Source organism: Mytilus edulis, chromosome 6, assembly GCF_963676685.1.
Source record: "Mytilus edulis chromosome 6, xbMytEdul2.2, whole genome shotgun sequence".
NCBI lineage: Eukaryota > Metazoa > Mollusca > Bivalvia > Mytilida > Mytilidae > Mytilus > Mytilus edulis.
In genome coordinates, this window is record NC_092349.1 from 44,230,026 (window position 1) to 44,374,204 (window position 144,179).

At 31.3% G+C, this 144,179-nt stretch overlaps 3 protein-coding genes and 1 long non-coding RNA gene across 4 annotated transcripts; 1 reads left to right on the forward strand and 3 right to left on the reverse strand.

Moving 5' to 3' along the window:
• Window positions 1-60,113: 60,113 nt before the first annotated feature.
• LOC139526412 (collagen alpha-2(VIII) chain-like) lies at window positions 60,114-62,303 on the forward strand. The gene is made up of 3 exons (XM_071321558.1): window positions 60,114-60,227; window positions 61,033-61,065; window positions 61,882-62,303. The coding sequence occupies exons 1-3, from the start codon at window positions 60,122-60,124 to the stop codon at window positions 62,301-62,303; spliced, it is 561 nt and encodes a 186-aa protein (XP_071177659.1). The 5' UTR covers window positions 60,114-60,121.
• Window positions 62,304-80,375: 18,072 nt separating this feature from the next.
• On the reverse strand, window positions 80,376-103,978 carry LOC139527725 (uncharacterized). The gene is made up of 3 exons (XM_071323353.1): window positions 103,806-103,978; window positions 95,254-95,274; window positions 80,376-84,315 (listed from the first exon to the last, which is right to left on the reverse strand). Exons 1-3 carry the CDS (start codon window positions 103,923-103,925, stop codon window positions 83,905-83,907), a joined length of 552 nt encoding a protein of 183 aa, XP_071179454.1. The 5' UTR covers window positions 103,926-103,978; the 3' UTR covers window positions 80,376-83,904.
• Window positions 103,979-118,865: 14,887 nt separating this feature from the next.
• On the reverse strand, window positions 118,866-126,363 carry LOC139527726 (uncharacterized). The gene is made up of 2 exons (XR_011665420.1): window positions 126,244-126,363; window positions 118,866-121,178 (listed from the first exon to the last, which is right to left on the reverse strand). It is a non-coding gene; the product is annotated as an uncharacterized lncRNA (long non-coding RNA).
• An 840-nt stretch (window positions 126,364-127,203) lies between these two features.
• Window positions 127,204-142,239, reverse strand: LOC139526413 (septin-1-like). Its single transcript, XM_071321559.1, has 6 exons — window positions 142,213-142,239; window positions 132,528-132,629; window positions 131,760-131,905; window positions 131,036-131,143; window positions 130,290-130,322; window positions 127,204-127,279 (listed from the first exon to the last, which is right to left on the reverse strand). The coding sequence occupies exons 1-6, from the start codon at window positions 142,237-142,239 to the stop codon at window positions 127,204-127,206; spliced, it is 492 nt and encodes a 163-aa protein (XP_071177660.1).
• Window positions 142,240-144,179: the final 1,940 nt, after the last annotated feature.

A 144,179-nucleotide genomic window follows, 5' to 3' on the forward strand; every position in this document is an offset into this window, starting at 1 on the left:
ATTTCATGCAAATACTTTTAAATTTTTTGGCAAAAAGTCAAAATACTCCTTGGTAAAATAAAAATGGGAACACAGATAATCACTTTCAAAAATCTAATACTAGGCTACAAAATATATGATAAAAACTATTATGACATCAATCCATTTCTCACTGTAATATTATTCTTCAGAGTATAAACAAAAAAAGGTTCATGTCTATAGAATATATTTAAATTAGAATTTAAACAACATTAAACGACAATCTTGCCGTAGTCTTGGTTCTGCAGCTTCCTCAACCAATAAAAACGGGGCACCATGATATAGTCATATGTTTATTAAACACCATCAATCTATAAATCCATCTATGTCTTTATTTTATCTATATTTCAGGTATGTTGAAAACAGTCCACCAAAAGAACAGATAGCTCTACTGGAAAATGATGAATTTACAAAGGTTATTATACATCATAGTACTGCCTCTTAGTGGACCAAAGATTATTTTAAGTAAAAGGGCATAACAAGGAAACGACAAAGAAGTTAGCTCATTTTTAAGAAAGGCAGAAGATTCTCAACAAAGATGTAGTAGTAGGACCAACAGTAATAAAGTAGTTCATCAAAGATTCCAATCTAATATCCGTAAACACTCTTTCTCTGTTAGAATTGCTAAAACCTGGAACAAACTACCAGATAAAATAACAAAGTCACCATCGATAAATTCATTCAAAAATCGACTAGACAAATATTGGTCAGACGAAGAATTATACTATAATGACTATAGAGCAGAAATATCCGGAAGTCACGGTCAAAATAGTATAAGAAACACATTAAATTACGAGTCTGGTGAAGAGGAACCTTGAGGGATCCTGTACTGGAAATCAACTATAAGTAACTATAAGTAAGTAATTATGAAAATATGAAACTTCTTGATAAAACAACAAGTAGATTTTTGAATGATGTTTATAAAAAAATATAATAACCATATTGATTATTGCGCATGATCATTCTTCTGTATTACTATATATATCATGTAGAAAAACTCAAATGTAAACAAATGTTTTATTTTAAGATGTTAAAGGTGACGAATGGTCAATGTTTACCTGTAGGACATGATTTTGACCCCGTACTGTCTACTGTCTAATAACTGGAAAATATCTAATATTTCAGGATATAAAAAAAGATTCATTCTTGATCAATTTATCATAAGTCAATGGAAATATAACAAAACTCACCTTTAGAAATACTCAGTTTAGATCCTTTGATCTTGAAATCATTCCAAGTGTTATCATTCAATCATTCTCGACTCCTAGGAGTCGAGATTAAAAATTGAACGATGGACACTAAGGGCGTGAATTTTTCTTGTTACCTGATTGGAAGATATCACGAGACGTGAATAATTAAAATTTATTGATTGGTTAGGACAATCCCAACCAAGTAAATGTCCTTCAATCCCGTAGAGTATCGGATTTGTCGTCTCTATTTTAGCAATTAGATTTTACACAGGTAACTTTTATCTATAAATAGACGAATCTTCTGGAGTAAACAACAACGTTGAACGATACTACAAGTTCATAACGTGTGACCTCACGTGTGTGGTAAAATTTGTTGATTGATGCACGTAGCTATTCTAGTAAATGAATCAATCTACAAAGCGAGAGCTCTTTCCATTTTCATCAGCGAAGAGTCGAATTGAGCACTTTTTGAAAGGCTATCGCTTGTTCGCTCATCTCAATTTTAACGGGAATATTTTGAGGTTAAGGGTCAACGACTAAATTAAAACCAACATCGGACAATGATTAGTACAACTTCCGTATTTACGTTACATTATGATGACCTCCACAAAACTAAGAACTTTGACAAATTGTTAAAATCAATGTATTGTATTTATAATAACTAATCATAATTCATATAATTATATAAATAAATATAAATTTACTGTATAATCTCCCTGGTTAAGGATGTTCGCTACTCTGTTTAAAAATAACAAGCTTTTTAAAAGACTGTTATAAATTGATAGTATATAAATAAAGAAACTAAAAAAGCAGAAAAAAATGGTGGGTCCATGTGCTTGTTTTCGATATACACGTGAAAATTTGGCGGGAAATAATTCTCTCTAGATTTTTCTTACATTTAACATTAACACATTTTTTGTTTAAAAAACTATAAAAAAATAACAAGGATTTCATAAGATTTTGAAATATGGCTTTTTAAATTGTATGTAATACAAATATGAAAAGAAAAGTGGGGGTTAGTGGGCAATTTTTTTTTTATGTTAATACATGGATCAAACCAGAGGATCCCGAAAATCTGACAAAAATTAAAAAAATAGAGGAGCAAACATCCCTAAACAGTAACTAATTCACAGGGATACCCGGCTGAATGCTGTGAGTCGAGTAATTTGTTAAACAGCAGAGAAATGTGCAATAAAAGATTTATCGTTTAAAAAAGAAATGATTTAAATCAAGGCTTTCCTAAATATATTTTTATCGCCATTAAAAATTATTTAGAATTGTACCCAAGGTAATGTGGACGTTAGGACAATTTTCTTGATGGAATAAGTAAAGGGTACATGTAACTCTTAGGCCAAAAAAAAAAGAGTTGTAGAACTATCATAATTTTATGAGCTTTCTTTTAATAGAACACAAAAATAGATGTAAATTTGATTTAACCATGATATGAAAGACAAGTAAAATTAAGTAGCCAAAGTATAGATGTTATACAGTCTCAGAATTGAATATTACTTAAAAAAAATCTCATCATTTCTTTAATCTACTAGAAAACCATTCCATCACATTATAAGAAATCTACTCAAAATCAAACAACATATTTTGTTAAATTTGATAGAAGGGAACGATTTTTTTTAAATTAATGAGTATTAAACAAAATATTAAAACATACAAAAGTGATTTAATATATACTTAACAAAAAAATCTTATCCTGTTAAAGGGTTAATAAATTACAAATGATAAACAACGGTTTGAAAGTACAAACTTTTGATGAATTAACGTTGTAGTTTTATTCAATATCTGGTTTGCCTTGTAGTTTATAATTCGAATATTCTCCCAAATCTCTTCCAAATAAAGCTATATATTTGATGATACGTTCTTCGTACGTTCGTTCAAATCTACGTTAGTCTGATATAATCTGATAAGAAACCCTCGTTTGCATTTCAAAGATTATTTATTAATTTTACTTTGCACCAGCCAGTCAAAAGAACACAAGAGTTTGTCTATAACTTTGTCTGTAGCGAAAATGCTTAAACTAGTACACAATGTTAGATCGGCAGGACCTTTAGAACTATATCTCATTGCCATAACGACCATACAAATCGCAGGTTTGATTACTGATTTCAGAACCGAGACAACACCATTAGCGTTTGGCTTGAACAGTCTAGAAAAATCCGACTTCCAGGTCATGGATGCAAATTTGTTTGTTTTCTTACCATCATTTGTAATATTTATTATCATTAAACAATCGCCGCTCTTTAGTTTACAACAAAATTTCGACGGTGCTGGGTCTTCAGTGGCAAATATAGTCATTCTAATTTCAACATCAGTTATACCATCAAGATCATCGTATATTGCGGTCACCATGCTACTCAACGTGTTACAAACTCTTGGATTTAGTTTTATGTTATTGTCTTGAAAATAGCAACATATTTGGCATATGAAATCATGTGCATCCACTACTTCCAAAAAAGTCTAAAAAATAAGTACATTAAATCTTATTCTCTCATCTAACTACTAGTATGTTAAAATACAAATGAAATGCCGCAGTATTTGTATTCGTTTATCAGTGGTTAGATTCAAGAGACAAACGATAATGTTAGCTGTACGATTGCATGTTATATGGCAACTGTTATAAACGACACAGTCATTAAAGGGGCATTAGCTACGAGATATGAAAACAATATATATGATTTCGGTTGTGCATTCATAACTCAAGGTGAAATAGTTAAAAAAAATAATTAGTTTTTAGCAGCTACTTTGGTTCAATTTTGTCTAAATAAGATCGCTCATGAATGATTCATTACTATTAGCGCTTTAGCAAGAGATAGGTTACGCATAAACTATGGGTGTTCAGCTATTCAAAGGAAAAGAATGTCAACATTGAAAGTGAGACAAGAGAAACCATGTGTTTGACTCATTCTTGTACAGATAAAGGGATTATTTGAAGATTCGTTAACCTATAGTATGAAATCAGACAGACCTAGGAAATACTTTTGTTTATATTGGGTTATATAACCATCGGCGGTTGTCATAGGTCATCTTGATGGTTCATTAGATGGCGTTGAAACTAAATAACACACACAATATTGATACATATCATCGAGTTCATGCATTGTTAATAGTTCATTTAAGATTTTTTGTAAGTTGAATATACGTTTTGATATGTTAAATCAATTTCAAGAAATTCCCCATTTTCTTCGCTTTTAGGCAATGAAATATTTCGTTTTTTTTAAATTATATTATGGTGAGATTCAAGATCTTAAATATCAAATTTTCCATACTCTTAAAGTCAAAGCAGAATGGTAAATTCAATGTAACGTCAGCAAAATACAAGTCAGCAGACGATGAAATTCACTAGAGCTTATCCTTAGTTAATAAAGCATTTAAATAAAAAATGATTTAAAACCAATTGTTAAGAAAACAAGTACAGATCTTTGCTCCCTAATACACATCTTTGAAATTAACCAAAATCAACTGCCTGTCGATAGTTTTTTGTTCGTATATGCACATGCCTTGTCTTCTTTCACTGTCCATATGGCGTTAAAACACTAAATCCCTAAAATAAGTTTTGATTGATTTTAGTCTCTGATGCATGATTTATTATTATTAATTGATTTTATCTTTTAACTAGCTTTCAGTCACTGCGAGTACTCAATCTCAAATCGTACTTTCGTGTTGATTTGAACTGTTGACACAATCAGTTTGTAATGCATTTTAATTTGTTCTTCCATGTTTGCTTGTTTTTGTGTTATATCTCGTCTAACTACCTTTGATAAGTGATACATATTACGATATCTATACTTTTGGTTTCAAACTTTGAACAACAAATTTTTTTTTAAAAATATTTCCGTATTTCCAATAAAACAATTATTATATCTATAGTTACCTGTGTAGCCTACATGTTTTTATTTAACGTCATTTTAAGTGTCTCCCAAGATAAAGTTGTCTTTTGACATTGTTTTACACATTTTATTCACGTTTTATTTATATTATGCTACAGATCAAATGTATTCGTTCAGTGTATATTTTTTTTGTTTTGATATAGCTAAGCTTTTTCGACTGATGTATAGTGTGGTTCACTATGTTGAACTGCTAATTCCACTTGTTCAGGTGAGGATGACTGTTGGTTCAAGTTAAACCATCTAAACCAGTTGATCAGTGTTTATTTTTTGTTGATGTTGCTTAAGAGTGTTTTTTTTATTCTCGTTTTTAATACATAATAAAGGTTATCTTTTAAATGTTGTGATTAGATATATGAATATAGTTCAACTGATATCGAGTTTGTCAACATTAAATGTGTTTACTTTTCAAACGGGATATAGAAATTCACATCCACTTTCATGTTTCTGTAAAGAGGTTAACTCCTAACTGTCCTACTATCTGTCGATATTTGATTTTTAGCGTTTCACAAGTCATGTTTTATTTGACTATTAAAATACTTTATCCCCGGATGTGTTATATTTGATTGAAGTCTCTAATGCATGATTTTTTTATTACTAATTGTTTTTGGCTATTATATTTTTAACTAGATTTCAGTAACTGCGAGTACTCTCAAATCACACTTTCTTGTTTATTTGACCTTTTGATACAATTTGTAATGCTATTTCGTTAATTAATGTTTACTTTATTAAGGTCATATCTCGTTTCTCTATTTTATTTGTATACACCAGATTTGATCAGTGTATGACTATCTATACAATTTTTTATATCTCTTCTTTGAACTATGAACAGCAAAATTATTTAGTTTGTAAAAATTATTTCCGTTCTTCAGTTATACTTTATACCATACAACAAAATTATTTTATTTAACTGTGTATGTGATTCAAGTTGGTCACATTTTTTTTAGTTTAGATTTCTGAAATTGTTTTATACATATAACATCTCTTGATTTTGTATATAAATGGTGTCATAGATGGTTCAAGGACACGTACTTTGGTTTTCGTTGTCCTAAGTGTGAACAGTATATTTTTTAAAAATGTATGCATTTTTTTATACACTTTTCCAAATTTTGTTAGTGCTGAATCTTTATGTTAAGAAGTGATTTGTCGAGTTAAAAAAAGATCGAAAATTAGCACGTCTGAAGCTGTCAAACTGAATTTTGGACCCCCTTTACACAGAAATGTCAATATTTTGAGTTAGAGCTTGTAGAAGTTTCTATAATTTTGATATTATTTGTCCCAATATTAGTACACTACACTGTAAATATCTTTTTGAGATAGAGCAGGTGCGATTTATTTTTGATTTGAATTTATTGTCTAAAGGAAATGCAGTACGAAATAACTGTATTCACGGGCTATAGATCAATTTTATTCGGTCAGTGTATTTTCAGTTGTGTTAATTTGTGTTTCGCCATCTTGAATTGTAGAAGACCGAGAAACCAGGGTTCTTTCGTTTTTGAAAAAACACACATGAAGATCATGCAAACATATTTACCAAAATCAAGTTTTTAATTTTGTCTTGAATATTTTATGACCTAACCTTAAAAACTTTATTCATGTACTTCCGTATTTTGATTTGATAACATAATCAAGTATAATTTGTAATTGGAGTTGAACAAACCCAGAAGAAGTTTGATATTGATCATATGTCTGATTAAATACGATCTGTCATATACTAACGTTTACGGCTATTTCGTTTATAAAGCACAAAAATCTAAATACGATCCATGTGCAATGATTTTATGATTGTACAGTACAATTTCATTTTTTTCTCAGACATTTTATGACGAATTTACACTAAGTCTATTGGATGTGTATTTTTTTATACTTTAGTCTTGAAGTACATGTACATGATGTATTTATGAGTTGTCATTGACTTCGAATTAGCTTTCAGTTACTGCATGAGCTTGAAGATCGGTTTGTCTTGATATAAGTTGGTTGTAACTCTTGGGTCGATCTGATGAGTCGCATTATTGTAATTAGCCTTTTCAGTTTGTAATTAATTTATGCTGCTATATCATTGTCCGAGAAAAGCAGAGGATTCAGCGCCCACAGAAATGTTTACATCCCTCCTCTGCCTGTCCAAAGACAGGACCCAATAGTTAAATGATTTTAATTCTGTTAAATCCATGTTATGCAGCTATCTTACCAATGTGCTATTATTCCATTATATTTCACTATGTTATTGTTCTCTTATAAAGTTGAAAATACTTTGATCGACAAAATTATTTTACTCGCGTAGGGGTATCAATCATATGTGGATTCTTAAAAATTCTAAAGTTATTCTGGATAATTTTACTTTTGATTTTTTCCCCATGTGAAATTATAAGTTTTTTTTTAAAAAACATTGAACGGCAAAATTATTTTATATTTTTCCTATGTGACGTTTAAATTTTATGGTGTCAAACACGCGAATTAGTGCATGTATATTTTTAACTTGATAGATGCTTTTTGTGCCTTTAATGTTAAATATTTGTTTGTTTTAAGATTGTGACAAAGAGATGACTGCTGTACCCATATTTTGACTATTTTACCTAGTATGTTTGTTTTGTTCACGCATCGTTGTAAATGTAATAGAATTTGATGTGACTGTCATATTAGTGAGTGGTTTAGCGCTATAAAACCAGGTTCAATCTACATTTCAAAATGCCTGTACCATGTCAGGAATAAAACAGCTGTTGATCATTCGTTTGATGTGTTTTATCGATTGATTTTGCTATTGTATTATGGACTGTCCATTTTGAATATTCCTCGGAGTTCAGTATTTTTTGTGATATTTCTTTTTTCCTCATCTTTTTTTTTTATATAAAGATACAAAATTTGCATTAACTGATTTATCTTTGGTTTCAAATCAGCATATCAATATCTTAATAATAGTAATCATTGACATACATGCACTGAAAATAATATTATTTACCTTTATGTTCTTTGTTCTCACATTAATGTTTGTTATGGCATGTGAATATCATATATAAATAAGGAATAAAATTGAGAATGGAAATGAGGAATGTGCCAAAGAGACAACAACCCGACCATAGAAAAAAACAATAGCAGAAGGTCACCAACAGGTCTTCAATGCAGCGAGAAATTCCCGCACCCGAAGGCGTCCTTCAACTGGCCCCTAAACAAATATTTACTAGTTCAGTGATAATGAACGCCATACTAATTTCCAAATTGTACACAAGAAACTAAAATTAAAATAATACAAGATTAACAAAGGCCAGAGGCTCCTGACTTGGGACAGGCGCAAAAATGCGGCGGGGTTAAACATGTTTGTGAGATCTCAACCCTCCCCCTATACCTCTAGCCAATGTAGAAAAGTAAACGCATAACAATACGCACATTAAAATTCAGTTCAAGAGAAGTACGAGTCTGATGTCAGAAGATGTAACCAAAGAAAATAAACAAAATGACAATATTACATAAATAACAACAGACTACTAGCAGTTAACTGACATGCCAGCTCCAGACTTCAATTAAACTGACTGAAAGATTATGATTTCATCATATTAACATCAGGCACAATCCTTCCCGTTAGGGGTTTAGTATCATACCATCATAACATATATGAGAAGAACATAACCTGTGTCATGCCAACAACTGGTTTTTGAATAAATGTGTTTAGTTTCGATGCAAAGACCCTACAAGTGAATCAATATTAACGCCAAAATATGCAATCTTTAATGACCTGACAACAGTATCGTAACTATATCCCTTCTTAATAAGTCTATTCAAAGGTTTTGTTAGTTTTTGAGGTGAATACTGACACCTTTGTGCTTTATAAAGAATATTTCCATATAAAATTGGATGTGAAATACCTGAACGTATAAAAAGTCTGCATGTTGAGCTATATTTACGAATGATGTCCTTATACCGATGATAAAATTTAGTAAATGTTTTGACTAGTTTGTGATATTGAAAACCCTGGTGTAATAATTTTTCAGTAATACATAAATTTCTCTCGTTAAACCTATTTAAATGTCATATGACATTTTTGAAGATTTTCTATGTAAACCGAAAGTGAATTCAAATGTCATGGATTTTCAAATCTAATATTTAGATAATGTCTATTTCTGTATTCATACTCATTCTTCGTGGCTTAGAAATCAAACAATATTTTCAAAATTGCATTTTGCAATAGATTTGAATTGATCGCTATCATTTAAATATCATAAATAAACTACGCAAAAATGTTTATCAAATGTTAAACTTTGTTCTTTTGATTTAATACGTACAATAGTGTACATGCACTAATTAAACGATGATATCTGCTACAATTGTACAGAAAGTTTGCTGCAGTAATTTTTAAGATGCTTGTTAATTAATTAATTGAATCATTTGATTGATCAGTTCTGCATCAGGAATCATCATAAGTGTAAGAGATATTTTGAAAAATCCATAGCGGTTGCCTCATTATTTTCATGTTTAAGTCACGTGTAACAAATGTTTAACAATAATAACCTTAAATATCATAAAGTATTCAAATTGTTGGGTAAAATCTATCAGAACCGTCTTTTTATAATGCAACAACTATTTGACACATCCTCATAAATTGTTGCAGCAAAATAGCCACAAAGTTCAACAAAATGGTGATTGTTTAAAAGATGGAAACACGGCAAGGAGAAAACGTTTAGTAGTGTAATAGAATGAAGAGAAATTCGACAGCCATAAGAGAAAACAATGGAACAACAAAAACACTGAAATTCAACAATCGTGAACGGCAACATGAGTAAACATTGACTATTCTATAACAACTGCCATATTGCTGGCTTAGAACAGGACTTTTTAAGAAAAAAAACGGTGGGTTGAACCTGGATTTTATTGCTAGTCAAACCTCGTGCTGGTATGGCAATGTTAAAAAATACCACTAAAATAGCAACAACACGTGACAGGAATACAGTACAAACAAACGCAAGAACGCTTAGCAATGAAAAATACATTTATTATTAATATTGCAGTACATAACAATCGATCATGTCAAGCAATCAGTTTTGGTATTCGTTTGAGAAAAATTTGAGTATGATATGTTTAAAGAGATATATAGCAGTTTTAATTGAATTGCAAGAATAAGTAATTAAACCTGAACTTGCACACAGTATACACAAATAAATTTGCAATTTCACCCATTTTCCCGATAAAATCAATAAAAGATAAATCTTTGCTTTTTTGCTTTTTTGATAAATTGGTTTATACACACATACATTTTTTGTTTTTTTATCAAGACAGTATTGAATATCAGATAAAGTGTAATATCATGACACACGTGTGTCAATATCAAAATATTCCCCTTTGAAAATTGTGTCTATATATTATGTTGTTATGCATAGCCGATACTTAACGTATTTTATTCTATTCTCAATTCAATTACAGCTTGACCAATTCACGTGTTAATCGCCATTTGTACAATTATTCATGTTAATGAACTTTACCTATTTCACAGTAACGGGTATTCTCAGATGGAAATATGCTTGCCAATTGGCAACTTAAACAGTCTCTAGCAATAATTTACTGTGTAACCATTTAATAAAATCAAGAAAGTGATCATGCTCAGCTTTCTTTGAAAATGTACTAACAACAGCAAAACTGTGTCAGAAGATATCATGAATATTATTCATAAAAGACAACGGAACCATATGTCTTCGGACAAACTTATCAATCGCATTCAGCTAATTAAACATCGTACCAGTTCAGCACTTGTTTATCTCTTAATCCACCATTTTCTACATAAGAAAATGCCTGTACCAAGTCACGGATATGAACATTTTGTAAATTCGGAATATGTGTTTGTGCTTTAAGTTTACCATTTTGTAAAGGACTTTCCGTTTTGAATTTCCCATAAAGTTCGGTATTTTTTGTTATTTTACCTTTAATCTCTATATGAAAAAAGATATACATGAATTGAATGCAATGTGGGTCAAGAACAAATGATTATTTACTCGTGGATGACGTTTTGTTTTTGTTCACTATATGAGTGTACGTGTTTTATAACAATTTGTTCACTTTATGCTGTAATTTCGTTTTGAAAAAAATAAGAAGATGATACAAGGCAATTCTTAAAGATAAAACACGTTTACAGAAGTGTCGATTTTTCAAAACTGGTCTAGAATATTTATGAATTATCATCGAAAACTTTAAGCAAGTACTTCCTTATTTTTATAACATAACCCATTTATAATTTATTATTGGAGTAAAAAAAATAGTAGAAGTTTGATATTGATCATTTGTCAGTTACATCGGAATTCAGAATAAAATTTAGTACGCATTCAACATAAGACTTTGAAACTTGGAAGTTTAGATATCATCCCAATTACGTGTGAAGTAATAACAAAGTACCCCCCTCCCCGATCGTTTTTGTCCGACCAGTTATAAACTTTATGGAAACGGCCTGGGACCACACTATAGTTGTCCATTTAAAAATAAACAGGAAGGAATGTAGTTTAGTTATTAAAGATAAACTTTCATCCTATTGTGAAAAATGTGTAAAAATATTTGATATTTGACTAAAAAGTCCCTTGATTCCAATTCCCTAGTAAAATACATGTCTGAATGTTGTGAATATTCGCATATCACATTTTGGGTATCAATGAACGAAATCTATCTATGACTGATTTTTAAATATTTTAAAACGGTGACTTATAATTGCATAAATCTATGTTAGCTAGTTGTTTCATTGGCAATCTTGCCATATCGTTTATTCTTAATATAGAGAGACTCAATTTTCATCAATTAATTTATTATTAGTTTTTATATATGAATATTCCAGAACATTGTCATGACCGTATGCGTATATACTCATTTGGTCCGATTATACGAGTATAGTCTGTGTAATTGACGCGCGACGAACGTTGAACAGTTATTGAATAAGGTGTCATAGATTAAAAGTTTCTGAAAATGGAATTTTGACTTTATACATATAATCAATAATTTGGTTATCACTGTAATGTGATTTAAGAAAAAATAATTTTACCCTCAAGCTAATCTAATAATAGAAGGATGTTTGCATGGTCATTACAAAATTTTCTTACCGAAAACGATATGCCGATTCCAAAAAAGCGTTAAGCACGAGGTCAACTTTTTTACACATAAGTAGTTGGAGCATTTCACTCTTTATTTTCTTTGTTTTTTTTTTGTGTTTGAATCTGTAAACTAAAATGTCTTATACATTACAAATCAATTTCAGTAACTTAATTTGATTATTCTCCCCTTCATACGATTTACAGTTACAGTAGTTCATACAAGCTGCCCACTCGAGTACTTTAATGTAGAAACCAATGTGAATGCAAAATTGTATTGATAAGAGTATAAAAAAAAAGAGTATGAAAACATCAGTTAAGTAAACATGAGTGAATTTTTTTTAAAGAAAAATTTAATTCAAGGGGGGAAATAATATTCAATGCCTCAGGCACCAATGGTATCACGTACGGACAAAACTGTCGACAGGATAAAGGTGCTTAAAACTTACTCTAGATAGCGAAAGTAAGACAACAAATATACCAAAATTCGGACAAAATGCTACAAAGATAAAAGATTTCTGTTAAGAGTTTGCGCCGATTTTGGTTCAGAAAACGACCTGTTTCTCTTAAGGAAGTTTGAATTTATTCGAAAAATACCTATATGGTATAAATACCGCCAATAACATAAGTATATACTCATATTGTCCGGAACAAGAATATCTTAAAAAAAGGTAATCATTAAAACTAATGCACTAAATTAGTATTATTATTTACCTGCATTCTGTCATTGTTCTGACATAAATGGTTGTTATCGCATGTGACTATCATATATAGATATAGAAATTTATCTATAAGTCATATGAAAATTTTCCATGTTAACCGAAAGTTGAAATCAAATGTCAAGGATTTTCATATCTAATATTTTGATATTGTCTATTTCTGTAATCAACGTCATCTTTCGTAACTTAGAAACTAAACAATTTTTCAAAATTGCACTTTGCAATAGATTTAAATTGATCGTATTGGTTCAAATATCATAAATAAACTGCGCAAAATGTTTATCAAATGTCAAACTTTGATACCTGCTACAATTGTGCAGAAAAGTTGCTGCAGCCACCATTCTTAAGATTTTTGATAATTTATTGAATCATTTGATTGATTTGTTTTGCACCAGGAATCATCATTAGTGTAAAAGATTTTTTTCAAATCAATAACGGTTGCCTCATTATTTTCATGGTTAAGTCACATGTAACAAATGTTAATCAATAGTAACTGCAAATATCATTATGTATTCAAATTAAAATCTATCAACACTTTTTTTCGCAATGTGAAATGCTTAATTTATATATTGTTGCAACTAACAATTTGACACATCCTAATAACTAGTTGCAGCAAAAGTGCCACAAAGTTTAACATAAAGGTGATTATGTAAAAAAAAAAAACTGATGTGCAACAATACCGAATGGCAACACGAATAGACAATGTCTATTCGATCACAACTGCCATATTCCTGGCTTGGAACAAGACATTTTTTTAGAAAAAATGGTGGGTAGAACCTGGATGTATGGCTAGTCAAATATCCTGCTTTTTTGACAATGTTAAAAAATACCAATAAAATGGGACGTGTACAGTACAAACAAACGCAAGAACACTAAGCAATGATAAATACATTTATTAATAATAACATTAGATGTATGTTTCATTATAATACTTTATTCTGACTGGCTTCACTGCAGTCTCGCGTTATTCCTTAAACAGCTTCATTACACAATAACATTCATATATGCATGATGACACGAGGTCCCACAATAAAGTGCTTAAATAAAAACTTGATAAAAATCGTGTTTTCATGATCCGAGCTAAAAAATGTAATTATAACTATAGAATGCGTCTTTTTGTAACTTCATATGGTTGTAAAAGCGTTGACTGTGCGCACATTTATAGAATGAAGCGCTTCCGCGCTTCATACAAAATCTACTTTGGTCAACGTTTTGACACCACAAAGAAGTTACAAAAAGAAGCATTCAACTCTTAAATAATAATGCAGTACATAACAATCGATCATGGCAAGCAATCAATTTTGGTATTCGTTTGGGGAAAATTGAGGATATCGATACCAAGGGAATAGTCAAACTCTTAAGTTGAAAACTAACGGACAATGCCATGGCAAGAAAACAAAACAACGACCAAAAGACAAACAGCAGTGTACAAAACCAAAAATTGAAAGCTAATGACTGAACAACAGGAAACTCATAAAACCGGGGATGATCACAAGTGATACCGAGTTAAGTGCATGATTAATAACTTTCAATTATACACTATTTTATCAATAAAGTTATCATAACAATGACATCAATTTTGGAAAGTTATTAATTACAATCACTTTGTCAATATGAATTATAACATTTGAATTATTGTAGAACTTTTTCATATGCGGGAAAATTGTGATGTAGCTCATTGTAGCTAGTGTTATATGCTTTTAACACGTAATGATTAAAACTGAAACATTTGAACAAGTCATATATTATTTAAAATCTTAGAACTTTATATTTCGTTATTATAATATCTACTATACATCAAGCTTTCCATATCATATGTTTATCAGTTTTTAAAATCTTCACCTGATAACCGTCAATTCGAGAAACTAGAGGTACACATACTTTATTATATTATTTCACCCAGGTTATTTCCCCATGCCAATTGTTGACTGGTTCTAAACCGGACAAAATAAAACCTGCTGTCCTTGAAAATTTAAGTATTACATGTTAAAAAAGACATATAGTAGTTTTAATTGATTTTGCAAGAAAAAGTAATTAAACCTGAGCGTTGCACACAGTATACACAAATAAATTTGCAATTTCAACTATTTTCCCGATAAAAAACAATAAAAGAAAAAATCTTTGCTTTTTTTGATAAATTAGTTTTTACACAGATAAATTTTATGTTGTTTTTTTTTTTTATAAAAGACAGTATTGAATATCAGATACATTGTAATATAATGACACATGTGTGGCAATAATAAAATGTTCCCTTTTAGAAACTGTGTCTTCATATCTTGTCATGCAAAGCCAATACTTACCGTATGTCATTCGATTCTCAATTAAATTACAGCTTGACCAATTCACGTGTTAAATCGTCATTCTAACAACTAGTCATGTTAATGCAAGTTTAAATTTACATATTTGAATGTAACGAGTAGTCTCAGATGAAAATAACCGTTTGTCAATTAGCAACATCAACAGTCTTTAGCAATCATTTACAGTGTAATCATTTAATAAAATCGGAAATGGAAGTGATCATGCTCAGCTTTCTTTGATAAACTAACACCAGCAAAACGACGAATGTCACACGTGGAGCAGGGATTATTTACCCTTCGGAGCACATGAGATTTCATCCAATTGGTGGTAGCGTTTGTGTTTCGTATTCATTTGTTTGTTTGTTGGTCTTTTTAAGGCATTGTGTTTTCAGTTAAGTTTTGATATATGAATTTTAATGTCCCTCTGGTATTTTCGCCTCTCTATATATAATATTCTAATCTCAATTAAAAGTTTACGCTTCAAAAATTCCAGACTCTATATCAAATTTCAATTCTGAATTAACAATGACGTGGATTATATTGACTGTCCCTTTGGTATCTTTCGTCCCTCTTTTATGTGAAAATTTAATAAAACGTCTCAATATCGGAAGACGATATATTTGTATTTATAGTGTTTCATTTGGTACACTTTTTTTCTTTCTTTGAGCTGTTTTTAACACCTGTAATTTAAAAACAAAAAGCTATGTTCTGGCATTGACGTGGAAGTTGATATTTTGTTGCTAGTTCATTTGGTATAAAACAAGTGATGTCTACAAGCATGAATATGGGAATTAAAAAGATCCTGCTTCATCTAAGCAATAAATTACTCTTCTGTGTTATTTGGTCTGTTATGGAAAGTTGTCTTATTGCCAATCATACCAGATCTACCTTTTTTTTTTATATTGAACACGAAATGTTAACCTTGACCATGAATATCAACCATTTGGGAACAATAATTTAATTTCCACGATGGGGGTATGTGTTTTTTTTTCTGAAAAAATATTTTGATCCTCAATTTAATGGAAAAACAATTATTCTGGACAAGCAGATTACAAAAAAAAATTATTCTGAATGCAGATTTCCGCCTAACTTACAGTATTATATATTCAAAACAATAATCTGATTGATAGCAGTGAAAAAACAAAACAAATCTTTTCTAGCTAGAAAAAAAACTTAACCACGCCTCTCTCCCTTTGCAGTTAAATGATTGCTACCATATCACTGTGACATTCATTTGTAACGCAGTGATGACTGATGTAACCATATTTTAACTATTTTACCGAGTATGTCTTGGTTTTATTCACGCATCGTTGTAAATATAACGGAATTTGATGCGACTGTCATACAAGTGAGAGGTTTAGCACTATAAAACCAGGTTCAACCCACCATTTTATACATTCAAAAATGCCTGTACCAAGTCAGGAATATGACAGTTGTTGTCGATTCGTTTGATGTGTTTTATCATTTGATTTTGCCATTTGATTAGGAACTTTCCGTTTTGAATTTTCCTCGGAGTTCAGTATTTTTGTGATTTAACATTTCACAGCTATTCATTTTGATGGAAAATCGCTAAACTATGAAAATGAAGTCAATTAAGGTCAATGGCAATAGGAAAGATAGAAACATCGTTTGGCAAAATATTTGTGTGCGAGGTTTGTTGCAGAGAGGCCTTGTCACTTCAGACATGAATATGAAGCTTCATTCAAGCCGCCATGAATTTGCATCCCTTGGTCTCGCATTTCGACGATTCTAAACTATCAATGTGAAGTTTTAGACTAAACATGATAATCCTTCTCACAAGCATCCAATTTCGCAGGTGTCACTGTTTTCTTAATTCTTATCAAATTCTTAGTTGGTATACAATTTAGTTGTATCACATTTGTGACGAATCCAGGCGGCGTATAGGTCACACGCCCCCACCTCACCTGTGATGGCTCTAAAAAAATAAATTTTTTTTTACGCGCTTTTAATTTTTGTCCGATTTTCGGAATCCTCCGGTTTTATCAATTTGAATGCCATTTGTAAAAGTCTTATGAAATCTTATTTAATAGTTTTTGAGAACATTAACTTGTCAATGATAAAGATATGAAAAATCAAGAGAGAAAATTTTCCGGCCAAAATTTCAATGGCTTATATCTCGAAAACAAGCACATTGACCTCTATATATTATTTGCTTTTTTGATGCCTTAATTAATCCCCTTTCAATATATACTAGTTTTATGAAAAGCTATTTATTTTGAAACTGAGTAGCGAACTTCCTTAAAATCGTCTCAAATACATTTTTTTATCATGTGTCATAATAAAGACTTAGCCTTAAGAAGATCTATTGTAATCGATCATAAGAAAGCTAAATTACACCCCTTGGTATCATGGAGTTAAGTTTGCGCGAATTTGTCCTACAGACCTTTTGGATTACTTATAAAGATAACCATCCTGCTGTGCAAGAAATTCACATATCAAATGTGAATGTTCAACTGTTCAGACTTACATTTTCATAGTTCATATAAAAAAAAACATATAGAGAACTTAAATCTCAATTTCCGTGATAACCTTTATTTCTATGCTTTTCGCAGTTATTTTTATTTTTTTTATGAAAGCCCAAACAATTTTTTTTTAGTTCCAATAAGATAGGAATTCAAGTGTTTACAGACTCAAACAAATAATAAGCTGCCCTTTGAAAGAAATCGTTTTCCAACGAGCCATTAAACGCCAAAGTCCAATTATGTTATGCACATATGTTTTTAATTTCTTTGAAAAAATCGGGTTCTACCTTGAGAAATCTAGGACAAAACTGGGTTGTACACATTGACCAAACCGGCCTCTTCCATTTCAACATTACCCATTTCATTCATTCCATACACAGAAATATAAGTATTGAGGTGCTCAAAGTGGCTAGTTTTGCAATCTCTGGGTCAATATAACAAATTGAAAAGATATTAAACAAATTTGAAGCAATTCATGATTTTGGCATGCATTTTTACTTATTTCTACGTTAATGAAGAACGGTTGAAGAAATTATTACACCTTACAATAGAAAATGGTTATATATGTATACATATTCTCCGTTATTATAAAAATAACAAATAAATAAACAGAAACCAACCTTTACCCTGTCTATTAATGTTCCGTCACCGTGCCGGATATTATAAGATACCATCGAGTCCAAACATTTTTTGCCGGTGTTGTTGAGACACAGGGTTTTATATCTATTTTTGTTTTGTTTTTGGATAATCATTAGGGAAACAGATTATAACATAATTACTAGTGTATTATAAGATTTAAGCAATCGTGATGATTAAATTATTAATTTTAATATTCTTGCCAAGGATCCGACTTTTGAATTTGAGTATTTAACTATCCCGATTAAATAAATCTGATAATAAATAAACTCATCATAGATGCCAGGACTAAATTTAGTATTTACGCCAGACCCGCGTAAAATTTAAGATCTATATGTATACAATAAGTCTGTGTCCATACTAGTTTTGATTTGTAACATTCTTTAATAAACATTTTGCTTATCTATGCTGAAGTGTTGAGGTTCAATATTCTGACATGTAAGTTTCACTTTAGCACAGCTTTTATGTTGTAAATTAAAGTAATAGTGCCAAATTTCCTATTTTGAAGACCAAGATTTGCGATAAATTCCAACACTGCCTTATGCTATACCTGTGGCCTGAGAAATTTTAAAGAATTAGCAAACCAGTACAGGAAAGATATTTCTAAAGAGGACCGTCCAGGTATGTGAGAAATTTTTAAGATCTAGTATACCAGAACAGGAAAGATATTTCTTGTATTACTCAATTTATTTCACTTGACTGGGCGGAGTTTAACCCGTTCGCTCATAATAAACCAGTCCATCTATAGATAGGTGTTTTAAAATAAACCCATCAATGAAGTGTTCAGTCATTCTTTTGTAAATTCCTTTGATGACACTGATCGGTGATCAGAAATCAGTTACAATTATAACGGTAAGCATTCTTATCACACACATCTTAAATAGACTGTCCTTATGCAAATTAAAACGTGAGCTCCGCCCGATCAATTGAAATAACATTGGTAATATGTAAGAAATACACATATATTCTATTATCCTTGCCTTAGTTGCCTTACATTAGCATGCTAATTTGGAATGCAGTAGATTACAGGTTAGTTTTAACCAAAGACTTAAGGATGTTCTTAGGTGAAATTAAAAAAATCAAATTTTAGCTCTTTTTCATGATATTTAATGTTAAGAAAATGGCGGGAAAAGGCTGTCTGGGACTTTAACCTTATATATGCATTGGTATTATTTGGGTCTCAAATCAAAAGAGAAGAAATCTAGAATCTGCTAAAATTTTGGCAAATGATCTTCTGTGAGCTATTGCAGTCTTTTATGAAAAGAAAAAGTGGTGTTATGGGGTAAGATATTTTAACCTGTATCTTATGGAGTTCAAACATTTACTTTTCCAACAAGCACGCCATATCTAGAAGTAAGATCAGAGACTGGTTGACTCAAAGTCAGATAATTGTGCCTGGGTAGGGTTATTAGTCTTCTGACTGTTTCATTGTAAGCTAGAATCCAAGTGAAAAAACAACTTATATTGAAGGTCTAAAACAAGCTAGGGTATATTTTGTTAAATCACAATAACTTGTTGTCATTATGAATATACATGTAAATGCAAAATTGTTTGTAACCTTCACTTTAATTAGAAAGCATCACCAATTTTCATTGCATCAACTCACAATTGATTTTTATGGTCACAAAAACCCACTTACTAGATTTGCTTACCACTCACCAAGGCCAATAAACTTAATTTGTTTCATCAAATCACCAACTGATGCCATAAGAGATAATAATATAATACAGTTCTTAAATCAATCTTATTTTCCAAATACACTTAAATGTGTATACCCTGACAGTTATTTTGAATTGAATTGAATTAAACCCTTAGGTGTTTTTTTAAATGATGAAATTAGTGAACCTAATCCTGGCAAAGAATGTTTTCTTTGCATGTGATAAGTTGATGAAAATGTCCTTGTTTGTAAGAGAAAAAAAAATTGTTCCCGATATTGAACTATTCCCAGGAGCAGACAATCATAGGCAACCAATCAAAGTCTGTGTTTCTCATGATCAAATTAATAAGCCAATAACAATTTACTGATGTACTCATATTATGACTATTTTATTTATTGTCTCTGTTTATTTAACGCATCAATGTAAAAATATCGGAAATTGATGAGACTGTCATTAAAGTGAGAGGGTTAGCGCTATAGAACCAGGTTTAATTCACCATTTTCTACATTTGAAAATGCCTGTACCAAGTCAGGAATATGACAGTTCTTGTCCATTCGTTTTTGATGCGTGTTGTTATTTGATTTTGCCATGTGATTATGGACTTTCCCAATTGATCTTCCTCTAAGTTCAGTATTTTTGTGATTTTACTTTTTACTATTTCTTTTACAGAGGATGCTCAGAAGAGACAGGATTGTTATTGGGGTAAAAATTGCAGAACACAGAAAACAAGACCTCATCATGTAAAGTACGAGTTAAAGCTTTAAAATTAGAACATGAACAAAAGGGGATGAAGAATAAAAGTTGAAAAGAATATTTTCACAAATCTAATAGTACAATAAATTTAGATGAATTCTTGTTTTTGCTGTTTTAAATCAGGAGCCTGTAATTCAGTGGTTGTCTTTGTTTTTTGTCAGCCAAAGGGCTAAGTGAGCTTTTTACATCACTAAGCGTCTGGCGTCCTTAAACTTTTACAAAAATCTTCTCCTCTGACACTACTGGGCCAAATTTTACCAAACTTGGCCACAATCATCATTAGGGTATCTAGTTTAAATAATGATCCGGTGACCCAGTCAACCAACCAAGATGGCTGCCATAGCTAAAAATAGTACATAGAGGTAAAATGTAGATTTTGGCTTATATCTCTGAAACCAAAGCATTGAGAGCAAATCTGACATTATTAATGTACATTTTTTGATTGAGTTAAGCCTGCCAATTGATATTTTAATGTGTGTTTTTCTATCCTGTGATGTTATGCTATTGTTTCAGAAAAAGGGAGAAGGTTTGGATCCATTAAAACGTTTAATCCCGCTGCAAATGTTTGCACCTGTCCTAAGTCAGGAATCTGATGTACAGTAGTTGTCGTTTGTTTATGTAATTTATACGTGTTTCTCGTTTCTCGTATTTTATCTTTTATAGATTAAACCGTTGGTTTTTCCGTTTGAATGGTTTTACACTAGTAATCTTGTTGTTCGGTGTGAGCCAAGGCTCCGTGTTGAAGGCCGTACATTAACCTATAATGGTTTACTTTTTTTAAAATTGTTATTTGGATGGAGAGTTGTCTCATTGGCATATCTATTGGGTATAAATGTTTATCAGGTCAAAATCTATCTGCCCTGAAATGACGAATCAGACAACCCGTTGTTAGGTTGCTGCCCCTAAATTAGTTATTTTAAGGAAATTTTGCCATATTTGGTTTATTTAATCTTGAATATTATTATAGATAGAGATAAACTGTAAACAGCAATAATGGTTAGCAAAGTAAGTTTTACAAATAATTCAACATGACCAAAATGGTCAGTTGGTCCCTTAAGGAGTTATTGCCCTTTTATAGTCGATTTTGAACAATTTTTGTTATCTTTTACAAAAATCTTCTCTGTACTGATGAGATGAATTTAACCAAAATTGTTAACAATCATCGTTAGGGTATGTAGCTTAAAAATTGTGTCTGAGGACCCTTGCTGTGAACCAAGATGGCCGACATGGCTAATACTAGTACATAGGGTAAAATGCAGTTTTTAGCTCATATATCTAAACCCAAAGCATTTTAAGCAAATCTTCTAAAACAAAATTGTTCATTAGGTCAAGATCTATCTGCCCTTAAATGTAAAGACCATTCAGGCAACCAGTTGTTGGGTTGCTGCCCCTGAATTGGTAATTTTAAGAAAGAATTTCAGCTTTTGGTTATTATCTTGAATATTATTATAGATAAATATAAACTATTACAGGAATAATGTAAAACAAAGTAAGACCGACACAAAAAATCAACATGACCAAAATGGTCAATTGACCCCTTAAGGAGTTATTGCCCTTTATAATCAATTTTGAACAATTTTCCTAAATTTTGTAAATTTTTACAAAATAATTTCCACTGATATTACTAGGCCAAGTTCATTATAGATAGAGATAATGGTAAGCATTAAGAATGTTCAGTAAAGTAAGATCTACAAACACATAACCATCACCAAAACACAATATTGTCATGAATCCATCTGTGTCCTTTGTTTAATATGCACATAGACCAAGGTGAGCAACACAGGCTCTTAAATCAGGACTTTTCATTGGTTACTTGTTTCATGTTTTGTCATGCCTTTTATAGCTGTCTTTACAGTTAAGGTTAGTCTAATTTAAGGCCTTTTGTTGACCTATAATTTAAATCTTCATCTTTTGGACTCTGGTGGATAGTTGATTCATTTGCATTTATACATCCTTTTCTTACAGTACAATTTAACTGAAAAAAAAATTGTTAGAGGTCTACATCTACACTAACCAATACTACACTAGTGGCACACTGTAAGAATATCTTTAATTTACCCTGATTCAAGACAAGTCATAGATATTCAGTAGATTTAGTTTTAAGGTCCACAATCAACAGTTTTACATACATTTATAATAGTTGGTAGTGAAGCTTAAGTTTTTTATCATTCAAAAAGTCTTCTCTGTTTTATAAGATAGTTCAGAAAATATCCATGATAACTGTTAATTAGCACTTACTAAAATATGAATTTTCATCTTTTTAGGAATTTTAGCCATATCTGTGATCAGATTAGAACTACATAGAACGAAGAAGACAGAGGACTTCTTGTTCAGACTAAACCTATATAGAACCAAGAGGACCAAGAACCTAAAAGAAACCTGTGATAAAACAATGTAGCCATTTTATGTTTGTGCCCAGAAACAGAAAATCTGTATGGCATTACAGATTATATATTTCTGATAGTTTTTTTGTTAAAACATTGAGAATTGTTGTACATTCACATATTATTCATATAACTGTGGATTCATTTATTTTCGTGGGTACCAATTTTCTTGTATTATGGAAAAGTTGCATATTCTTGGATATTCAATTTTATGGTTTTGATGAAGTCTACATACAAGTCTTTAGAAATTTTGTCATTCGTTGAACATTTAATTCCGTGGTTCACATGTAACCATGAAATCCACCAAAATTGGTATCCAATGAAAAATTAATGAATCCACAGTTATAAGTTTTACTAACAGTTTGAAGAGTTATTTCACATCCTCTTTTAAGCTGTACTTGCAAAACAACATTAAGATTTGTTACAAGTATTTATTCTTTTCCCAAAAAATAGGAAAGGTTATTTAGGATGTTTTGTGTATAAAATACTTGTATTTGAACTAAACAAACTCATATGCATGTTTCTAATATTAACCAAGATGTACAGGCCTAGGAGAGGTTGTTGTGTACAATATTATGTTGGTAGTGAACTTCATCGGTTAAAAAAGATCATGTTTAGTGCTACCAAATTATTTTGTTAAAGTTTTTTTAATTTAATTCAATATTTAAAATACAATTTCTGAGTGTATTAGTATTGTATTGTTGCATGCATACAAAAAAAAGCTATAGAAATTCAGATGGTCAGATAATGGATTTGCTATCTTAAGAACTTTTAAATTCTGACATTAAATTAAAAAATGCAATATTTTTTTTTACAGGATAGGTTTTGGAAAAGTAAAACACTGGCATTTTAAATGGAGCATTATTTTTTGAATTCACAATAATTTTCTTAATTTTTCTATTGTTAACCCTAGGTATAATTTATGTTTTATTTGAACAGCATTTACTAAAAGAAATATATTGATAAATTGGTGAATTTAAATTATGAAAAAGATTTCCAATTTTGTTTTAGCAATTGTTACATTCTTCTGTTTGTTAAATATGTTTCCTTGTATTTTTAAGGATATATAATTTCCACTAACATGGTAGTTAGGATATGTAAATTGATTTTTGTTTGTTTGTAGAATGACAATGACAGACAGGTTATTGTTTGTTAGATTTTTTTTATAAATTGTTGTTGAAGAAAACATTAATATTGATGAAAATTATAAAATGTTCATTTTTTCTGATAATAAAGAATGATTTTTACATTGTTTACAACCCTTTGTTGATCCATAATATACTTTTTTTTTATGTCTGATAGCCATATACCCTTATCACCCCTTGATAAAAGTTACATCTATTTAACCTACCTATCATCCAATATAGCCATCAGGGTTTGACACTAACTTCAAACAGTTAGTAGTCCACAGGACTATTAAACAAAATAATTGACTAGTCCTTCTAGTTTTGTTGTAAATCAACGGTGGCTTAGGTTGTGAAGCAATCTCAAATAAATGGGTGGGTTTTGAGGGGTTGAAAGTAAATTTTTACATAACACCTTTTTAGTACAGCGGCTTCATTAAAAATTGTGCACATCCTGCTACAAGCATGAAACTTGGCACAAAGCCTCCTCATATATTACGCTTTGATTTCAAATAGGGAAGCATTTGAAAAAAATGTCTCATTTCCGGTAAAATTCAAAATGGTGGACAATATACTTAAATCAGCCCAACATCGAAGGCTGGTATGTAAAAAGGTGTTTTAATCATGCTTTTACCATTATATTCGGCACAAACATTTGTTATGTGATTCTTTTGGATATATTTAGAGATTATAAGTCTTTTGAAGCCCTACTTCCTGTGAAATCCAATATGGCAGACATTGTACTAAAGAAAGCGTATTTATTTGGGAGGGTAATTGAAATGTGTTTGAATGTATTGCTACCATTAACATATTGTACAGAAACCTTTCTTGTGTGCTTATCAGGGATACAAAATATAGTTTATATGTCCCAACTTCCAATAAATATGGCGGACATAGAAATATCAATTTTTAATTTTAATATTCAACTTTATTCAAAATGTTAAAAAAGTTTGTTTTTTCCTGGTAACTAAACATTTGGCTTGAATTTATCTTCAAACTACGAATTCACTATAATTATGTTTAAACTGTTTCAATACAAAATTAACACTTTCGGTAAAAAAACGATATGGTGTAAATTTCAGAGATGAGTCCTCAAACTGTATCCTCGATGTAAAGTTTTGAATAGATAAGTTAAACAAAAGTAAAGTCACTAAAGTACTAAAACATCTTTAGAATAATTAATTTATGACCGCCAATACATGTTTATTTACAATCACCACCACAAGCTCAAAAAGCAGTACACGGTTGACATGATTTTCTACATTTACAAAGACTGTGGTAAAACTATCCTTTCTTGCATCCATAATGAACAAGCTGCTGACAAGATGAAGAGGCCTCACAGAGAGTTGTCAAAAAGGGTTCCCATGGATCATATTTGTCCTTTGCCATTCATAAGCGTCTAGGCTAGTTAGCATAGGAACCAATACCAAGCTTGTTACTCATTCTCACCTGCCATGATATATTGCACGTTTTACATGCTGGAAAAGACTAGACCGAGTGGTTGGAATAGCCTCAATAAGTCTTTTTCTCTTCACAGAACAGATGTTTTCTTGCTTCGTTTACCCCATCTGATAACTTGTTCGATCTTACAGTATAACCACGTATCATTCTATCAATGATATTGTCAAATTCATATCTGGTGATGTTGGCCGATCAATCATCATTCTAAATGCTAAAGTCACATCTTCAAACGCAATCTATGTCACCAAATCAGTCTTTTTTTTCCTTTTAAAGCAAATGTGTAATCGCTCCATGCCTAGTACATTTGAGAGGTAATGAATAGACATATATCTAAAGCTTTTCCCACTCCCAAATGCAAGCCAAAGTTTATCTGCCCCCGTATGTCAAGGAATAGAATAAACAGCAATCACAGCAACATTAGTATCGACTGTTCGAATCATGACTCATTTAAGTCCGTGTTTCAAAGCACCAGACACATGTATTACGATTCTAGTGTCAGAATCTTCATGTAGTGGATAACACAGAACATCCTGAGCATTTATTGCTACAACTACCTTTTCCTCAAAATTTTATTGAGCAACTGCTGTGAATGTAAACTAAAAAGTTCTCTCTCAGAAAACCTTGCCAATTTTGATGAATTTGTTTATACCCTGGACTCGTCTGTGTATTCCGTTTCCCCTAGCTCTTGCTTCTTGTAGCAGCCTTCAAACTATTGTCTATGTACGCATCCGAGACTACATCCACTGTTGTAACAGTTTCAAGGTGTTTTAAACAAACGAGTATGCTGATTTGGTATAATGTCCTTACATTACAAAACACATTTAAACTGTAACAAGAGTGGATGAAGTCTTAGATGCGTAAGATTGGTAGTTGTAGCAACAAATGCGTAGGATGTTCTATCTTATCCATCAAATGGTGATATTACAAGTTGAGCACCATATTTACATTAAGAGGCTGACACTAGAATCATGTTGCATGTGTTTGATGCTAGCTAGCTAGCTATTAACACAGGTTTAATCCACCATTTTCTACATTATAGAATTAAATACATTTTTTGTAGAGGTTATTGATGTGTAAAACAGGGACCTTAATGTTATTATAAGTTTGTGAGTAAGAGCCCCGGTTTACACAACAATAACCTCTAGAAAAAATGTGTTTAAACCTTATAATTCTTCAGCTAAATTTTGGCGATTTTAAACATTGTTATGTGTAATGGCTTCTATAATCATGATAATAATCTATCAAATGATCATTGGCATGTCGTAAATAAGGAGTTGGCTGCCATATTGACTTTCTAAAATCTATAAATGTGCAATAAATGCAACAGAATTTAATAGCACCTATCTTAAAAAACTTCATTTTAATGAGATATTATCCGATTTAAAGCTTACAAGTAACAAACTAATCTTTTGTTAAAAACTTTATAATCAAATGACATTGCGTTTTGCCATGACATACATTTGTTAAATCATTCATAAAGTTTTGCGGAATGTTCTTAAAATTTTATTTTTACACATCTATTTTTAGCTTTAATGCATTATTTCTCTTTTGTTATATACTAAATATATGCATAATAAAAGAAACAACTGTTATGTATTTGTTTTTCAATCTCAATTCGCTGAAAATCCCAGGACCCCTGCTGTATAATTATCACGTATGAATAAACGAGGTTACTACATTAGTTTTGGAAACATGTTATATTGAAGTGTAAACCAAGGAGGAAAAATCGAATTGATCCTTCTTATGGAAAAATATGGCTTTTTGCAAATAACTGCGGCAATTTTGCTGCAAATATATGCGGCAATATTAAGTTGCGGCATTATTGCAGCAAATCTTACAGCTATTTCAGTTGAAAAAATAGGAATTAAAAGCTTTGAAATAAAATTTTTTTTTTTTATTAAATGCATTTTTCTCTGTTATCTATAGTAAGTCCTGTTCATGTGTGTATCTCTTAGTTCCATGTCCCATTGTACTGGCTGTTCTTAAACTTGAATTGACTTATTTCAAATACTGTAACATAAAAAATTAAAGAATTAAGCATATGAAAAAATAATGAAACAATTAAAAAGATAGTTATTCTAATGTAAATACTTGAGTTGAAAAAAACACCTTTATATATTGGAAAAAATTCTCCTGTATTTTTTTCACTTGAATGGTTAATGTCTAAAAGAGGGACGAAAGATACCAGACGGACAGTCAAACTCGAAAATCGAAAATAAACTGACAACGCCACGGCTACAAATAAAAAGACAAACAGACGAACAATAGTACACATGACACAACATATAAAACTAAAGAATACGCAAACACGAACCCAACCAAAAAATTTGGGTGATCTCAGGTGCTCCGGAAGGGTAAGCAGATCCTGCTCCACATGTGGCACCCGTCGTGTTGGTCATGTACTGGCATGAAAATACGGATTTTTTGTGTTATTAAAATTTGCTGTTACAAAATATTAGAAATTATTATAAATTAAGGAATGTATCTCCCTCATGCAAAGCTCTGATTCCTTTCACGGATTTGGCTATACTTTTTGGACCTTTTGGATTATAGCTCTTCATCTTTTATATAAGCTTTGGATTTCAAAATTTTGGCCACGAGCATCACTGAAGAGACATGTATTGTCGAAATGCGCATCTGGTGCAAGAAAATTGATACCGTTAATTTTATTACTACCACTGGGTCGATGCCTCTGCTGGTGGACTATTAGTCCCCGAGGGTATCACCAGCCCAGTAGCCAGTACTTCGGTACTGGCATGAAAATACGGATTTTTTGTGTTATTAAAATTTGCTGTTACAAAATATTAGAAATTATTATAAATTAAGGAATGTATCTCCCTCATGCAAAGCTCTGATTCCTTTCACGGATTTGGCTATACTTTTTGGACCTTTTGGATTATAGCTCTTCATCTTTTATATAAGCTTTGGATTTCAAAATTTTGGCCACGAGCATCACTGAAGAGACATGTATTGTCGAAATGCGCATCTGGTGCAAGAAAATTGATACCGTTAATTTTATTATTAACAAATCCGGTAAATAGTCTAATCTGGTAGGTCACATTCATGAAAGGGAAGGAGATTGTAGTTACGACGTAAGGAACATATCCGACATCATCTGAAAAACGTTATTTCCATAACTCTCAACCAACTCGTGATAGCGTCCGTAAAAGTAACGAAGGGATGATTTCAACTTTACCATTTGGAACTCTTGGTTTAATTCCTTGTGAGCAGTAACCCTATCCAAAAGTTGTTAAATCCTTCTAGAAAGCTGGATCAGCAACATTTCTATGTATATAACTGTAGAATACATTTAACAAAATGTCAGTACTAGGGTCTATCTGTCTGTCTGTCTGTCTGTCTGTCAGTTTCCACACTTTTTTCTTTATTCTTGAAGATATTGATCTTGGTAGTCAAATTATAGATCAAATTCGGTCTGATGATGTCCATGTTAAGTTATGGTCCATACAAAAATCCATATCTAATGTTAGAGTATGTGTTAAACCTCATTTCTGTACAAAGGGAGATAACTCATTGTTTTGAAGAAAAAAAAACATTCTTTGGTAAATTGTTTGAAGAATTTTGTGCCAGGTTTGTGTGTTATTTTGTATAATTCTTAAGAATTTCCAAAATCTTTCCCGATCCTCCTGTCTTAGCTTTTCGGAGACCAGCAAGTTTGAAAGACTTATTTGTGAGAGCTGACGTCTCCTCTAATAAAAGCTGTTCAACTACAGGATGGTGCAAGTCATGTGGTAACAGACGATGTCTCACTTGCCAACAAATAATGTATACTCAAACATTTACTTGCCACTCCACTGGGTCTGTGTATACGATATTTTGCAATATAACTTGCAAAACACAGAATGTTGTATACATTCTTTAGTGTCGATGTGGCATGCAGTATGTTGGCGAGACAGAACAGCCATTCAACATACGCATGCATGGTCATCGTAGTGACTACACCTGCAAGCCCGACCTCCCCTTATGTCGTCATTTGAGATCACCTGGGCAAGCCCAAGCTGATCTAAAAAAAATGTACCATCACTATCATAGATCACAACGAGGATTGGTCAAAGGCCGACAGACTTGTTCGAGAAAGTTTTTGGATAAGAAAGGATAGTTTCACCAGAGTGCATTAATGAAAAAACATAGAAGAGTCACTAATTTTCCCTACCTCACTAATTTTCCTGTCATCACTTGTGCCAGTAACTCCGGCTTCCGTACTGGACTCTTACACATTTCAGGAATATTTGAATTATTCTAGTTTTAGTTACAATTGGCAGGGATGTAAAAGTACGCAGCCGCGTTCAATTACTTAATCTTAGTAAAAATTTATTACTCATTTTTCTAATCACCAAATTACTATTTATTTGGGATGTTTAAATACGCAGTCTCTGTTGCAATTGCTCTACCGTTGTCATATTTTAAATATTATACCAGCTTAGATCGGTCAGGACTGTTTATTGTGACTGTATTTCCACGCAGTTGTTGTAACATCTTAACTGTCATCTCCTAGGAATTTAAGAGTTGTGCCAGTTCATATCGCAAATAACTAGTTTTATTTAAGCATATCTTTGCGGTCTTTGCGTCGTGTTTGGAAATGTTAAAATTGTACCAGCGTCTCTGATGTTCGCTTTAACTGTTTTTGTTTGTGTATAAATTTCATCGTGATCAACTGATGAATATATCTGTTATCCAAAATATCTAACATATTGTTCGTTTAATTGTTATTTTTGGTGATGTTTTACCCTTTTAGACTTGTTATATATTATATTTTGTAGTGTACTGTATCATTATTATATGATCCATCGTCCCGTAAGATGTATCATTGACTATTTATTCAGTCATCTTTATATTATATATATAGAGTCTATCCTAAATTGAGGCAAATTATATGGCCTTCAAATTACCGTTTCGATCCCTAGCATCACTGAAGAGACTTGTATTGTCGAAATCCGGATCTGGTGTACTAAAAATATTGACACCTCATGTTTGTGGTATAATATCTTTGCCACAAGTTTATAGTTTTTTATTTAGTATTAAATTAGTATTAAGATCCATATTGTTACATCTTGTGATCAATTTATTTGGCAATCGCCAAATATGTATACAAGTCTAAATTGAAATCTACGTTCAAACTCAATTTAGACTTGTTTATAAATATATATATATGAAATATACAACTCTTCTAAACATCAACCCAACAATGTTAGATCTGTAAATTTGCTTTCGCAAATTTTTTGGTTCTTCCCTCGCCGGGATTCGAACCCATGCTACTGTGATATCGTGACACCAAATCGCCTGCACTGCAGCCGTCCCGCTAGACCACACGACCACCTGGGCTCTCAAAAATAAAGAGCTTTTGGTGAGCATGTGTTACCTTTCCACGTCAGTTTTAATCTAGCGGCGTACTACAGTACATGATATATAAGGCATGAAGATGTTATTGTTACAGATCAGCTAAATTATCTATAGTAAAGGATCCTACAAATTAATGTAATATACAGTCACAGAATATAATTATATTCATAAGTACGTCTGAGTCAGTGACAACTCTACAACAGATGTATCCATCGGATCGCCTTCAATGATGGTGATACATGGCTGTGTACATAATGTATATATATATGAGTCTAAATTGAAAACTACGTTCAAACCTATGATTGCGTTGGATAAATACAGGTCTAACTTGAAAACTACGTTCAAACCTATGATTGCGTCGGATAAAAACCGCAATTTTTATACGTGTGCAATTAAAAAAAAATTCATTGTAGAAGGGTCTAAACAGAGTTCAAACAACATTTTCAAAAATATATATATTAGGTTGTGAATGGAAATGGGAAATGTGTCAAAGAGACAACAATCCGACCATAGAACAGACAAAAGCAGAAGGTTACCAATAGGTCTTCAATGCAGCGAGAAATTCCCGCACCCGGAGGCGTCATTCAGCTGACCCCTAAAAAAATATATATACAAGTTCACTGATAATGAACGCCATACTAAACTCTACACAAGAAACTAAAATTAAAAATCATATAAGGCCAGGGGCTCCTGACTTGGGACAGGCGCAAAAATGCGGCGGGGTTAAACATGTTTATGAGATCTCAAACCTCCCCCTATACATCTAGTCAATGTTGACAAGTAAACGCATAACAATACAGTTCAAGAGAAGTCCGAGTCTGATGTCAGAAGATGTAACAAAAGAAAATAAAAAAAAATGATAATAATAGCTTCTGAGGTATACTGACATTTTTGTGCTTTATAAAGAATATTACCAAAAAAGATTGGATGTGAAATACCTGAACGTGTAAGAAGTCTGCATGTTGAGCTATATTTACGAATGATGTCCTTGTACCGATGATACAATTTAGTAAATGTTTGACAAAAAACCGTGGTGTAATAATTTTTCAGTATTACATAAATTTCTCTTGTTAAAATCTAAAAGGTTGTTACATACACGAACGAAGCGTACAAGTTTAGATAAATAAACACCGTAAGATGACGACAAGGATACGTCACCATCTAAAAATGTATAATTAACGATAGGAAATGAAAAATCATCTCTTTTATCATAAATTTTAGTATTAAGCTTTCCGTTATGATATAGATATCAAGATCGAGGAAAGAACAGTGGTCATTGTTAGTATTAGCTTTATTTAAAGTAAGTTCAACAGGATAAATCATCCAAATATCTAAAAGTATTATTAAATTTTTGTATCAGATGTTGTTTCGATGGGTCTTTGCTGATTTTTGTCATAAATTGTAACTCATAGCAATTCAAAAACAAGTCCACAATAAGTGGTGCACAGTTGGTCCCCATTGGAATTCCGATAACCTGACGATATACGGAATCTCCAAAGCGAACAAAAATGTTATCTAGTAAAAACTCAAGGGCAGATATAATATCAAAGCATGTCCATTTGTCATAGTTCTTTTGTTTATTGCTACTGAAAAATTACCTAAAATAGTTTGAACATATATATTCACATTCTGACTTTTTAAATGCCCTTTTAATTAGGTGTGTGAATTTTTTCTTAATGAGAATGTGAGGCAGTGTGGTATATAGGATAGAAAAATCAAAACTTTGAACAGATTTAAAATCACCTATATAAGCATGCAATTTATCAAGTACTTCCATTGAGTTTTTGACACTAAAAAAGTAATTAATTCCACTACATTCAAAGGCCTTATTTGAACAATTTATAATCAGATTTGATAGTACCAAGTGTACTGGTAAGAGAATTTAGTAGTGGAACAATGGCTTAAAGATGAAATAAATCTATATTTGTAAGGTATTTTGTGTAGCTTCGGAAGCCAATACATAGTTGGGACTTTCATTGTATTTGGTTCTGCTTGTAAAGATGTAGCTAAAAGTTTATGTTTGTTACAGATGTCGTTTTCTGAAAATGGAGTCAGTTGAAATGGTTGAAATTGGTGATTTCTTTTTTCAGAACCTCAGAGTAAAATTTACGTCAAACAATAGTACTAATATTAGCAGCTTTATCGGACGGTTCTTTTAGTTTATGTTTGATACGAGAAATAGGTTTATTGTGGTTATTGTTAAGAGTGAAATGTTCTTTAAAATGTTAAATACGTATATCAACTGTGTTCATAACAGAATTAAAACAAGAGTCAGCTTTTCCCGTTTTATCCATTTCAAACATTAAGTACGGAGTGAGTCGTGGATGATATTACGACACTCGATCCAATTAATGACTGATGGGGGGGGGGACGATATTTAGGTCCTTTACTGAGGAATGATTTTAACTCTCGGTCTTGAACGACGTTAAGACCTCCCGTTATAACAGGGGAAATGGGTCCATAAATGTATTTGGAATTACTGCAATTACATGAAGTAGGTGTATTTTCACTGTTATTAACATCTTTACACAATTTGCTATAATTAAACACATATTTCCGGGTAGATTTTTTATAAATATAACAAATAAGAGGGAGCTCAGTATTATCAAAATATCCAGGAATTTGTTCTTTAACAGAACGGTTGTTAATATGGTGGCCGGTTAAGACCATTTCGCGTTGTCGCCTTTCATATTCTATAGGGCGTAAACGCGAAGTCAAAAACGGGAAGTTATAAACGCGATATCGCGAAAAAGCGAAGTCGAAAACGCGAAAACGCGAAGTCGAAAAGGCGAAAAGGCGAAGTCGAAAACGCGAAATCGACTTCGCTTTTTCGCGATTTCGCGTTTTCGACTTCGCGTTTTCGTGTTTTCGACTTCGCGTTTTCGCCCTATAGAATAGGAAAGGCGAAAACGCGAAAACACGAAATGGCCTTAACCGGCCACCATACGTTAAAGAGATCGGCATTATTTAAAAAAACAAAACCTTTATTGACATACTTCATTTTTATCAAATGTTTTTTATGATCTTCAGGGCGATCAATTTTTGGAAACAGTTTAGAATAACAATATACCGTTATAATTTGAACGATTTCATACTTAGGACTGCTATATGAAATTGTGCTGCAATCCTCTAAAATTTTATTTAACTTTTTAACCGGTAATGGACAGAGCTTTGTTAACAGATGATGTCTGCCGTTGTTTTTTTAAATAGAAATTAGGTCCGAAATATTAGTATGATTTGTCCGAAAGTTTCTTTGATTGCGATTTTTTCTACGACAATGAGAATGGTTTTTACGAACAGTTTTATAAACTATATCCAAAATGTTAACATAATCGGTTCTTGATATATTACCATTTACCATGATATTATCATTAAGACCGAGAGGGTAGACTGTCTGTAATTTTTTAATCCAATTTAATTCAATTATTTTCCGTGATCGTACTAACTTTGAATGAGATTCACCAGGCTGCTTATTTACTGCTTCTAAAAGTTGAACTGTTAAATATTTAAAAGTTGAACTGTTAAATATTTAAAAGAATGATTGTGCTACTTAAGGTGTTGATAAATGATACTTTTGAATTTATTGGGTCTTTTAAAACGATACAGGTGTTCTTGTGTGCGTTTAGATACATATCGTCCAGTTTCATCTACGTACTGAATACCACACCCCGGTTTGTTTCATGTGAGTAAATAGGTAATACTGGAAAGACGGGGACATGTACGTCATTTTTTGGCATGACACTTATCGATAGAAGGGTAACCACGATTTTTATTGTTAAAAATGTAAGCGATGGTAGTATCTTTAGGTAAGTGATTTTGAAGATTAAGACTTTGAACGAGTTTAGTATTTAATATTTTTCCATTTCTAAGCTTCATATTTGTTTTTTGTTTGTGGATTAGATTAGAAAGGAACAAAGACTGGCGTCCAGAATGTAAACCAGCATAGAATACATTAAGTTATGTAAAAATGATAAATCTGTTCGGCTAAAGATATCAACCCTATCCGTATTAATTACCTGAAAAAAAAAACAAAAAATAGGGTATATCAGGGTAGCAACTAACGTCTGACTAAACAGTAGAATGGGACTGAATATTGAAATACTATTTTTAGATTAATATTCCTGAAGTGGTGAACAAGAGACGTTCTTGCTCGGACAAACACTCCATAATCAAATGTATTATAAGAGCATAAACCTGAAGCACGCGGAGACACTCTACTGTCTCCACACGGCACTAAAGTTATATATATATATATTATGAAGTGAAATCCTTTATTTAGATAATAAACTACTTATTATTTAGATATATATTTCATCAATTACATTGTGCTGATAAAAGTTGTTGACATTTTATAGATAAGTTACAAATCTATATATGAGTGTGAGAAATGACAGAACAAATATTTGGAACTATTAGATTTATTTGATTTTAATTTGAAAATAGATATACATTGTATTACACCATATATAATTGTAAAGAACTATTAATCAAATCTATTTTTAGAGTGTTTTCCACACTTTTTTTTCAACATGCGTGACATGTGTTGACATAATTATCATATATTTGGTCGCTTTAGTAAATTTCCTGTTGACCAAACTTTAAATTTTCGAAAAAAAAAAGGATTTTCTAAACCAAGGAGTAGATTACCTTAGTTGTATTTGGCACAATTTTCTTTTAGGAATTTTGGATCCGCAATGCTCTTCAACTTTGTACTTGTTTGGCTTTATAACTATTCTTATCTGAGCGTCACTGATGAGTCTTAAATAGACGACACGCGCGTCTGGCGTATTAAATTATAATCCTGGTATCTTTGATAACTATTGAAGATATTGATTGACAATTGGTATATAGACAATATTATTGTCTTTATACTGCAATCTGGAAAAAAACCCATTTACAATGGTTGTTTAATGCGTTAATGTTATTTATTTGATTTTAATATTGGGAGAAATCCCCTTGAAAAAGGCCTCATATCATACTAGCGGAGAAATATACAACACAATGAAATGTACATTTACCTGTTGAAACCCACACACGATGGTGAACGAAATCGTTTGAGTATGGACTAAAATATCAACCATAAGCATAAAACACAATAGTTTATAGGTTGCAAACAAAAAATATTAACAAACGAAATGTGTTTTTCCAATAATTGCAAAAGAAACAAGATTGAGTCGTTCCACGCATTGTTGTATGCATTTGAAACTAGAACAGGTTGAAGAGGTCGTATGAATAATTAAATATTATTTCGGCAACTTCTATTTAAATATTCATGAGGAAAAGTGATATCGGGTCAGTGACTGTATATGACATAGAAACATACAGTCAACGCATTTTGACTGCTCAAATAGAACGAGTGTAGTATAAATAGTTTATCATGACAAGTTACAGATCAAGTTCAAAGTTTTGTTTTGGTCTGATAATTTTAAGCAGAGTTATAGTCCTCGGAATTGAAAATTCACTCATATAATCAGTTTCCACACAGTTTTTAGTCATGCTTGAAGATATTGACTTGATATTTTCTTTTTGTTCACACCATGACAACTTATAGAACAAGTTACCATTTTGTTTCAGTATAGTGAATTGTTAACCGGAAGTTTACTATGTATTGCCATGCGATACTCTCAGAATGCTGGTTTCCTTAAAGATATATCAGTTTTGCCATTTGAGGATATATTTCATATTGGCAGTCAAACCACAGATTTCTAATTCTATACCAAACTGATTTCACAAGAAGATTCTTATTTGAGTATACGTAATACTTGTTAAAACAAACTGTCTTCAAAAGCTAAACAAAAATATGTCTTCTATCTTACCCAATTTTAATAGTATTTATATGTACAAATCTGTTTTTTTCTTGACTCTAAAATGTTAGGAAGCTAGACAATTTACATATCACAATTTTAAAATAAGAGTATGCACTTACTCAAAATGGTGGAAATTCTAATCTATTAATTGTACTCACAAAAAGATGTTATCCAAAATATGTGTTAACATCAATTTTCCTAAATCCAAGAGTCATGTCATCAGAAGAATACACCTGAACTACTCAATGTCAATACAGTTATTTTAAACTTTATGATTTACATTCATTGTTAAATTCGTATTGTGTTCATGTTAGAAGACGTCTTTGCTTGTTTTGTTCAAGCATGTTCATGTCCAGTTCAAAGTTTGAATTGTTGAAAAATTGATAAAAACATGTGCCCCCCCCCCTCATTTTGGTTTCAATTCAGGAATTATACTTCCTGTCTTCTGGCACTACAAAAAGATACACACTAAGATAAATGGAAAACAGATGGCACATTACATTTATATCACCAGCTCATATTTCTAATTGAGATGAGAAAGGGGACAGCAAAGTTTTTTTGCAAATGTCTTGCAAATAGTTATTCCTTAAACAATATAAGAAAAGCGTCCCGCAAATTTCTACTAAACAAACTGTTTTATGCTGCAATTTTCTTTCAAACAAATATTTTTGCAGTAATTATATACTGCTGTTTAAAACTCATAAATCGATAGAAAAAAAACAAATCCGAGTAACAAACTAAAACTGAGGGAAACGCATTAAATATAAGAGGAGAAAAACGACACAACATTTAAATGTAACACACACACAGAAACGAATTAAGCATTATAAAATGAGAATAACAAACATAACATCAAAACTAAATACATGAATTTGAGATAGGAAAGTACCGTGACACGTCTTCTAATAATGAATTCACACTCAAATATAAGAGGAAACAAACGACACAAAAGAAACACAACGTTAAAAGGTAGCACACACGATACGAACTATGATAAAACAATGGCCATATTCCTGACTTGGTAAAGGACATCTTTTAAAGAAAAAAATGGTGGGTTGAACCTGGATTTGTGGCATGCCAAACCTCCCGCTTTAATGGCCATGTTAAATATAAAATTGAAATGACAACACAACATAACAGGACTACAATACAAATAAATAGGAGAACATATTGGACAAAGAAACACACGAAAAATAGCTAACAAATGGCACAAGGTTTAAAATTTAAAACGCCAGAAGTGCGTTTCCTCCACACAAGACTTAATAGTGACGCCCAGATTCATAAGTTCGAAAGCCAAAACAAGTACAAAATTGAACAGCACTTTGCATTGCAAGAATTTTGCTTTTAGCTGCAACATCTTACAACTTTCTTGCAAACGCTTCTCCCAAACAAATTTATTTGCTGCAATATTGCAGCAAACTTTTTATTTCTGTAAAGGCAATCCAATTCAGCTATTTATGGATATGCAAATCATATAAGAATAAAAAAGAAAATGCCTTTATTTAGTCATCAATATGACAGTCGTTGTATATTTGTTTGATGTTTTTTAGCTTTCGATTGTGCCAACTGATAAGGGCCTTTCCGTCCTGATCTTTTCTCGGAGTTCAGAATTTTTGAGTCATCAAATGAAAGGCCCGGGATTTTCCCAATCTTCATTATGAAGATTTGGAAAATCCCGGGCCTTTTCTTTGATGATTCAACAAAAATTACGGTTAACAGTATGTATTATTTACTTTAAGCTCCGAATTAAAAGTAAATTCATAACATATGGATATTTGCAAAGAATTTAAATTGATTAAAGGTGATGAGAATAATTCTATTTTGACTATTTTATTTATTATGTCTGTTTATTTAACGCATCGTTATAAATATAACGGAATTTGATGAGACTGTCATCAAAGAGAGAGGGTTAGCGGTATAGAACCAGGTTTAATCCACCATTTTCTACATTTGAAAATGCCTGTATCAAGTCAGGAATATGACAGTTCTTGTCCATTCGTTTTTGATGCGTTTTGAATTTTAATTTTGCCATGTCATTATGGACTTTCCGAATTGATTTTCCTCTAAGTTCAGTATTTTTTGTGATTTTACTTTTTGCAGTCATTGAAACTCATTGATCTTTGATATAATTGTTGTTGTGATGGTTTTGTCCTGACGATAACCCAGAAGTAAGCCGTAACACTTGGAAGTGCTTTCTTGTGGTCATGACATTAAACAATACATGCTACAAAATACAAAGATACCTAAAAAAAAATATAACAATAGTGTGTTCTATCCTAAATATGTACTTAAGAAATAAGAGGGATAAAATACCAATATAAATGCCCAACATATTGTTAAATAAAAGCAAGTCTACGGCTGCCATATTATTATTCGATTCTAATATGAAAATATCGTTACTTTTGTCAAAACAGAATGCCCTATTAATACACATGATACTGTTTATGTACCCTCGGATTTTAAAACAGAATTTTCATCATTTTATTCTTGAATAAATGCATTTGTAGCTATCTAAATTGTAACACAAATTTCAAACTTATTTTCACCCCTAAATGAGCCCTTGATTGTGTAAAAAGTGTTCCATGATGAAATTGACATTGCACAAAATTTAGGTGTTACTATAGGAAATAAATAAGTTGCAGTATAAATCATTGTTTTTAAAAATTGCATGCCGACTATGATGTTCTATTTACATGCATTGGACGATTTGTTACGTACAAACAAACCAAAATAACAATGAAGTATATATCAATTTATTATTTTACCATATGTTTTTATAAATTAATTTGTTTATTTTGTAATAAAATAAAAAGGAGGCGTATTGCAGAACAGCAAATTTTGTGTGTTAATGTTTTCGCGCTTAAAGAAGATCATCATAATAGAATATACAATATTCAATATGCATAGGAACAATAGAATTATTTAGCAAACATGAGGCCCTAGTGACAACAACAGAGACCATTGCCTACACCTGGGTCACTCAACAGATAATTAACTTGTAAATGCTATTATTTTATTACCATAAAGGTGTTTTGTATAGAAAACAATAAGTACCAGGCTTATGCATAATATAATACGCCGGATGCTCGTTTCGTCTACATAAGAATCATCAGTGACACTCAGATAAAAAAAGTGAGAAAGCCAAATTAGTATAATGTTGAAGAGCATTGATGACCCCATCTTCGCAAGCCAAGGGTTACGATCCACTCCCGTCCTCGCTATCCTTGGGAAATTGAGATAGAATTTCGGAGAGAGAAAGTAATGATTTTACGCGTGTCTGGCGTACTAAATTATAATCCTGGTACCTTTGATAAATGTTTACACCACTGGGTCGATGCCACTGCTAGCTAAGATTTTTCCAAAAAACGGCTAAGGTGATCTCTTCCTTGGATAAATAAAGCCAACATTGGTATACCACTGTTCGAAAGTCATAAATCGATTGAGAGAAAACATATCCGGGTTTAAAACTAAAACCGAGGGAAACACACTCAGCTATAAGAAGAAAACAACAAAGCAACAGAAACATTGAAGTGAGCAAAAGGATTAATAATGCAACACACACAGAAACTAGCTTTAAGATAAAAATTGCAATTTTCCTGACTGTTACAGGACATTGTAAGAAAAACAATGGTGGGTTAACCTGGTTGTAAGTCTAGTAACAGAATAAAAACGAACACGTAAAACAACATAGAACTGCACAACAGAACCAGGAACTGTCTTTCACACAACTTGATCTACGCCACAAAAGTGACGTCAAAGGTAAAACAAAAATTGTTACAGTTAAAGATAAGGTTTATAACTATGTCATTTCATATATTTTATATCAATTACAAGGATATTACTGTGACTTGACTGTAAGTATTGCTCACCACCCATTGCAACTTGGTTAGAATATTGAATAAGTTGCAATAGACGGAGAGCAATACTAACAGTCAAGTCACAGTTATATAGAATTGTGTTAGTAATGAGATAATTAACTGTATTATTTAGCTAAAAAGGTATTTCGAACTGCAAAACAAATACATTGTGTGCATATAGTTGCTTTAAACTAAAATCGTATAAATGAACTGGATGATTAATTGTCTTTACTTTGACATACGACTAGAAATTAAAAAAAAAATAGAATTACAACTACAACCGATAAGACATTTAACAACATCTGATCAGAATTAAAAATACAACATCATAACAAAATACTTGATTAGAATGTTCTTAGTATTTAGAATAATTCATATTTTCGAAAACAGTTGATATATAGATATGACCATATAATAGATATTCATGTCCACACCGAGGTGCTGACTACTGTGCTGGTGATGTCCACCAAGCAGTGGAATTTATAAAACTTTTAGTGAGTTCATACATCAGACTTGTAATTTCAAGTCATAAAACTTTTACAAATATGGCTTTGTATAAACAATTCTGGTTTATATATTAGCTAAATTATGTTAGATGTATGGAGAGAGATGACAATTATGTCACAAGATTTCTAAGCTTGCCATTTGAGGCAAGCATTTTATTGATAAACAGGCATACAGTAAGTTATGAACTGGAGACTAATGCAGGATTGGATACTTTATATTATATTGAATGTTGGAATTTTAACTACTGAACTTTACGTTTATAGTATTCTGAAATCACTCAATTTCTTATCTGAACAGTTTTAAACAGGTTCTAGACAGGATTCACATTGTAAAAACAACTGTTTCACAAACCATTCCTTTTTTGGGATATATATAATATTAAGGTAGATAGGGTGTCTTCCTCCATTTTGGATTTTGAAATACCAGAAAACAAGGTCTAGATGTTTGATAAAATGTGCAAATTTTGCTATTAGAAGGTAATTCATGAGTAAGATTTTTCATTATGATATAGAATATGCCATGTTTTATCATATTTATGGTTGTATTTTAACAAAAAACAAATACTTTTGTTTGATTAATTTTTTTCCAACTTTGCCAAATAAGGGGAGACAATTCAAATGCAAGGGCAGATAATTCAGATTGTGTTACTTTTACAATAGAATGTGTTAGGAATTTACCCATTTTATTATGAAGCAAGAAAACGAGTCCGGTGACCCCATTTTTTCTTCTTATTATCTGAAAAAATAATATTTGAGCTATCTTCTGATATTTTATCTCAAAATTCTATGGTGTAGTTTTCGTTTTATGATTGAAAATTAGGTTTTTCATGCATAATCTATACAAAATATGACAATTTTGCGCAACCTGTAGTGTGAAAATAAGTCCGGTGACCCATTCTTTTTATTAATGTTCTTAAACAAGCAGGATATAAACTACATTTTGGCAAATTATTAAGAAATTCTATGGATTATAATTTAGACACCCCATCTACCTTAATAGATGTTTTGGTTTACAGATATGATCTATATGTTTCGTCTCATAGAGACATAACTTGGAAATAATACAAGTATATATTTACACATTTAAATTCTGAGGAGGACATAAAGTTAAGGAAAGGACAGTACAGAACTTAAGTATAAGTAAAAACTCTTAGAAGTTCGGGGAATATAAATGTTGATAGTATGCCACACAGCCCTATGTTTTGACATTTGAACAAAATAAAGTGCATTTTAACTTTCAATTCTAGGATATAATGTGTCATGAAACTTCAAAGTAAAAGTGGCATCGTTTAAGACGTAAAGGGAGTTCCTATGGAAAATTACATTTTCAATATTTCCAGAAATATAACCCATACACATTAATGTGATTGCATAATCTAAGAGCCGTATTTTTCGTATGATTTATTCTCTCTCAAATGTCAATTACTCACACATGTAGTCACATTGTAATCGTACATTTCAATGTATACATCGACACAAGATATATGTAATGAAACTTTGCATAGATATGTATTTGGTTGTTCAAAATTTAATACGGAGTATTGTCTCACTCTGAACAGCAGGCCATAAAGAGCTCACAAATAAACTAGTGTAAAACTATTTAAACAGGAAAACAAATTGTTTTATCTATATATATTAATTCGAGAAACAGGATCACTTATGAGCCCATCAACAAACGGCAACCTCTGAACAACAGGTTAATGATTAAGGTGCAAACTAATGCAATGGGTTAACACGTTTTAACAGACGCCAACCTTCACCCTAACCTGCAATAGATGTGTAACATAACAACCTAGAAGTTTTGTCCAGAAAGTTCTTTAGACGCGGCGCATTTATAAGTTGTCTTTATGAAGTTCAGCCATAGGTTGATATTGCTGCTGTTGAAATGCTTATACCCACCACTATCATCCGCTCAGAGTCACTACTTTGCTATTGACATGATTTAAATCAAAGCTGTATTATTTAGAATTGTTCCTCAGGTAATGTGGACTTTAGGAAGATTTTCTTGATGGAAAAAGTAAAGGGTACATGTATATCTTAGGCCCAAAAAAAAAAGCAAGAGGTGTGGAACTATTATAATTTTATGAGCTTTCTTTTAATAGAACACAAGAATAGATGTTAATTTGATTTAACCATGATATGAAAGATAAGTTAAATTAAGTAGACAAAGTATAGATGTTATACAGTCTCAGAATTGAATATTACTTAAAAAAAATCTCATCATTTCTTTAATCTACGAGAAAACCATTCCTTCACATTATAAGAAATCTATCAAAATCAAACAAAACATTTTGTTAAATTTGATAGAAGGGATCGATTTTTTTTTAAATTAATGAGTATTAAACAAAATATTAAAATATAAAAAAGTATAATATATACTTAACAAAACAATCTTATCCTGTTAAAGGGTTAATAAATTACAAATGAAAATCAACGTTTTGAAAGTATAAACTTTGATGACTTAACGTGGTAGTTTTATTCAATATCTGGTTTGCCTGGTAGTTTATAATTCAAATATTCTCCAAAATATCTTCCAAATAAAGCTATATATTTGATGATACGTTCTTCGTACGTTCGTTCAAATCTACGTTAGTCCGATATAATCTTATATGAAACCCTCCTTTGCATGTCAAAATTTTTCTATTAATTCTTCTTTTCATTTGCCTGAATATACTTCTTTTCAAAAGAACACCAGAGTTTTTCTATAACTTTGTCTGGAGCGAAAAAGCCTAAACTAGTACACATTGTTAGATCGGCAGGACCTTTAGAAGTATAGCCCATTGATGCTAAAATGACCGCACAAATCGTAGGTTTGATTAATGATTTCAGAAACGAGAAAACAGCATTAGCGTTTGGCTTGAACAATCTAGAACAATCCGACTTCCAGGTCATGCGTTCAAATCTACTTGTTTTCTTACCATCATTTGTAATATTTATTATCAGTGAACAATCACCACTCTTTAATTTACAACTAAATATCGACGGCGCTAGGTCTTCAGTGGCAAATATAGTCATTTCAATTTCAACATCAGTTATATCTTTCAGATCATCGTATATTGCAGTCACCATGCTACTCAACGTGTTACGAACTACTGGATTTAATTTTATGTTCTTGGTTTGGTAATGGCAATCTATTTGGCGTATAAAATCATGAGCAGTCTTTACTTCAAAAACATTTGTCTGAAAAATAAGTACTCTAAGCTTAATAACACATGACATGGGTAAAATCTCTTTGTTCTTACTGTGCTATAATTTGAATAATGCACAGCTAAGGTGTGCATTAACTACCTCATATATACTGCACAGTTCAAATCTTTTTTTAGGGGCGTTTCCAGGATTCTGAAAGGGGTGTTACATGTATTCTATAAAATCAAAAAATATCGACGATTGTAGCGAGACTAAAAAACGTTACATTGTCTAATTCAAGGATGAACAATCCATTCACCCCCTTATAAAAACAAATTCGCCATCAGAGTTGAAGATACAAAAAAAAATGATTAATCAAACACTTTGTACAAACATCGTCATCGTAGTTTCAAAATAAGTAAAAAAACATTGATGAATTGATTGTTGGCTTTTTTAACGTCACTAATAAACGCCACATTTCGGCTATTTCGTTGCGCCCAGTTTTTATTGGTAGAGGGAGCCGCAGTGCCCGGAAAAAACACACACTTTTTATAGTCTTTAACAATTAATATTGGAGTTGAAAACCCTCGCACGGGCGGAGTTCGCCATCAAAACCTCAGTGTTGACTGTCTAGTGATTACAGTAGAAGAACTACTTAAGACTTCTTGGCGAACGAGGCCCCTAATGAAAAAAAGAAAGGTTTCTCCTTCCTTTTTTAGTATCTAAATTGGGACATAAAATATTTAATTTTGTTTTGTGTACACAGTGTAAATCTTAAATCAGTGTTTTAAAGTCATCACTATTAGCCCTCTGGCTGGAGATCGTGCGTGTTCAGCTATTCAAAGGAAAAGAATGTCAACATTGAAAGTGAGACAAGACAAACCATTTGTTTGACTGATTTTTGTTTCAAAAACTCATTCTTGAACAGGTAAAGGGATGATTCACAGATTCATTAACTTAGAGTATGAAATCAGACAGACCTAGAAAATACTTATGCTTATATTTAAGAAATAATTCATGGAAGCCATAGATTATTGGAAATTTACACATGGCCTGGGCCGTGATATTCGAATTTTATCCTGAGCGTTAGCGGGTAACAATTAACGAATATCACGGCCCAAGCCATGTGTAAATTTGCAATAATCTATGGCTTCCATGAATTATTTCGATTCTAATAGGACAAATACGATCATTAAAAAACTGAAGCGAGGGTTGGTAAAGCTGTGTGTGTGGCTGTTATTTTTTACGCCCTGTTAGATAAAGCTCAAACATTCTAAACAAATCCGTAGCTTGTATGGATTATTTAGTGAACAACCGCTAAAATAAAAATCTGTTTCATTCTCAAAACCAACAATTGTCATTTTAATTTACATGTTTTTCTCGTAACTTACCGTCAAATCCAAAGTTGACATTTCTTAACTAAGGAGCCGCCATGTTGACTTGCTGAAATCAGTAAATATGCGAATAATGCAATAGAATAGAAAATCAAACGAAACCTACCTTGATAATCAATGTTGATACAATAGTAAACAACATTTCAATAGTTCACGTACAGAAAACTTTCAACTCTAGCGTTTTCATTTGTATGACGTCATGTTTCGAAATGACTTAAATGCGCCAAAAACATTAATAGACTTTCGCGGAATTTTATTTTATTTTTATTTTGTTGGTTTCGCCGAGGTCTTGTGTACTACTTCTTTTTATTATGCATCCGAATAAGAATAAAAGTGATTTTGTCTTTTTTTAATTGCAATTTTTAAAACAATAAAATAGGCAAAGGGGTTTGCAAATAAGTTTCTATACATGTGGACTTACGTGGGAAGTATCTTGTAACAGCCATTATTATGTACACCACGGAGTCTGCGCTTAGTATAGATATATCGAGAATTTTATCTCCCAATTGATACGATATTCCCGTGCTTGCATTTTCTATCATGATTTTCTTGATAGAGGGTTGCTGCTTACAAGGAAGCTATTAAACCAAGAGTTCCAAATGGTGAAGTTGAAATCATCCCTTCGTAAATTTTATGGACGCCATCACGAGATGGTTGACCGTTATGGAATAACCATTTCACAAATGATATCGGATATGTTCCTTACGTCGTAACTACAATCCCCTTCCCTTTCATGAATGTGACCTACCGAATTAGACTATTTACCGGATTTGTAATCACATAAGCAACACGACGGGTGCCTCATGTGGAGCAGGATCTGCTTACCCTTCCGGAGCACCTGAGATCACCCCTAGTTTTTGGAGGGGTTCGTGTTGTTTATTCTTTAGTTTTCTATGTTGTGTCATGTGTACTATTGTTTTTCTGTTTGTCTTTTTCATTTTTAGCCATGGCGTTGTCAGTTTGTTTTAGATTTATGAGTTTGACTATCCCTTTGGTATCTTCCGTCCCTCTTTTATCACAGTGTTGTTTACAAAGCGAAAGAAGCATGTCATATTAGAATGGGTTATATGACCATCAGCATTTGTCATAGGTCATCTTGATGGTTCATTAGACATGTTATGGAGTCCATGCATTGTTAATGGTTCATTTAAGACATTTTTTGTAAGTTGAATATACATTTTGATATGTTAAATCAATTTCAAGAAATTTCCAATTTCCTCACTTTTAGGCAATGAACTATTTCGTATTTTTTTCTAATTATATTATGGCGGGATTCAAGATCATAAATATCAAATTTGCCATACTCTTAAAGTTAGTACAGAATGAAAAATGAAATGAAGCGTCTGCAAATACCAGTCAACAGATGTCGAAATTCACTATAGTTTATCCACAGTTAATAAAGCATTTGAAATCATTTAAAACCATTTGTTAAGAAAACAAGTAAAGGTCTATGCTCCCCAATACACATCTTTGAAATTAATCAAATCAAGTGCCTGTCAATAGTTTTTTGTTCGAAAATGTAAAAGTCTTGTCTTCTTTCACTGTTCATATGGTGTTAAAACACTAAATCCCTAGAACAAGTTTTGATTGATGTTAGTCTCTGATGCATGATTTATTATTATTAATTGATTTTGGCTTTTAACTAGCTGTCAGTAACTACGAGTACTAGATCTCAAATCGTACTTTTGTATTGATTTGAACTGTTGACATAATTTGTATAACATTTTAATTTGTTATTCCATGTTTGCTTGTTTTTGTGTTATATCTCGCCTAACTACCTTTGATAAGTGATAAATATAACGATATTTAAACTTTTGGTTTCAAACTTTGAATAACTAATTTATTTTGTAAAAAAATATATTTCTGTATTCCCAATAAAAGAATTATTAAATCTATAGTTACCTAGTATGTACATGTTTTTGTTTAACGTCATTTTACGGTGTATCATGATAAAGTTGTCTTTTTTGACATTGTTTTACATATTTTATTTATATTGTGCTACAGATCAAATGTTCAGTGTATATTTGCTTGTTTTGTTATTTCTTTTGTGATCGAGCTAAGCCATTTTGACTGATGCATAATGTGGCTCTCTATGTTATACTGTTATTCTACTTGTTCAGGTTAGGATGACTGTTGATTTAAGTTAAACCATTTAAACCTGCTGCATTTGTTTGCACATGTCCAATACATGTACGGAACCTGTTTCTCAGTGTTTATTGTTTGTTGATGTGGTTTGTAAGTCTTTTTGGTTTTTTTTATTCTCGTTTTTTGTATATATTAGTAAAGGTCATCTTATTAATGTTGTAATTAGATTTTTGAACAGATATGTCAGTGGCTATTTGACCGGCACCGGCAAAATAGCAAATTTGCTATTTAGCCGGCACCGGTAAAATATAAAAAATGCTATTTACAAGCACTTAAGAAAAATTTTGGTTGGTGTGATTGGTAGAGAATAAAAAGCTAAATATAATTTAAAATCATTTTGTCACACTATCAAGCAATAAAAACGCAGTACAATAAAAAATAATAAGATATTGAAGATGTTCTTAATTTAATAATTTACAACTTAATTAAAAGCATAAAACACATTTGTATGTACATTATTAAATATATGTTTTTGTGTAAAATCAATGGGTTAAATATCCTATCATGTGATAAAAATAGTGCTATGTAAAACAACCTCATAAAACAGACAATATTAAACGTTGTTTGCTATGAATTTCAAATGGACACATCATTTAACATTTGCAATTGTCACAAAATAAATTCTTTGCCTTTGGAAGTTGTTTTAGTCTAGCCAGCTGAGACTAAACATGTTTTATCAATATCATTATTAGTATCATTTTTTATTTATTCTCTGTTACATTTATATTTATCATTGATGTCTTTAGTATACTAATCAACATGCACGTCTGTTTGTTCGTGTTCATTGACACTTGAACTTGTACTTTCCACAGAATCAGATTCTAGAACTTCAAGAACCATTCACTTCTTCACAGTATATACTGACCAACTATTTATGCTGAAAAGTACTCCCAAATATTCAGTTCATTTGGTTTGTTCTATTTTTCAAATTACAATTGAATTGCCTTAAGTCATATACAGGTACAGGAAGTTTTTTTTCTAAAGGAGAGTTGTATATCAATTTTTAGACTATTCAATTTGATAGTTAAAAGTTTAAGTGTTTATATGAGTAACAGTAACAAAAGTTTTTAAATATAAATTTTAATTTTGATAATCAATTATTATTCTTACATTTTAATTCCAGTGAGATATAATTTAATCAGAGCTGGCAAAAGAGATTTTTTTCTATTTTCGCCGGCGCCGGCTATATAGCAAATTTGCTATTTTGCCGGTGCCGGTCAAATTGCCATTTTCTTTATACTTATACACCAGATTTGATCAGTGACTATAGTTTTTATGAACTATGACCAACAAAATTATTTTTATTGTTTAATTTTGGATTTCTGATTTTTTTTTATACATATAACCTAAAGATTTTGTATTAAAATTGTGTCATACTCTACTCATAGTTAGTCCAATGACACAGTTATCGTTCTTTGGTTTTCGTTGTTCCTAGTGTGAACAGTGTATAACTTGCATTTTTTTATACACGTTTCCAGTTCATTTCTTGATATTAAGTGATTGAAATATTTAGTTAGGGAATGAAATTACATGTTTAAATGATGGGTGCCGAATTTATATGTTAAGAAGTGATTTGGTTCAGTTAAAAAACGTAAAAAGTAAAGTCACAAAAATACTGAACTCAGAGGAAAATCTATAGTATTTCTAAAGCAGTTAAACTGAATTTTGGACCTTTTAACACAGAAATGTCAATATTCATAGTTAGAGCTGGTAGAAGTTACTATACTTTTGATATTATTTGTCCCAATATTAGTACACTACACTGTAAACATCTTTATAAGTTAGAGCAGGTTCGTTTTATTTATTTGAATTTATTATCTAAAACAAATGCACTACGAAATACAAATATTCGAAAATAACTGTGTTCTCGGGCCATAGAGCAATTTTATTCGTTCAGTGTATTATAAGTTTTGTAAAAATGTCTTTTGTTTGAGCAAAGGTGGTATGGATGTCTTTCACCATCTTGAATTGTAAAAGACAGAGAAACCAAGGTTCTTTCGTTTCGAAAAACACCCATGAAGATCATGCAAATATATTTACCAAAATCAAGTTTTTAGTTTTGTCTAGAATATTTATTGACCTTACCTTAAAACCTTTATTCAAGAATTTCCGTATTATGATTTGATAATGTAATCAATTATTATCTTTGAAGTTAAACAAACCCAATAGAAGTTTGATATTGATCATATAATTATCTGATTAAATACGGTATGTCACATCCTAACGTTTATGGCTATTTCGATTACAAAGCACAAAAATCTAAATATGATCCATGAGCACTGATTTTGTGATTGTACAATTTCATTTTTTTCTCAGACATTTTATGAAGAATTTACACTAAATATATTGGATGTGTATTTTGTTATACTTTTGTCTTGAAGAACATGATTATTTACGAGTTGTCATTGACTTCGAACTAGCTTTCAGTAAGTGCATGCACTCGAAGATCGGTTCGACGTGTCTTTTGTCTAAAACTTGATATAAGTTGTTTGTAATTCTTGGGTCGATCTGATGAGTCGCCTTATTGTAATCAGCCTTTTCAGTTTGTGATAAATTTGTGCTGCTATATCATTGTCCTAGAAGAGCAGAGGATTTAGCGCTCACATCCCTTCTCCGCCTGTTCAAAGACAGGAACCAATAGATATATGATTTTGCTTCGCTGCTCTCTGCCATATTTGTTTTCTATTTATTGTTTTGTCATAAATCAAACCAGGTTTATTGTTTAAAGTGGTATCACATCTTGTCATGGCTCGACCTTAATATGAAACGGCTTGCAATACGGTATGGGTTTGGATTATGTTTAATTTCTAAAAATTACCTATAATCAGCTTAATCCATTTTATGTAGTTACCTTGCCAATGTGTTATTGTTTTATCATATGCCATGATGGTCTATTGTTCTATTATAAGGTTGAAAATATCTTGAACGACAAAATTATGTTACTTGCGTAGGTGTATTAACTATATGTGGATTCTTAAAAAATTCAAAGAACGCCTTTGAAAAAAAAAAACATTGAACGGCAAAATCATTTTATATTTTTCCTATGTGACGCTTACATTCTATTATGTCAAACACCCTAAATAATGCCTGTAGATTATTTTTGTTTTGGATAGATATTTGTGACACCGAGATGACTGCTGTTCCCATATTTTGATCATTTTACCTAATATGTCTGTTTTGATCACGCATCGTTGTATATATAATGGAATTTGATGCGAATGTCATACAAGTGAGAGGTTTAGCGATATCAAACCAGATTCAATCCTTCATTTTCTACATTTGAAAATGCATGTACCGAAACAGGAATATGACAGTTGTTGTCCATTCGTTTGATGTGGGTTTTTATATTGATTTTGCTATTTGATTATGGACTTTCCGTTATGAATTTTCCTTAGAGTTCAGTATTTTTTTGTGATTTTATTTTTTACCTCATCTTTTTTTTTTTTAAATATAAAGATACATCATTTGCATTAACTGATTTATCTTTGGTTTCAAATCAGCATAATAATATCTTAATAATAGTAATCATTGACATAAATACACTCAAAATAATATTATTATTTACCTGCATATTTTCATTGTTCTCACATAAATATATGTTATCGCATTATCATATATAGATAAATAAAATCTATTTAAATGTCATATGACATTTTTGAAGATTTTCCATGTAAACCGAAAATGAAATCAAATGTCAAGGATTTTCAAATCTAATATTTAGATATTGTCTATTTCTGTAATCATCGTCATTCTTCGTGACTAAGAAACTAAACAATGTTTTCAAAATTGCACTATGCAATATATTTGAATTGATCGTAATCATTTAAATACCATAAATAAACTGCGCAAAATATTTATCAAATGTCAAACTTTGTTCATTGTGATATAATACGTAAAATAGTGTGCATGCACTTATGAAATGATGATACCTGCTGCAATTGTCAGAAAGGTTGCTGCAGCTATTCTTAAGATTCTTGTTAATTAATCATTTGATTGATAAGTTCTGCATCAGGAATCAATATAAGTGTAAGATATTTTTATGAAAAATCAATAACGGGTACCGCATTATTTTCATGTTTTAGTCACAAATGTTTATCAATAGTAACAACAGATATCATAAAATTTTTCAAACTGATGGGTGAAATCTATCAAAACATTCTTTCGCAATGTGAAATGTTTGATTGATATTATAATGCAACAACAATTTGACACATCTTAATAAATTGTTGCAGCAAAAGAGCCACGAAGTTCAACAGAAAGGTGATTGTCTATAAAAAAGGGAAAATAGAGCAAGGAGAAAACGTTTAGTAGTGTAAAAGAATGAAGGGAAATTCATCAGTTATAAGAGAAAACAATGGAACAACAAAAACACTGAAGTGCAACAATAGCGAACGGCAACATGAGTAAACATTGGCTACTGCCATATTCCTGAAAAAATATGGGTGGGTTGAACCTGGTTTTTATAGCTAGTCAAACCTCGTGCTTGTATGGCAATGTTAAAAAATACCACTAAAATGACAACACCACGTGACAGGAATACAGTACAAACAAATGCAAAAACGCTAAGCAATGAGAAATACATTTATTATTAGTATTGCAGTACATAACAATCGATCATGTCAAGCAATGAATTTTGGTATTCGTTTGGGAAAAAATGAGGATGAAGATACCAAGGGAACAGTCAAACTCATAAGTTGAAAACTACACGACAATGCCATGGCAAGAAAACAAAAAAAAACGACCAAAAGACAATTAATTCTACCCAACAAAAAATTGAAAGCTGATGACTGAACAACAGGAAACTCACAAAACCGGGGATGATCTCAGGTGCTAAAGAGTCAAGTTATTAATTACAATTACATTGTCAATATGAATTATAACATTTGAATTATTGTAGAACTTTTTCATATTCGTTACATTTGTGATATAACTCACTGTAGCTAGTGTTTTATATATGCTTTAAACACGTATTGTTTAAAACTGAAACATTTGAGAAAGTCATGTATTATTATTTAAGAATTTTATATTTCGTTGTTACGTTATCTACTATAAATCAAGCTTTCTATATGCTTATCAGTTTTAAATATCTTTACCTGAACATTGTCCATACGAGAAAACTAGAGGTACACGTACTTTATTATAATATTTTAATACTTAATTTTGGCTTTTGACTTTTTGAATCCGAACATCACTGATGAGTCGTATTTTGGCGTACCCATTTATAAGCCTAGTGTCTTTGGTGAGTGTTAAAATGCAACAAACACAAATTGAGAACATAACATTTTTGACCCAAAAATGAAAATGTGGTAGCTACTGGTGTAAGTATGTATATTGAAATAATAAGAAGTCTTCTTCTTTACGTCTGCTTGACATGCTTGAGTTTCTTTGATTTAATCTACTCAGCGTCATAGTACATACTTTCCACCTGAACTAAGTAACTTTTTTTTTTTATAAATGACCACATTTTATTTGTAAGATGTTGTTGTATTGTTATCAAGATATTTTACAAACACAACCTGTGTTACTAACATGACTAAGTAAAGATTTTCATTGAATGAGGAATTTTAAAAATATGCCTAATTTATATCAACATGTTCTTATATCAATTATTACACGAGAAAGAACTATATATTGCATTTAGCAAAATAATCAAGGAAGATTGTTGTACCGTTATTGTTTTTAGTTATTTAAGTGAACGAATATATACTGAATAAAAGACTATCTTTAGAATAACAAATTTACGTTAATGTAATAGAATGATGATACTATTTTCGTAGATAAGTATGACCCTTCATCATGTTTATCAGGTACTCATTATATAGAAAGGGATAATTATTCTCTATGTCTGTTAGTTGTCAATATAATGAAATTAATGCTACTGTTATACAAGTGAGAGGTTTAGATAACTAGGTTTAATCCACAATTTTCTACATAAGAAAATGCCTGTATTAAGTCAGGCATATGACAGTTGTTATCCATTCGTTTGTTGAGCTTTTAAATTTGCTTTTTGATTACGGACTTTCCGGTATTTTTGTTATTTTACTTCATAATAACATTAACAAAAATGAAATTAATATTCATCGTTCTTTTTGAAGAAAAACTGATAAGTATTCTGATTGTTGAAAATGTTATATTGGATTTTTAGATATATAATTGTATACATATAGTGTTCATTGATTTTTTATTCAGTGGAAATTACTGTTATAATCTGTGTTTAAATCATTAATAAGTTTGTTTGTTATTGTTAGGCGGGAAAGCATAGATAAGAATTACAGAATGTACATAACTTTTCATGAGATATATAAAACCATTTTTGGCTGTCATATTGTCGAAGATATTATGTTGACTTCTAAGTGATTGATGCTTAGTATTGATTTACTCTATACATCTGCAATCAAATTTTCATCCGGTAAACCTATTTGACATCAAATATTACCACCTCATAGTAAGATAGTTTATGTTTAGGTCACATTATAGTATTACAGGACACAAAACAATTTCCCCAGCAACAGATTGGTCAGATTTGATTCTGTTATTTCACACAAGTTATTTCCCTATGCCAATTATTGACTGGTTCTAAACCGGACAAAAACACTTGTTGTCCTTGAAAATTTAATGAATGAATTTGCAATTTCACCCATTTTCTCGATAAAATACAATAACAGAAAAAACTTTCCCTTTTTTTGATAAATTGGTTGATAAACAGATAAATTTTATGTTTTTTCATAAAGACAGTATTGAATATAAGATAAAGTGTAATATCATGACGCACGTGTGTCAATATCAAAATGTTCCCCTTTAAAAATTGTGTCTATATTTGTCGTCATGCATATCCAATACCTAACGTTTTTCATTCTATTCTCAATTCAATTACAGCTTGACCAATTCACGTGTTAATCGCCATTCGTACAACTAGTAATGTTAATGAAGTTTACCTAGTATTTGACATTAGCGGGTATTCTCAGATGAAAATATGCTTGTCAATTGGCAACTTCAACAGTCTCTAGCAATAATTTACTATGTAACCATTTAATGAAATTGAGAAAGTGATCATGCTCAGCTTTCTTTGAATATTCTAACACCAGCAAAACGGCGTTGTCAGTTTATTTTTGACTTATGAATTTTAATGTCCCTCTGGTATTTTTCGTCTCTCTATTAATGATATTCTAAAATTGAGGATGAAAATATAATATATTTTAAAAGTTTACCCTTCGAATAATCCAGACTCTTATCAAATTTCAATTTCTAAAAAGAACAATAACATAGAATATGTGAAAAATTAATAAAACTTTAAGTTATAGATAGAAGCTATATCTTAATTGTATGTTTACACCTGTTACAGATGTAACTGTAAAAACAAAAGGATAATGACATGAATGCTGATATTTTTTTATGCTAGTTTATTTGGTACAACATAAGTGATGTCCATGTTCTAAGCATTCATATTATGAATATCAAGAGAGATCGTGTATACATTTATTGTACATCTAATCTTTAAGTCATTCTTGTAATCGATAATGTAAAAGGCAGTTTAAGAAAATTTGCAATATACTTTCAGATCCAATTTTCCTTATGTTCTGAGTTCTGAATAAAATTATTTTTCACTTCACTGTATAAAGATGAAAAAGTCTCCTTCATTCTTTTTAAATAATGTTTCTTTTTTAAATTTGATCATACATTCATGTTTAGTATATCATTATATTGGTCTTGTCTGTTCACTGGATTTTAGGAAATCATGTCAGAAGATAGAGTCCGGAATGAGACTTTCTACAATGTTTTATTATTTTCTATTGCAAGTCATTTGTATAAGGTAAAACAAAAGATATTTGTTATTTCTTGAATCTTAAATATGTTACAAATATAAGCACTACAGCAGTATTTGATTTGTGAAGAGTCTTTGGTTACCATCTGAACAGTAATCAAATGATCACGTACTGGTAAATTTTAAACAAGCCATTGTCATGACACATTTTTATATTTAATTATTCATTTTAAACTTATTAAAACTAATAATGAAACTCCTGCATGCAAGGTCCTCCTCATACAGTTTATGCTCCCTACTTAACAAGGCTTAAGATGGAATGTATACACGAAGGGCATAGAAAGTTCTTTACACCTACATATCCAGTCATGGGCAAAACGAATAATTGTCTCAACTGTTTTCCTTTTTGTAAACTGTTCTTGATAACTTTGATGGTAAGAAAAAAAATCTTCTCTGTAAGGGTAAAACAATTAAACACTTTCGTAAAAATATGAGACTATCCCACCTCAAAAATTTCTTCTATCAGACCTTAACTATATACACACGAGGGGACTGGAGATACGCTCTTAGCACCATAGTAAAATTCTCGTAAAGCTTTGCAAAATTACCTAGATTAAAAACAAATACATGAAAACCTCTGTGCTTGCACGTGTTATGTACGTGCACCTGAATAATTAATTTAAAAAGTGTATATGTACTCATTTGATTTTGTAACAAAAGATGTAAGTATATTTAAAAATACTGTCTTTGAATTGATACGTTCATTTTCTGTAAATTAGTCATAGTGCTAATGATTTTCTACCAATAGGCATAGACTGCCTTATTTTTTTTTTAGAACAACATGATAATTTTCGAAACTAAATATAGAAACATGTCAGGGGATTATGCTTAATTGCGAAGCGGTAATTTTACCTTATCATGAAGATACCAATTACAACAGGATTATACATCCCTTAAATAAAAATGCAAAAATGTAAATATGCCAATTCCTAAGTCCAATCAACAATTTGTTCGCACAACGGTGGATTGGAAATGATTTTTAGTTTTCTATTTTTAAAAGTTTTGGCATTTTCAGTTTGAAAATCGGGAGCGTAGACGCAATTAAGTTGACATACCAATTAACGTTCAGTCTTTAGTTTTAAATGTGGTTTCTTGTGTACTACTATTTGTCTTTTTTCATTTTTAGCCATGGAATTGTCAGTTAATTTCGATTTATGAGTTGGACTGTTCCTCTGGTATCTTTCGTCCCTCTTTTATAAAACAGCAAGATTCAAAATAGAAATAAATACACAAAAGGAGATTATTCATGATTTGTCCACATATAGGGAAACACATTGCAAGTCGAATGTTTAGGTTAAATAACTTTTATCTTACGTGCAGCCATCTTCTTAAATTTTTGGGCGAATTGTGTAAAAAACATTATCCTTCATCCTTCCCCTTTCGTAAATAGTTACAATCGTATTGCATTCTAAATTATTAGTGTGGCATGATCAGTTGTGTTTTGCTTTTGTAAAGTTTAAGTCAGTAACTAAATATACGTCATCAAAGAAAACTCATCTAAAGGAAAACTTTCTGTATAACAATAAAGTATGGTGCTCTTCTGATTGGTATATAATGCTTGAACAAGAAATGTTGATAGATGGACCAAAATTAAAGTTAGAAAAACAAAAACAATGAATGCTGACTTTTGTTATTACAGGTTTCAAAAGTAATAAGGTCAGCAAAGGAATTTAGTTTGAATATACAGTGCTTATAAACAAGGCCATTCGAATGACCCAAAATTGTCGAATGACACTACTTTTTTATTGTTGTAAAAGGCCGGGGGTATATTTGAATTAAATGAAAGATATACGAAAGCTTCTGATATTTAAATGTAAACCAGTAATGGAGTAAACTTTGAGACCAAGATTTGGAAAACATTTTACTGAATTTTCTCTAACTAATAATATGAAATTATATGATTATATTGATCTGACGACTTTTTCCCCCGATTCCCTTTTAAAATAATACACAGAAAAAGGCGTTGACCTGTTTTATTTTAAACAACAGTAAAATGATGAATAATATCATAATATAATTATCACACTACTAGTACATTCAGTTTGCCAGATTATGTTGAAATATTACATGCATACTATATAAAAAAAGTGATGGACACAACATGATTAAGCTGAGTCTGTAATTAAAGATGAAATTTCATCCAATATCAGTCTTCGACAGGATTGTCAATTATGTCATATATTAATTGAATGTTTATTAAAACATTGCGTAAATTTTATTTTTATTTACCTTTGTGCGTTATTTTATTTAAGACGGCATTTAGTCCAAAGTCTACAATTATCTTTTTTATTTTTTATTTTTCTATGAATCTTGAATATACATTGTATTTAATATCAAATTTATTCGTTCCGTGTGTATGTTCTTGTCTTTTTAATTGAGATAAGACATTATAACTGGTATACTTTAGTGTTTATTTATATGTGGTGCCGTTACACTATTATTTCCGGTTAGTGTAAAGGTTGGCGCCTATTTAAACTTGCTGTATTTGTTAACATTTGTTATATGTCGTTTGTCGATGTGGTTCATAAGGCCTTTTCGTTTTTCATATAGATAAGACCATGAATTTCCCGTTTGGATAGTTTCACATTTAGAGCTTTTTTTAGCTTGCTGATCGATGTGACCAAAGGCTCCGTGATGAAGACCGTACTTTTAACTATAATGGTTTACCTTTACATGTTTTAGAAATTGTGACTTCGAATGAGAGTAGTCTCAATGGGCGATCATACAACATTTGCTTATATCTAAGTAAAACAAAACTAATCAGACTTCTCAATATAAAAAAGCAGATGTAGATTGATTGTCAATGTGACAACTCAACACAAGAGACCAAAATGAAACAGAAATTAACAATTATAGGTAACCGTACGGCCGTCAACAACGAGCAAAGCCAATACCGTATATTCAGCTTTAAAAGGTCCCTAAATGATAATGTAAAACAATTCAAACGATTATCATATCCGTTTGTCCATGGAAGTATTATAATACTTCAGTGGTTTTACTATAAATGTTCAATTTGGTTATTTATGTTTTGATAATTGAGAATTTGAGTCTTAATGACCTGAATCCAAATTCTCATTTAATTTATACTGATTATATAAAGCGTTACATGCAATTGACCTCATCTTTAAAACTGACCCATGTGAATTGATGGTATTAATCCTGATATTAACATGGTACATCAGGTTGAAAATTTCGTAAATTTAAACAAAATTCAGATTATCGAGTTAACTCGGTGTTACTGACAGTATGTACATGAACGTGTACAGTGATTTTAAACATCAAAAACGACATACTCGTTAGATTTGTGGAGCAAATGATGAGGTTATTTTCAATGTTCAATTTACCAGGTTAGGAATATGGCAGCTGTTATTCGTTAGATATATTTGAATTTTTCAATCATGAATTTTCCTTTGATTTTTGTGATTTTACTTTTTCATGTTTGTGTTCATCTGTCATTCTTAAATCGATTAATCAGCAAGCGTTCATGTATATATGTACTACCTCCTTGTAATATTGTACTTTGAAGCACTTCATTATTTGATCTCTGGAAACAGCAGATTTTACTTAAATCGATTACTCAGCATGTGTTCATGTATAAATGCATGTTTTTTCCGTATAACTATATTGCAGTTTCAAAACTTTAACATTTCAATTGTCACTGAGTACAGGTAAATCAGCTATATTCGTTAGAAAATAATTTTGTTTTTGAAATAGGAACATTTATAACTGACACATCCTTGGAACGCAGCTATCATTCTCATTCTTTGTGTACAAAGCTGGGATTCACTTTTAAAACGATCATGTGCAGTTAAAAGTTGTGTATCCCGAAAATACCTTTCTCTAAGATTGGATATATATATAGTATTATGCAATTTATGTAACTGCGTTCATATTGTTGTCCGATTTTGACACAACCGTCAAATTTTTCGATAAAGCGCGAAACTAAGGTTGCTTTTCAAATTCATATTTGTTGTAATTTAACATTTCAACTATTTTGATTCGAACGACAATGAAGTTTATGATGCTTACAGAAGTATAAACACACTTAAATATGATGAAGAGTTCACGTGTACACTATATGACAACGTAAACTTTCTTTTTGGAATTGATTTTTGAAATACGAGAAGTGAAAACATTTGCGGAACAAACCTGCAGATCTAAAAAAAATTATGATGATGTTAAATTTAGAGCATACACATTTGACCATTTTGATGTGAGGTAATTCCTTGCAAAACAAAAGTTAGTTATAAAAAGAGTTCGACATACCCAATTTGTTATTTTAATGAAAAGAAAAAAACAACAAATAGATGATATTTTTCATGGAAATTATTGCAACTAGAGAACGAAGAGAACAACGTCTAAATGTTTTGCAATGTAGTAAAGAAAAGTTTCTGTAATAAATAAGTTCTTTTAAATTTAGATTTTGACAAAGATCATGAAGCTTCTAAGCAGCGTAAATGTTCTAACACTGATTTTCTTGGTCGAGATGGTTTGTGGAACCCGCCTTGGATATCATTACAAAAGATACAACAAAGGAAAAGGTAAAGCATATATTTTTATGTATTGTTTGTATAACAGTTATGATAAAAATTACTTCATAAAATAAAATTTTCTTTTCTGATCTTTCTTTCGATATTAATTGGCCGAAACTAAAAATAAAAGAAAAAGAAATAATAGAATCTAACAAGTTTATCAAAGCATTTGCAACATTGAGAAAACTCGTCTTTAATTTAACGGTTTTCGGTTATCTTAAAGCGAACATATGTGGTCTTTTCGTTTTTTGTTTTTTTTTTAAATTCTAAATTTTATTGAAAGTAAATATAAATTGTAGATTGTCAGCAGATAGCAGTAACACAAAACGTTTAATGTAAAAACATTGAACATTTGCGGACTTCATTTTTTTTAATATATATTTTGATCTCAACAAAGTCTATAAAGCAGTGTACATGTGTCTACTGCAAAGCGTTGATCGATTGTAACTAGCAACATTCCACTGGTTTTAAATCGAAATTTTGACAACTTTGAACAGTATTACATGATCAAAATATACACAGTTTACAGATGGTAAAAATTCACAACCACGTGTGAAGATTATTACAACTCACACATGTCACATGCGACTGTTATACATCTGAGAGGTTTATCTAGCTATAACACATGGTTTAATTCACCATTTCTACATATGAAAATACATGTACCAAGTCAGAATATTAGATTTGTTATTCATTCGCTTGATGTATTTGGGTTGATGAATTTAATTGCCATATTCTTAATGGCTGTCCGTTTTTTTTAATTTCCTAGGAGTAATTTTACTTTTTGCATGGAATTGTATGCTTTATATTTTAGGGAACTCCTACTGGTATAAGAAAACATGTTCATGTAAGTGCTTTCCATTTGCTTTATGGCTAAATTCTTACTACTTCACAAATTTAATTTATAATTATGTTTTGGCCAAAGTGCGTTGAGGAAATTGTCGAAAGTGTACAAATGCTCAAGACTGGACAGCCAATCAAGCTGGTCACCATTATCTCATATCTATTTTTTTGCGTTTGTTTTTAGATAGACTTTTTCTCATTTTCAGGCTCTTAATACTGTTTATTCATTTCAAGTTCTTTTTTATGCGCATTTATTATTGTTTGATATCCTCGTTCCGTCATAATAATGTAATCTGGACTCTCAATTTAATAGAAATTCTGGTACTTTAAAATCTTTTAGATAAAACCACAATATGTTTCCATTCTGTACAACTAATATTTTTTTTCTGATCCTTTTTGCTATGCAAAGGCATTACAAGTATAAACGCCCTTGATATCATACTATGACGAAGATGTTGTTTACCAAGTGCATAAATTCGAATTATATCCGAGTAAATTTATCGACCAATACATTGGATGAAGGATACATACTAAATGTTTTTCAGTCTAGGATGTTTTTCATTTGCTCTAATTTGCTTTGAATTGGCTATCAGTAACTGCAAGAACTCTGAGATCTGTATTCAGTGGTGTTTTTTGTTTGTTTGGTCTCTGGTGGAGAGTTGTCTAATTTTAAATAGTACCACATGTTTTGTGCTCATTGGTAGATCATTTGGTTTACTCATTCACTTAACAGTTGCTCAAAATACGCAACAAAACCGAACAAATTCATCCATGAGATCAAAAAATGGTTTTCATTAACTTATTGATAATCTGATTTCAGACGCAAAATGTCAGTGTCTAAACAAAGACACCACACCAGCGTTTTCAGCTGTACTCACGCATGCGCCAAACGTTGCAGCGAATACAGCTGTCAAGTTTGACAAAGTTGTTACAAATATACAAGACGGCTATGATCCAGCTACAGGAATTTTCACCGCACCTACTGATGGAGTGTATCATATATCTAGTACCGTCACAAGCCCCAGAGGAGGAAAGCTGTTCGTTAGTCTGTATCAAAATGACATGAAGATAACTAGCATTTGGGTTAGTCCAGCAGATGCCACTTATGAAATGGGCACAACAAATATGGTATTGGACCTAAAGGAAGGAGACGAAGTCTCCATTAGGTCACGGGGAAATTACGTAGTTCACAGCAGTTCCGATTTCTACAGTTCATTTTCTGGCTTTATGATATCCAAATAAAGAAAACAGATATCTACAGTGTGTGTTTTTATTTAATGTACTCCATTGCCACAGCGGGGGTATTAAGAGTTTTTCTTAACCGTCCGTCCCATTTAACTTCTGCATTCTTACTTGTGCCTTGTGCAACTGTTTAAAAACCAATACACAATTCATGTAATCACAACACGAGTTGTAATTGGAGGTCACTTATCGTTTTAGATTTATGCGGTTACATTGCCATTATTTTGACATTTCATTTACGAAGAAATCAAATGAGCATAGACAACTAAAACAAATATAATGGTAATATTATTATGAAAGGACAAATATAACAAGTATACTTAGGATGACAACATGTTATGATTCTAGCTTATAATGTAAAATTTGATAACTAACAAATTATGAATATGACAGAATATGACAATTGTCCTTTCGTTTGATATGTTAAATCTTTTGATTTTGCAATTTGATAAGGGACTTTCTTTTTATAACATTTTCCTGGGAGTTCCGTATTTTCGTGATTTTATTTTATACTGCTCAGTCAAACCATTTTTACTGGAACTTACCAGCATTTGAAAAAACTAAAATCATAAAAACATAGACTCTGATTTAGTCCTACATGCTGCATGTTAAGGGCCAGCTGAAGTCCGGTTGCGGATTTTTTTCTCTGTGGAAAATTATCCTTTGGTGGCTCTTGGGTGTTTATAGTGGGGTTGTTGTATCTTTGACACACTACGTGTTAACATGTGTGCATTGTGCATTTATACATTGCAGACTGTTTAAGTTATCCTTGTATAGAAAAATGTTTGCTTATATAACTTGAAGTCAATGAATGTAAATCAAGGCAAGCATATGCATGCATGTATCTATGACTGAGTAAACAATTGTAAAAAAAAAGGAGCATGCACAGGATCTATATAAAAAATGTCGAATAAAGACATCAAGGAGCTATAAAAAGAGACCAGGCAGATGAATACACTAAGGCGTTGGTTTTGGGGTTGGGTTCGGAAAAAAAAAAAATTGAAAAACAACAAATACTTACCACTTACATTACAAAACTGGGGAACGCTGAGCAGTTATTGCTAAGAGTAAAGAGATAGGTGTAATTCTTTACAGTTTATGGCCATTGCATTTAGTGGATACACTAGAAAAACACAGAGAGTAGGTACGATAAGGCCACATTAAGTACCTTACTTCTAGCTAAAATTTCTAAAAGGGACCATTATCATACCAATTAAATTAAACCCTTAACAAAAAATTATTAGAAAAAAAGTTTTTCAGTTAACAATTTACCAATCAATCTTCTTTACATAATGTTACAAATAGCAAAGATTTCGATTTTCATCAAAATTCAATGATAACGTTTCTATTGCTTTTTGGGAACATCAACATCGCATAATTTGACAAATTTATCTTTTAAAATTTATTTTGGTATGACAAATTCAAAAGGAGTAGGACCGATGAGATCCCTTTTTGGTCCCAAAATAATAGCAGTTTTTTTTCAAAATTGTTAAAATTGGAACCTTTACTTATTTATTGGAAAATAGAATGCTCCTGCTACATACATATTGGCTGTTTTTGACAATACAATGCACATGTATCGAGTAATAGCATCATGCTAAATTACTAAAATCTTCACATAGCATTTTAGTTAAAATTTAGACGGTTCCCGTCTTAAAAGAAAGTGGCCACATTTGTGTTCATTCTCAATATTGAAATGTAAGTTGTATTTGATGATAATACATAACATATATAAAGGTAAAGGATGAACACGGATGTGGCAACTTTAATTTTTGACAAAAAACATCTGAAAAGTGACATTTTTTAGCATATTTGATCGATTTTTCATATTTAAGCTTAAATTGGAGCGTTTGTAATGTGTAACCCAGTTAAAATCTTTCACATAAACTAGTTGAATCAAATGAAATAGACACTTAGGTGTTTAAAAAGTGTCCGAAATCTTTCGTCAGATGAACCTGAAATTTGAGGCCTAAATCGGCTTTTTACTTGAATAAAAAAGTTTGTCGAACCTTGCATCCTATGTGTCCTATAGGCTAAAAATTCGTTGCAATTTGGCAGATAATATCAACTTAATTGGAGATTAATATTTTGTCAATCTTGTAGTACTAGTGTAAATGTCATGACTTCATAATAAAAGCTGGAAGATAATAGATCTAATTCACTTTATAACATAAAATTGAGAATGGAAATGGGCAATGTGTCAAAGAGACAACAACCCGACCAAATAAAACAAAAACAAAAAACAACAACAGCAGCAGAAGGTCACCAACAGGTCTTCAATGTAGCGAGAAATTCCCGCACCCGGAGGCGTCCTTCAGATGGACCCTAAACAAATATATACTAGTTCAGTGATAATGAACGCCATACTAATTTCAAAATTGTACACAAGAAACTAAAATTAAAATAATACCAGACTAACAAAGGCCAGAAGCTCCTGACTTGGGACAGGCGCAAAAATGCGGCGGTGTTAAACATGTTTGTGATATCTCAACCCTCCCCTATACCTCTAACCAATGTAGAAAAGTAAACGCATAACAATACGCACATTAAAATTCAGTTCAAGAGAAGTCCGAGTCTGATGTCAGAAGATGTAACCAAAGAAATTAAACAAAATGACAATAATACATAAATAACAACAGACTACTAGCAGTTAACTGACATGCCAGCTCCAGACTTCAATTAAACTGACTGAAAGATTATGATTTCATCATATGAACATCAGGCACAATCCTTCCTGTTAGGGATTTAGTATCATACCATCATAACATATATGAGAAGAACATAACCCGTGTCATGCCAACAACTGTTTTTAAAATAAATGTGTTTAGTTCCGACGCAAAGACCATATCAGTGACTCAATATTAACGCCAAAATATGCAATCTTTAATGACTTGACAACAGTATCGTAATTATATCCCTTCTTAATAAGTCTATTCAAAGGTTTTGTAAGTTTCTGAGGTGAATACTGACACCTTTGTGCTTTATAAAGAATATTTCCATAAAAAAAATGGATGTGAAATACCTGAACGTATAAAAAGTCTGCATGTTGAGCTATATTTACGAATGATGTCTTTATACCGATGATAAAATTTAGTAAATGTTTTGACTAGTTTGTGATATCGAAAACCCTGGTGTAATAATTTTTCAGTAATACATAAATTTCTCTCGTTAGAATCTAAAACATTGTTACATACACGAGCGAATCGTACAAGTTGAGATATATAAACACCGTAAAATGGTGACAAGGGAACGTCACCATCTAAAAACGGATAATTAACGATAGGAAATGAAAAATCATCCCTTTTATCATAAATTTTAGTATTCAGCTTTCCGTTAGTGATATAGATATCAAGATCGAGGAAAGGGCAGTGGTCATTATTAGTATTAGCTTTATTTAAAGTAGGTTCAGCAGGATAAATTTCATTAATATACATACTGAAGTCGTCATTATTGAGAGCCAAAATATCATCCAAATATCTAAAAGTATTATTAAATTTGTTTATCAGATGTTGTTTTGATGGGTCTTTGCTTATTTTTGTCATAAATTGTTTATTAACCAACTTGAAATATTTATTCACCAACTTGAAATATTTGTTTTTACCTTGAACTAATATCCTTCATATCCTGACCCTTGTCGAACCAAAGTATTTTTGGGCAATTCTATATCACTATACTTAAGATTATACTGTAAACCATTTTTTGGCGCTCATACTTTTTATTTAATATATAAATGACATTTTCTAGTAGTATACTGTGTCGCAATTATTTAGATTTTTTACTTAATGGTTTTACAGTAATGGCATTTCTTTATTTTAAGAAAATGACATAAAAACTGTTATCCCTGTGAAAATTGAAGAATTTCAATAACTTTTAATTTTAATGTTATAAATTAAAAAAAATAGTAATTCTTATTGTTAAAGTTGTTGAATACCATAGTATGTTGAACTGTAAATGATTTGTGTTTTGTTTTGGTGTCACATGTATGTTGTTTTAATCAAAATTTTCCTTTAATTTTCTGTACATCTGGTTACCCTATATCTATCTGGCATCACACTCTGAGTAATACAATTAATATGTTGACCTAATGGTATTAAGGTGGTACAAATATACATTTACTAAAATTAATTTGACTCGTTTAATTTTCATAAAATTTTGATGAAATATATTTTATTTGACCCTTTAAAAAATATATGAATTTCAAAAATCTTTTACCACACACTTTCTTTGAAAATTTGTTCATTACATAAATAACAGGTTTGTGTTCAATGAGAAGCTTAATACTTCCTTATTAATAGATAAAAAAAAGGCAACAGTAGTATACCGCTGTACGAAAGTAAAAAAAAACATATAGAGAAACCAAATCCGTGTTACAAACTAAAACCGATGTGACACATTTCTATTATAAGAGGAAAACATCGGAACAATAGAAACATTGAAGTGCAACAAAACAAACGTGATTAAAACATCGAGCTGCTTTTAAAGAGGTTCTCCCGATAGTATTATGTGCCACATGTGGAGCAGGATTGGTTTACCATTCCGGAGCACTTTAGATCAATCCCATATTTAGATGGGGATCATGTTGCTCAGTACTTATTTTTCTATGTTGTGTTTTGTATACTATTGTTTATCTGTCCCTTTTAGTCATAGCGTTGTCAGTGTAGTTGATACTTTAATTGTCCTTCTGGTATCTTTAAGGACATTTAATATTCTTTTCTAGAACATGTTTGCCAAAAGTGTACTGGCCATTTACAGATTTGATTCTGTAATTTTACACTTATATTTTCAGTTGTTTCCCTTTACTATTACTCGTCTGGTTCTTCACCGTACATGTTAGATTATGTTCATACAAAACAAGAAAAAAAGTAAGAGATAATTAAAGAATTTTAACCAATCTTTAGTAACATAAACTTATTTATTTCAAAAGGTTTTAGCTAAATAAAAGATTAATGTAATAACAGATTTGAAAAACTTAAATATAACGTAAACTTTGCACAATTAAAATTGAGCCTATCCAATATTCTCATCATATGATAATGATCAATTATTAGAAAAACATTATCTAATTTACCGAAACTAAACTCTAACTCCCTTGAAGCACCGTTTTAGCACTTCTTGTACATGTAGTCTCAGCAGCAACCCTCTACTAAGGAAATTATAATAGGAAATGTAAGCTCTGAAATAACGTCAACTGCGACATTTACATGTACACTTTAAATAGATTTTGAAGATTTCTTAACAATTCCGACGGTTTAAATGTCCGGCTCTTTATCAAACAAGATATCTGACCTAAATCCTAGGTAAATAGATCGAACGGAGCTCTATGGTTCCGAACCTTCAACAGAACACTAAGTATTGGAAATAGTAAATGCATTGAGACTGAAATAAAAACAAAATGTACATTTGTTATATATTAATATCATTGCTTTAGAATTACTGCCAAATTGATCTTTGAGCATGAATAGCGTCATGTGAAACACTTTCTTCATAGCAATTATGATTTGTAGAGGACAATTTCGATAGATTATTTTTTATGGAATGTTCCATAATAGGTTTCGATCAAACAAAGTGTATGAAAACATTTCATAGATACAGATGATCAAAATTCGTATATCTAAGTACTAAGGCTTAACCGATTTATTTAACAATTTCAGAAGCGCACTGTTGATTGATGAAGTTTATATTTTCAGCAATCAAACTGCGATACTGAAACGTAAGTATGCGTGAACTGTAAGCATGAACCCATTTTTGGTTCTATGACAAGAAAATCTCCACAGTTTCAGACAGATTTGGACTGATAATGAGTTCAAATGAGGTGGCACGCAGAGAAAAAAAGAGATCTTATATTAAGTATAATCATGAATTTTATTTTTTGTCAAAAATAAAATCAAATGAGAACTTAATCATGACTTAATCATTTTAATCTCCAATAATAAAATAGGTCGAACAAAGATACCAGAGGGACAGTAAAACTCATAGGTTGAAAATAAACTGAAAACGTCATTGCTAAAAATAAAAAGACAAACAGACCAACAAAAGTACAGAAGACAAAACATAAAACACTAAAGGCTAATCAAAACACGAGCCCCATCCGAAACTTGTGGTGATCGCAGGTTCTCCAGAAGAGTGAACAGATACTGCTTGTCGTGCTTCTTATGTTATTACTAAACCGGTAAAAAATCTAATTCGGTAGGTCACTATCATGAAGGGAAGGGTATTGTAGTTACGACATAGTGTAACATAGTCAGTAATTGGATAAATATATTTTATTAAGTATTTACAAAGTCAAGAAAGGTTCTAAAGTTCAAATGTTCGAATGTTCACAAACTGTCTTTAAATTTGAATAGTTCGAATGTTCTATATCTCACACGGGCACGTGATTGTATCTGTTTAGTCATGATGGATTACGTTCGGATATTTATCGCATGAGTTCCAGCCTACCCACAGGGGGGAGACATTGGCGGAATCTCCGGTACCAATCTGTCGTACCAATCTCTCCTCTCTTCGAGTCCAAAGCTGGATCTTATATAGTTCAGAGGGGCAATCCATCAATTGTCAAAACTGGCCATAAATGTCAACCGTTGTATATAGTAGTCTAGCTATTAAGTAATACATGTACTAAGTTGGTCAGTTGACAATGTTATTAACATCTGCGCAATGCAATTATATAACGTCAGCAAAATACATGAACGATAAATGTCTGTAAGGGTCAATTTCATGTATTTGAAATTGTATTAATTATGTAACTAGTAAATTGGAACACAAATTGTGTTACATAATCCCTTCCCTCGCAATAAGAACGAAAGTTGGGAAAATACGATAGTCCTTCTTCATTTATGCTATTATAAATCCAGAAGTTCCTTGTTAAGTTTTGGGTAACCTTCACCACTTTATAGTTCATAAAATTCGGCAAGTCCAACATCTGAATGTAATAAGTTCATTACATTCATCAAGTCCAATAGCTGGATATATTTACACATAGTTCATTCGAATCATAAGTTCAATATTTCGGTAAACATAGTCATGTTTTATTTCCGTCACCATCATAGTATGTTGTTCCTCAATATTTGGTAGTGTACACGTGTCGGTCATCATCATCTCCATAACGTAGTAGTTGACGCATCTAGCTGGTTGGTTCGTCCTTCTTAAGAGAGGCTGTTAACATCGGCCTTCGGTTAAGTTTCGTCCTTGATCAATGGCGCAGAGGAAGACATCTCTCTGGAATCGGTAACATCTGTTCCAACCAATTGCGTTGACATCATTTTGTACCAATTCGTAGTTCCATTAGAACCAGAACTCCCACAGTCTTTTTGGCTAACCAAGATATATTCTTAATTAATTAACAGTACAAAAATATGGCTATTCCAATGAAGATCGCACCTAAACCCCACTGATAATACTTATCTCAATTTGGAAAAATTAAAACTTGTTTTCTTCTCTTAATTTCCTATTTGTAATTTATCAATCAGATAATTGACAGTTTGTTAGCTCGCCTTAAGTTCCAAACGTTATCTTAGCCTAGCAAAATTAAGTTTTCCCAATTTCTACGTATATAAATCAATACGTTCTTTTTTTACATCAAATTATCTATTTAAAACAAATACGTTCTTTTTTTATATCAAATCATCTATTTAAAACAAAGAAATAAAAGGGGAAAACTGTCGTATACAACTTCTACAAGTTTTTAAAATCCTACATAACATGCATAATAAAAACAAATATATGTTTATTTACACAAGACATAAAAAATAGATTTAAAAATTAACAAATTAAAAACAAAATATAATTTGATCCTTTTCTATAAGCCCTACACCTATAACAAATAATATATACTAAATATTATATGTGTTACTTTGTTCCCAATTGTAAAACTTTTACAGTTTTAATTTTTTGTTTCATTAATTAATCTTAACGTTAAAAATAGACCAAAAAATTAACAACGTTTAAGATTCCATTAATAAAATTTTAACTACCTCTTGCGCAATTTGTAACTAACTCTACATTTCATATTTGACAACAAAAACACCTTATTGCGAAAAAAATGTCTTTCTCTTTAATGTATTACTTTTTTTTCTAAAATGAGTATATAGTTTCCTTATCAAACCATTTCCTTTCTTTTTTATATATCTATTTTTCATTTGTTTTAAAATTTCAAACCTACTGCCTATCCCTTTTATAAATTTCAATACGACTTAGTGTTAGGGTATGTGTTGAGATCTGAGTTTAAAAATATTATATACATTTAAAAACTTAACTAACCTCTTAAAAACTAAAACAATTAAAATAAATCTATGCCTACTTATGAACAAAACACATCGTTAAGATTTTTTTTTCCAACTCCTTAATTAATTATTTCCTTATTCTTATTTTAATTTCTGACAATAATCCTCATAATTGTTTACTTTTCAATTTCAATTTTATTTGAATGCTTGTTTTCCTTTAATATCAATTATCTGATTCACTTAAATTTTGTCATTAAGTTCTGAAGTTCATATGTCTCTTATTTTTTCTTTACAAATATCAGTCTACTACAACAATAATAGTAAATCCCTAAGGGCAAACATATCCATGTTTTTCTTTAATGTGCTACTTTATGAAGATACTTCTCTTAATCTATTAACAATATGTAAATATGGCGTAATCTAACACCATTAACAACTTGCACCATTTAAAAACTAACATCACTTATGTTAATCAACCGAAGAAGGGGTTGGAATCTAAAATTATAGACTATTTGTTTTCTCTAAACAACTGTGCGTAAACACTTACCAACTGCGCAAACCATATCGCCAATGGCTATAACACGCAAACAATGTATCCTCAAAGGACCCTTAACTTCATCTACCAAAGGTTCTTAATCAACCTTAATTTACACCGGTGCTCTACTAATTTTACGCAAAATACATATTTTCTAGAATAATTGAATGTATCTTCAAAAAAACAACCCATAAATATATGATCAAAACAAAAACCCAAAATACCTCCAAAAAATGATATTGCATCAGACATATTTACTTTTTTTTAAACATATTTATTCTAAACGAAAATCTAGCTTCTTCAAACTTAATTTTTTTTTTAAGTATCATATATCTAATTTATCCTATCTATTAAATAACAGCCTATAAAAATAACACTTAAAAAAATAACCTTGTTCTCGAATAAAAAAAAGGTGTATAATATTCATAATTTTTAAATTGACCTTAATACCTTAAATCGCTAAATAATAGTTTTATTTGAACCACATCTCGTGAACAAACTTCTTATTTCAAGCATTTTAAAAATACGACCTTACTCCCTTTAACATTAAAAACTTTACTGAATATGTGTGCCCTCCCTTGAAAAGCCATTTCTATATGTTGTACTGACATAGAAATATCTTGATTGTCCATTAAAAAAATGAAAGTAACTGAGTTCTTACCTTTTATATTCCTTCGCGTTATTTTAGACAATCCAAGTCGATCGTGGTCAAACGGCATCAAATTTACTAATGTAACATAGTCAGTAATTGGATAAATATATTTTATTAAGTATTTACAAAGTCAAGAAAGGTTCTGAAGTTCAAATGTTCGAATGTTCACAAACTGTCTTTAAATTTGAATAGTTCGAATGTTCAATATCTCACACGGGCACGTGATCGTATAGGTATAACTGTTTAGTATTGATGGATTACGTTCGGATATTAATCGCATGAGTTCCAGCCTACCCACGGGGGAGGGGAGACATTGACGGAATCTCCGGTACCAATTTGTCGTACCAATCTCTCCTCTCTTCGAGTCCAAAGCTGGATCTTATATAGTTCAAAGGGGCAATCCATCAACTGTCAAAACTGGCCATAAATGTCAACCGTTGTATTAGTAGTCTAGCTATTAAGTAATACATGTACTAAGTTGGTCAGTTGACAATGTTATTACCATATGCGCAATGCAATTATATAACGTCAGCAAAATACATGAACGATAAATGTCTGTAAGGGTCAATTTCATGTACTTGAAATTGTATTAATTATGTAACTAGTAAATTGGAACACAAATTGTGTTACAAAAGAACATATCCGATATCATCTGGGAAACGTTTATTCTCAAACGACCAACCAAGTCGTGATCGCGTCCGTAAAATTACGAAAGGATGATTTCAACTTCACTTTTTGGAACTCTTGGAAATACAAGCCCGAAAATATCGTATCAATTGGGAGATATATACTCCGTATGCAGGCGCTGCTTGTTTTCGACCGACACTCATTGTCAATTTCGAAGAGCATAAAAATATTAAGGAAATGTATAGCTGTTCCCGTTTCATTCCAAAGTATTTACTTTACATTTTCATATTTAAAAAGTTTTAAAAAATGCAGGGTAAATATATGTTGGTTGAGTAAAAGTGTTCAATCATTTTATCTGACGCCAGTCTATTGTTCTTTCTGTATATTATTTTTTAGAAACCACTGTGTTAATTTAAGATAACGTATATTAGAGAAAACAACACAAGCGACATAAGTATCTACTTTATACGTTAAATGTTACTTAACAATGGTATTTGTACGTAGGAAGCGTCAACTTCATGTTATTTATACCTTCCAAGCGTCATTTCAACATACATTATACATATGAAAGTGAAAATTTTTATTTTGGATTGTCATTCTTTTCCTAAAATAATTTTTAGGCCGTTAAACAGGTGAAAACGTTCATGTTTTAATCACTGACTTTGCATACGTAAGATGGTAAGTCCATTGATTGTTTTTACATATTCATATTTTTTTGACAGTATGCTAAAAAATACGATTTTTATAGATAAAATGAAATATTTCAGTATCTTTTAATTTAAGTTGTCATATTTGATATCTTTTTTTCCAAATTGATTAATTTAAGTTTTCGGTGAAGTCGACATTTGTATCTTTACAGTTGTTATGTTAATGCGCAATGTTATTTATCAACCGATGGACACTTATTTAGATTACTAGAAGATCTTTGAAGAGTCCCAAGTCATCAATTCCAATTTTTTTAAATGCGTTGCAGCGCATACTACAGGAAATCGAACAAACTTTGAAGTTCATGCAAGGAAATAAATCAAGATTAAAAAATTATAAGGAGTCAAAACAGATAAAAGTAAATGTAGCTGATGGCTGCAATTTTTTCCCCTCTTTGGAAGTTTTTTTTTTAAATGCAGAAAGAGCAAGAGCCATTACAACATTTGTAAAGTAAATTGGAGGAAATTTCAGTCATACACTGGTACACACGATTTCATATTACATTCGCTTATTTTACAGTCTGAGTAAAACCGTTTTCAATTAATATTTTATAGTGCGTCTTTTCTGTTTGTAATGTTAATATACTGCTGTATCAGGTTTAGGGTGAAGGTTTGCCCCTGTTAACACGTTCAAATCCGCTGATTATATTCCTAAGTCAGACAAAAGTTGCAGGAGCATTGAAAACATTTTATTAAAAAAATCTTATTCTGAGTATTTTAAGCAGCAGCAACAACAACTCTCTATCCTCGACTAACGGCAGCAGCAAAACACACACAAGAAGGTAGTGAGCACAAGAGCTGTAGAGGAAGTAAAACACCTTGTTTATGGCTCAACATGAAGCAGCAGCAGCAGTGGCAATACTTTAAAGTGTGAAATGAGCACTACTACACTAGGCCGATATTTAATAACACAACTTGAAAACGTCACAGAAAGCACCCAAATTAGAATTTTAACCTATCAATATAAATAAAAAGATATGGTGTGAGTGCCAAGGGGACAATTTTACATCCTAGTCAAGTCCATAAATTTGAGAACGCGGACTTTACAGAAAGCACTCCAACCCGTAAAGCCCTGTCTCGTAGTTGCAACGTTATAACGCCCAACATTGATCGATTCTGTTCCGGAACTATTTTAATTTACTCCATCTTCTAGTGAAGGGTTGGCCTGAGCTGGAACTGGCAGTGATTTTGCATTGTAATCCAAGATAAAAAAAACAAAAAAAACCCAAAAAACACCTAGAACTATTTCTATACACATCTACCCATCCGAGAAGTTTAGAACCAAAAAGGCGGAAAGATGTAGGGACTCCCAATCGGCACTCCGGGGACGATAAAGAAACTAACATCGGCTGTATAACGTAATCCAACATTGAAGTTTAAATATTTCTTCTCACAGATAAGATGAAGTCTTTTTTTCCCTACAGATTCAATTTAGTTTCGCGAAATGTTGCACAATTCTGAAGCGCAAATTCGATGCATGATTTCTCGAAAAACCTATAGAAATTAAATGATACGGTTAGTATTCCTATCATGGTAGACCAGTTGCCGCATCACAATGTAAGGGGTATATTCACATCACTTAATGTCATACATCTGATATTTCAGGAAGCTACCATTTGATTTTAGGGGGGGGGGGGGGGGGGGGTGGCTACGATAAAAAAAAATTGTGTCCTGCACTTTTTTAAAGTTGTAATTTCTGTCCTGCATTTTTATTTTATTTGGTCCTAGGTTTTTTTTGCCCAGTTGCTCATCCTGCCTTTTTTTCAATCGAAACTCATGTATACTGTATTTTTTAAATCAAAATTTCTGTCCTGCCTTTTTTTTTAAAATTTCATCCAACCGGAACTTGTACAACCTTATCTCAATAAATCTAATGATGAAACAAATGTTTTAAGCTCTTTGATGAAACAAATGTTTTGATCTCATAGGTTAAATCCGTTTACATGGTGTCAACAAGGGGGTATAAAAGCGTCAAAAGGGGGATATAAATAAAACAAAAAGTCATATATCACAGAAAACTATTTCTTATAGGAAATTGTTGTTTAAAAACAAATTACATTCTTGCTTCGTATCACTAGTTTCCAATTAATTATTATCTGTCAAGTTCGTAATCCAGTCGTAGCTATATAAGTTACGACAACAATTACAAGAACCGTCAATGAATTGTAGTCTAGGCCTTTTATCTGCAATATAGTAATATGCATTTTCTACACAAAATGTAAAGCTCTGGAAACACTCAGTTTTGAAGAGACCATTAATTGTGATAGACTCATTTTTTAAAGATTAACAATAACATATTAAAATTCTTATTAATGTACAAAAAATGAACGAAAAACAAATATGTAACATGGCACCAAACGACAACCACTGAATTACAGGCTCTAGACATGGGTACAGGCACATATGTACGTAAAACGGGGTTAAACTTGTTAGCGGAGTCTCAATCCTCCCCCTAAACTGGAACAGTGGTGTTAAAGTACAAGAACGAAATGTAAAAATCATTTGAAAAAGGCTTATCTGTAGATATTCGGTCTCCACAGTATTTCTTGTACCTTTTGGGAGCCCGCAAATATATTTGCTTTTCTCTTTATTTCGTAGCAACGTTATGTTACATATTTATATATGACGTTTAATGCCAAGACGCAAATATAGGCTGATTAAGGAGGTTTGCTACTCATTTTTAGACGTTTGTCAGATTTTCGGAATCCTCTGGTTTATCCTTCAATGTGCCTCGAATTTTTTTGCAAATTAACCCCCTTTTTTATTCATATTTTCATTCCATATTTTTAAATAAGCCATTTTTCAAAATCTTATAAAATCCTTGTTATTTTTTAAATAGATGGCCAATGTTTAAGGAATAAAAAGTCTAGAGAAAATTGTTTCCCGCCACATTTTCAACGCCTTTGTATCTCGAAAACATGCACACGGACCCTCCATTTTTTCTGTTTTTATAGTTTCTTTCATTGTATACTATCAATTTATAACAGTCTTTTAAAAAACTTGTTATTCTAAAATAGAGTAGCAAACATCCTTAAGTTTAACTTGGGTTAATTAAACTAAATTGATTATCATTTGTGTGGGACTTGTGCTTAATTATCTAAAAACATTTTGTTGATTGATAATGATCGTTACTCATCTAGACTAAGTGTTAACTGGTTATACAAGTTCCTGACCTGTGGAGTGGAGCTGTAGGATACTTTATTATATTTGTTTGTCTGTCTGTCTGTCTGTCTGTCTGTCTGTCTGTCTGTCTGTCTGTCTGATTGGTGGTAATGTCTGGTTGTCATGTCTGGTTGTCTTGTCTGTCTGGTGGTCTTGTATGTATGTCTGTCTGGTGATCTTGTCTATCTGTCAGTTTATCTGGTGTTGTTGTCCATCTGTCTGTTTATCTGGTGTGTCTGTCTGTCTAGTGGTCTTGTCTGTCTGTCTGTCTGTCTGTCTGTCTGTCTGTCTGTCTGTCTGTCTGTCTGTGTCTCCTTGGTGGTCTTGTTTGTGTGTCTGTCTGGTGGTGTTTTTTTATGTCGGTCTGTCTCTCTGATGGTCTTGTCGGTCTGATGGTCTTATCTGTCTGTATATCTGTCTTTCTGGTGGCATTGTCTGGCTGGCAAATATCCATGATTAAATCCAGATCAAGTTCGATTTTGTTTGGGTCTTATGAGTTTGACCGTGTTATTCTGTATATGCTGGATACAATCCACGCTAGTCTGTGTCCACACTTGTTTCATTCTATATTTCATAAACGTGTTTGTAAGAAGTTCTTCAGCAAAAAAAACTTCGTTACTTATGTGTTCAACCTTACTGTAGATACTTGTTTAATGAGATGATTGGTGCAATATAACCAGGAGATTGCCACTCAGATGTTCCGTTAATTTTCTTTCTAATTTTGACATCAAAGAAGGAACGCACAATCTTTTTATTTGTTTGAAAATTTGTTTCGGAGGGGCATCTTATTTCGTACAGACAATTTGATGAAGTATATATATGAAGCATAAAGAATAAAACTTTTAAAAAATCCTATGTTTAACCACAAAAGATGAATGGTCGATATCTAACGATATAAACAATCAGATAGCTAACTACAAGGGGGAGTAATGTTGATTTTAAGCAACTATCGGTTACCGTATGACCTTCATTATTGAGCTTTAGTCCAGACCAAGGGCTCAATTTCAGATTGCCTTATATATGTACTGACGAGAACTATCTTGATATAAGATATACGACACATGTATATGTTGGCGTGAAGTTTTGCATCAACCATAAATATTCATCTTTAGATATTTTTTATAATTTCACACATGTATGGTGATTCTGACTTGACTATAAGGTCTATCTGACGGGGTTAAAAAAAACCTTCAAAATACTAGTTATGATAAAATACGCCAAACACAACTTTACGTCAAACACAACTTTAAATTAGAGATACAAAACTATTTTGGTGTAAATATCGTCAACAAAGTGAGATGATATTTGTATGTTGAGATTTTTTATTTCAATTATAATATTATAATAATATTATGCTTTGTCTAAATTATAAACCCTTGACATTTAAAACAAAGTATAGCAGTGTCTCCAGTTATTGAATCCTAAACTGGATATCAGCTCTTTATACCTTCCTTTGCTTCCATTTATTACGATTATTTTTCTTGCGATTAATGGTCAATAATTTTAAGTTACCAGAATCACTAAATACTAAAAAAATCAAAACTGCTTTTTCAAGTTTAAGACGACTAATTGTGCACTGACGAAATCTCTTTTTTGGAAAGGGAATTAAAACGAGAAAGCAAACATGTGCAAACCAAACACAAATACTATAAGCAGCAAATTAGTCAAGCACTGAGTAGCATATGACCGAGCATAAATTATGGCGGTGGACAAACATGTTTACCGACTCAAAATTCTCTCCTAAGTTCAGAAAGCGATGCAGTTGCAACAATTCACAATAAATAACTCGTAAGAAATAGTCTAAGCTATGACATAGATTAACGATCTGAGATATTAAAGCCCGGGATTACGAAGTATAAAAAAATGAAAGATGAAAGCATTTCAAAAAGACAACACCAAACCATAAAGCAGAATTCAGCCGATTAATGGCATTGGGCTGTATCTTTTTTTTGATCGGTTTGTTTCTATCAAACAAAAAAGACTTACACTACAGTATCAACCAACAAAATATTGTTTAATTGTCCAATGTATTCATGATTCCCTAACTGAATATAAACGTTTTCCACTAATGTTGTCTTAATTCAAATATCGTAATTAGATTAAGGAAAAATATGAAGATAAAGGCGAAATTATGGCTGAATGCATTTCGGAAAAAAAGGAGACAATTCAATCTCAAATATAGTCTTAATTGTGATTTCTTACGTATACTTTATGTATGACGTTAGTAAAGTCAGATAACGAGAATTCTCTAGTATACCTTTACACGTTTAACTCATGATCCATTATCCTCTCAAAGACGAGTTGCATATGAAGGGTTCAAACTCGGGCGTATTTTCATCGTAGAGCCGAAGAGTCCCCAGTCTATACAATATACCACTAGACCACGAGTGCTGATTTAAATCAATATTTATACGTGTCAATAAACACGATATCTGTTTCATTGATACCCGAATTTTGTAAATTATGAAATATATATTTATTATGATTTGGTTTGCTCATACGAAATATAAAATGACATTAGAAAAAAATCATAAAAATAAGCTTACTACGGATGTCAGGTTTGAACATTTGTCGATTCTTAACATCGTTATAAAATGTCAATGAACTCATGAACCTTTATACGATTGTGGTTATTACACATTATATGAAAATTATATATTTAATAGATATCTCTAAGATTAAAACAATAATCTGGTAGTGAAAAATACGAAAACAATTTCTTTCCGGGTACACGGTTTTAACTTTCTGCTGTTGATATCATTATGACTTTCGTAACCAACGACTAGACGAATACGGCTATTAAAAACTGATTTAAAATTTATAAAATCAACATTATACAATGATTGACTTTCAATGAGGTAGATACCATAATTAATCCACCCAAGTGATATGATATTAACCGAGGCCAAATCCAAAGGGTGAATGTCATTTCTATGGCGTTGATAAAGCATTGTATAAAGTGAAACAAAAGTCAACAATTGTTTTATCATACGAGTTTGTTTATCCTTCTCAAATTTTTCAGTATTTGTTGAAGATACTTTTAAAACTACTCCCTGTTTTTATACTTAATATAACAGTACTTTTGTAGTTGGTTAATTTCATAAGTTGAAATATTCAATAAATAAAATTGAGAATGGAAATGAGAATGTGTCAAAGAGACAACAACCCGACCCGATAAAGTTTACTAAACCAAAATATACAAAAAAAAAACAAACAATAAAATATACACCAAAAACAAGAAGAATAGAATAAAAGGGAATTTACTTCACGTCATTAAACTACGTCTTGCCTTGCATTGTCTATATTTAGGTACAAGGACGCTGTTCCAAATCTTATATTAACTTTTTGTCCTTGTGAATATAACGTTATATCATAGAGGATTTTCTATACCTTAAGCCAATGAGAATAAGTAAAATTTATAGTCATGTTTATAGGGATTCGGATTTGCCCGTAACACGGGTTATACATTACTATCCCCCCTAGTATATTTCGTCCCTCTTTCTTCTAGTTTATTGATCGGTTGACGATGGATACCAAATGTAATAACGCAAAAATATGATAAATTCAATGAAACGGAAACAGTTTAAACACAATTTATATGTAATTATTCAATAAAGTATTACGCACATAATTTTTATTTTTTTTAAATTACATGAAATGGAGCATCACCAAACGGTAGATTTGTGTCAATTAAGTAAACCTTATAGATTTTGATTCGTACGGCTTAATGGTAGCCAGTACTCAGACCACTTAATAATATTACAATACACATCAATGATTTTATTGTCAACCAAAGACGGACCAAGAGGGGCAGTATAATTACAAACAATGTATTAGAATGATTATTAGTAATTCTTATTGATATACAGAGCGAAATACAGAACGGAAAAAAATAAACAATAAATAGCATATAGAAATGTTGAGGCATACATTTAACTGTTTATGGATATAGTGCCAAAAATTTGATATTACAATATAAGCAGTGATAAGAGATGTTCCTTTCAAAGTTGGCTTATGAATGGTCAGTAAACATTTTTCTAGTTTTTTAACATACTAATCATGATAATATTCCTTTCAGTCTGAAGACTGATTATCAAATAACATAGGCGTTTTCAAAATTTATTGATTCTCATAACCCTTTTTTTTTTTAAATCTTTATTCAACTATTCAACATTTATGTACAATAGATATATTACATATTACAGAAAGATATTCACAAAGTAATGGTTAAAAGTAAAATTGCAAATATCATCAACATGATCAACGAAATAGTTAAAACATATCCCATAAGCTATATAAACATATTTTCAGTACTAAATTTCTTTACATGTACTTTATATGTAAATTTCAAAATTTCTAAATGTTGGTAATAAATAAACTCATCATAGATACCAGGACTAAATTTTGTGTATACGCCAGACTTGCGTTTCGTCTACAAAAGACTCATCAGTGACGCTCGAATCCAAAAAAGTTTAAAAGGCCAAATACAGTACGAAGTTGAAGAGCATTAATAAGGAATATTAAACTTTTAAAAAAAGATAAATAAATTCCGTATATTAATATATGTCTTTTAACAAAAAATAATAAATACCATTTGAATTCGAAAAAAGTCCAAATACGGTTAGTTACTCATTTTTCCCGTTTTGTTCCTTTGGGATGCATTTCCATTTAATAAACAAAACAAACAAACAAATAATTTATTAGAGTCTCACCTCTTTAAAACATTTGATATAAAACACAATATAATATTTGAATACATATTTGAACCTATATATGTATAGGTGCGATTGGGATGCTGAAGTGCGATGGTCATGCTGAAGTGCGATGGTCTACGCCGAAGTGCGATGGTCCTTTCGCAGAAGTGCGATGGTTTTGTACGACGTTCCAATATTGTGACGTTTTCCAACATATACAATATTGATTTGCAAGCAAGAGGGTAGGGTTTTGTAAATGAATGTTTCGTGCTCACAGAGTAAATGAAAGGAAAAAATAAGAAAAGAACAATCCAAGTCCATAACAGTTTAAAGCATTACATGTTACAAAATAAATCAATATAATGTTAATTCAGAGTGTTTATTGTCTGTAACCGAAATTAACCTGACTTCTCCATACGTGTACTTCCTAAAATTATCAATAGGAATGATTGTTGTGATCAATTTCTAAATTTTCCATAACATTTGATAAACTGAAATAAATCCTGCTAATTGTTATCGTATAGACATTCAACCTTAATAAAAAAAAATGTTTCGCTCTTGAACACTACTGTGTGCTAATCGGAAAATTGGCAAATTTAAAATTACATTAAAAAAAAATATCAAAATTTAAAGTCTTTGTTTTGACTTGAACTGAATTTACAAGATATTCCAAACGTGAGACTAGGAGATACAGTTTTTAAATCTTAATAGTATGCTTTGATTTTAACATTTTATGTATATTTTGCTTTTGACTCAATGTTACAGGTAGACCATCGCTCTATAGCGTAACCGCCATCGCACTTCAGCGTAGATATCAACAAGTTAACGTCACAATGTCACCATCACACTTCAGCGTGTTAACCATTGCACTTAAACGTGGACCATCGAACTTCAGCGTGATCATCGTGGTTCGGAGTACCATCGCGGTTCCGAGTCCTACATCTATATATATTATGTGTTTGATTGCAGCGGAAAAACAACAATATAGTTCGTTTACAAAAACTGTTTTTATATTTGACAATATACAGAATTTCATCATTTACCATAGATATGGCAAACGCTTTATGAAGATGCTTTGAATATTTTCGAATTGCTGGTACACATTTGTCAATAGAAACTACCTATTTCTTTACTTGTGATATCAATATGCCAGTATTTAGCAAGCAAGATAGTCAGTGCATTCAGCTACAGACGTCATATTGTAGTGTCCCCTTTCACCTCAAAAGCTCTTGTCATTTTATCGTTAACAATATATACCGTCTTGTTAGCTAGAATTTATCATTTATATTAGTATTTATATAACAAGTTCTTTATCTCGAATAAATTATGTACACATTTATAATCAAGAAACCAGAACCAGAAAAGAGGGACGAAAGATATCAGAGGGACAGTGAAACTCATAAAATACGTGATATTTACAATGTGTTATTTTTCCATTGCACTCTCTAGATAAGGATTGTAATACAAAATAACTATTTTATGTAAATGAGGGGAAAATCAAGATTCACAAAACATAAAAATGTTGATAAAGGCATTAACAAAATGGAGAAATGTTTCCTTTTTTTTCATTCACGATTGTGACAGCAAATGTTCTTAAATTCATAATAAATAGTGAAAATCATTATGAAGAAATTATGTATAATATTTAGAACTATGGGTTGCAGAAGAATAAATTGGAACATATAATTTTATATTTTTATTTGGCTAATGGTGCCTTTAAAAGCCTTATTCTTTAAGGATAAGCAGCATCAAAATCAGGGAGAATATGTATAGAAATGGTATCATTTTGTACACAAGCAGGTTTTCTCATAAAATCTCATTGTGTACACGAAGGTTTGACGAAAGTATAAATATATTGTTTTCTCATTTCAATGCTTATTCCTTTCATTTTTCTACATGCATGTGTCAGATATTCATATTTGAGAGGAAAAAAACCATTTAATAAGAAGAAAAACTCTGTTATATTCAGGGTTTTCTAAAAGCAAAATAAAACTGAATGTTTATTAATATGGGTTGCATCAGCTTCAAAAACAATTTGGACGGGCATGATGAATCAGCAAGATAATATCATATCTACAGAATATTAATTACATGTAGTACCACGAATGATGACTGCTTACCAGACAAAAGAAATATCTTTAAAAAAAATTGCGAGTGCAAACTACATTGTACATGTACTTATATAAAGGTAACAGAACTACAAATGTATAGTGTAGAATGTAATTTTTTTTTTAAATCAGTAAAAAAATGAAGAAAAAAAAAGAGCAATGCAATAAAGGAAAGCTCTCTCTGGTCCGAGACCACAATTGTTGTCGTCCCTTGGTTTTCGTTGTCCACGAATATAGTCCCTAGTGTTGACAGTGGGTTACTTGCCATTAATTTATACCCCTTCCTAATTTATTTCTCCATGTTTAATGCCTCAAATTGCAAGTAGGGGGTAAAATTACCCTGTAAAAAAATTTGGGTCCAGAATTTTAAAGGAAAGTAGTGATTTGGTCCAGCTGAAAAAGGTTAAAAACTAGCACTTCGGAAGCTGCCCGATGTCCATATTTTTTAGTTAGAGCCGATGAAGTTTTCTATAATTTTGATATAATTTGTCCCAGAAGTAGTACAACACACTGTAAAACTATTATTGAACAAGCTCAGGTGGGAGTTTTTTAATTTTCATTTATGTTCTTAAAGAAATGCACTACGAAATAACTGTGGTCTCGGACCCTCTGTTCAACTCTTTTACAGAATGTGTCAAGGTCCACATACGATTCTAACATAACTATGTAGCTGGTACTCACCACCTTCTCAAAACTGTTAATTGATGTTATTATTTGAAGAAAATATATGTTCAAATCATTTTTTATTTTTATCAAATGTTACCTTCTGAGTCAAGTTCAAATATTACTGAATGTAACGGTTTTTTTTTTTTTTTTTTTTTTAAATCTAAAGCCCTGTCTCTAACTTTGGTTTTAGCTACTTAAGCCCTACCAACACACATTACCATAACTAAAGGTACTCTATACCTTAGCTAGCAGCGTCACCATAGTAGTTATAAAAGAAAGTACAGCAGGTAGTATATCTTTTAAACATGAGCACACTGGTCGCCAATTTTCACCAACCACTCTACGAAATTTCTGCCACCAGCTAATTTTTCGAAATGTTATCTCTTTTCCCCCATCATATGAGATATTAATAATCATCTCCCCTTTTCCGCTCGGTTTGTATCTAAACCACGACGGTGCTTGGTCTTCAGTATCACATATAAAAATATCGATACAAGTATCTTCTCTACGATTCATATGAGGGTAAATTTCTGTCAACATGTGATTCAATGTGCGACGAATTCCTGGTTGTAAATTTTTTTCATTGTTTTGGTATTGCAGAATAATAGCAGCTATGCACTCATGTGGACTATTTCCTTCAATAATCTATAAAAGAAAAAAAAATACATTAAAAACCAGATTCCCCTTTAATACATTTTGTAGAACCATCATGTCACAATGAAACATGACGTGCCGTAATATTTGCATACATTAAGCAGTTAATTTATTGTAAAACTTCAATAGTTATTTGATAAGATGAAGGTTTAAAGAAAGTGAAATCACAAAAATATTGAACGAACGCCGTCGAAAATTCAAAACGGAAAGTCCATAATACAGTTGCAAACTCAAAAGTACAACAACACACTAAATAAATGGATAAGAAATGTCATATTTCTGACTTGTTACAGGCATTTTCTTATGTAGTATATGGTTTGATAAAATCTGGTTTTATAGCTACCTTAACCTCTCACTTGCATGACAGTCTTATTGATATTGACAACGATGTGTGAACAAAACAAACTGACACAATCGGTAGACATGTCAAAAATAGGGGTACAGCTGTCAACATTGTGTTAAAATCTTAATCAGAATAAAAACAAACAAATATATAACAAACAAGCACAAAAAGGTACACAGACAAGGCACATAAGCATAAATGAAAGAATACAAATATTTACCATAGCACAATAACACAATGACGGGATGTATAAGTACAGAGTCAAGTCAAACGGATATTACCAAAAACAGACCAAACAGTAAAAGTAATATTCATAAAGACAGATAATTGAATACTTTAACACGTTATTAAGTTTCTTAAGATTGATAATCTTGTCTCTCTTTTTCTAGAAAATAGATGAATTTTGTGAAAATCAAAATGCTACATAGTGGTCTTCTCGAGAACAACTACAGGTTCTAAAGAGCCTGTGTCGCTTACCTTGGTCTATGTGCATATTAAACAAAGGACACAGTTGGATTCATTACAGAATTGTGTTTTGGTGTTGGTGATATGTTTGTAGATCTTACTTTATTGCACAATCTTGCTGTTTATAATTATATGTATCTATAATGAAATCAGCCCAGAAGTGACAGTGGAATTTTTTTTGTAATTATTTACTTATGAAAATTGTAAAAAATTGACTATAAAGGACAATAACACATTAAAAGTTGCAATTGACCAATTTGGTCAAGTTGACTTATTTGTAGAATAAAGGCAACAGTAGTATACCGCTGTTCAAAACTCATAAATCTATGGACAAAAAACAAAATCGGGGTAACAAACTAAAACTGAGGGAAACGCATTAAATATTAGAGGAGAACAACGACACAACATTAAAAAGTAACACACACAGCAACGGACTAAGCATAAGACAACATCCGATGAGAATTACCAATATAACATCAAAACCAAATACATGAATTTGGGATAGAAAAGTACCGTGACACGTCTTACAGTAATGTGAATTCACACTCAAAAATAGGAGAAAACAAACGACACAACGGAAACACAACGTAAAAATGTTACACACACAGAAACGAACTATGATATAACAATGGCCATTTTCCTGACTTGGTACAGGACATTTTTAAAGAAAAAAAATGGTGGTTTGAACCTGGTTCTGTGGTATGCCAATCCTCGCACTTTGATGGCATTGTTAAATTTAACATTAGAATGACAACATAATAATACAGGACTACAATACAAATAAATAGCAGAACGTATTAGGCAAAGAAACACATGAATAATAGATAACAAAAGGCAAACGTAAATTATTCCCTTTAGTGACTTGACTGACTACATTATCTGTAACTCCCTTTGGAAATCATATAATAAAATAGACAACCATAAGATGAAAAGCACATTCTTCTGATTAAAAATGAAAACTTGTGTAAAATTTGTAGTTTAGTATGGCGTCTTTTATCACTGTACTAGTATAGATATTTGTTTAGGGGCCAGCTGAATGACGCTTCCGGGTGCGGGAGTTTCTCGCTGCATTGGAGATCTATTGGTGATCTTCTGTCTGTTCTATGATCGGGTTATTGTCTCTTTGACACATTTCCCATTTCCATTTTCAACTTTATCTGTTGTTTCTATACAAAAACAAAATATTTATGTTATTCGTTCTTCCTTTAAGAGTTATGAAATAACATGTTTTCCGTACTTTTAAGTATATTCAATGTCATGGTTTAAACATAAAAACTGGTGTTTTTGCGCTTCTGATGGAGGTTAAGCACTGTTAACCCTGGTTCAATTCACCATTTTCTCATTTTTACATTTAAAATTCCTGTAACAAGTCAGGAATATGACAGTTGTTTTCCATTCGTTTGATGTGTTTCATCGTTTGATTGGTGACTTTCCATTTTGAATTTTCCTCGAATTTCAATATTTTTGTGATTTTACTTTTTAATATGTAATGTAAAGCATCCAAGTCAAGATATCTTAAAAATTACCTCCAAAAATGTATTTTATCCTTTAACTAATAATAGTATAGTATCACAACATAGAAAAAAGTAAAATCACAAAAATACTGAAAATCCAATCGGAAAGTCTTTAATCACATGGCAAAATCAAATGACAAAAAATATCAAGAACGAATGGACAAGAACTGTCATATTCCTGACTTGATACAGGCATTTTCAAATGTGGTGTGGATTACTCAGTAAATAAAAGAGGGACGAAAGATACCAAAGGGACAGTCAAACTCATAAATCTAAAACAAACTGACAACGCCATGGCTAAAAATGAAAAAGACAAACAAACAACAGCACACACGACACAACATAGAAAACTAAAGAATAAACAACACAAACCCCACCAAAAAACATGGGGTGATCTCAGGTGCTCCGGAAGGGTAAGCAGATCCTGCTCCACATGCGGCACCCGTCGTGTTGCTTATGTGATAACAAATCCGGTAAATAGTCTAATTCGGTAGGTCACATTCAGGAAAGGGAAGGGTAAATTACAAATTATATAAAATATAAATATCAATCGAAATGGCTCAACTCAATTAAAAGACATATAAGCACATTTAAGTGAACATATACTAAACGAATACATTTGATCTGACACAATGTAGATACAAATTCAATATAATAAGGGTTGAGATGTTAAACGATTTCAGAAAGAAAACAATATCCGTGAACGAAATGCCGCCAAATAGAAACATATACGCAGGTAAATGAAAATAATTGGGTCGAAAGGTATACAGTATAAACTGAGAACGAATAATACTTTTACAAATAATAGTGTAGTTCATAGTACGAGAACATAAGTGAACATTTATAGTTATACCAAACACGTATATCAAAGCTGGTATATATTAGAAATAGAGAGAATATATAGTTATCAAAGGTACCAGGATTATAATTTAGCACGCCAGACGCGCGTTTCGTCTTCATAAGACTCAACAGTGACGCTCATATCAAAATATTTATAAAGCCAAACAAGTACAAAGTTGAAGAGCATTGAGGATCCAAAATTCCCAAAAGTTATGCCAAATACGGCTAAGGTAATCTATGCCTGGGATAAGAGAAAATCCTTAGTTTTTCGAAAAATTCAAAGTTTCGTAGTAGGAAATTTATTAAAAATGACCACATTATTGATATCCATGTCAACACCGAAGTGTTGACTACTGGTTTGGTGATACCCTCGGGGACGAAACGTCCACCAGCAGTGGCATCGCCCCAGTGGTGTAAATAGTTATCAAAGGTACCAGGACTATAATTTAGCACGCCAGACGCTCGTTTCGTCTTCAGACTCATCAGTGACGCTCATATCAAAATATTTATAAAGCCAAACAAGGACAAAGTTGAAGAGCATTGAGATATAAGACTTGATAAATTAAATATACATAAAAGTATTATAAAATGTATCAACAGGTCAAATCAACACGAAAGAACGATTTGAGAGTCCTCGCAGTTACTGAAAGTTAATTTAAAGCCGAACAATTAAAGTTTACAAAAAGTATACAAAAACCAACTAAAACACATCCCAAACATGTTCATGTTAAATTGATTATATAAAATAATATACCACATTACAGTTATGACCTTGTTCAGTTTGTTTATTCATTTAAGTCTTTAATTTGATCATATCTTAATGGACATCCCGCTTTTTAAAGTTATTCTGGAGTTCAGATTTTGTTAATGCCTTTTTGCTTGATAAGTGCGCTATTATTTAAACGTATAAAAAAATATAACATTGGCTTTTTTATGAGTTGTGTAAAGGTTTTTTTCCATTGTTTTGTAATTAATGCATGAAAAATCATATGTGTAATACTAGCAATCATTAAGGTTTCTAGGATATATAAGTTTTTTTAAGAGCTTACTTAGTTGACAACCACACAGACTTTCACAACAAACAGACCGAGTATAATATCTTTTTGATCGACAACATATTACTCAGCTTGTTGAATTGCTATTTCAGTAGACATAATGCAGTCAAGAAGGTACTAGCTGTGCACCACTACAGGCCGACTAATTTTTATACTAATATAAAGCAGAACATTCTTAAATACAAGACGAAAAAACATATCTCAGAACTCCTGCAAATACACACATATATATATATATTAATAATTTTGAGTGCCTACATCAAGTATATCCCAGTAAACTTCAGGTATACCACCGAAAGTAAAGATCTGCTTCATCAATTGATTTGTCCTCAATAATAATATCAATATTTGAATTCAAACTTGAATCTATGACAAATTTGATGATTTCAATTGTTAATTTCTCAGCAGTTAAATACCCTCCGTGCCATCGTATGTCGTAAATATAATTTACCATAGAAACTCCCTTAACAGCTTAAACTGTACAACTTTTATAAGAAAGTTTCGTGAAATAAATATATCCTAGAATGTAAAGGCCATATGTTCTATTATTTCTTTCAAAAGTCATAATCTAGGGCAGTGTGGCATATTTTCAACATTCTCCGAACTTCTGATAGTTTAAACTTCTACTTAAATTAGGAACTACCTCTCACTTCACTTTCGTTCTTCCTAGAAATTCACTTTTATCGCTATCATGACTGTGTACTAATTCTTGTAAAATCTCAAAGTTATATTTCTACGAGATGAAACATAGAGATGATATCTGGGAACCAGTAGGTAAGCTAACAAAATATCATCAAAAGGGCCCTGAATGGTGTATTTCGTAATCAATACCGATGTCCTACATTAGGTATATATAAGGTTGAATACTTTGATCAGTCGTTTTATATTATGCCGGCTTACAAGTTGAGCCTCGTTGTGTGAGTATTATGGATATAAAAGCTTATCTATAGTCTGAATTTATCACACCATTCTTTCAACTTGTTAACATGTCTATAACATTGCAGAAGACCATTGTTGGGCCTCAGTTCCCAAGTTTTTAAATACTACTGTACCACAAGCATGTTAATACTGTGAGTTAAAATCATAGGCTTTCAATTTTTCCAGTAGGAGGTCAGTAATTCCCAACGAACACTATGTCTTATTCAACCAATGAAATCTAACCGACAAGAAATACTAGTAGCCATAGTGCTAAAACGCCAAACAACCAGTCAATCAACCAATCAGAGGCCATTTTGCAGAAAACTCGACAAGTGCCAAATAAGATAAACCCTGATCAGTCTTCTATCAAGCAAAAATACTTAAAGACAAATAATACCCTTATAATGTTAAACCGTGAACATTGTTGGAATGGTAAAAACATCAAACCTTATTCTTTATAGTGAATGTGTTGCACATGAATTCAAATTTATATTTTTTATCTTATGATCACGATCTTTGCAGCGTAAAAGTTAACATATACGAAAAAGGTATGTGTTCCATAAACATGGCTAATGACTCGAAATATCCATCAATGAGTAGACAATTTGAAATTTGATAGTTTTTTTTTATGAAAGTTCAGTACTTGAAAAGGTCGGAAGAATTCTAGATTCAACAAAAAGTACTAAAAGATTTACACTTCGTATATTAAATAAAGAGATGAATGATTTTTTTTAATCAAAATGATTGCTAAATAAACAAAAAAGATAATCTTGACCATGCGTTTTTCTCAAATATTTTGATTACTTCTTACTGTTACTTTTGTGCTACTTGTTTAACTATATTTTAATGACTTCTTGTAAATGGAATTTGGGATAAAATTGAAAGGAATGACTTAAAAAAATTATCTTTTTGAAAATAATTCCAAAACTTTATGCCTTCTCTACGTGTTTTAATAACTCCCTATATATTCATAGATGGATTAAAATATTACATGTTATCAAATTACGTTGCTATACAGAGACATATAACCATCTTAACGATGTTTTTTGTAATAAAGCAATAGTCTGGACAAGCGGGAGGATCAATAAAAGCGCTAATATAATAAAGAAAATTCAAAAACTTCTTTGTTCTTAATTCACGGTATAAGTAAACAAATTTAGTGATAAAACGTTTTGTTTAGTTGATGCACATTGAAAAAAATATAATGTTAATAAATTTCTGTATTAATACTTAAGAAAAATAAATACACACCAATGTAAACATCTAATATAAATATAATATGATATTCAAAAGAAATTTAAGAGTTTGTCCGTTTTATTGAATCACAAGCACTTTTGATATTCTATACTATCAATTTAACTATTTTTCTTTTATATGTATCGACTTTTTACAGGTACATATCATGAGTCAGTACTTTTATACCGACATAATTTATAGCAACACTTTTTTTTAAATTATCTATTTATAAATTAATAAATTAAACTAAATATAGGGTTTCAACTATCTCAGGTAAAATTGATCTAGATGGATTTGGCTATATATAGTTTCAGGTTGAATAGCTCTTCATCTGTTCTAGGTGGTATAAATTCTTTACAAATTCATATTTGGTCGTTCGTAATGACGTTTATTTGTATATTGTTATTTTTTATTCATTTCTTTTTATATATTCTGATTATTGCTTTTATAACATTTATATATATATATATGATTTTACCAATTTGAAGAAAGTTCGAGAATTGTCATTATCCGACTGTTAAATAAGTCGTATTCCTGTCGAACTTGTTTAAAAAATAAATTTCAAACGTACCCAAGTAATAGGTTTGTGTGACAAAACGACAATTACATTATATCATATGATACCTATCATCATTCAAGGGATCTGTTATTGTTTATAATTTAGAACCTTAAGGGGGCTCGAGGGAACAAAAATTTCAAAAAAAAAATGTACATTTGATTTTTAATTTCAAATTTTATCTACTACTTTATTAGTTATTATTTTATCATATGGTACAATAGTTATCCTAAAACAATCAACTCTTTTTGGGCCCCAGATGACTTTAAGAATGTATATATATCATTGAAAAAGCTCCACATTATCTCCCTTTTGTACAAAAATGTATTTTTGGGGCATCAAAATAGAAATATCTTTTTAATTCATCGGTGACCTATATTATTTTTGTACTCAAACAAAACTATTATAAAATTTTAGCGATTTCTGTAATTTAGTTGTTTTTATCAATTTCGATATAACATTTATTTCTCCTTTAAGTTCAACAGAAAAAAAGTACACTTACAAAAATAAATGCTTCTTTCGTAGGCAAATTGTGAGTTTAAATGAACGGTGACCACATGTTTTTATTTCATTTTTCTATTGAGTACATGTATATGATAAAGTTCATTAATAGAAAAATAAAGCGAAATCCTATATCTAAAATAAATTTAGCTCCCTTTAAAGAACTGCGGGAAAATTGAAATGTCGTTCATTCACTGAAATAAATTTTATCAAAGCCTTCCATTTTTTAATCTTTCGCTATCATCTAGCAAGAACACGTTACATTATTAAGACCCGTCTTAAAGAAACTATCGACAATAGTGTTCTCCTTTTTAAAAAAACCCACACGAAACGAATTGACTGTTAAGAGGAATAACCCTATAGTAATATGTTCAACAGTAGCTTGGAAATTATACATGCTACACCGAGGAACAAGCAATCAGTATGCTAGGGTTTCTCCTTTGCATCATTTTTTTAAATTTGGAGTTAAAGTTTTCCAGCAGGTTTTCGGCATTTCTATGGGAACTAACTTTTCACCTCTCCTGGAATAATTTTTCTTATTTTCATATACGTCGGAGTTCCTTTCAACATTTGTAAAAGATAAGACGATGACAGAAGTTTCATCTTTTTATTTCACATGCATTGGTAATGTGCTTTTTATTATCAATCCAAATCTTTCAAATTGAATCCCATCCTGAATTAAAGATTAAAGAAATCACAGATACATATTCCTCTGCATTATTTCTATATATCTAAATCACAGTTGATAGCAGTCATCTCATTATCATAAAAGAGGGACGAAAGATACCAGAGGGACAGTCAAACTCATAAATCGAAAATAAACTGACAACGTCATGGCCAAAAATGAAAAGGACAAACAGAAAAACAATAGTACACATGACATAACATAGAAAACTAAAGAATAAGCAACACGAACCCACTAAAAACTAGGGGTTATATCAAGTGCTCCTGAAGGTTAAGCAGATCCTGTTCCACGTATGGCATATGAACTACAATTTAGAAAATTATAAAAACATATATTGATTTCAATCTGACTATCATGCCAAAATACCTGTATTCAAATAAACATTTAATAGAACATGTTAGTACCATAAAAAGATTCATGTAATTTGTGCCGATTTTATTTAAAAAGGCGAGCATACCAAGTTGAATAAAACTTGTTCAGACCTAATGACGGTTTCAGAAAGAATCAGCAAACGCTAGAATCTGCAATGTCATAGCTTAGAAAGATTGCAAAAGGGTCTGAGTTTCATTCTCAAATCACATGTGACAAATTTCTTATGTATGAGTTTGCGTAGATCTTCAGGAAAACTAAAAGCGTTATTATTTGAAAAAGACGGTAGAAGAATCCTTGGGAAGAAAACAAAAAAAAAACTTTAAGAAAAACAGAGGAAAAACACATCTAAAAAGACATTTGACCACAAAACACTAGTATTAACACAGAAAACTAAAAATTGAGAAACACAAGCTCCACAAACAAGAGAGTGTAGGAAAGACTTATAAATAGAATGAATGCCCCCTATACTACTACTAATGGTTGTTATATTTAAGTTTTCTTTGACCATTGAAATGCATAAAATCGTCGTAGCACTGACTAAGATTGTCGCTAGCTGAAAAGCCAAATACGGTAAACATGTTTACCGTATTATTATTATTTAATCGCAATTCTGCGCCTGTCCCAAGTCAGGAGCCTCTGGCCTTTGCTAGTTTTGTATGATTTTTAATTTTAGTTTCTTGTGTATAATTCGGAGTTAAGTATGACGTCCATTATTACTGAACTACTATACGTATTTTTTTAAGGGGCCAGCTGAAGGACGCCTCCTGGTGCGGAAGGATCTCTCTACATTGAAGACCTATTGGTGGCCTTCGGCTGTTGTCTGCTCTATAGTCGGGTTGTTGTCGCTTCTCAATTTTATTTGAATCTAAACATTAGTTACTGTGGATCCTCGGAGTTCAGTATTTTTGTGATTTTACTTTTTCATTATTATTCGTTGGATATCAGTTTTTGTGGGTTTTGTGTGTACTGGTGAACGACGAATTTAAATGTTCAACAAAATACAAATTACTATAAAGTTTGGCTGATCCATGAAATCAAATATTCACGGAAATAAATGAATCCACAGTACACAATATGAAATGTAGACCCCAACATTCACAACACGTTTCCATTTCAAATACTGATAAGTGTGATACGATGGAATATATTAACATTTTGTCTGAATCAGTAACCTTTTAATTTTGCAAATGTCATTTTCTTAAAATGAACCTGCACACTTTTTAAAATTTACCTGATAAATATTCAACACTTTTTCCACCAGTCAAAAGTTTTTATTTATAAGTCTATGTGAAGAACTATTCTAGTTAAGTGGCGAAATAGGAATTATTTTACGGGAGGATAAAAGCAAATATATATAGAGTTTAATGTTCACTTTTAATTGTCAATTAGTCATTGTATTTTTTTCACTGAACAAGATTGCAAAAAATCATAATTAAATAATGAAATTAGAATTTTATTCAGAAGAAAATAAGATGAATATTTTAAACGATTTAAATGCAACATAAGCTCATAACTACTATTGAATTGGAACTGTCATTGATAATTGGTAAATGGAACAATCAAATATATATTAGAACAAACTGCCTATCTGAGCTGATGGATGGGTCAATGATTATAAATCAATAAGTGATTTAAATGTTTGCAGTCCCCTTTCAGACTTTTAATCTGCGGTAAATTCAGCATTTTTTATGCAATTTGGTAACAGCCAATTGAGTTCTATGCAGTATCTTTTCAGACTATTTGGTTGCAGTCAATTCATTACGGTTCCTAACTTTTTGAACAATTCAGTAATATGTCGGTGTGTACATAGAAATAACAACTACTGAACAGTCTGAATATTGCATATTGTTTACCTGCAATCTATGAAGTGATTATAAATATATAGTATAGGTAAGGATTGATGCTGATGAACTAAAAGTAGATAAGATGTATGCATGTATCGCTATGAAGTACTTTCAAAATTGCAGTTCTCAAAAGTTACAGTTCTTTGTTTAAATCTGTAAATTTTGAGACATATTATCAATTAATGGATCAGACTGCTCATTGGACATGTTGTAATAAAGAAAAATAAGTTATGTATTGTATTATTCAGACTAGTTTATTAAAAAAAAACTTATTTTGTGTGTTGTTGGAATCAAATTGTCAATTTAAGGTAGAAACTCACATAGTACAATTTTACAAAGAAATGATAGAAAAAATTATATGTTTTTCATTCTCAGTATCATATTTCAAAGTTTTTTTCTATTCATTAAAAAGGTGTTTTATCTTGAACAATCTATATAAATGTGGATAGTTTAGCTGGACTTTAGGATGAAAAGAAGCACATTGACCCGTTATTTCTATTATATTTTTGAAACAAAAAAAAACATTGAGAAGTCAGCTTTTCTGAAAAGTATTTCTATCTATATATACTAATAATCCACCTTAAAAAGATATTTTATTACCTGCATTCTGTACCAATGCTCCTGAAAAATAAGTCAAATAACATGTGAACATCAAATATAAATATAATAAGCTAATATAAATTGATAAATATAAGAGCGGATTTTAGATTTAAATACCCGGTATATAATGTATCAAATCACAAAGACATTTGAAATTCAGTTTTCATTGACAGTAAATGTTATATATTTCTTTCATTTTGCTCTTTTCACAGTCTTGTTGACATTTCTTTTATAGCATTGAGTCAATACCACTTCTTGTAGATTATTGGTCCTCGAGAATATAAAAAGATCATAATTGAGAACGAACGTCGGCACTGTTATAATATATTACAAACTATTCTACATTCATTTGTCTGTTTTTAAATCGTGTAAATTATACAGAAAAGAGGGGGGTCAATTCCAATATGCAACGTTGATCTAGATAGATTCGGCTATCATTAAAAGCTTATTTTTTTTAGTTAAATAGCTCCTCTTCTATTACAGTTTTAAATCATCCTGGATTTACAAAAATAGGCTATGAGCGTTCCTGGTTAAGATAAACATAGATAAAGGGCTTTATACGTATTAGATTCATAAGGCGTTGGTTTTTTTAATAATTTTATATATCTTTTTATTGTTTGTTTTTCATTTTCGTATTTCGAAATAAGTCTGGATTTATATACCTTATCTTTTTTGAATCAATCAAAAAAAGTTGATATTCTTGTTGTACATCTTTAAAAAAATAATGTCCAATTCTCTCCAGATAAACATCATGTGTTTTCAAACAAACATAAACTGTATTGTTTGACAACATATATATTATCAGTCGATGAATCTCTGGTATATATTACTGCATTGATAAATAGAATCAATGCATTTTGTTACCCACATAATAAATAATCTTTTCTAAAAGTTATATAACTTTTTTTTATTAAATATTCATCAAAAGTAAAAGAAACTTGGTTTACGCCCGAAATAAATCAGATACTTAAAACATATTTTCCATAACATTTAATTGGCCAGGTGTAATTATTTTATATGGTAATAGCTCGGTTAAAGTGATACAACATAAAATTTAAGATATTGTTCACCTGCGAACTAAACTAAGTGTTTTCATAATCAATATATTATACATGTTATAAGAAATTGAGAAGCATCTATAATAGAAGTTATGTATCATACTTCAATTTGAATCCCCTCTATGATGCGATAAGTAAATAGAAAATTGAAGGAATTCTTCTCAAGCTTATAAGATAAAATGGAAAATTGAAAAGTTAAATGAGTCAAATCAGACTAAAGAGCAAAAAGCAGCCGGATGCTACCAATGGGTATTCAATACAGTTAGAAAAATAAATCTTTATTTCTTAGTGTTTTCATTGTTTTAGCCCTTTGTGTAGGGACAGCGTTTTTAAGATTGTATGTTGAACAAAAGTTGAATATTTCATTATTAGATTATTGTTTTTAATGTCAAATATCAAGATTTTACTATACTTCCGATTGTCATTTTTCATCTCTCTGTAATTGTGTTCTAATTTGTTTGAATTTTTTTAGGTATTCACCATCATGTTCTTTTAATATTATTTGTATTTTTTTGGGTTTTTTTTCTAGTTTGAATTTATACAGGAAAAATTAGTTTAATTGCCTGTTAGCTCAGTTTGGATATACTCAAATATTTTCTGTTGCTTTTGTTTGAAGTTATTCCACATCTTGCCTATATATAGTTCTTATAGTTGTACCTCCATATATGTGAATGTTTCTTTCAATGTTTTAGATTTTTTTAAAAGAATACCATGTGTGTTGACTGTTTGGCTTTTGAAAGGGAATTGCTACTCTCACTTAAATCATATCATGGTCTCCAAGTGGTGGTCATGTTTTTAATTTGTTTACTAAAGAAGGATTTGACATGCAAAGGATATCAAGTTTGTGGTAATTTTCTGTAAATTAGTCTACTACCTGTACAATATTGTGATCTTGTAGTATGTTTCATAGGTGTTGATTAGGAGAAGGTTTGCTATATATTACACACGAATGTGACCAGTCGATATTGCTTTAATTGAAATTTCAACAGAGCATAAGATTGGCACTGGATGTATTGCATGTCATATTTTATGAGGTACTTTGTAAGAACCAGACAGAGTGCGATATATGAGGGTTTCAGATTTTTTCTATAAATTGCCGGGTAAAAGCATTCCTTGAATACTGTTTTTTTGAAAAATTTTGGCAAAAATTGCATATTTTCAACTTTTCTGAATTTGGGATTTTTGCGAAATTATTAAATTTTCTCGGGTGTTTTTGAGAAAACTGCAAACGTGTACAGCATAGTTAGCACTGTAATTATGAAGTTTGGATACTACTTTACCAAATTAAATAGAAAAATACTTGGGACCTTTTTCAGTTTGATCACCATAGCAACCATTTTTTCCTTGGAAACGGAGTTATTATTTGCAGAATATAGCAGTTTAAGAGCTTTAATGTCCTGAATTGTTTCATAACCGATAAGAAAATACTAATTTCTTAGAGCACACACAAGTTTGAGATGCTATCCCACAAGCATATTTCACAAAGTTGACCTGTAACATAATAATAAGCTTACAAACCAAAAATAGAACCATTTGGTCAAAGCATTTCTAAACTGAATATGAAGTGTGATAGACGGGCTGATAGACGGACAGACAAATTGAACAAATATTAAGTCGGTGGGGCCTTAAAAAATAATAATAGTCAATTGGTAATCGTTGATATTAGAAGTCCAGTATAATGGAATCCTCTTAATAAATAGCTATTAGCATATCATTAATAACTCCTTTGTTGTAGTACTATTCCGCAATTGGAATTCAGGATCTCCGAGAAAGATGAATAGATACATCTGCTAAGTTAGAATTGTGCTACCGGGTAAAATGATTATGCTATTACCGGCAAAATTATCAAAACAAAATAATTGTACAAAATAATTGTATTAATTATGAATCATTTCTTACTATGCACCGTACTACATACTGTAACATCTCATATGTTCATGCTTCCGATAACATTATATCTTGTTATGTGTGTGTGTGTGTGAGGGGGGGGTTCAGCTGAAGCACACTTCTGATCCTTCTGAAATCCCCTTCTTCTCCTTTAAGATAGTAAACATGTAAAAATGTATCATTTGTTTAGGTTGAATCTTCAAAAAAATCGTTATGCTACTCTCAATGTCTTTTTTCTAACCTTTTCTTCAAATACACCCCTATTTTCTGTATCTGTCTCTGTAACCTTTATAAAAGATTGTGCAGTAATCCCGATATTTGGAATGAAACCACTAAGCTGAGAACGTGTGAAGAAATACAAGATTAATAACAGTTAATTTCAAGACAAAATACACACATGGTATTATTCAATTAACTGCAACACTAGAAATAGCACAGTAAATACCAATCGTATTTGTCTTTGTAAATATCAATGCTTTCTAGTCCTAACAAGTTGAATATAAGACTTTAACGTCCCATGTGAAATAAAAGAAAAAATTTCAGTGTCTCGCGCATTGCAAACATTTTATCTATTCAAGGTACAAGGGCAAAAACTAAAATATACACTTTATGGCCGCGCCAAATGTTGGGGGGAGTAAGTTTTACCCATGTCTGTCAGTACGGTAGTCATCTCAACGTTTGTTTCCATTTTCTAATTTTAGTTTGCCTCAACCAAATGTTATAAAAAATATACGCAATGCTGATAAACACAAAACAGATCTCAAGTTTAAATTTGATCGCGTCTCTTTTTTGTTTGATACTTTAAAAATGCTTAAAACCCAGAATCAGACAAGGTTAGAACTGTATAGTTTGCCTTAAATGACCTGGTTAACTGACAACATTTCTAAAAGTAACTTTTTCATCTTATGAGAACCTTTTTTGTCTGTCATACATACCATATAATATTTTTCGACTTATTTTTTATCGTTTCTGATAATATAAAAAAAAAAGAAGATGTGGTATAATTTCCAATGAGACAACTCTCCACAAAAGACCAAAAAGACACAGAAATTAACAACTGTAGGTTATCATGCAGCCTTTAACAATGAGCAAAGCCCATGATGCATAGTCTGCTGTAAAAGGTCCCAAAATGACAATGTTAAACAATTAAAACAAGAAAACCTAACGGCCTAATTTATGTACAAAAAGTGAACGGAATTTTTTTTTAAAACACATACATACAAGCTTTTGACTTGGGAGTGTTATTGCGCTAGGAAAATTTCTTAATTTACTACCAGTGGTAAAGGACATTATATTGTCAGAGCTATACTTTCAAAAATTATATGGACCTTGACAAAAGTCAGAATGTGCTATTGCAATCCCCATGAAGTCCATCATCTGTTAGTAAAATTTTATGAATAATTATAGATTTCCAGATTGAAACCTGACAAAACGTTGTAGGAAAAAGTAAAACTAGAGGGTCTCAAGAGCCTGTGTCGCTCACCTGTTACTGTATTTACTGATGTCGGCCATCTTGGTTGGCAGACAGGGACATTAGACACTTTTTTTAAAATAGATACCCTAGTAATGATTGTGGCCAATTTTGGTTAAATTTGGTCCATAGTTTTAGAAAAGAAGATTTTTGTACAAGTTACAAAAATGACGAAAAGTTGTTCAATATTGACTATAAAGGACAATAACTCCTTAAGGAGTTCTCTGACAATTTTGGTCATGTTGACTTATTTGCAGATCTTACTTTGCTGAACATTATTGCTGTTTACAGATTATCTCTATCTATAATAGTATTCAAGATAATAACCTGATAAACAATTCAATTCCGTCAGATTTGCTCTAAATGCTTTGGTGTTTGAGTTATAAGCCAAAAACTGAATTTTATCCCTATGTTCTATTGTTAGCCGTGGCGGCCATCTTAGTTGGATGGCCGGGTCACCGGACACATTTTTTTTAACTAGATACCCCAAAGATGATTGTTGCCAAGTTCGGGTAAATTTGGCTCAGTAGTTTCAGAGGAGAAGATTTTTGTAAAAGATTACTTAAAGATTTACGAAAAATGGTTAAAAATTGTCTATACAGGACAATAACTCCAAAAGGGGTCAACTGACCATTTCAGTCATATTGACTTATTTGTAAATCTTACTTTGCTGAACATTATTGCTGTTTAAAGTTTATCTCTGTCTATAATAGTAATAGATAATAACCAAAAACTTTCCTTACAATTACCAATTCAGGGGCAGCAACTCAACAACCAGTTGTCCGATCCATCTGATAATTGAAGGGCAGATAGATGTTGACCTGATAAACAATCCAATTTCCGTCAGATTTGCTCTAAATGCTTTGGTTTTTGAGTTATAAGCCAAAAACAGAATTTTACCCCTATGTTCTATTTTTAACCATGGCGGCCATCTTGGTTGGATGGCCGGTTCACCGGACACATTTTTTCATCTAGATACCCCAAAGATGATTGTTGCCAAATTGGGTAAATTTGGTCCAGTAGTTTTAGAGGAGAAGGTTTTTGTAAAAGATTACTAAGATTTACGAAAAATGGTTAAAAATTGACTATAAAGGGCAATAACTCCTGCAGGAGTCAACCGACCATTTCAGTCATGTTGACTTATTTGTAAATCTTACATTGCTGAACATTATTGCTGTTTACAGTTTATCTCTACCTATAATAATATTCAAGATAATAACCAAAAACAGCAAAATTTCCTTAAAAATACCAATTCAGGGGCAGCAACCCAACAACGGGTTGTCCGATTCATCTGAAAATTTCAGGGCAGATAGATCTTGACCTTATAATCCATTTTATCCTGTCAGATTTGCTCTAAATGCTTTGATTTTGAGTTATAAGCCAAAAACGGCATTTTACCCCTGTTGTTATATTTTTAGCCATGGTGGCCATCTTGGTTTGATGGCCAGGTCTTCGGACACATTTTTTAAACAAGATACCCCAAGGATGATTGTGGCCAAGTTTGGTTAAATTTGGCCAAGTAGTTTCAGAGGAGAAGATTTTTGTAAAAGTTTACGGACGCCGGACGACGGACGCCAAGTGATGAGAAAAGCTCACTCGACCTTTCAGGTCAGGTGAGCTAATAACAAATATACGGAACACTGAGGAAAATTCTAAATGGAAAATCCCTAAGCAAATGGCAAAATCAAAACCTTAAATACATCAAACGAATAGATAAAAACTGTCATATATTACCGACTTGGTACAGACATTTTCTTATGTAAAAAATGGTAGATTAAACCTAGTTTTATAGCTAAACCTCTCAATTTTCCTCATAAGGATCTATGAAAGATTCAAACAAAAACCACCTTACCTCCACTACTCCCCCCAAAATGCCACAGTGTATTTATTTAGATTTGTTGAGTCTTCTCAAGGAGCAAAGACAGGACTGAGAGTGAGACAAAGCAAAGCATGCAGCTATCTTCCCTTTAGAAAAATTAACATTATCAAATTTATTTATATATAATTTTTAACATAAAACTATATTATATATCTTTTGATTGGGTGTTGGTGATATTTGTTACCATGGCTACTGTTGTAATAATACTTAAGGATTGTAGTTTAGAGTTAGAGTATATATATGCTTCTATGTATTTTTTATAAAGGTTTGGAAACAATTGAGAACATTGAATTTCCTATACTGCAGAATTCAACAAATAATATATGTGTTTCCAAGGGGAAAATAAGTAAATATGGTGATAAAATTCAAGAGAGTAACACACAATATTCTATTTATTTTGGTCAAGTAGTATTCAAATTTTGTAACTACAATGCTTGCATTTTTATATGCTTTTCATATTGCACTTTTCGGAAAAACACACGAAAAAAATTGATAATTTCATAAAAATTCCATATTTCAACAAAAATGAATACATGTGTTTTTTAGTATATTTTTACAAAAAAATCTAACAGTCGATTAAACTGTTATCTTTACTAAGCTCTGAAGCTAAACCCCCAGTTATATCGATGTTATTTATGAAATTTCGGAAAAAAAGTTTGATTCTATTCATAATCAGGCTCTACGACCAAACGTTAACGTGTCAAGAATCTACATGTATGATTTTTTTTTAATAAACCTACCCCCCTTTTTTCACAACCTTCCAACCCCAATGTTACACTATATATTACATTTGTTGAACCATCTGAAAAGAACAGAAGAGATTGTGAGTGAAGAAAAGCATGCTGTCATATTCAAATTTGAATATTAACTCTCTATATATGTATTTTTTTTTACATGAATCCATGGATAGATTTTAAAATAGATGTTGTTATGGATAATATGTGTTTCCATGGTAACTATTGAAGTCAGCAACTCTTACTGATGGTGATTTAGAGTTAGCGTATGCTTTTATGTATTTTTTTTATCGGTTATGAAACAATTCAGTACATTTAAGCTCTTAAACGGCTATATTCTGCAAATAATAACTCCGTTTCCAAGGAAAAAAATGGTTGCTATGGTGATCAACTGAAAAAGGTCCCAAGCATTTTTCTATTTAATTTGGTAAAGTAGTATCCAAACTTCATAACTACAGTGCTAACTATGCTGTACACATTTGCAGTTTTCTCAAAAACACCCGAGAAAATTTGATAATTTCGCAAAAATCCCAAATTCAGAAAAGTTGAAAATATGCATTTTTTGGCAAAATTTTTACAAAAAAATTACAAATTTGGTTTACATGCAATCTTAACTAAAATGAAGCTTAAACCAAGTTGTATCTATGTAACATATGATAATTAATGAAAAATGCTTGATTCTATTCGTAATCAGGCTCTGAATTTTAGTGATTTAGCTGATTTTTGAAAGATTTTACCACTCTTAACAACCCCAAAAAAAGAGTGTCCGTTACCATGGCAACCACTCATATTTTCCCACTCAAATTTATTTTTTGAGCAGTATGTGGTTACTGCTTCTTCTAGGCCATTTATAGATAAAATCTGAAACCCTCATAAGTCACGTGTATATGGCACTCTGCCTGATTCTTATGAAGAGCTGTACCTAATTGTTCTAGTGATTTCTAAATAAAGATCTAAGATGAATTGGTTTCTTTCCTGTTGGATGTTTTTAACAAGACTAAATCGCTATCTGTGCCTACTTCATGTTCATGTGATGTAGGGATAGTGATTACAAGTAGCACACCTCCATACCGATATGTCCTAATTTTAATGTCGATGGTGTATTTCGAGTGGGAAATATTTTCATATGTTGATATGTGATTATAGATTCAGGTATCACTACCTCAAATTTGCATGAGTCTATTATCTCATCAAGATATGGCTTTTTATTTTGTTAATTGGAAATTTATAGTTAATATTCGAAGCGGTGGTATCGTACTATTGTTACATTTTACTGCTTCATTGATTTAAATGTTTGATTGTGTATTAGTGACGACGAATGACAGGGTGTTCAAATGTATTCAAAGTCATTGTTAATAGTGATTAGGTCTACGAAGTTATTACTATTTGAATGATTCTGTTACAATGTGGTAGAAAAATTAGACATTTCTCAAGAGATGTGATACCAATTATCAAAATGATTCATCAGACTGCCTTTTGTTGCCATGTGACTGTTTTTGCATAGGTTACTGTGTATAACTTACCAAATGTTCAGCCTTGTTAGTAGAATGATAGAAAAAATCTTGTGACAGGATAGTAAATGTGATGTGGGTGAACTTCCGGGTTTTATGTCTGGTCTTGTGACTGAAATTGGCGGAAGTCATGTCAAACTCAGACAGATGTTTAATTTGTGATATTTTTACTATTTGAAAAATGATGAATGACAAAATATAATTTTCATGATGTTTTAAGAAGCTTTTGCTGATTTTGTCATTTTAACCGTGTAGGTATTTCACCAAACGTAAACAAAAAGCAAGGAAGTCTTTTGAGGTAAAGGCATGCGCAGTAAATTTCTATTGGGAATTGACTTATTTTCACGACCATAATATATACTTAATAGATTGAAAAAATGTTTAACGATGCATCACTTTTACATTTACAATTGAAAATGTTAAATTATAAAACAAAATCAGATTTTTATAATATTGGGATACTGTGGATTCATTTTTATTCGTGGTATACCAATTTTCGTGGGTTCCGTGGGTCACAGCGAACCACGAATTTAAGAATTCAACGAAGAATAATCCCGAGAAATGTGTATGGAGTTGGATGTTTATTTCCGGTTATGTTTTGCAGTTGTAGTATAACGTGACGGTACCCAAATTGCACCTATTTCTAAGTTGACAGTTTTTTCACCTACGTTTTTTTATGATCAAGTAAAATATGTCCATACTGTGTTTATTTTGTAGCCCTATCCTTCTTCATTGTATAGGTACACTAATTTGATTTTTAATCCATATGAAGTCCATAAAAAAATGGGTTTGAATCAACCTCCAAACTAGACTGGTCCCCGATCGCAATATTCAGTATGTGAGAGAGTATGGCTAATAGCTAATACCTGGAACGTAGTACCGGGAACCAGGATACCTCCAAACTATCCAGGATTCTGTAATGAGGAGTACCCAAATTGCATCCATGCTTAAATTCACATCGTCAAAAGTCTAATAACCGAGCTTTTGTTTAATTTCTTCAAATATTTTGAACAATTGGATATTAGTCCATGCTTACTCTTCATATTTTACAAAATGGATGCTTATAATATATTGTTTTTGCTAATTTTAAAAAGATGACGTTTTGATGACGTCGTACGGTGACGTTTTCGAACATTTTTCTTTTTCAGTAAACATTCCATCTGTTGATAAATACTGTGAACGTTTTGTGTATATCTAAATATGTTTACCTATGTTGAAAGACGTGCATAGTATCAAATAAAAAAAATACAAATTGTTTAGTCTCTAGGAAATGTTGTAAGATTTCCGTTGCTATTTTTTCTAAATAGGTGCAATTTCGGTACTCGGTGCAATTTGGGTACCCTTACGTTTAATAGTGTTGACTAGCGATAAACATTGGAACATAACACGTGATTTTTATTGAAAGAAGATACAAGTATTTTGATTAAATCTAAAAAAAAATATATCGAATATCAGTGATAATTTACTTTTTAAAAATTGATTAAAACTGTTCATGGAAAATAACTGCAAGTTGTTAATTACCGTGTCATATTTTGGTTTACCTGTGATTAAAAATCAATAGGATATATTGCCGTAGGTAATATTGTTTATGACACGAACATTTATTTTCACACCTTATACTTATATTGTTATATTAAGTGCAGTATTGCGGAGCATGTATGGAACGGATATGAACTCTGCGCCGGAGATTGAAAACTTTGCTCAGTGCTGGGAGCACAAAAATCATGCTCGAAGTATGAAGTCCAGCAATTTGATTGGTTGATTCTCGAGTCTGAGTACAAAAATCGTGCTCGAAAGTTTAATGACCGCAAGGCCTGGTGTTCAACATTAAAATGTTAGGGACACTTTCAACATGGAGAAAAGCTGTATGACACATTTACAAGTTCAAGATGGTCCCTACAACAAATTTGATTGGATATAACCTACATCTAAGCATTGAGGGACACTGTTGCCAGGTAATATCAACAAATGACAGGCGAAAGACAGGTTTTAAACTTATGTTAATTAACTTATATTTGTATTATATTAAATTATTTTATAGTCTCTCATAACTCTTTACAGAGTGGCACTTAACTTGTGTTTTACTAATTTAAAGCTGTTTATTTTATATGGAACAAGTAGTGAGACTTTAATAAAGTATTTGTCTTGTCTGTGTTAATAAATCTTACAAACACAATCTCATTGTAAAAAGAAGAGAGAACAGAAAATGTGCACTTATGCTAAAAAAATTTGCAAATTCTTATATTTTCCAATAGTTAAATAAACTCATCATAGATACCAGGACTAAATTTTGTAAATACGCAAAATGCGCGTTTCGTCTACAAAAGACTCATCAGTGACACTTGAATCCAAAACAGTTAAAAAGGCAAAAAAAAGTACGAAGTTGAAGAGCATTGAGGACCAAAATTCCTAAAAGTTTTGCCAAATACAGCTAAGATAATCTATGCCTGAGGTAGAAAACCCTTAGTATTTCAAAAAATTCTAAATTTTGTAAACAGTATATATGGTTGTAATACAACAGAGACTAGAAATCTAAAAATAAAGATTTAGGTTCAAATATAAGATGAATTTTATGATACTTTTATAGTAGAGTTGACACATTTATCATGTTTATTTTCAAATCAATTTTATTTTTGGCTAGCATGCAGTTTTGTTTAGGTCAACATCAAGCTACAGTATCAGTTCATGTTGTTTTAAAAATAAAACCTCAGTTATCTCCCTTTAAGCATCATATTTTTTTCAGTTTACTAATATATTTTTATGTATTTTTATATCATAAGTTCTATTGAATAAATGCATTTTGTCTGTAGTAAGTGTAAAAAGTTAAACAAGTACCTGGGTGAAATCTATTTATCATTCATAGTTCTTCATTCATAAATCACAAAGTTAATTAGCCTAAAACATGTCGCTGAAATTTACCACATCTTTTTGTTCAATTTTAATTAAATATTGGCAGCAAACAATAAATGTTTCCATTTGAAAAATTCCAGATTTGTATTACTTTGTCTGTATTAGTTTGCTTCATACCTCTTAAAAAAAATCAGAGTAAAATCTTTAAAATTTTGGTTGATACTCCACTAGCTTTCAATGGTATAGTGTCGCATGTGCTGTGAAATTACTTAGCAACTCTTACAAGCATTTAAGTGTAGACCATAGTTGCATTGCTCAAACTAACCAATTAATTAATTAAATAACCATTATTATAATAAAATTTCAAACAAATTAAGATTCATCTTCCTCCAATTTTACAGAAAATCATCAATTCTGCAATTTTTAAAGTCTATACACAATACTTACAACATAAAACTTAAAATATACAATTCTCCCACTTAATAAGTTAATCTGACTGTAAATCTAATTATCACTTACAATAATTATTTAAAACAGGAAGTATCAGGTATCCTTAAGATGGCCTCAATGCATGTTTTTTTCTCTGCATGTGCATCCCACAATTAACTGTAAATCAATAGGTTCTACCTGGATTCTGAGTCATGCTTCATTTTATAATTTTCAGGTTGAATTATTAATAATAGGCAGTTAATGAGGGTCTGGATGGGGGAGGGTCTGTTATTCTGTAAACATTTAATTTTCACGCCTTTTTTTCTCTAATTTTTTAAAAAATAACCCCTTTTTTCTGTAATCTTTATTTTTTTGCCCGTTATTCTCTAATCTTCAATTTTTAAGGGCATTATTCTTTAATCATTTAACCCATCCAAACCCTTGTTAATTAGTCACAGCTTTGTTGTAGGGAAGATTTTCACCTTGATGTTGTTTTACATCATGCTGATTTTATTTTAAAATTGGAAAAATGTATGAACTCACTCATTTATTTTTAAATTGTTTAGTTTTGGTGTTTTTAGGGAGGATTTTTTATATTCTTGCTTTTATTTTTCAACATACATGGTGACATTTAATGTGGAAAAAGATATGATTTCATTTATGCTCAAATTATTATTTTTTTCAATCAAGTCAGATTTTTGATAATTTACTATTATTGTACAATTAGTGGCAGAGTATATATTGGAAAAAATATAAACTCATTTATTTTCTCAATTGCATGTTTTAAAAAAAAAATTATAATCTTGATATAACTTATATTATTGAAGACTTGGCATGCATTAAAGCTTATGTGAAAAAGCTCAGACTAAAAATAAGTAACGGAATTATAAGTTTTTTGTTGCATTCTTCCCCTTAAGACGATTTGATCTTTCACTCTGCTTTGGTCTTTTACTTGTGACAAAATTTTAAACAATTTTCCATTAGGATTTGATAATGGGTTAGATTGTAAAAGTAAAATTGATTTAATCTATAAAAGAGGCATATAGTATATATATTTGCCATAGACAAATATCAAAAGTGACCTTAACATGATAAGTCAACATAACCATATAGAATAAACTTTTTATAATTCATTCAATTTTGATGGCCAATGAGACGAACTATTCATGAGAAACCAAAGGACAAAGGATTAAAACAACTTAAGTCAAATTTCCATCACATTTCTTTCATTTCCATCCTATTTACCATCAGATGGAATAAGTGCCATCATATTATCCATCAGGGGGTAAAAATGGCATCAAATTTTCCATCAACAGAATGCTGATAGAAATAATATTGCTCATTTCCATCATCCTTTGATGGATTTTTTTGGTTTGGGATGGAATTCCATCAAGTACCATCAAATTTCCATCAATTGTCCATCAAGTGTTGATGGAAAATGAAGAAATTGATGGAAGATCTAGGGAAGGGTATAACCGGGCCACTTCCAATTCCACAATGAGCAACTGACCCATACTGTACAGTAGATAACATAATAGAGCGTGAGCATGAAACAATAGAAACAATTCAGAAGTGTTAACCATCAACCTAATTTAAAGACTGAAAAAAAAAAATGAAAAGTAAACAATAACATCTGACTTTGTATAACATCCGGTGACAAATATTTCATACATATTCAGAACAAAAAAAGAAAATTTACACTAAATCTGAATGCTGCGGCCCTGTCAATGTGTAAGAAATTAAGGGTATTACTGAATACAGGCTACAATTTTGCCTTGTGTATTGATTTTTTGGGCTAGTCAAGTTTAAGCAAACAACTCTCCACAAGAGACCAAAATGACACAGAAAATAACAACTACAGGTCACTATACAGCCTTCAACAATGAGCAAAGCCCTTACCATGTAGTCAGCTATAAAGGCCTTGAAATGACAATGTAAAACAATTCAAACAAGTAAATGCACAGCCTAATTATAGCCTTGATCAAGCATCATTGACAAACATTGTTACTTCTTAAATATCAAAACAAATGCCTTTCTTTTCAGCCTAATGTAATGATAAAGACTTGCATTGTAAACAGATAAGTTATTTGGGTATACCACATTGCCAGTTTAGTCTATAATTATCACTATTAATGAAAACTGTTTCCTCTATTGTTTATAATTACAAAGTACCTTGCTAATTTAACTTCAATACCTATTAATGGGAGATAACTCTAGTGACCAAAAGGCAAAATGTTCCAATATCTTTTAGATTTTTTTTTTAATCTAAAATCTAGGAAAATAACTTTAGGGAGGGAAGAAAACATGTCTTGTTCAAATCATTATAACTCTTAAAATCAGTGTTATATTTGGCTACTCTATGATGGCTTTATTAATGCCTGAATGCCTAGATAAAAATATCAAGTAATCATTCAGAATTAGCTCTGGTTTTTACCTTTCTCAATGAAATTGATCTGTATGCTAACTTATCATCTCTCCCACACGGCCAAAATCAAAATCCAGGACTCAAGAAGAGTTTTCAGTGTTAAAGGATTTCAGGCCCTCTTAAGCAGGAGAGGTAAGTACTGAATTATTACAAACAAACTCAAACTTTCAAAAGGGAGATAATTATAATAAGGGACATTAAGAATGTCTCTTTTCAATAAAAAAAAAAAAACACCTTAAAACTGGGACTATTAGACTAATAAATATAACAATGGTAAGTGCGATGCTATTACACCGTAATAAATATACTGTATTAAAAGACTTAGCTTAAAGGGTGACAACTCTTACCTGATATAAATGTCAATCTCTTCAGATAACAATCAACTTGTACCTTAAAAGAAAATAGACAAAAGATCATCTCACCCACTAGTCCAAAAGTTATTAAACATAAAGGCAGAATTTTAATACACAACGATACTCAATAATATACTAACCTCTTTACATTTATCTAGAACATTTCCTTAATTAAACACACTATCACTTAACATGGTCATTCTTTATAATTACACTTGGAACTCTTATTGAATATCCGTGTCATAGTATTATAATAGATGAGACAATGATCTTGATTGACTCATAGTTTTTATAACACCACTTTCAGCACCCTTGGATAAATCATATATTAGTTAGTTTTTATGGGGGAGGAAGCCAGAGTGCCTAGAAAGAACCATCAACCTTCAGTAGATCAGAATTGTAGGTTCTTGCATAAAGCAGAATTCAATCAGACTGATTAACCCTTTCCTCCATTATTTTTTTGTTTTTGCATACTTCATTCACATAGGATTTTTCAACAAAATATTGAAAATACCCTTTGAAGTATTAATGCATTGTAATAAACAAATAATCCATCAAATAAATTTTAGTTGGATAATAAGAATATCCTTTTCATTTTCAATACAAATTTTATTAAGTATGATGCAGACACTTTGTAGTGAAAGCGTTTCAATTGAGGTACTACACAGGCAACAAAAAAGGCGTCATTATGGAGTAAAGGGGTGGCGTCAAAAGGCATCATTATTGAGTAAAGGGGTGGCGTCATTATGGAGTAAAGGGGTGGCATCAAAAGGCGTCATTATGGAGTAAAGGGGTGGCATCAAAAGGCGTCATTATGGAGTAATGGGGTAGCGTCAAAAGGCGTCATTATGGAGTAAAGGGGTGGCATCAAAAGGCGTCATTATGGAGTAAAGGGGTGGCATCAAAAGGCGTCATTATGGAGTAAAGGGGTGGCGTCAAAAGGCGTCATTATTCAGTAAAAGGGTGGCGTCAAAAGGCGTCATTATGGAGTAAAGGGGTGGCATCAAAAGGCGTCATTATGGAGTAAAGGGGTGGCATCAAAAGGCGTCATTATGGAGTAAAGGGGTGGCATCAAAAGGCGTCATTATGGAGTAATGGGGTGGCGTCAAAAGGCGTTATTATGGAGGAAAGGGTTAACATATTTTGTATTAGCTAACTCTTCATACATAATGTTTGAGACAAATTAAGTTTGGGTAGTCAATAAAAAACATTCAGGAGCATCAAAATCATAATGAGTCTGAACACAGAGGCAAAACAACTTCTAGGGTCAACATAAGAAATCCAACACTGTGGATTTTTTTTATAGTTTATAGGAAATATCCTCAATGAGAAGTCTTGACTTGATGACACTTGAAACCCTCCTTTTGCTAAATTTAGTACCTCAAAAGAGGCATGTAAAGGATCTAAAATGACATTTAAGTACATATGCACTCATTCAAATAAAGTCAAATTATATAAGATTAAAAACATAGCTTATAACATGAAGGTGATGCATTCATTAATAGGTACTCTTAGTGTTTAATATCTTGCATTGTGATTTTACAGAAATAAGAATATATAAAAATTGGAGATTTGGAGATTGATTGACCCATATTTTTTTATTATCATGAAAAAAACATCAGATGAACTAGAATACAACTATTTACAAACTCTTCCTGTCATGCAAAATCTGGGTACAGTTTTATTGAATTTATTTGTTTTTATAAAAATGGTTAAAAGGAAGTTTTTGGGCTTATTCAAATGTAAATGTTTTTAAAATCTGTCTTAAAACTGCTATGAAAAAAACCAAAATGTGACTATTTCTGCAAAATATATCAGAACAAGTTCATGAATGAAAAAAGTACAAAAATAGTATAGAGTAACTACTAACCTGCCTGAGAGGTGATGTAATTCTGTAATTAACTTTATAACATATACCACAAACTGCCAGGTGGAAATTAGCAGATCTTCAAAGGCCAAGCAAAGAAATGTCTAAAACCACAAACTGCCAGGTGGAATTTACACTGATCCTCTGAGTCCAAGCAAATAAAGTTCTTCAGCAACAACTACCAGGTGGAAACACAGATCACAAGGCAAAGCAAATGTAGTTCTAAAACCACAAACTGTCTGGTGAAATATATTCTCAGGCCAAGTAAAGATAGTTCTTAAACCACAAACTGCCAGGTGGTATAAACAGATCCTCAGGCCAAGCAAAGGAATTTCTTAAACCACAAACTGCCAGATCCTCTAAGGCCAAGCGAAGAAATTTCTTAAACCACAAACTGCCAGGTGGAATAAACAGATCCTCAGGCAAAGCAAAGGAATTTCTTAAACCACAAACTGCCAGGTGGAAATTAACAGATCCTCTATGGCCAAGCTAAGAAATTTCTTAAACCACAAACTGCCAGGTGGAATAAACAGATCCTCAGGCTAAGCAAAGGAATTTCTTAAACCACAAACTGCCAGGTTGAATAAACAGATCCTCAGGCCAAGCAAAGAAAGTTCTTAAACCACAAACTGCCAGTGGTAACAGAACCTCTAAGGCCAAGAAAACATATTTCACAAACTAAACTGCCAGATTGAAACATATCCTGCAAGGTCTAGCAAATAAAGTTTTGTCCACAAATTACAAGGTGGAAACATATCCACTAAGGCCAAGCAAATAAAGTTTCTATACAGTAGCACTCAGTTGCGGATCCAACCAAAATTTTCACAGAAAAGAAGAGGAAAAAGGGGGGCTGGACCGACCACCTGCCCCCCTCTTTGCCTCTTGCACTTTCAGATATTAACATTCCATCTTATAATGCTATATAAAGCCTACACAGAGAGTTCCTAAAATATATCAGTTGTGGAAGAAATTATGATCCTGAGCTAATGGCAGAAATTACAATCAACCACCTTTAAATACCTTAATTAAAATATATCAGTATATAAGGTAAAACACAAATGTAACTAAATATTTTATACCAATAAATTTCAAACAAATTGATTTGATTTCCAAATATAAGTATGACTGAAAATATAAATGAGGTAGGTAAACAGTTTCAAATACAATCTATGAATAAAGTCACTTTTAGGATTTATTCCTTGAGAAATCATAGGCCAATGAAATTAATATATACCAGATAAAAAGACATTATTACTAACCACAAACATAAGTATAAACACAGAAAAAAAAAAAATGCACTGTATGAAAATAGTAACAATAATAATACAGCTAATTATGATCAATAATGTAAGTTGTCAGAGTTAAGTACCATAGTACTATCTACTTGCTACTGATACTGAGGATGTAAAGCATGGTATAATCTGGAGTGATCAATCTGTATGTATAACAATGAACTCTGAGGTAAATATGTGCATTGTCTCATTGGCAATCATACTACATCTCCAGATATAAGAACTATAGTATCTACAAGTCAGTAGGTTACCAATACAGGGGGGGGGGGGGGTAAATACGGATTGATTTACCTCAATGTATCTAATAGAACAGTTAGTAAACCCTATGCATTCGGTTATAAGAAGTGCAGTTGTCTCATTGTCAATCATACCACATCTTTATATTGTTTTACATATAGTATACTTATATACTAGGTTGTAGTAATGCATGAAAATTGAGAAATAATTGCAAAAAAAATCATGTAAGCAATAATATAATTGTGTATGCTTAGTTTCAGTAGTGATTTTCCTTCATAAAATATTTGAATTAGCATTTTGCATTTTTGCCAGAGGTCAAGGTTTCACAATAATAAATGCTCTTCATAATTTCTGAATATACAGTTTCAATGCTAAGGATGTAAAGTATATTATAATCTGACATGATTAACCTCTATGTATTACATACACAGACATCAGAATTATCTGTACATCTGTATCTGGTAGATATTATCTAATAGCCTTCTTTTGTACAGTACACAAGAACCTGAATTCAGGAAATGGTACTCAGTCATAATTCATTGCTTTTTATTTTTAGAGATTTTGGGTATGTAAGGTTTAAAGTATTATGGAAAATCACAGGTGCATCTTAAAATTTGTCTTGGCAGCAATAGTTGCCTTAGAAAATGATACAAGCATTTATCTAGTTTACATGACTCTTCCCCATCCCCAACCAGTGATACCCACCAGACCGTCATGTTCACCTTACAATTAATCAATTCATATACCAAATGTAGTTAATCAATTGCTTATAGTATTTGAAAAACAGACCATAAACACAAAAACTTAATATTCACGACCAATGAACCATGAAAATGAGGTCAAGGTCAGTTAAAGTTTAAAAAGAGGAAACACTTTTGGGAATATAGCAACATATTCCAGGGGTGTGGAAATGCTATGCCCGACTTGCCCGACTCGCCCGACTCGTACATTTAAACAACCAGCATGTAATTATTTTTGTCCTGGTTGCCCGTGGACAAGTAAAAAAATATACAAAACAAATTTCAATTCCAAAGAAAATATAAAATTAATTTCAAAACGTATAAAAATGTTTAACTTATGTAAAAGAAACCAATGGTCAGCAAGTAAAAACATCAATGTTCATGACAATAAATATTACATAATACCGGAAATAGATCGATTACAAAAATAAATTAAAAAATTATACGAACTCGAGTCGCGTAAAATTGCATTGGCTTTGTCCATTGACCCTGGATCATTTTGCTGTTAGGTTTCTGTCCCATTGATGTTAACTATTTCTTACTTTCCTAATTTTTGTACACATATAGACAAATGGATTTCATTTGTTTGTGAGGCACAACAGTGCTTAGTAAGAATCATATATTAGCTAACAAGAAATACTTCAATATTTATTGGGATCATCAGGGCAAGTAACTTTTTTTTCCGGACAAATAAAATATATAGTTTTACTTGCCCAGAGACAAGTGCTCACAACAAATATTTCCACACCCCTGTATTCAGGATGAATGAACAAGGTAATTTTAAGAGGGGTGTCAATAAATCAGTATTTGATTGTTATCCATTATACAGACATCTGTTCTTGTTTCTTGTGCTGTTGGTTTACTCCCTCATTGACATAGCCTCACTTCTAATCTAATTATCATATCCACACTATTTAGACCAATATTTATACCAATAAAGTATGATATAAATACTTCAATGATAAGAACCTATAGTACCTAAAGCACTACATATCAATACACCAAATTTGCCAATGGGTGACAAGCATTTTTCTCATTTATAAGTGTACGTTACATTGTACCAACACATTGTTTAAATAAATTGCATGTTCCGTGTGTGTCTCAATTCTGTCCAGTTAATCTTTTCTACAGTTTTACAATGGTTAGTCTTGTAGTTGACAATCTGCCAGTCAGCTATTCAAAACATGGCAATGAATACAGTTTGAGTGGACTAAATTTAAAATTTGCCCTGTCAAGATTGGGTAAAGTTGAAATATAGACCAAAGCTCAAGCAGCCCTCTACACTGAGATCAGAAGTTCAAACCACACTTGTGGCAATGTAAATATGTTGTTCTTTTAAACGACTAGATTGCTTATGTTTTCCTCTTCAGGGTTAGTTGTTCTCAATGGAACTCTGGATTCTTATACCAATAAAAACTGACCACTGTGACATAGCCAAGGCTGCTAAAAGTGACATTGAAAACTCTAAAAACAATCAATCACGGTGCAATCAATAGATAATCTAAATGATGAAATAATTGTGGCTATCATTTGCAAATGATTAACATGTATTTAAAAAGTTCTAAAGAAATCTTACCTTATTAAGAAAGACAATAGTACTGTGTGACTGACAAATGATTAGACTGTGGACCTTATTAAACCTGTAAGGCTTCTTCCTGTTATAATTATAACTTAAGAACTATTTCCTGATTGCTATTGTAATCAAATTCAATAGAATTTGTGTTTCCCTATTTAATTAAAAAATTTGAATTTCACTTCAGTTTCTCTAAATGTAGAATTGTATGAAATATAAGGAAATAAAACTTTCATATTTCCTTGTGATTTGATAAAAAAATTGATTTTCATATTGCAAAAGCTTTGTTATAATATTGTGAAAAAGAGGTGTACAGTGACCTATATTTGACTTCTTTTTAGCCAGATCATAATATCCTCTCTGTACGATAGTTGTCTAATTGGCATTTATAATACATCTCAGTATATTTATGACAAAAAGATATTTTTTCCAGAATCTGAAATAAATTTAGCCAGATCAGCTATTGTTTTCTGAATAAAACTGATCGTTTGACACACTTAAGTGGTCCTTTAACCTGTCAATACAGATGACATATTTAAAAGATAACACACTAATTGGAAAGTTTGTGGCCGTCTCAATACAAGTACTTATTTCAAACTAGGAAACTATAATGGCATATACTGTTCACAAGCTTATATTATTATGAATATGCATGAAATATTTGCGACTGAACAAGGAAATAAAAAATATACATGCTTCAATAAAAAAAAAGCAGTTATATACTTCTGAAATGCATTGTAATTCACAAAAATAACCTTTTTTTTTGTTTTTAACTAAATGAAATTCATTTATAAGTCAAATACAGGTGTTTTTTTTTACAAAATTCATTTCTGGATACTATCTTATGATCATAAATGAGCTTCTGTTCAAGTTTGGTAGACGACGACAGAATGTAGGATCGCTTTGTCTCCCTGTATCGACAAAAATTGAAGGCTGGACAAAAAAAAGTTTAAATATTTTTTAAATAGATAGATTATTCCTTGCAGGAAATTGCTAGTTTTAAACAAAATTTCTATTAAGCATTTTTTTTTTGTACAAAGTGCACCCATAACTTATTGAATATTAGGAGTTTGAATAAATAACACAAAAACACAATATTTTACACTGTTAAATGATAAAGCAGCCATTGTGACTTGTTTGTTTTACTCAAAACAGAAACACGAAGCCAATTTTTAAAAAAGTTTCCTTATAAAGTTTGTGTGTATACAACATATTTACATCACTAATAATCATGTGACATTTCATTTCCTTCTTTCCCAGGAAGTTTTTAAAAATTGATAAATAAAATAGAAAACTGCCAGTAATTCAAAATTATCCTTGTTTTTCAATAAGCTTTTATTCTATCAAAATGCTTATGCTTAAAAATAAGTTACATGTTTGAAAAAAAGTCTTTAAATTATGATTATTCAAGTTAGCCACTAGTAATAATTTCTGAATAAACAGCTGTATCAAGAGTGCATAATACGTCATTATTGTGCATATTGAAATTGTTGCAAGATTGAAATGGGATACTTTGAATGCATTTGATCATTATTCCCAAATTCCAACAAGTCCGTAAAGTTTCCAATTTACACAATTAAAGCAACTTCAGGATATGAGAAAATCAATTTTAATATCCTAGAATACCTTTTTCAGCCCACTTGGCTATATCATGACAACCAGTTTTGAATGGTGGAGGAAGTTAGAGTACCACAAACTAGGCTACTGCTCACAAATGATGCCCTCACTATAAGAATTCAATAAGGCTTGTCTTTTTTTACTTTATAGTCGTCATGCTTGAAGATATTGATTTGATTCTTGGAATTACAGGAATATAGCTTTATCATGACAAGTTATGACATGATTATGAGCAGAGTTATGGTCCTTGGACTTAGGAAATTCACTCAAATAGTCAGAAAACAACAAACTGCACCGACTTTGTTTTTGTTGTTTTTTATGAGCTGTGTGAATGTCAACTTAACACTTGAACACCAGTAGTGTGCTAATAATTGTCGTATTGGGCAGAATACAACATCTCTTCATTTTTACAACAGTACAGATAGTTGTATATCAAAGCTATAGAACCAAGTTGGATCATTCTGTTAAAGAATTCCACATAGACATAAAACTAAGGGTAATCATCAATTACAATGGAGACTTAAAACATTCTTTCAAATGTAAGCTTTTTTTCTGGAATGGCTTTCTATTTCATAGATATAGGAAGATGTGGTGTGAGTGCCAATGACACAACTCTCCATCCAAACAACAATCCAAAAAAGTAAACAACAAGTGAAACTGCGAGCTACTGCTCACTGATGATACCCCCGCCGCAAGTGGATAATATTAATAGTGTAAAAATATACAAGTGTTCGGTAAACAGGAAGTTGTCGAGTGATGAATCTGAAAACGCATCACACGGTATAGCTGACTTATAAAAATCCTGAAACCAAATTTCAGAAATCCTTGTATTGTAGTTCCTGAGAAAAATGTGACGAAAATTTTTAACTTGGTTATCATGTGTAAAATCATACAAGTGTTCGGTAAACAGGAAGTTGTCGAGTGATGAATCTGAAAACGCATCACACGGTATAGCTGACTTATATAAATCCTGAAACCAAATTTCAGAAATCCTTGTATTGTAGTTCCTGAGAAAAATGTGACGAAAATTTTCAACTTGGCTATCATGTGTAAAATCATACAAGTGTTCGGTAAACGGGAAGTTGTCGAGTGATGAATCTGAAAACGCATCACACGGTATAGCTGACTTATATAAATCCTGAAACCAAATTTCAGAAATCCTTGTATTGTAGTTCCTGAGAAAAATGTGACGAAAATTTTCAACTTGGCTATCATGTGTAAAATCATACAAGTGTTCGGTAAACAGGAAGTTGTCAAGTGATGAATCTGAAAACGCATCACACTGTATGGCTGACATATATAAATGTTGATACCAAATTACAGAAAGGGTGGATGTGTAGTTCCTGAGAAAAATGTGACGAAAGTTTCATGGGACGGACTGACTGACGGACGGACGGACTGATGGACAGACAGAGGTAACACAGTATACCCCCCCTTTTTTAAAGCGGGGGTATAATTATAGGTCAATGTACGGCCTTCAACACGGAGCCTTGGCTCACACCGAACAACAAGCTATAAAGGGGCCCAAAATTACTAGTGTAAAACCATTCAAACGGGAAAACCAACGGTCTAATCTATATAAAAAACACGAGAAACGAGAAACACGTATTTCAGCATGTTTTATCAGTACTGACTCATTGTGCTTTACTTTCACTATATTTTTCCTGCTATTCATAAGAAACAAGTGTATTACATAAAATTTTTATAATTTTCATTTGTTGAATGTATAATTCATTTTTGTATATGATTGATTGTATATGTTACACATAATACACATTTTACAGTAGTATCTTCAGACTGACCAGTCAATAAGAAGTGTTTTTAAACATGTTATAAAAGCCAAATATTCCATTTAATCAATGATGTCTGAACTTTCAAATGAAATAAAAGATGCTTTGAACATTTCAAATTAAAGAAATTGCCAGTTCAAGTTCTACAAAAGGTTAACAAAAACTCTTATATCATTAAGATTTTCAATTTCTAAATTGGGGTTATGAAATATGCATTTCATCTGAAGTCTTTGTGAAAACTTTAATTTAAAAAAAAATTATCTATTACATTCATAACACCTCTTTAAAGAAGTTGGTCCTTGTACATTTAAATATAAATGGGTCTATGGTTTAATTGTGAAGATTGATGCAAATTTGAGAACTAAATTCATCTCATTTGAAATATCATTTCATCAATAAGTGAAAATAAAAATGTTTTAAATTTCTCATAATACAAAGCAGAACTTGTTATGATATTTTTATCATCTAAGAATACTATTGAGACTGGTCAAAGCAGAAACACCAGACATAAATGAACATGATTATCATACGAAACAACAAATAAATAAAATTTGACACAAATAAATGGAATAATTACAATTATGCCGTAAAATGATATAAAATTATTGCTGACTAATATATAGTATGTAGAAGTATGAGATTCTATAGAAATAAATGCAAAAAAATACTTAATTTGTTTTTGGTGGGAAGATTGGTGTATCACTTAAATCTAAAAAAAGATATTCTTAAATATTCTATTTTCATTTAAAAAAATAATTAAAAGCTTCTTGCAACAATTTTTGCACGAAATAGACTTAAAACATTAGTAACAAATGTTTTCTTTATAGGCTTTTAAAGTTTTAGACTGAGTTAAAACAATGCTTTTTTCTCCGAATGCCATTTATACATTCTGATGACTTACAGAGTTATCTCTCTTGAGGAAGACATTTGTATAGGTTTTACAAGATACTCAGCAGTATATTTACATTTGTAAATTAGCACTTAACCCATCAACAAAATAACTTATCCTATAATTGTATGGTCCTGCCATTCCAATAGAAGGGATCTAAGTAATTTAAATGAACATGAATGACTAAGAATTCTAAAGAAAATGTACTTCAATTCACGATATTTCATTGGATAATGTAAGCAAACTAGGAGCCCTTCCAGTTATTGGATTTAAATACTAAGTCTTGGTGCATTAAATCATTACAGAAAACATATATAACAGAGACCTGGCCCCTCTGACAAACTACACTGAAGGAATGTCTACTAAAGATACATGTATGGGTCTACAGGGATACAGGCTCTAAACTACTTCCTGTATGTACATGGTATAATAATTGCTCAGGCTATAACCTGAAAGAATCAGGACAAGAGATTTTGATCAATTAATCTTTTTTTCTTCATTTACCTAAAAATAGCTAAGTCCTACTGGATCCATTTTAATTTTAACAGTCGCTGAACACATTAGATAAACCTTACTGCCTTTTTTTCTGAAAATTTTAACTTTTTCAGAGAGATCTATAGAAAAATACTCTACTTGCTGTAGTTGTGTAAAATATTTTGTATCATTAAAGCTTAATTTGGCAAGAGAAATTGACTAGAATCTATTTTTCAGTGGTTAAGAATAATATTAAATGCCAAAGGTTAATTGAAGCAAATTCAGAGATCAAAAACTAAAAAAGAGCCTGTCATATAATTCAAATTCAGAGATCAAATACTAAAAACAAAATTCCCTGTCATTAGTAAAAAGAACTCTTTGATCTACTTTATAATGTAATAAAGAAATTCATTGATTAAATATTTGTTCTATCTAACATCCCTATCATATTTCATAATACTGAATTAACTTAATTTCCACAATTGATTAACGTCTGAAATATTTGTATGAAGATGTGTTGAATTATTATGAGAGAATTGCACAGTTACTTCCCTTTCACTGGTCACATTTGTCTCCCTTTGTAAATATTTGCAAAATAAAACAAGCAACAAAAAATACACCATAAAAATAAATTGCAACCGTTTACAATAAATATAAAATTTCTGACAAATCTGATTTTGATCTTTAACAAGGAATGAAATACAAAAAGTTTGTAAAATGTTGCAATTTGATGGAAAATTCTGTTAGAAAACAAACGCCATTCCAATTCAATGTTAGTAATAAACTGTTGCCTTGGTAGCACTATGTTGTCATATAACCTTGTTTTCCATCTAATATGTGGCACTAAATCTGTAAATAAATATAGAGAATGATTAGTAGTGACAAGATTTCTTAAATTCAAACCTAAAAAAAGCTAAGACATGTTTTCTTTAAAGATGTTTTAAATTGACTTTAAAATTCAACAAAAGATGAAAGACTAACCATCTTTCTCAAAAATGATTGACAATGCAATCTATCATTACAGTTGGAAGGCAAACGCCTGAATCTGACAGATAGAGGTCAATTTGTCGACAAAAAAAGAACACGTATGTAAAATGTTTACGCCCACAAACAGCGCCACCTATAATTTTTTCTGCGGCATCTTTGAGAACGATGTCCCATTCTGTAGTAAATTAAAACATTAAATTAACTAAAACATAGAAAAGTAAGTGTAAAACACAAATTGAAAGATATATTTGCAGATGACTGTTTATGCATGATACGCTGGCAATGTGCGCAATGTCCTTTAATCCAAGACTGAAAATTAGTTTGTTTCCTACGTCAAGATGGCGGATTTCAATGTTTACATTTTTTCACCTATTTATAATCTGACACAAATTCGTATCCAATCATTTATTAGCAATTTTATTATTGATCTTTGAAGATCATCCAATTAAATTTGCCGTTAGAAAGTGGCTACACGTTACCAGCCGTCGTTACAAAGTAGCCATGTGTTTTGTGGGGATACCTTGGGAATGTTGTGTATTCAAAAGTTACGGTAAAAATCAATGTTATCTTCCTTATATTTCCATGCATACACAATTTATAACAGCAAATCCATTCTTAACAGACCCCATAAGGTAAACGGACATATTTAACTGTCTGCTTGAGCAAAAATTCGTGTAAATAAGTCTGATGGGTCGTTTTGAATTCAAGCACAGCAGACAAACACGTGGTAGATTGTTTATGTTTGAAAGTGTGTTTACCTGAATTGCACGTTGATGTTACTATATACTTACCAATAACCTTTATCGTGTTATACTTTCAAGAGTTATATAATACATCTTACCCAAGAAATACGTCTAGGTAGGTGCAGGGACTTCCTTTACTTGGTCCTTATAAACTAGCGAGGGTGTAATGATACATGTCATTACAGCATTTTTTGCATTTGATATATTTCATGTACATGTACATTTTATGTACACAAAGAACAATAAAGTAAATGAACGTACATGGGCTTAATTCCCACCCTAGGTACACATTTTGACTCTCATAACAGGTTGGAACAAATAGAACAGATAGCAATTGACAATAATGTAATGCTAAAATGCTAATTGATGGGGTTAAATCATCAACATCATTTTTTCTAGTATACAGCAGCTCCTCTAAGGATTAGTAAGGGCATACTTTACTAAAAGTCCAGTGGCTATAAGTCCTGTCTTTTTTGCCTCTGATATTTACTTATTTATATTATAATTTCTAATGTTCTCTTGTGCATGTAGTAAGGCAAAAGCTATTGTTACTCTTATTTTCCTCATTTGCCTTAAAACAATGGAATGTATTGATTGTTGATGTATGTAAAGTGACTTGTAATTTAACTGTCACTGCTAACAGAGACTTGGACTCTGGTGATAAGTTTCCAGAATGTTATCTCATTGGCAACTATACCATAAATGTCAGTTTCCCCTTTATAAGATTTAAGAAAAGAATTTAATGATAATATAATAATAAGTTGTAAAAAAATTGAAAAGTTAAACACAAGTGCCAAATCTAATTGGCTTTTCATTCAAGAAAACCTAGAGGCATTGAAAAGTGTTGAAAAATAAATGTTTTGAACTCAGAAAACTATCAATATATAGAGTACAGATATTGTTTTAAATGGGCCTTTGGGAATATTTGCCTGTTAATTGAAGATATAATTGTTATATGCCTTTTCAAATATATGTGTGGCTCTGATCTGGCTGTGGTTTAAAATCTAAGAATGGAGTTGGTTATCTCCATATTTATCTGATTTATATCAACATCATTGTTCCATTATATATACTTATATATAAATCATTGTAATACATGTACATTACTTTGCTCTTCATATGCCCTTTAATTGGAATAAAAACTTGTACCACATTTCTTTATTTTAGTACTGACAGGTTAACTTTTAAAAGCATTTAAAGTAAGTGAGTTGATGACAAGCTTAGTCAATGATTGTAAATCCAGATAATATCATGAGTTTTTTTTTATATAGTAAATAATTTTATTAAACTGGTTATCTCAATTAAAAGAACTGACATTCCGCTTTGAATTTATTTCTGATATCAGAATAATAAATTTCTTTTTGTTGTCCTTTTTCAAAAAAATTCTGAACATACTGTTTTTAAGTCAGTTTTGTTTTTGTCTGAGACTACCATAACATGGGAGGTGACCACAATCTCTATGTTATACATTGAAGTAGTCTCAGATTTTTGTAGTCCAATTGACTATGCATTTTAGAGCAGGTAAATGTTAATTTGGATCAAATTTGAAGTTGATTCAGTATATCTAATGACATAATACCACTATTTTATTTCAACAAAGCATTTTCAAATTTTATTTTATACTGGTCAGCTTAGGTTATTATCCAATCAATAATTCAATTGAAAGGACAGTTGGTTGCAGGACTTTTGAATTCAAATATAAGAAAGAAGAAGAAATATAAAGCAAAACTTGAAATATTACATATAATAGAATTTATGATAACTGCAGGATATCAGATTGCAATTCAGCTTTTGTTCAGTTATCTTTGTGTTGATTTAATATTATGTTATAAATCCATTTCTGGTTCTTTGGATGTTCAGATTTTTTTCTCTTGATTAAGGCAAGCAACAGAACTTGTACAACTTATGTAGTTTCTTATCTCAGGGTGAATCCAGAAAATTTTAAACATATATAAGTGGTGGTATTCTCAACCAAGGATAAAAAGGAGGGTTCCAACTATATGCATGATCCCATTCAAATGCATTAATCTTCCATAAAAAGAGGAGGTTCCAATCACCAGACTCCCTGAGATCTGCAATTGTATCTTAAAGCAGCTATAATAAAACAAAAATTGTGCATGTACTTCTGGCCACTGCAGATTGATTTTATTTTCAATCTATGATCATCTATGGTAATGGTCACAATTTTGAAGACTATATTTCCTTTTTTTTGCCATATTTTTGTTTAGATGTAATCTTCTGCTTCTGCTTCTATTGTAACACAGGTTCTTCTGACAAATGACTGATAAACCCATCTTAATGTTTCCTTCTATCTACCAAAAGGGTGTTTGAGAATATATATATGTTCCAGACCATACGAGTATTTGGACCGTACGCGTACGGTCCGGACCGTATACGTATACTCGTACGGTCCGACCATACGCGTACGGTCGGACCGTATGAGTATACTCGTACGGTCCAGCTAACCATACATGTTTTGGTATAATATGGGTTAAATTTAAAAAACAAGAACAAATACCAAACATTTGTAGCTTTAGTTATCCAAGATGCTATTTTAACATTAGATGGATAAGTGAATAAGCGTACAGTTGAAATTAAATGTTTGTATTATTCTATATCTGAATCCCATTTTTTTACTCTCGTTCAAGTTCACACTAACTACCACAAGGAATGTTATTTTTTTTAATTATTTTACATTTACATGTTTGCAGTTCATGCATGTTCCCTTGCATATGCATTCTTTTTTTTTAAAGTTCACAAATATTATAAAACAATTGTCCTTGTACGTTTTGTTTACATCCGTTAACGTCAATTTCAATGCGCGTACTGGCCTTTAATAATGTATTTCTGACATGCTAATTACAGGAGATTAACAGATTAAACTAGCGTGACCTTTTTAAAAAGTTAGAATATTAAGTTTGCATTTCAATATCAATTGAACGTTTTATATTAATTTGAGATATAAGATTTGTTGATCTGTTATTTACATTTGTATCTGATAAACTTGACCATCTTCTTATTATTAGTCAGACCGTACGCGTACGGTCCGACCGTATGCGTATTTTGAAAAAGTACGCATACGGTCCAGACCGTACGCGTACGGTCCAAATACTCATACGGTCTGGAACATATATACAATAAGTTCAAGTTTCAGAGAAAAAGTCAGTCTGTTATAAAATGTAGGTCTTTGGAAGTGTTCAAAAACCTGTAAGAACTTGAAAAAAATGTCATATTCAACCTTTCCATGACTATTTTAATGTTACAACAGTAGAGAAGTATGGAATATTGAAAGGTATTCAAGAACTCTTCGAAATAGATCTGCAATCATTAATTTTACTCAAATTTACTGTTGTGAACTTGCAATATCCTACGATGCGCGTACCGAGTTATCTCCCTTTGATCTCCGCTTCGCCACGAATAAACTGACACAATTGCGTATCCGGGGTTTTTGTGATCTGATTTTGTTATATTAAGAGCAAAAAACGGTTTTACTTCATATTTTATACCCCTCAACACGTTACCAAACCTATTTAAGGATTTATTAAGGATTTTCCGTGGACCTACGCAAATTTTCAGAAAAAAAGTTTCACTTCAGTCGTGAATTTATAACATTTTAACAATACTTTTTTATTATAATTATATTAAATAAGAAAGCTTATTCAATCTAGAATTGAACACTTTGGTTTTTATTAATGTACGAGTACAAATAAGACGATACGAGTCCAAATCCACGAGACATGCACGTTTACCAAAAAATCGTAAACTCTGACCTTTTATCACGTGACCAATGTCTTGAACTTAGACGCCATTAAATCGTTTGCCGTTCAACTGTTACTCTTTAGAATGAAACTGCAAATAATCTGTAGAAAAAAAAGAAGTACAATAATCTTAAGCATTCAACAAAAGTGCTTGTTATATAAAGTCAATTGTTCAAGTGTCACAAATTATTTAATCAAGTGTTGCATATTCCGAAATAGCAATATGTTCTATTGCAGGAAGCTTCAGTTTTGTGTTCACTATTTTTGTCTGTTGTTTTTTATTAGTTCATACATCTATTTCTTTACTTCTATTTCTTTTTTTGTCTTTCTCTATTTTCAATTTTTCTATTCCCAACCTAAAGAGTTGGTTTTGTATTATCTACAGAATATAATGATGAACGAAACATTTTATGGTTACCAACTAACCTAGACATTTTCGGTTTTGATTCCCCCATTTTGTTTTCCTGGTGTTCCAGCCATACGTTTTTGTTGCTCCATCTCAGCCTGCATTCTAGCTACCATCTCTTGCATCCTCCTCAGCTGTGAAAGAAATGTAAAATGTTGGATTTTTTTTATTTAAAGAATGTAGCTTAACAGACTTTTTTTTATTAAAAGAATATAGCTTGACAGAGTTCTTTTTTATTAAAAGCATGAAAGAAAGATCTTGATGCCTGATTGGTAGTAGAATTTCTCAAATTAAGAGAACTAAGGTTTAATGATCGCTAGTTACTTTCAGTTTAAACATATTTATTTATAGTGGATTGGGAAACAAGTTTTGCAACTTATATTTATCCCTTTCCACTTTGCGGGTGTGAGTGCAGCCTTGAAGCGGCATTAGCCTACTCTTTTTCGAAATCTACAATTGTGTCTTTAACGTGCAAGAGATATGGCTCTCTCTTAACATGGGTCAGCCATTTATCGTCCCATTCCGACGGACTATCATCGTTTCCTCAAGACCATACTCGCAGATGGTGTCAAGGAAGAGCCAAAAATTGAGTTCCTGAAATTTTTATCCCAAACGGGAATCGAACCAGGAACCTTTGTGTTAGTAGTCCGATGCACTAACCACTACACCACGGCTCTCTTTTTAGTTGTAGTTAGTTTTCTAGTGACTTTTACCAGTGTTTACAATTACAAAAGTCTATTGATCAAGTTCAGATGATTCATTACATTGCTAGACATAGAAATAGACAATCAATATAAAAAATTATAACTTTTAATTCCATTTCATAAAATTAAAAAAAAAAACACCCAAAAATGTGATTTTTTTGGCTTGTAATACAAATGTTTGCCAGCTTGTCCCTTCCACTTAAAAAGTACATGATAAGACACTAAATTTTAAGGTATGAAAATCTTATCTGCCACTGTCAGCTTGGTGTTAAAACTTTACCTCTGCATTTTTTCTTGTAATTGTTTTTCCTTCTCATCACCACCAACCATACTTTCAGGGCGACGATTTTTACTGTAATTAAAAATAAATAGATTGTTATTATACAAGCAGTGGAAAATCTGGCAACTATAACATGTCAAATTCAAAGTTACAATGGTTGGTACCTAGAAAATACTTATACACAGATTTTGTGACAGTCTTTCGACTGCAGTCATTTTTTTAAAAATGAACATCTAGTATTTTTAAAAGTTTTTAAGAACAATAATGAAAATCATTATCTAATTATTAAATGACAATTCGTACATTTTAATTTGCCATAGATTTATATGGTGATTGGAATTTTAATTAAAAATTGGCCTAGGCTATAAATTCGCAAAAGATAAAAATATGCACATGTAATGGCAGCCAAGAGATTTGCTACATGCATTACTACTACTTCAGGTTTGTATTCAATATACAGTAGTTAATTTTGATATTACAAAAATCAATTGTAAAATTTTATATAAACTGTATATAAGTTTTTAGTTTTTTAAACAAGACCCATAAAAATCCATTTTACTAGATTAATTAAATTTAAATAATTAGTAATTTGTAAGAGAAGAAAGTGTTCAAAAGAGAAATTTCATCAAATGTCTGAAAAATGTTTTTCTATAAACAGTTGTATCTGACTATGTGAAGTGAGACACTCTACATAAAATAGTGCTTTTAAAAACACATCTATTGAGAGTTAATCAAAATTTGAGAAATATGCTAAAGATGCATAAAAAGTTTAGTAAAAAGTAAATCATATTCTTTGTTAGAGAAAACACTTGTCAATATAAACCACACAAATTAAAATTAAATAAATTATATTATGTCAATTTCTGTCTATGAAAAACTGGAATTTGGGAACATAATGCCAAATTTAAAAAAAAATGAAATTCAACTTTTAACATTGAGTAAATAACAATTTCTTTTAATCTGTAGATATCTTTTGACCAACACAAAAGTTGTAGCAATTGCTCTTAGAGGTCAAAACAGCCAATGATTGTTTTCCTTAGAATTTTTTTTAAAGACTCCTTGGGGATATTCAAATCAATTCAAATACATTCAGAAATATTTATAATATGCATAAAGTTTCAAGATATTGTTAGAAAGCTGATCAAATTCTAATTTTTAAAAAATACACTTTTTTTTTATTTATTTCTTTTCTTTTGTTTAGGTTAAGAAAGTTCTTGAAATCTTACAACCAAAATTATTCTGCCAAAAAATATTAAAGTAGACATCAGGAAGTTAAAATGTTTTTGATCAACTTGATCAACTTGATGAAAAATAAAATAAATTAATACAGAGTTACACAAACTACACACTACAACTTCTAACGTACGCTTACCAAATATATAATATATTGGTACCATAGATACACACACAGACACATAGGAAAAAGTAGAAATAAAAATAATAAAATAAGTAATGTATACTATATAGTCATTCTTCTATTTTCATTAAAATGCAATAATATAATACAATACAACACAATTCTGTGTCTCATTTCTGACATCAAATGATAATTATCATAATAGAAATTAATAAAACCTTAGAACCATTACCATCTTGCTGTGAATTACAGTATACTAATCGCTTTATTTGAAAAAAAAAATAAGACAAGATGTGACTGAAGGATGCATGATTAAATGTGCCCAGCACAAGTTTAATCCATTGTGGCTTTAGGTCACAAGTGGTCTTATTTTTACAATCAAATACAACAATTAGTAATACTTTTATTAATAAGCAACAGATAATGAAAACCCTTGTATGTTACTGGTCCTAGTTGGATTCAATTTTTGTAAGCCGATTTCAATTTTTGGCGTATGAGTATATCTGTATATGTGTATTGATAATTGTTGTCAAATATAAAATCATCATTTTGAGAAGACTGGTGCATTTTTTTTAATTGTTGTAATGCAATAAGATGTTTTGAATAAATCCAAATATTCATTAATGGTTGATATGCGACAGACTAAATCAATTAGTCAAAGCACAAATCATTAGTTGGTTGCCATGCATGTGTTTTGCTCATTGTAGAAGGTCATATGATGAGCTTTTGTTGATAACTTCTACCTTATTAGTTTCTAGAGGTGAGTTGTCTCACTGGCAATCGTATCCCATCATTTTATTTTTAATACAAGTGAGGGTCCGGTCAAAGGTGGGGAAGTCTCAAAGGTGAAAATAAAGGAGTTATTTCACATGCAATATTATCTGAAATTCATAACAAAGGGAAAATCAAAAATATAACCTACAACTTTTTATTTTTAAACTATCATTTTTGTGGTTTGTCCAAAAAAAAAAGAGTCTTTTTCGGTTATAAAATTAATAGTTTTAGATTTTCCACATAAAATCATGTAAATAAAAGAAGTCGTTTTAATTGGCTCCATAATAGTTATGAAATAAGTAATCTCTAGCATTCTGTTTTATCTTCTTCATTTTCTTGTTGCAGAAAAGCTGTTATCTTATCTTTATTATTCTGCGTAGAAAAAGCTTCATTTTCTGATTATTTATTTTTTTTTTCGTTTCTTTTATGAAAAGCAGTTTTACGTTAACAAAAAAAATTTAGCTACCATAAAAGCTTTACTTTTGCAAGGAAAATTATACTTATAAAGCCTGCAATTTCTTTGCTGGAAATATTCTGTTAAAGTTGGAGCTATCATACAACCCAAAGCCAACCACCTGGGTTTTTTGTTCTGGCATTTCGTATATGAACTTAATAGCTATTAGGCTTAAAACAAACCTTTCACATATTCCCTCCAAAACATGTGAATTAAAGTTTTTAATCGTCTCAAATCTAGTAAAAATAAGGAAATATTAGTTTGCATAAAGGAAAAAATCTGTTACCATGGAAATGAATTGCTTGGGCAGGAAAACTTTTTAAATTCATGCAGTCTGTTGTCAAAGGGAAGTTACTCTTGGATTCATGCAACTTTTCATTCTGAATAATCTGTTATAGTTGACATGTCCCTCTAACACTAACACAATTGAATGATTAAAATGAAAGTGACATGCATGAATGACTTATGAATATGCATAATATGTAAATGAGACCTACTCCTGCTCAACAGCTTCTTCACGCTGCCTTCCTCTGTAAAGTGTGAATGTTACATACATGATAAAATGATACAATGAACATTAAATTGATGTCTTTTTAAATTCTTTCTTGAATTCTGCTCTTCAGAAAGCTATTTACATAATAAATTATCTGTGTGTCATTTCATATGAGGATATAATATGCATGACATTAAGCACTGTCTATTACTTGTGCAAGTTATCAAATTTTTCACTATCATATTTTATATTTTTGATAACAAAATGTTTACCCCCTCCTCCCTGTGAGATTTGTGTGAAAATAGTTCCTAAATATTAATATCATCTAAAATGTTCGATGCTTAATCTGAAAAAAGTATTGAAGTTTTCTACTATTTCCATTTTTTTCAGAGTAAATTAAGAGTTAACTCCCATTATAAAACATGTGGTTACTCATCTCTTTTCATATTATCAATTAATAAACAGATTCCTATATATATCATTAGAATATCACTATATAGAACTTTTTACTCCAATATCAATGTAATCTGTTTATATGAAATTCGCTTTTCCGGTCTTTTTATAACTCAGACAGCCTGGGGTATCAACAGTACAAATGTAGTAACATGAAAAGCACACAATAGGTATCAAAATAAAATAAATGGATAGCAGAAATCCATAACTCAACAACAACAGTGAAGAATAGGAGAAAATACATAATAAATAAAATTCAACTTAGATGGTATAGTTGATATAGGGTAAAATACACACCTGACTTTCTTAGGCATAGCCTGGCCACCACCTCCTGCTAGTTTGTCAGCTCTGAAGTTTTCATAATGCACTTCTTGTGTAACTTCTTGTAAGTCCTGCATATGTGTGCTGAAAATAGAGAGATATAATTATAATCTCTAAATATTGTCAATTCAGAAATTATTGTGTGCATTTATCATTTACACTTTGTCGTTTTTTTACTAAAATGCGATTTTAATTATTGTGATATTGAGAAAAATCCAGTTTAATTCATAAATTGAATTAAATTATTGCGATTAAAACCCTGTCTCATTTTGCAAAATAATAAAAACATTGCAATAATTTTTGAATTTACAGTAACACATCTACAAAACAGATAGAATGCAGTAATAGAAAATCTTTTATAATAAAAGTAGTTGGTGATTTTTTCTGTTATTATAAGTCACTGTTTTTTTTATTAAATTTTTACAATGAAAACTTCTTTTGAAAAACTAATAAATGATTCAGTGAAACTGTGCTACTTACATGTAAATACTGCTGTTAGCTGTCAGTGTATAAATTTGGTTTTAAACAAAAAATCTATACGTTTTATTAGTTGTTTTTTTCTTCTTTGAACAGCATGCAACAGTCAATATAAGATAGTTTAAAAAATTTCAACACTGTCAAAGTAATGTCTAAAAAAGACTGATCTCTGACAAAAGAAGACTTCTTCATGGTTCAGTAAACTTTGACCTTTACAACTTACATGAGCATGGTCCTTAGTTTGATGAAATCACAATGTTCTGGATTCTCTACCTCAACTACACCCCATGGGTACATACGACCTCTGACCTTACGACCTTTAACTTCTATTACTGTATTGGCTCCAATAACTGCAAAAGGCACTGCTTCCTGTAAAATTAAACATTAGATTTCTAACTTCATTTTTCATAAAAAATAAAATCTGAAAGCTATTGTCTTAAAGTTGTAACAACACAGGCTTAAAAAAGTTTCATTTTAGAACTCATTAGTTATATCTAAATTAATGACAAATTTTGTGTTTGATATGCTTTTTTATTTCACATTATATATTACTAATAAAGAACTGAAAAACTTATTGAGGAAATCATAATGGCCAGGTGATCCACAAAATTTGTAACAATCCAACTGAACATACCGCCTAACTTATGGTTTTAGAAAATAACCACAAGCGAGTCTTGATCTCATACTGTTTTCTAATATGCAAAAGATGTAAGAATGTCAACTTTCAAGCGATTCTGTATGAGATCAAACCTCAAAGGAAATAACTGGGTTTTGCTAACAAGGCTCAGTTACTATACAACTTGAATAGCAGACTTAAATGGTAATTTTTTTAATTGATTCATTGTTCATTTTTGTATAATGTATATCTGCAATACACTTGACATTTATCGTCTTTTATAATGTGAATAACAGGATATTTGCAGTAAATGTCAATGCCTAACAAAGAAATATCAAGAAATCTTGATTATAATCTTTTCCCCAAATTTCAGACCTTGAGCTGACGACACTGTTCTCTGTAGTCTTCATCTTCATCTGAATCACAATCAGGTAGAGGGTAAATACTGATTCCATATTCATCTATCTGGTCTAAAACCTGATATATAAATACAATACATTTAAAGTGGAAATGTTTTACCAATTATACGAAATAATTAATTAAAACTGTAGATGTGGTGGGGTAAATTTGTTTACCCCAAGCCTTTCATATTTTTCTGGTACATGGAATAGCCCTTAATTTCAAATCTTTTCTAAAACTGAATTTTCCCAAACAAATGATTGTAGTTTGCTTAATGTTCTTTAGCTTTATCTGATTTATGTTACATCATATGAAGTTATAACCCCACTAGCCATAAGCTAGATAAAATATTTCAGCACACAGAGCTTCTTAGAAAGAAATAAATTCACATCAACATTTTAACCGAGTTTATTTTATAGCATATTACACTTATATTTACTGTTGACAAAATCCTCCGACACACCTAAAATGACTTCTTTTGCACTGAAAGGCAGGATAATGCCATATTGTTTATCTAATCTATAACGGATAGCCAGAGGTTTTGTTATACATTACATTCCCAAAACAAATTGTACATTGTTCAGTTTCTTTTAATTTACATTTCAATAAAAAATAATTAATATACATGGTAGAATCCTATGAACAATCTTAAATTAAAAGTTTTGTAAAAAAAGAATTTCTGGTTTTAATGAAGGGCATGGACTAAATAGCATTCCAATCTTCAATCTGCATGTGTAAATCTCTTTCCCATTTTTCACGGGAAGATAAAGATATCACTTTATTATCCTCCAAAAATAATGTATAGAAAAGATTTTGGTTCCTTTTTAACTTTATCTATTAATTTATTTTCAATAATTTCCAGTTTTGAACTACCTTCTACATGTTCTATTATACTTTTCCATCTGTTCAGAATCGCACTTAAAATACCATAAAACTCTACAAAATAAGTATTAATACCATATTTTTTTTATTTTCATCATATGTGAAGAATATACGATATTCAGTATATTTGAACCTCAAAATCATCTTGCCATCCATTTTAATGTTCGGGTTCAGCCATATGGACTGAGACAGAATTATAGCATTGTTTTCAGCTTTACGCTTATTTTTTTACTACAAAAGTTTCCCAGGATATCATACCAAAACGGATTAACTTTTTCTGCTAAATAAAGCAATCCATCTTGACTTAAGTGTAAAATTTTGCCCCCCCCTCCAATTTTTTGTATATAACTAAGTAGCAAGACTTTAACAATAGCAGGTCTTGTTAATTGTGGAAGAATAACAAGAGATTTTTTTTTATGTTTCAATGTAGTTTTGACAATAAAAAAAAAACATAACTTAAGAATTAATACATGTATTTGTCATGTGCATAACCAATGTAACCTAAAAGGCAGATACAAAAATGTGTGCTACTAACCCCCGAAAGCTATACATGAACTGGATAACTTCCTGAATTAAGTTGTTTATACATTGAGCAAAATATTAAATGTCATTAAATTCCCGAGTGCTTCTGAGTTGATTCTTTTGAATTTCATGTTAATACTTGTGAAAAGCATATTTTTAGCTCTAGCATTGCAAGAAAGACTCTTATCTCCCAAGGTTGTCGCACACGACAAAAGCTGGTAGGTAGATGCTGATATAGCAGTTATATTTAGATTCGACTTGGATAAAACAAAATATATAACAGTGCAACAGTCGTATGCATGTTAGTCTACTATGATGTGCATCCCGCAGAAGACTATTTGTGCCTGATATTCATATAAAATTTTTGAAATCATTTCAAATCTCGGCGAGGGAAGAATAAAAAGATTGCGAAAGCACATTTACAGATCTACCATTGTTAGACTGAAGTTTAGACGAGTTGAATATACAGAATGCACACAGCCATGTATCACACTCACTGCTGGTGATCCGATGGATAAATCAGTTATAGAGTTGTCACTGGATCAGACGTACTTATAACTATAATTATTTCTGTGACTGTATCTTGCATTCATTTGTAGGATTCTTTACAATCGATATTTTAACTAATCTGTAAAAATCCAATCTTAATTTCTTATATATCATGTACTGTATTACAATGCTAGATTAAAACTGACGGAGAAAGGTAACAACCGGCCACCGAAAGCTTTATTAGTGTGAAGCCAAGATGGTCGAATGGTGTAGTGTGTCGGAGAGGGTGCAGGCGATTTGGTGTCACGCTATCTCAGTAGCATGAGTTCGAATCCCGGCGAGGGAAGAACAAAAAATTCGCGAAAGCAAATTTACAGATCTAACATTTTTGGTCTGATGTTTAGACGAGTTGTATATATTAATATGTTCGGGTGTCACCTTATTATGAGGCATCAACAGCGTATGGACCATTTGTTTTGTTTTGTTAGGGTCAGAACTTACTGATCAACAGTAGCCATTGTGATTTTGTCGTTTGAATTGTTCAACATTTAATTTAAAATGTAATACATATATCACCAATAAAATTGAAAAAGGAAAGGGCGAATGTGTAAAAACGACAACAACCCGACCATAGAGCAGACAACAGCCGAAGACCAACAATGGGTTTTCAATGTAGCGAGAAACCCCCGCACCCGTAGGCGTCCTTCAGCTGGCCCCTTTAAAAATATATATACTAGTACAGTGATAATGCACGTCATTCTAAACTCCGAATTATACACAAGAAACTAAAATTAAAAATCACACAAGACTACCAAAGGCCAGTGGCTCCTGACTTGGGACAGGCGCAAAATTGCGGCGGGGTTAAACATGATTATGAGATCTCAACCCTCCCCTATACTTCTAGCCAATGTAGAAAAGTAAACGCATAACAATACACACATAAGCAGGCATATGAGTATAAAAAAGATCATGTATACATCTAATCTCTAAGTAACTCTTCTAAAAAAAGGTCTATGTAAAATGCAGTTTAGAAATTGTGTACCATAATTTCAGATCCTATTGTTAATGTGTTCTATTTTTTTAGTCACTTCAATGTATAAAGAGAAAATAGCCTCCTTCAAAGTGCTTATATCTTGTTTTTCTTTTACATTTTGACCATACCTTCATGTTTAGTATATCAGTGTGGTGGTCTTGACTATGGATTTGTACATGTCAGAAAAGGTGGAAAAAGCCACTTTTCCACAATGTTTCATTTTTTCTACTTGCAATTCAAGTCATTACTATAATTGAACACAACAGATAATTGTTATTTCTTGAATCTTGAATATGTTAAAAAGATAAGCCCTACAACAATATTTGATTTGTGATGGGTCTTAGCGTACCATCTAGCCAGTGTAATCAAATACTCTTGTACTGGTAAACTGTTTACGAACCATTGTCATGAAATTTCTTTTCAATGGGTAAATAGAATAAGCTTACTGGAGAATTTTGTTCCAGGTCATTTAAACCAAAAATGAAATATTTAATCGAAGCCATTAGTTCTTTAGGAAAATTACTCCATCAATACTACAATTAGATCTGTAATGAAATGTATGCAGTTGTAAGTTTGTTGGACGAAATTTCTTCATCAAACACACAGCTAATTTGAATACATCTAGTAGTATCAAACCATCAATTAATCACAAAATAATTTATGTAAACTTCAAAAGCTATTGTTTGAAAGTCTAAGACAATCACTGAGGAAGAAACCCATAAAATATTTAGAAAAATTATAACTGAAAAGAAACAGAACTGAAATAAGAAGTTCTTGAATAAGCCTGCAGAAATAAATTAATGTTACTTATAACTCTGGAATAATTAACATTTTAGAGCTAATTTCAAACAATCATTCAACATTTACTACCAATTAGAAATTGATTAAATTTTTACGAGATTATACATGCTTAAAATGGAACAAAACTACAATCTTAAAAGTTTACAACTGCTCTTGATTGAGTATTTAAAATTTTTACAGAACAAAAATATGAATAAACAAATGTCAAACATAGTTGAATTTTGGTAACTTATTGACATTAATTAAACTCTCATTTCATTCATGCATTTTTTCTAATGAAAAACAAAACTGGTCAATGTTAATTGTAGGAATTAATTCTTTTGAGATTCTTTACTGTATAGCAAACGAAAAATTGCCTAGTTTAAATTATGTATTCGACAGATACATGTACCAAGTCATGAACACTGGGGTTGGATGAAAGAAAAAAATCGATGACAATCGGAAACCAAAAAGGACTTCTTCGGCTGTCCTGTCAGGAACTAATAAAATGCGAAGGCAAAAAATCCAGCTGTGTTGACAACTGTAAATGCTGTCGTTCTGTTCTTCCTTGTACGGATTTTTGTATTGGCTACTGTCAGATAATTATAAGATAACCAACCTGTCTATCTATCAAAACTAGGCATGTTAACTTAACAAAGAATATGATATCACTTGTTACTAGTAAGTTGATAGAAAATATAAAAAAAATACATTTTCAAAATTTTTGCCGCCATTTTGGAACCGGAAGTCACTTTTTTTTGTCATTTATGTGTTGTTTTGTCGTAGTTCAGGAATTGTTATTTACGTTTTATCAAAACTTACATTGGATTATACCTATAACACAGCTTTCAAGGATTTTCGAAATGTAGCCAATTGGATATGACGCCATTTGCAAAATGATCGGTGGCCATCTTGAAAAAATGGAAATTTTTGATGGCCAGCACCTAATTTTTTTTAATTATCATTTAGTCAACCTTTATGCCAAATTTCATGCTTGTATCACGATTTGCACATTTATGTCCATAATATCTCCCACTAAACTTGTAGACAGCTGTCATTTTCAGATCGATTAATCAGCATGCGTTCGGGTATAAATGTATTTCCTCATAAAAATATTGTCTTTCAAAGATCTAACATTTCGATTGTCTTTGAGAACAGGTAATGCAATTATAAATTCTTTTAAACAGTTTTAGTTTGTTTTTAGAATATAAAATGTTAATTAAGTGGAAAAATCTTCCTCCGGACACACCGATTATTTTTATACTGTGTGTGCAAAGATGGGATGGGATGCCTTTTTAAGTTGAGTACGTGCTCGACAATCAGTTTTTTTTTAATTAAGTTTTTAAATTGTGTATCCCGTAAAAACCCTTTACCAAATTAGGATAAACAGTATGTACCTCGTATATTTTTGTCTGTGTTATATTTATATTTGTATAATTCCTATTTATTTGTATTGTAGTCCTGTAATATTATGTTGTCATTTCAATGTTATATTTAACTTTGCCATTAAAGTGCGAGGTTTGGCATGCCTTAAAACCAGGTTCAACCCACCACTTTTATTCCCCTTTAAAAGTGTCCTGTACCAAGTCAGGAAGATGGTCATTGTTATATATTGTTCGTTTCTCTTTGTGTTGCATTTTAACGTTGAGTCGTTTGTGTTTTCTCTTATTTTTGAGATATTGAGATAAGACGTGGCACGGTACTTGTCTATCCCAAATTCATTTATTTGGTTGTATTTGGTTTTCATGTTACATTTGTTATTCTCGTGGTGTTTTGTCTGATGATTGGTCTGTTTCTGTGTGTGTTGCGTTTCGATGTTGTGTCGTTGTTCTCCTCTTATATTTAATGCGTTTCGCTCGGTTTTGGTTTGTTACCCCGATTTTGTTTTTTGTCTATGGATTTATGAGTTTTGAACAGCGGTATACTACTGTTGCCTTTATTTATACCTTGATTAGCGCGACGCCATATTTAAAAACACCTTCTTTGAATTGATATGTTCATTTTCTGTAAATTAGTCATAGTGCTAATGGGTTTCTAACTAATAGGCATAGACTGCCTAAGGTTTCTTTTGGAAAAACATAATTATTTTCAGAACTACATCATTGTCAATTTGTTCAGATGCTTAATTTCTTTTGTTACCTATCCTGACATCAGACTCGGACTTCTCTTCAACTGAGTTTTACTGTGCGTATTGCTGTGTGTTTGTTTTTTCTACATTGACTAGATGTATAGGGGGAAGATTGAGATCTTAAAAACATGCTTACCTCGCCGCATTTGTGCGCCTGTATCAAGTCAGGAGCCTCTGGCCTTTGTTAGTCTTGTATGATTTTTAATTTTACTCTTTTTCTTGGGAGATATTGAGGTCCCCGTCACAAAATCATCATGAGGACCATAACTAAACTTCGACAATTCACAAGTTCAAGTTAAAGGAGTATTATTTTCTGTATTGACTGACGTCTGACCCCCTGACTACATTTAGCGAATATCTGATAGTTTTAAATAAGTTTTTTTTAATTTCCTTCAATCGAAATAAAGAATTGCACAAATTTTTCTTTCTAATAATTTCGAATAGGGGTATGCCAGTGGCGGATCCAGAGGGATCGTAGAGGTCGTACGCCCCTCCTTTACGTATTTTTTTAAAACACAACTGTAATATGACAAATCAGACTATATTTGGTTGACTTTTCCATATCCCGTTTATTTTAGCGATAATTCGTTATTTATAAAGATATTATTCGCTCGTATTATTATAATATATTATTAACTATGTCAAAGCCAGTCGACGTGATTCGTGGAGTTGCTACGCTCGGCAACGAAATTTATTATACGTACCACTATGAAAAATCCCCTGTATGCCAAGACCCATTGAATGGCATCCGACACAAAATTGGAAGTATAAATTTAAGCCAAGATATTCCACTTTTTGTACCCATTTGGATTGTTTACTTTTTGACACATTTCATGTTTCAAATTCTTTTCTTTTTTCTATATTTTGAATTTAACTTTCAAAAAAGTGAGATAACTCTAATTGTTACTAAAAATGATGTTTTCATAAGCGAATTTAAGTGTCAGGAGAGGGTCAGAGTGCAGGATTTTGCACCATTTATACCAAAATTTCTCGGGCCCTTCAGCGGCCCAGAACCCGTGTCGAATATTGGCCTCAACATGGCGGAATGAGTCGCTTTGCAACCCATATTATTTCTTGCCGTACCAATATAAATTTGAGTGCTACGCCTCTGATTTATACTTTAAAACTAATTCGGAAACGGCGTGCATCAGAGTTAAGCTGGGGTCATACATTCACGATTTTTACTGCCGTCCTTGACAGGACTATTTCCAGTTAAAATTTGTCAAAAATCGAAAATATGGGAGGTTGCATTGGAATGTCCCTCCTAGATGGGGGAATTTGTATGCGTCTGATCACGTTGCAGGTATATTGCACCCTATCTGTCCATTAATGTATCTCTTTAAGCGCATCTACTCCTGAACAACTGGATGGATATTGAAGAAATATTTACATGAGAAAGTTCTAAATGTTAATTAAAGGGGAGATACTCGTTACTTTAATAGTATGGCATAACTAATCTTCTGAGCGAAACTCTTCCTGAATTTTTTATGGATTTTAATGAAATGTATGCCAGAAAAAGTCAGGGAGAGAGAAAAGGGAGGGAGAACGGAGGAGGGCATTAGAAGGGAAAAGAGAGGCGGGGGCAGGGAGAAACATACCCCCCTGTCCAGTCCCTCACATATAGTATATACACATATACTAAATTGCATAGCGGTTATTTTACCTTATCATGAAGATACCAATTACAACAGGATTATACATCCCTAAAATAAAAATGCAAATATGCCAATTCATTAGTCGAATCAACAATTTGTCCGCACAACTGTGAATTGGACACGGTTCTTATTTTTCTATTTTGGCCTTTTCAGTTTAAAATCGGGAGCGTAGCAGCAATTTAGTTGATATATTAATTAACGCTCAGTCTTTAGTTTTCTATGTTTTTTCTTGTGTACTATTATTTGTCTGTTTGTCTTTTTAATTTTTAGTCATGGCATTGTCAGTTAATTTCGATGTATGAGTTTGACTGTTCCTCTGGTATCTTTCGCCCCTTTTTTATAAAACAGCAAGAATCAAAGTAGAAATGAATATACAATAAGAGATTGTTCATGATTTGTTCACATATAGGGAAACATATTGCAAGTCGAATGTTTAGGTTAAATAACTTTTATCTTACGTGTAGCTATCTTCTTAAGTTTTTGGGCAAATTGTGATAAAACATGACCCTTCATCCTTTCCTTTTCGTAAATAGTTACAATCGTATTGCATTCTAAATTATTAGTGTGGCATGATCAGTTGTGTTTTGCTTTTGTAAAGTTTAATTAACTAAATATACGTCATCAAAGACCATTCTTTTAGAGGAGAAAGGAGTAGGTTCAGTAAGACCCCTTTTTGGCCCCAAAATATAGCAGTTTTACAAAATTGTTAAAATGTAAACCTTAAGTTATTTATTGGACAGTAGAATGCTTCTGCTACATAAATATGGGCTGTTTTTTTACAATACAATGCACATATATCCGGTACTAGCACCATTAAGTCATGCTAAATTACTGAAATCCTCATAATTCTAGCATTTTAGTTAAATTTTAGACGGTTTTCGTGTAAAACGAAAGTGGCCGCATTCGTGTTCATCCTTAATATTGAAAAGTAAGTTGTATTTTATGATAATACATAACATACATAAAGGTTGAGGATGAACACGGATGCGGCCACTTTCATTTTTACCAAAAACCATCTGAAAAGTGACATTTTTCGGCATATTAGGTAGATTTTTCATATTTGAGCTTGAATCGGATCGTTTTTAATGACTAAATCTGTTAAAATTTTTCACATACACTAATTAATTCAAATAAAATAGACACTTAAGTGTTTAAAAAGTGGTCAAAATCTTTCGTCAGATGAACCTGAAATTTGAGGCCAAAATCGGTCCTTACCGGACCTACTCCTTTCTGTATAGCAATAACGTCTGGTGCTCCTCTGGTCGATATATAATACTTGAACAAGAAATGTCAATAGATGGACCAAAATTAAAGTTGGAAAAACAAAAACAATGAATGCTGACTTTTGTTATTACAGGTTTGAAAAGTAATGAGGTCAGAATAGGAATTTAGTTCGAATATACACTGCTTATAAACAAGGCCATTTGAATGGCCCAAAATTGCCGAATGACACTACTGATTTATTGTTGTAAAAGATAAGGCCTCGGGAATATTTGAATTAAATAAAAGATTTACTAAAGCTTCTGATATTTAAATGTAAACCAGTAATAAATTGAATTCAAGACAGGATTTTAGAAATTATTTACTGAATTTACTCAAACTTATAATTTGAAATTATATGATTACATTAATCTCTAATCATTGGTTTCCGGATTGCCTTTTATATCGTAAATAGATAGAAATACACAGATGACCAATATACTACTTCTGTTGTTGGGTCATATATGTTCAAGTGTGGTCGTTAATGTGTTAATAAATCTATAATTGAATTTGCAGTCTTATTGACCTGAATCAAGATATCATTGAACTTATACTTATAAAACAAAGCGTGACAAGCAATTGTTCTCATCTTAAAAAACTGACCAATGATAATCTAAGGTATTAGTCCTGTTTGGATCCAACATGGTACATCAGGCTGAGAAAAAAAACGTAAATTTAAACCAAATTCAGATGATCGAGTAAACTCGGTAATATGGACAGTATGTACATGAGCGTGTACAGTGTTTTTAAACATCAAACACGCAAACTCGTTTGATATGTGGAGCAAATGATAATGTTATTTTCAGTGTTCGATCAACCAGGTTAGGAATATGGCAGCTGTTTTCCATTCGTTAGAAGAGTCTGATTTTTTTATTATAAGTTTTCTTAAAATTTGGTATTTTTGTAACTTACTCTTTCATGTTTGTGTACAGCTGTCATTTCTTAAATCGATTAATCAGCATGCGTTCATGTATACATGTACTACATGTACCTCCTTGCATTATTGTACTCTGACGCACTTTATTCATTTTTAAGTTTCTGGAAACAATTGATTTTACTCAAATCAATTACCCAGCATGTGCTCATATAACCATGCATGTATTTCCGTATAAATATATTTCAATTTCAAAAGTCTTACATTTTGAGTGTTGCTTAGATAAGGTAATGCGAATATATTTTTTTAGAAAATAGTTTTGTTTTTGAAATTACAAAATCTACAGTTGACATTTCCTTGGAACGCACTTATTATTCTTATTCTGTGTGTTTGTGCAATGATGCTATTTTTAATATATTTGAATGACATTTCTTTTTCTTAAAGTTTAAAGTTGTGTCCTGAAAATACCTTTCTTCATAATTGGATTAATAGTCTGTATCTTTTTCCAGTTATCTGCGTAACATATTGTTGTCTGATTTCTGCCCAACTTCGAAATTTTCGCTAAAGGTTGCTTTTCAACTTCATTATTTGATTTGTCATTTCAACTGCTTTCATTCGCGCATCACTGATAATTCTTATGCTTATAGTAATATAAACACACTAAACTATGACTTATATGCACACCATTTTTTTTCTTGATTCATTTTGGAAATACGGGAAGAACAAAAATGTGCTTCCGAAAATTTGCAGATTTAACATCTTTGCATAAAAATGAAAACCTGATGGAATCGAGTGAGTCCAAAAAAAGAGGTTGACATTTTAAATTTGTTTTTTTGTTTAAAGAATGGAAACAAAACACAAACAGTTGATGTTTTATATGGATATTATTGCAAAAAGAGGACGCGGAGGATAACAACTAAATGTTCTATAATCGAAAATTTATGTATTATTTTGTTCTTTTAGATTTCAATCTTGACAAAGACCATGAAGCTTATAAGCATTGTTAACGTTCTAACACTGATTTTCTTGGTCGAGATGGTTGGTTGAATTCGTATGGGATATCATAATAGAAGATATAACAAAAGGAAAGGTAAAACCAATATTTTTTTATGCATTTTAGTTATTATTTGTACAACAATAATGATAATGATTTAAATGAAAGATGTTTTCATGAAATGCAATAATATTTTGTTTTCTTATCTTTTCCATTTATTAAAGAGGGACGAAATATTCCAGAGAGACAGTCAAACTCATATTTAGATATGAGCGTCACTGATGAGTGTTATGTAGACGAAACGCGTGTCTGCCGTACTAAATTATAATCCTGGTACCTTTGATAACTATTTAAACCACTGGGTCGATGCCACTGCTGTTGGACGTTTCATCTCCGAGGGTATCACCAGCCCAGTAGTCAATATTTCGGTGTTGACATGAATATCAATAATGTGGTCATTTTTATAAATTTCCTGTTGCAAAATTTTTTTTCTCGAAAAACTAAGGATTTTCTTATTCCAGGCATAGATGACCTTAGCCGTATTTGGCACAACTTTTTAGAATTTTTGATCCTCAATGCTCTTCAACTTTGTACTTGTTTGGCTTTATAAATATTTTGATATGAGCGTCACTGATGAGTCTTATGAAGACGAAACGCGCGTCTGGCGAACTAAATTATAATCCTGGTACCTTTGATAACTATCATAGATCGAAAATAAAACTGACAACGCCATGACTAAAAAATAAAAATACCAACAGACAAATAATAGTACACATAACACAACATAAAAAAGTCTAAGCAACACGAACCCCACCAAAACTTGGGGTGATCTCATGTGTTCAGGAAGGGTAAACTGATTCTGCTCCACATGTGGCACCTGTCGTATTGCTCATGTGATTAAAAATCCGGTAAATAGTCTAATTCGGTAGGTCACATTCATAAAGTGATCTAAACTTTAAAGATAGAAATATTCAAATCAAACAATATTTACAATGGATTGGCAACTTCGAG

Excerpts from the sequence above, each read along its gene's own strand:
- LOC139526412 (XM_071321558.1), top strand. The coding sequence starts at position 60,122 with ATGAAGCTTCTAAGCAGCGTAAATGTTCTAACACTGATTTTCTTGGTC. Across the intron at positions 60,228-61,032 it reads AAGATACAACAAAGGAAAAG|GGAACTCCTACTGGTATAAG; the intron begins GTAAAGCATATA and ends TTTATATTTTAG. Across the intron at positions 61,066-61,881 it reads GTATAAGAAAACATGTTCAT|ACGCAAAATGTCAGTGTCTA; the intron begins GTAAGTGCTTTC and ends ATCTGATTTCAG.
- LOC139527725 (XM_071323353.1), bottom strand. The coding sequence starts at position 103,925 with ATGACTTCCGCCAATTTCAGTCACAAGACCAGACATAAAACCCGGAAG. Across the intron at positions 95,275-103,805 it reads CTAACAAGGCTGAACATTTG|GAGCATTGGTACAGAATGCA; the intron begins GTAAGTTATACA and ends CTTATTTTTCAG. Across the intron at positions 84,316-95,253 it reads AGCATTGGTACAGAATGCAG|ATTATTGAAGGAAATAGTCC; the intron begins GTAATAAAATAT and ends TTTCTTTTATAG.
- LOC139526413 (XM_071321559.1), bottom strand. The coding sequence starts at position 142,239 with ATGACAGCTGTACACAAACATGAAAGA. Across the intron at positions 132,630-142,212 it reads CTGTACACAAACATGAAAGA|GTTTTAGACCAGATAGATGA; the intron begins GTAAGTTACAAA and ends TTTATATATCAG. Across the intron at positions 131,144-131,759 it reads AAACTAAGGACCATGCTCAT|CACACATATGCAGGACTTAC; the intron begins GTAAGTTGTAAA and ends CTCTATTTTCAG.